Source organism: Chrysemys picta, chromosome 1 (genome assembly GCF_011386835.1).
Source record: "Chrysemys picta bellii isolate R12L10 chromosome 1, ASM1138683v2, whole genome shotgun sequence".
NCBI classification, from domain to species: Eukaryota; Metazoa; Chordata; order Testudines; family Emydidae; genus Chrysemys; species Chrysemys picta.
In genome coordinates this window covers 90,713,536-90,834,267 of record NC_088791.1, presented here as the reverse complement: position 1 = coordinate 90,834,267, position 120,732 = coordinate 90,713,536, and the positions used below count along the sequence as shown (strand labels likewise).

At 47.8% G+C, this 120,732-nt stretch overlaps 4 protein-coding genes and 1 non-coding gene across 13 annotated transcripts; 2 read left to right on the top strand and 3 right to left on the bottom strand.

Annotated features, from left to right (window-relative positions):
* Positions 1-14,733: 14,733 nt before the first annotated feature.
* LOC101939647 (suppressor of cytokine signaling 1-like) lies at positions 14,734-44,365 on the bottom strand. The gene is made up of 3 exons (XM_024109841.3): positions 43,809-44,365; positions 23,921-24,045; positions 14,734-21,219 (listed from the first exon to the last, which is right to left on the bottom strand). Exon 3 carries the CDS (start codon positions 21,151-21,153, stop codon positions 20,641-20,643), a length of 513 nt encoding a protein of 170 aa, XP_023965609.1. The 5' UTR covers positions 21,154-21,219; positions 23,921-24,045; positions 43,809-44,365; the 3' UTR covers positions 14,734-20,640.
* Positions 44,366-61,870: 17,505 nt separating this feature from the next.
* Positions 61,871-80,493, top strand: SERHL2 (serine hydrolase like 2). 8 transcript variants are annotated; one of them, XM_024109842.3, is made up of 15 exons: positions 61,889-62,009; positions 63,806-63,909; positions 64,214-64,275; positions 64,976-65,125; positions 65,219-65,332; positions 66,794-66,835; positions 68,021-68,040; positions 68,274-68,348; positions 69,779-69,862; positions 70,106-70,218; positions 70,583-70,662; positions 71,548-71,582; positions 73,214-73,290; positions 77,361-77,451; positions 79,884-80,146. In XM_024109842.3, the coding sequence occupies exons 2-15, from the start codon at positions 63,878-63,880 to the stop codon at positions 80,001-80,003; spliced, it is 1,095 nt and encodes a 364-aa protein (XP_023965610.2). In that variant the 5' UTR covers positions 61,889-62,009; positions 63,806-63,877; the 3' UTR covers positions 80,004-80,146. The 8 variants fall into 8 exon arrangements, with proteins under 8 accessions (XP_005293104.2, XP_005293109.2, XP_005293108.2 ...); XM_065562728.1 differs by having other exon boundaries at positions 61,921-62,009; positions 63,834-63,909; XM_005293047.5 differs by lacking the exon at positions 63,806-63,909 and having other exon boundaries at positions 61,871-62,009.
* Positions 80,494-81,751: 1,258 nt separating this feature from the next.
* On the bottom strand, positions 81,752-91,687 carry RRP7A (ribosomal RNA processing 7 homolog A). The gene is made up of 7 exons (XM_008173239.4): positions 91,531-91,687; positions 90,119-90,261; positions 87,423-87,548; positions 85,025-85,148; positions 83,885-83,982; positions 83,121-83,319; positions 81,752-82,321 (listed from the first exon to the last, which is right to left on the bottom strand). The coding sequence occupies exons 1-7, from the start codon at positions 91,592-91,594 to the stop codon at positions 82,236-82,238; spliced, it is 840 nt and encodes a 279-aa protein (XP_008171461.1). The 5' UTR covers positions 91,595-91,687; the 3' UTR covers positions 81,752-82,235.
* Positions 91,688-95,047: 3,360 nt separating this feature from the next.
* POLDIP3 (DNA polymerase delta interacting protein 3) lies at positions 95,048-115,159 on the bottom strand. 2 transcript variants are annotated; one of them, XM_005293055.5, is made up of 9 exons: positions 114,966-115,159; positions 111,249-111,642; positions 107,359-107,436; positions 101,952-102,047; positions 100,578-100,760; positions 99,819-99,896; positions 98,649-98,778; positions 97,615-97,681; positions 95,048-97,154 (listed from the first exon to the last, which is right to left on the bottom strand). In XM_005293055.5, exons 1-9 carry the CDS (start codon positions 115,070-115,072, stop codon positions 96,980-96,982), a joined length of 1,308 nt encoding a protein of 435 aa, XP_005293112.2. In that variant the 5' UTR covers positions 115,073-115,159; the 3' UTR covers positions 95,048-96,979. The 2 variants fall into 2 exon arrangements, with proteins under 2 accessions (XP_005293112.2, XP_005293113.2); XM_005293056.5 differs by having other exon boundaries at positions 107,359-107,433.
* A 262-nt stretch (positions 115,160-115,421) lies between these two features.
* On the top strand, positions 115,422-115,571 carry LOC112060285 (U12 minor spliceosomal RNA). The gene has a single exon (XR_002889591.1). It is a non-coding gene; the product is annotated as a U12 minor spliceosomal RNA (small nuclear RNA).
* Positions 115,572-120,732: the final 5,161 nt, after the last annotated feature.

Genomic DNA, 120,732 nt, shown 5'->3' with positions numbered 1-120,732 from the left:
CTTTACATACAACAATAGTTTAGTTATATATTAGAGACTTATAGAAGGGACTTTCGTAAAATGTTAAAATGTATGACTGACACGCAAAACCTTAAATTAGAGTGAATAAATGAAGACTCGGCACACCACTTCTGAAAGGTTGCCGACTCCTGCTCTAATGGATCCAGTATTGTTGGAATGACAGGGGCTTGCTGTCCCCACAGTAAAAAAGCATTAGCAGAAAAGCATATTGTATTGCAGATCAGGGACAACACCTTCTCTGTGCAAGAACTGAGCCCCTTAGAACTGCCTGTTCCTAGCTGAATCTGATGTACATGCACTAGCAAGTACATACACACCTTTCCAGGTGAAGTCTTTTATTCAAGTGATCAGTCAAACACTAGCAAAAGCAGCTCTGCAGAGACCACAACAAAGTCTCTTTATTGCAGTCGCATTTAACACCACAACGAACAGAAGCAACTATTGGTGTAGCGAGGAGAGAGAACAGCTCAACAAGCTTGATTGCAGATTCTGGCTGATAACATTTCAGAGGGCTTTCCAAAACAGCCACAGCCTAGCTTTACTGTAATTTCACAAACCAGCTAGATTCCCCGTCCCTCTAAACCCGGGCCCGAGACCATGCCTGCATCTCAACGCATTCAGATTATTGTAGACCTTTTCTACACTAGACTTTATTGCTTAAAGCTTTCCTATGGTGGCAGCTATGGTGGACGTGCCAGTATAGACATGGTCCAGGCTACTGCTGGCATTTTTACCACCACGTTATCTAGATCGGCTCTGGGCAGGGTGAGATGACACAGTAAAAACACCAGTGTCCTGTCTACACTAGCACTACCACCAGCAACAATGGCTGCCTACGAAAGGGAGGATGCAGTTCTGTAATCTCCTTAGCTAGCAAAATGAGTCTCTCAGAAATTTCCCAGGCTGGTTCCTTCCGTCTTGATCCACTGAAAAGGCTCCTGGTGCGTGAATCATCATCATGTAGCCTCAGGGGTTCCTTTTCACCACCCTTGCTACAATCCCTCACTCTCACATCATTCCCCCGAGCTTCCCCCAGGAATCTTCCTGGTGTAGCCTGTGTGTGCCAAATGGAGAACTGAACGGTATTTCTCTCACTTCACAGGCGGACATCTTCCAGGGATGGTTCTGTCGGCATTAGCCCCAGAATCCACAAGGATAATGGGAAACATAGAAGATTGGTGAGCTTTGTTATACTGATGCAGGAGGAAGGTACCTTGACACTACCTCTGTAGCTGCCCTAGAATGATCTACAGGAGACAATTATACAGAGCATTAATGTGAGGTTGAATATTGTCCATGTGTTTAATGTTTTTGTTCTTGCCCTTCTGTTTGCTTGCCCCAATTAGCTACTCTTCTCTTTAAAAAAAATGAAGTTTGACATCTCATTCCCTGTGATCTGGAACATCACCAGTTGACACAGAATGTGATCAAACCTTATGCTTCAGGGCATTAACTGCTCCGCAGGGAGATCAGGAAGGAAAGGTTTCCCCTCCTGTGTTGGAAAGCATTGCATAAATTAGCCAGCTGTATTATGGATTTTTTCCTCCCCCTTCCTCTGAAGCATTAGGTAGCGCCTTTGCTGGATGCTGGACTAGATGAACAGTGATCAGTTCTAGGAAGACAATTTAGGAATTTCCATGTAAAAATTACATTGTCCACAATGTAGTCAAATGCGGGGCGCTCGATCAGCTTACGGTCAGTTGTGACCATAAGGAAGTGATGGAAACCTAGTGGCATGGGATGTTTAAAACAGAACTGGATAAAACACTGCTCTTATTATCATCATCATTTACCCTAAGGCCCCAAATCAGACAGGGACCCTGTTGTTTAGAGCCCTGTATAAACATACACACACAATCCCTGCCCCAAAGAGGTGACAGTATTATTTGGAACAAGATGCACTGAATAACAAACAGTAAGAGGGAAAGGCGGAAATGAACTAGAGAGAATATTCTTGCATGGCAGAGGCCAGACGAGGCTTTTTGCATCTCTCTGAGTGGTGCACATTGAACCACCAGGTGGTGCCCCATTACAGAACGTGTACTTTTCCCCTTGTGTATCTGTTAGTTTTGGGGGTGGAGGTAGCTGTATAAATCTACTGCCTTCCCCCTTCCTATCTTAGTCACCTCTGCAAAAACATGGTTCATTTAGTCAGTGGTCCCTTTTCTCTAAGCCTCAATATGGTTACATGAACAAAATATGAAATTACACTATGTAGCATTATAGAAAGTGAGGCCTAGCCAGGGCACTGCAGGGTAGGGTGACCAGATGTCCCAATTTTATGGGGACAGTCCCGGTATTTGGGGCTTTTTTTATATGGTCTCCTATTACCCCCCATCCCAATTTTTCACTCTTGCTATCTGGTCACCCTACTGTAGGGGATGACATTACACACACACACTCTATCCTTAGTTTGTTTATCAAACAGCAAAGATTCCTCACCCAACCCACCTTCCGACCTAGGGGAAAAAACTACAGTTGCCCTTCTCTTTCCTCATGTTATAATGAATCTTGGGGGAATTATTCTTTGTGAGGATAATTCTGCCTCTGGTCTTCTTGTTTTGCAAATGTCGGGGCTAAGGGAGGGGTGGATGAGATGAGATCACACACACACACACACATCCCTTTCCAAGGCTATTCAGCCATCTTTCTCTGAAAAGACAAACAGCAGCGTTACAGTCAAACACTTTGTGGTATTGTTCTTACAGCCCAGCCCCTGGCTCCTGAAAACAAGTGATTACATGAGAAGCTCAGTTTTCATTTACAAAAAAAGGATGTTTTTAGCTCTCACGGCTGCAGGAAGAAGATTATAAATGTGATCCAAGCACTTGCACATTAAAAGCTCAGAAACCAGAAGACAAGTAAGAATGCACAGTGCCTTAAAAATCATGAGAGAGTTTTTAGTTTGGTTTGTTTTTTAATTCATGATTTTTTTTTTTTAACATTTTGGGTTGGAAATATTGTAAACAGCAAGAGCAAGACGAAAAGGCTTATGAAGACCGCACTAAAACCAGAGAAACTCCATTGAACCTGCATGCAGCACACGCATTGTAGAGAAAGAGGAGCAGAAATGCCAATTAGTATCTGGTATTTATTGCGCTGAGTGCCTTCTCTGTGTAGGTTCTCTGGTGTTTTATGAGACCTCCCTCTGCAAACGAAATAGCACTTCCTATTGGTTTTTAAATTTTGCCTCTTTGGTTCTTTTAATATTATAAACAATTTATATCCTATGTAGTAAATAGAATAGAATTTTTTTCACCTCAGGACAGATTAACATTAAGCTTTTACTTTCACACACGAAAGCATTTTCTATTAATACAATAAAAAGCTTTGTACCTTGCACAGTATCTGGATTTCATGCAAGGTAAAACGCCAAACTCACACAGGTCAAGTGGGAGAAAAAAGCTTTTATAAAGTATAGGCTATTCTGATTTCTCTCTCCCTTCCCCTCCTCCCCCAGCTCCCATCATCTTGCTTTGGCAGAATTATATAACCCAGGATGTAAGACGTGACATCTGTATTTTGTATTCTGCAGTCAAAGTTCTATTTGAATTGAACAGCTCTTCCACTTACCAGCACCAGAGCTATAACCCCAGAGAAAAAGAGCACAACTAGAATACACTTAAGGCAAAAAATAATGCTAATGAACTGTAATCAACAATTTAAAGAACAAAAATTTGTACTTCTCAAGCTGTAGATGTTACTGCAATGGTTCACACATTAGACAAAACATGGGAAATAGAAGAGGAAAAACACTTTTTTCACTCATTCTAGGTCAGGTCTATGCTAGAATTTTTTGCCAGTATAGCGGTATTGGTTAGGGATATGATTTTTATGACATTTTTATACTGACAAAGCTTTTTAGTGTAGACGAGGCCCTAGTCACAAATTCCCCTGGTTGCTATCAAGACATGGCAGGCAAGGGAAAATAGAAGATCTGCTTTACTGATATGTTTACTTGAAGAAGGAATTGATAGTAAATGCTGATTAAATATTCCTTATTACTCCCAAAGCCCAACCCCATATTTTGGAATTAAGAAAGGATACCAGAGTTACCCAATAGCACTGTGCAAACAACCTATTTCCTTAACTGATAAACTGAGGCCTAGTCTTCACTGGATAGTTACCTGGATTGCATTTAACTCAATTTAGTGATTTAGTATTCTCACATTACTGGCTGAGAGGCCAGTGGGGTGATACTGGGCAGGAAGAGAGGACACACCACAGTGAGCTGGATTTTTAAAGGTAACGGGATGCCTAGATATACAGATAAACGCCTAGTGGGATTTTCAAAAGCAGCTGGACACCAAATTCCCATTGAAGCCCACGGGGCACCTATCTACATCTTTAGGTTACTATTACCTTTGAGAATCTGGCTCTGAGTGAATGGCTGTATGGTCTCCTGGTGGAAGAAGTGTATGTGGCTGAGCAGTGCTGGGTGCGGGGAGGGTGGAGAGGTTGATCCTGCAGAGGGCAGACAGAGTTGTATGTATAAACACAAGTTGTCAAAAGGATGCAAGGGAGACAGAGATCCCAATTCTACATTAATGTCTAGCTCTGTGGACACGCTGTATCTCATCTACACAAGAAAGTTGAACTGATTTAACAAATCACGTTTTCAGCCAATTTAGTTAAACTGCTGCAAAGCCCTATGTAAACACACGTATTTTGGTTTAGCTTAAACAGATTCCTAATTGATTTAAACTAAATGGAACAAAGATTCCACCCCCATCTAGACTTTTGCTTAACTAAATCAATATAAAACAACACCTTAAATTAAAATGGTGCAAATTTCTCATCTAGAAGATCCCTAAATCACTTATCTCTGGGTAATCTCATCCGCAAAACACAAATTCAACTACCTGCTGACAACTCACTGATGTAGCTTTGTACTCTACACCTGTCTCCTTCTGTCCAAACTAAAATCTAAGGGTATGTCTACACTACGAAATTAGGTCGAATTTATAGAAGCCGGTTTTATAGATATCGATTTTATACAGTCGATTGTGTGTGTCCCCACATAAAATGCTCTAAGTGCATTAAGTCGGTGGACCGCGTCCACAGTACCGAGGCTAGCGTCGACTTCCGGAGCGTTGCACTATGGGTAGCTATCCCACAGTTCCCGCAGTCTCCGCCGCCCATTGGAATTCTGGGTTGAGATCCCAATGCCTGATGATGCAAAAACAGTGTCGCGGGGGGTTCTGGGTACATGTCGTCAGGCCCCTCCCCCACTGTCAGAGCAACGGCAGACAATCGAGTCATGCCTTTTTACCTGGGTTACCTGTGCAGACAACATACCGTGGCAAGCATGGAGCCTGCTCAGCTCAGCTCACCGTCACCATATGTCATCTGGGTGCCGGCAGATGTGGTACTGCATTGCTACACAGCAGCAGCTAATTGCCTTTTGGCAATAGACGGTGCAGTATGACTGGTAGCCGTCATCGGCTATCTGGGTGCTGGCAGACATGGGGCTGCATTGCTACACAGCAGCAGCTCCTTGCCTTTTGGCAGTGGATGGTGTATTACGATTGGTATCCGTTGTCGTCATACTCCTCAGTGAGTTCAATCAGAGGCATCCAGGAAAGTTCTTCAGCAGATTCCTCTAAGAAATACTGCACCAAACTTTCCACTCTGGGCATCTGATTCTTGATGATGATGGCGATCAATCGTAGTACATCATTTTCTGCCAAGCACCCAGAAGATGCCGATGGCTATCAGTCATGTTGCACCGTCTGCTGCCAGCTTAAGATGTAAAAAATAGATGGACCAGATTTGTTCTGTATTCATTTGCTTCCCCCTCCCTCCATGAAATCAATGGCCTGCTAAACCCAGGGTTTTGAGTTCAATCTTCGGGGGGGCCATTCTGTGTGACAGTTGTTTGTGTTTCTCCCTGATGCACAGCTACCTTTGTTGATTTTAATTCCCTGTACCTGTACGCCATGTTGTCAGTCGCCCCTCCCTCCGTCAGTTTCGCGCCTTTTTTCAGACCAGACGCCATAGCACTGGGATCATGGAGCCCGCTCAGATCACCGCGGCAATTATGAGCACTATGAACACCACGCGCATTATCCTGGAGTATATGCAGAGCCAGGACATGCCAAAGCAAAATCAGGACCAGCTGAGGAGGCGATTGCAGCGCGGCGACGAGAGTGATGAGGAAATTGACATGGACATAGACCTCTCACAAAGTACAGGCCCCAGCAATGTGCAAATCATGGTGTTACTGGGGCAGGTTCATGGCGTGGAACGCCGATTCTGGGCCTGGGAAACAAGCACAGACTGGTGGGACCGCATCGTGTTGCAGGTGTGGGACGATTCCCAGTGGCTGCGAAACTTTCGCATGCGTAAGGGCAGTTTCATGGAACTTTGTGACTTGCTTTCCCCTGCCCTGAAGCACCAGAATACCAGGATGAGAGCAGCCCTCACAGTTGAGAAGCGAGTGGCGATAGCCCTGTGGAAGCTTGCAATGCTAGACAGCTACCAGTCAGTCGGGAATCAATTTGGAGTGGGCAAATCTACTGTGGGGGCTGCTGTGATCCAAGTTGCCAGGGCAATCAAAAACCTGCTGATATCAAGGGTAGTGACTCTGGGAAACATGCAGGTCATAGTGGATGGCTTTGCTGCAATGGGATTCCCAAACTGTGGTGGGGCGATAGATGGAACCCATATCCCTATCTTGTCACCGGAGCACCAAGCCACCGAGTACATAAACCGCAAGGGGTACTTTTCAATGCTGCTGCAAGCCCACAAGGGACGTTTCACCAACATCAACGTGGGATGGCTGGGAAAGGTACATGATGCTCGCGTCTTCAGGCACTCTGGTCTGTTTCGAAAGCTGGAGGAAGGGACTTTCTTCCCAGACCAGAAAATAACCGTTGGGGATGTTGAAATGCCTATAGTTAGCCTTGGGGACCCAGCCTACCCCTTAATGCCATGGCTCATGAAGTCGTACACAGGCAGCCTGGACAGTAGTCAGAACCTGTTCAACTATAGGCTAAGCAAGTGCCAAATGGTGGTGGAATGTGCATTTGGACATTTAAAAGCGCGCTGGCGCAGCATACTGACTCGGATAGACCTCAGTGAAACCAATATCCCCATTGTTATTGCTGCTTGCTGTGCGCTCCACAATATCTGTGAGAATAAGGGGGAGACATTTATGGCGGGGTGGGAGGTTGAGGCAAATCGCCTGGCTGCTGATTACGCGCAGCCAGACACCAGGGCGGTTAGAAGAGTACAGCAGGGCACGGTGCGCATCAGAGAAGCTTTGAAAGCCAGTTTTGTGACTGGCCAGGCTACGGTGTGAAACTTCTGTTTGTTTCTCCTTGATGAACCCTCCGACCGCCTCCCCGGTTCACTCTACTTCCCTGTAAACCAACCACCCCACCCTCCCCTCCCCCCTTCGAGCACCGCTTGCAGAGGCAATAAAGTCATTGTTACTTCTCATTCATGCATTTTTTATTAATTCCTCACACAACTAGGGGGATAATTGCCAAAGTAGCCCAGGATGGGTGGGGGAGGAGGGAAGGAAAAGGACACACTGCAGTTTAAAACTTTAAAACTTTAACACTTATTGAAGGCCAGCCTTCCGATGCTCGGGCAATCATCTGGGGTGGAGTGACTGGGTGGCCGGAGGCCCCCCGACCATGTTCTTGGGCGTCTGGGTAATGGAACTTGGGGAGGAGGGCTGTTGGTTACACAGGGGCTGTAGCAGCAGTGTCTGCTCCTGCTGCCTTTCCTGCAGCTCAACCATACGCTGGAGCATATCAGTTTGATGCTCCAGCAGCCGGAGCATCGACTCTTGCCTTCTGTCTGCAAGCTGACGCCACCTATCATCTTCAGCCCGCCACTTGCTCTGTTCAGCCCACGATTCATCCCGCCACCTCTCCTCTCGTTCATATTGTGCTTTTTTGCACTCTGACATTGACTGCCTCCACGCATTCTGCTGTGCTCTTTCAGCGTGGGAGGACATCTGGAGCTCCGTGAACATAGAATCATAGAATCATAGAATGTCAGAGTTGGAAGGGACCTCAAGAGGTCATCTAGTCCAACCCCCTGCTCAAAGCAGGACCAATTCCCAGCTAAATCATCCCAGCCAGGGCTTTGTCAAGCCGGGCCTTAAAAACCTCCAAGGAAGGAGACTCCACCACCTCCCTAGGTAACACATTCCAGTGTTTCACCACCCTCCTAGTGAAATAGTTTTTCCTGATATCCAACCTGGACCTCCCCCACTGCAACTTGAGACCATTGCTCCTTGTTCTGTCGTCTGCCACCACTGAGAACAGCCGAGCTCCATCCTCTTTGGAACCCCCCTTCAGGTAGTTGAAGGCTGCTATCAAATCCCCCCTCATTCTTCTCTTCTGGAGACTAAACAATCCCAGTTCCCTCAGCCTCTCCTCATAAGTCATGTGCTCCAGACCCCTAATCATTTTTGTTGCCCTCCGCTGGACTCTTTCCAATTTTTCCACATCCTTCTTGTAGTGTGGGGCCCAAAACTGGACACAGTATTCCAGATGAGGCCTCACCAATGTCGAATAAAGGGGAACGATCACGTCCCTCGATCTGCTGGCAATGCCCCTACTTATACAGCCCAAAATGCCGTTAGCCTTCTTGGCAACAAGAGCACACTGTTGACTCATATCCAGCTTCTCGTCCACTGTGACCCCTAGGTCCTTTTCTGCAGAACTGCTACCTAGCCATTCGGTCCCTAGTCTGTAGCAGTGCATGGGATTCTTCCGTCCTAAGTGCAGGACTCTGCACTTGTCCTTGTTGAACCTCATCAGGTTTTTTTCGGCCCAATCTTCTAATTTGTCTAACATATCATCCCAAGTCTGCCGTTTTCTCCTTCAAATCTTTGCTAGCCTCTGCGAAGGAGAAACATTTGCAGCTGGTGGAGGAGAAGGGAGAGGTGGTTAAAAAAGACAAATTTTAGAGAACAATGGGTACACTCTTTCACGTTAAATTTTGCTGTTCACATTACACAGCACATGTGCTTTTGTTACAAGGTTGCATTTTTCCTCTTATATTGAGGGCCTGCCGGTTTGGTGTGAGAGATCACTCACGCAGTTCCAGGCAACAGAATTCGGCTTGCAGGCAGCCATGGTAAGCCATAGTCTTGGCTTTTTTAACCTTCATAACATGTGGGAATGGTTTCAAACAGCAGCGCCCTCATTTCCCATACCAAGGACCCATTGGGTTGGCCATTTAAAATGGGTTTGCAATGTAAAAGGAGGGGCTGGGGTTTCCGGGTTAACATGCAGCACAAACCCAACTACCCCCCCACACACACACCCAATTCTCTGGGATGATCACTTCACCCTTTCTCCCCACCACGTGGCTAACAGCGGGGAACATTTCTGTTCAGCTGGGCAGGAACGGGCACCTCTGAATGTCCCCTTAATAAAATCACCCCATTTCAACCAGGTGACGGTGAATGATATCACTCTTCTGAGGATAACAAAGAGAGATAAGGAATGGATGTTGTCTGCATGCCACCAAACACTGGGACCATACGCTGCCATGCTTTGTTTGCAATGATTCCAGACTACGTGCTACTGGCCTGGTGTGGTAAAGTGTCCTACCATGGCGGACGGGATAAGGCAGCCCTCCCCAGAAACCTTTTGCAAAGGCTTTGGGAGTACATGAAGGAGAGCTTTCAGGAGATGTCCCTGGAGGATTTCCGCTCCATCCCCATACACATTAACAGACTTTTCCAGTAGCTGTACTGGCCGCGATTGCCAGGGCAAATTAATCATTAATCATTAAACACGCTTGCTTTTAAACCATGTGTAATATTTACAAAGGTACACTCACCAGAGGTCTCTTGTGTGCCCTCAGGGTCTGGGAGCACGCCTTGGGTGAGTTCGGGGGTTACTGGTTCCAGGTCCAGGGTGATAAACATATCCTGGCTGTTGGAGAAACCGGTTTCTCCGCTTCCTTGCTGTGAGCTCTCGTCATTGTCTTCATCATCATCTTCCTCATACCCCAAACCCGCTTCCCTGTTGCGTGTTTCTCCATTGACGGAGTCAAAGCACACGGTTGGGGTAGTGGTGGCTGCACCTCCTAGCATCGCATGCAGCTCTGCGTAGAAGCAGCATGTTTGTGGCTCTGCCCCAGACCTTCCGTTTACCTCTCTGGCTGTGTGGTAGGCTTGCCTTAGCTCCTTAATTTTCAGGCGGCACTGCTGTGCGTCCCTGTTATGGCCTCTGTCCTTCATGTCCTTTGAGACCTTTTCTAATATTTTGCCATTTCGTTTACTGCTACGGAGTTCAGCTAGCACTGATTCGTCTCCCTATATGGCGAGCAAATCCCGTACCTCCCGTTCGGTCCATGCTGGAGCTCTTTTGCGATCCTGGGACTCCATCATGGTTACGTGTGCTGATGAGCTCTGTGTGGTCACCTGTGCTCTCCATGCTGGGCAAACAGGAAATGAAATTCAAAAGTTCGCAGGGCTTTTCCTGTCTACCTGGTCAGTGCATCTGAGTTGAGAGTGCTGTCCAGAGTGGTCACAATGAAGCACTGTGGGATAGCTCCCGGAGGCCAATAACATCAAATTCCATCCACACTACTCCAAATCTGACCCGCAAAGGCTGATTTTAGCGCTAATCCCCTCGTCGGAGGTGGAGTAAAGAAACCAGTTTAAAAGGCCCTTTAAGTCGAAAAAAAGGGCTTCGTCGTGTGGACGTGTCCAGGCTTAATTCGATTTAACACTGCTAAAGTTGACCTAAACTCGTAGTGTAGACCAGGCCTAAGCCTGTCTCTCTGCCGTCTCCTCATGGATATCTAGCCATCAGCTCAACCTCAACATGGCTAAAAAAAAGCCCCATAAGCACCTCCCGCCCCAGCCACTACCTCCTTGCTCAATCACTGTGGACAATACCATCATCCTGCCTGTCAGTAGGGTTGCAACCCTCCAGGATTGTCCAGGAGTCTCCAGGAATTAAAGATTAATCTTTAATTGAAGGTTATGTCACCTGATGAAAGCTCCAGGAATACCTCCAACCAAAATTGGCAACTCTACCTTTCACTCAGGCCCATAACTTGGGCATCATTGACTCAGAGCTCTCTCTGGGCCCTCACAGCTGGGCTGTGTCTAAATCAGTATTTCTCAAATGTGGCCACATGCAGTCACCAGGGGCTTTTCTTGCAGCCATGACAGCCTCCTGGGCTGTGATTAGAAGGGGTGGGGAGGGCAAAGTAGTGCCTCCTCCTCCTCCCTGGTGCTCCTGGATGCACTGCCTTGGTGTTGGTTGCTGGGGCCACCCTCTGGAATCACCTGGGGCACAACACTGTAGGAGCAGGCAGCCGGTGAGTTCCCCATCTTCCCAGGGGTGGTAGGGCTCAGGCTTTGGGCTTCAGCTCAGGGGTGTCAGGGCAGCAGGCTTTGGCTGCAGGGCTTCGGCCTCCAGCCCTGGGCACTGGCTGCCTGGCGGCAGGCCCCAGAATCCAGCCCATTGGCTTCGGGCTTCATCCTCTGGCCCCGTCCTCCAGCTGTGGGACTTTGGGCTCTGAGTGCCCATTTCAGGAAGCAGGAGACAAGGGCTGGGAATGGAAGCCAGGTTTTCCAGAAGGCAGTGCTAAGCACTAACCACTAGGCAAGCAGATCAGGCTAGCAAAGGGGATTTTGGCTTTTAGTATCTTCTGGTGTCTAGAAGTAAAAAAGTATCAGAATACAGTGAACAAATATGTCTGAGCTTATCCAATCAAATGAGGCTCTTGGATTTTAAATGGCTGCTATTGTTAGATATAAATTCCAATAGTCTTTGAAATAGCAAATAAGTGTTGTAGCGAGTGAGACAGAGCGCTTTTTCACACAGAGAAATAGCCTCACCAAGAAATGGGGAATGGAAGGATTGTTGTTCCTTACCAGGATTCAAACCCCTGCCACAATATTTTTATGCATACCAGACTCAATAAAACTTTGGTAAGACTTCACTTTCATTAACCGTTCTCCCGCAGCCTCACAGCCCCCTATTCAGATCCTCCTCCCATCTCATCTCATCCTTCTACAGCCCCACGAGAACCCTCCTGTCAGCTCATAGCTCTCTGGGGACATCCCTCCTCACCTCCGTCAGTACGTCCTTCATTATCTCTGCCCAGCTGTGGTTTAAATTGTTTAAATCTTTTCTAGGTACAGATAACGATCACAATTACCCAGAATACAAAAACACAGTCAGCTCAAAGTGTGGTTAGGCTCTGCCCTACTTTCATTGACTTAAGATGAAAATGCTCTGTTTGAGGGGTGGGGGAGGGGGGAGAGACAGAGAAGAAACCCACTTCGAGAAATACAGCTGCATTTGTTCAAACCACATAGCCCTTTCCTGCTGTCCTGCTTTGGACCTTATGTGAATAGAACAAAATGCTTTTCAGATGTGAAACCTGAGACAGAGGCTCAGATTCAGCATAGCACTTAAGCACATACTTAAGTGCTTTTCTGAACAAGGATAGACTTAAGTACTTTTCTGCATCAGGGTCAGAGAGAGTCCCAGATCCTAGAAGGTATTTAAGCACCTAACTTCCAAGGCCAGAATGATTATAGAACATAGCAGGTGCTGCAGATAAGGACTGAGATGCATTGGCAGAGTACCTCCCACAGTGCTTAATATATTAACCCATGTACCCAGTGATGTCTTTCATCATATTAAGTTAGTCAGTGGTCATGTCCAGAGAAATGGGGTAGGAAAGAGCCCTGGACTTTCCTTGCTGTGACAAAACCTCTCTATGGGAAGCCCGCCTTTAGTTATAGAGGTAGCACGTAGCCATGTTTGTCCTAAAAACATCGAAGTAATTGTACATCTACACTGCAATGGCTGCATCCTTATAACATGACACAGCAACAATTTGCAGTGATCAAAAAATCATTATAGCTGAAATAAATGTGGGAGACCCTTTTACTTCCCTGCATGGAATAGGCTCACACAGATTAGAACGGATCTGCATGTTTCAGCAGCAAGGATGCTACCCAGATATATATGACCCTAGACTTGAATGTGCAGTTGCTAAACTCCTCAATATTATATTTTTTTTTCAGGACTTTCACCTCTGGAAACTGTAAGGGACAGCTGAGATTTCACATCTCTAGGTCTATGACCTTGCCTAAGATAGGAAATATTTGCTGAATTCTCTCACCTTTTCAACCCCACCAGTGGTAGCAATGTGGGGGGAATACTAGCATATACAAGGTAACAGCCAATTGCACTTAAAGCACAGTGTTGTGTGGCTCTCCTGTGAGCAAGGTTAGACAACCCAGTAGTAAAACAGCAGCAGCATTGTATTTACACTAGTGCTCCCACTGGTAGAGTTGAACTAGTGGTAGCAACAATAGTAAATTTCAGGGGAAAAGGTCTATTGTAGTGAAGACCAAGGAGAGACTAAGAGACTAGAGTGTGAAATATGATGCACTCATGGATTATATTTATTAACACCATTGACCTAGCTCATACAGCCTAGGAAGTGTGAATGACAGAATACCCAGAAAACACATTAGAAAATTCTGGTAAGAAGTTTTTCATGCTACTGGGAAAATGTTACAGAGAAAGAGAAGAAACAATAATAATAATGCACTGCAGTTATACTTAGTGCATCTATAGCACCTCGCCTCAGGATTTTAAAGCACATTACTGCTATTATTAGCTTTGGCCCTAATGGATAACATATGAATTATTTGTCTGTGTGGCTTATTTTTAAATAAGGTAACTATATCAACATATAAGTCAGAGACTGCATTAATTTTTGGCATATTCCTGCAAGGTTCAGTGGTGGTGGGAAAACATCTGGGCTTCCTTACTTCCCCATCTCCAGTTCATCCCTTCCTCATGCATGATCCCGAGCCTGCAGAGAGTTCCTCACAAGGTGTGGGGACAAAAGGGATGGTGCCCCCCCACACACCCCCAGCGCACAGATCTATTATTTATTTTTGCTTGGGAGTCCAAGAATCCAGACACTTACAATATGACTGGATTTATGTACAGATCTAAGCAGAGATGGGACATATCCCTAGGACTAAGCTGTAGTATGGTTCACAGTCTGCTGTCAAAACAGCTACCACCTTTCTCAGGTGGATACAGTCTTTGATCTAAATGTAGAAGTAAAAAGTGAACCATCTTGTCCATTTAGAAATAATTTTGTGCATCATCAAATTTGTTGGGAAGCCTTCTGCCTTGAGGATCTGCAGCTGAAGGAACTTTAAAGAGATTGACTTGTACAGACAGGTTCATATGCTGCACTTACTGTAAAGAAGTAACCAGCATAGCTGCATAGAAAGTAAAAGCAGAAAATGAAGTTAATTCAAGAACACCTTAGCCCTATCCCCAACTGGTAGATAAGCTCTAGCAGACGAATTCAGCACTAATCGTTTCAGAGGTATAAAACAGGACTCAAAGAAAGAGATGAGGGATCTGGTGTGGGTGGATTTACACAATATATGATGACAGAGAGAAGGAATGCATAAAGCTCTTTGGGATCCTTCTGGATGAAACAGGAACCATTTTAGATGTATTTCTCATCTGAGAGTGTTAGGTTGGCTTGTTCCTGCTATGGGTCCCAATTTAGCAAAATACTGAAATACATGGGAGTTTTATTAAAGTCAATGGCGTCACTGATTTGAGTGGAACCCCTTGTATGCTTATGTACCTTACTGAATCAGGGCCATAATGAGGTGGATTCAATTCTAACTTATTCTCGTGAATTTTAAGAGACTAATGCAAACACTAAGTGTTTTTTTTATGAAAGAGGATTTTTATTAATTTTAAAAATATACAAAATATAGTTTATACAAACTGAACCATTTTCAGCCCAGAGTTCATAACATCACATTCATTAGCTTACATCATAGGAAAGTGTCCTTTCAGATTTAATCCACACAAGAGATAGAGAGAGTGGTCTTATCTTTTAAGTGAATTGGTGCAGGAGTCTTCTCTATGCCCAACCAGGTATAGCTCAACCAGTAGCTGTTCTAGCCCCTCCCCCATCCCGCACACTGTACCCCCGCACCACCATGCCTCAGCATTGATGTTAAGGGCCACCTCTAGGGAAGCTAAGTTTCAGTGGCTCATTCAATCATTGGCCTTTCTACTGGACTATCAGGAGTGGGGTCGTTAACTGCCATCTGTGATTATGAGTTGCCTGATGTGTACATAGGCTGGGGAAAAAATTCTGTTCACTTGGACACAGGCAGATAAGATTTCAAAAGCTGGTTGCCTGCCTAGAAAATGGGGTTGTCCAGTTTCCAAGTTGTGGACTTGTTCTCTTGAGTAAGTTATGCTGAAGTACTGGTCCTGCTGTGATTGGCTAAAGGCTTTTCTCTGTATTGCACTTGTTCTGTTTTGGAATATTATGCCCAGGTTTCCCACTTCTATTCTCTAGTTTTTAGAGCCTACATTTTCCTTGGGAAAGACACATCCCAATGGACTTTGGAGCCTAAGCCACTTGGGCATTTCTGAAAATGTTACCATGTCCATGTTTTGCTCCTGGTCCTCTCCCACCCTTAAAGCCAGAAGAGAATAGCCTGAGGGGATTGGAAAGCATCTACACCTATTCATGTATAAATCCATCAATTCCACAAGTGCAATTTGTTATTCATAACAGTGCGAGTGTGGTCTTGTTTTGATTAAATGTATGATGGAAAACCCACTTTCTACCACCACTGTCTTATTGTGAAGTGGGCCTGATCCAAAGGTCATTGAAATCAGTGATAGTCCTTCCATTGATTTCAATGAGATCTGGATCAAGCCAAAATCTAAAGTATTGCCACCAAGAACAATATCCTGAAAGGCAGGCGGTTAAAAGCTTTGTTAAAACATGCATGTGCTGTCATTTATTCTGGATCTGATGCATTAGTGCATTTTGAGAGCAAACCACTAACAAGGCATTCTCCTTCTCCTCCACACTTTCGTAAAGCCGTCTAGCTTTACTGTGGCTGACATTAATTAGGCCCATTCTTCTCCCCTCTGACTGGCACAGATCAAAGCTACTGCTCCTGAAGTTACTCAGCCTGCCACCAGCCTCCCTTGTTGTCCTGGTCTAACAGATAGGAAGCTTGATTCTGTCCCAGGCAATATGATTTTTCCCCAGCCTATGTCCATGCTTGTCTACTAGGAACTAGACCGAAACCCCCACATCTCAGTTCAGAAAAGCAGATGTTAACAACTTTTGGTCACTACGGACCTGGAGCTGGAATCAAATCAGTGACAGAGGTAAAGGGCTAGGAGTCACATCTGCAATTCTTTTGTGCCATCCAGTTCCTTCCCGTCTGAACAAATTCAAGGGAAGTCACATTTGGAACTAAACTATTTAGCTTGAATCAAAATTAGATTTTTCTGACAATAGTGCTACTAGGTGTAGTGGCCCAAAAGCTCAGACAACTCTCCAGAAAGGAATCGTGAGTCAGAATGGCTCTCTTATCTCCCTTTTTTGTCTTTCTTTAGGACACGTATTCTCTCCTTTCCACATCCTCCCTAATCTGTCCCCTCTTCCTGTAAGGCAATTACATGATACAACCAGAAGATTCCATCAGTTTACATATACAAATATACAACACTAATGGGGTTATACATCCAAGGAATTGGTATATCTGGTGCAAACTAAACTAAACTGAAGAAGTCAGTACAGTCTAGTACCTGAGTTTATCCTGGTAAATTATCAATTCTAGCAAATTACAAGGCAATACTGATGCAAACATACAGTTTTGGTAACATCATCAGAGGTCAAATCTGAGACATTATTGCATGTATAGGGAAAATTATATTTGGAATTCTGATAAAGTAGGGGGGCCATTCAGGAATCCAAACATTCATCATGCCCTAATGCTATGCAATATATGAGATGTGGGTAGTTTGTGCACACTCCATGTTTCTAGGTGGAGTTTGATCTGGTGAGGCAGGTTCATAATGAACACAGACCCTTTTCTCAGAGGTAGTGATAACATAAAAGCCATTGGCTGGGGGCTCCCTTCTGCACATGTGCACACTGAGAAGCAACTAACAAATTTCAGCCAAGGACTCTGGGAAAAATACAACATGACTGGTTAAGACACAAGAGCATTATGAAGAGAGCTGGTGAGAGAGTCAGGTTACTAATCCCAACTGTTAGGAACTTCCAGTTTCTTATGCTGCACTTGTTGCTTGTTGGGATTAAAACTCGAGCACTTTAAGGCTTGATATACAGAACCTCTTATGAGTCCAATCAACTTTTAACTTTTACCATTAGCAAGAATACATTAAAAATCCATATGTGCGCTTGTATAATTTCCTCAGCAAACCGAGGTGTGCCAGTCAGAGACCCGAACCAACCTCGTTTTCCTATTCCCTGAACAGGGTTTTGAGGGCAGTAGATAATGAGAATACTATAAAGAAATTACAGACCTGCAGACATCCAAAGAGGCACTAGGGTACATGTCAGGAGATGTTTTCTCCTTCTTGAGGTGGGGATGGGCAAATCTACATTCAAGGTGTCTTACAGAAATATCTCCCACTGAGTGTCAGCAGCAAAATCCTTCTTAACAGAACATATTTTACAGAGAGAGAGAGAGAGACACATTTAAACACTCCCACAAGCAAACAATTATGGTTTTACTTACTTAGTCCATATTTTTCCAGAAGTTTTAAAAAGTTTTTCCATAGTCCTGGGCAGGTGGGGGGAGGGAAAGCACCATCTCCAAAACCCTTTACATCCAAATTGCCACAATACTTTTCCACACCATAATTCTCCCAAAATTGGTTTCTTTGTCCCACCCTGTGTTCTGAGAGACCTTTGTCTTTGTATTAATTGGGACAAGCATGCATATCATCCTTGTTTTAGAAATTAATAAAACAATACTTAGCACTTATATATTAGTTGTCAATCATAGAGTTCAAACCAATTTCCTATGGGGTGCGCACTAATTAAGCTATTTATAATACAGGGTGTTAAGCATGTGCTGTGTGGTTTACGTATAAAGCACGAACATTAAAACTAACTAAAAGATCCCCCTATTAGGAGCTAGAGTATTTTATTTATCCTTAATGTAATTTTCAAATAGAGCAATCGTGACCATTAACAATGGAATGATTCAAGAGCTGTTAGCTACACAACCCAAGGTGCTTATTTTTAGGCCAAATAATTAGATAAGAACAGTTCACAGCTGGGTCAAAGCAATGGAATGAGATGACTCTTCCCTCTGTGTTACACAACCATGGTAAAACAGAGCCATTCCCGAGGACAGCTGTGAACTTTGAAGAAATAAGTCAGTTCCTTTTGCTAGTGCATGGAGTAAATAGAGGAAGGTAGCGAGCATACTTCAGGTTTCATTTGCAGGGGCGCAAAGGAGGGGGAGTGAAAGGCCACGTAGGTAGAGAGGACTATGTCCCACCTGTCTTCCAGAGATGGGATGAGTAAGGGAATGCACAGCACAGGGCAGAGCAGGCAGGTGGCATTCATGGTTGAGGAAGGAGCTCAGAGGCAGTGGTTCTGCAGCAATGCACAGAAATAAAGAGTGTCTGAGGCTTCGCCTACAGGCTGGGGACACTGATGAAGTTCAAAATAGCACAAGTATCAGAGGAGTAGCTGTGTTAGTCTGGATCTGTAAAAAGCAGCAGAGAGTCCTGTGGCACCTTGCTGTCACGGACTGCCTCCTGTTGACCCACCTGCCTCTCCATCTACTTTGCCGTCAGTCCCACCTAGGCGGTATGACGGAGAACTTTGGTTGTGCTGTTGAGGAGTTTGTCATGCCAATTTCATTAAATAAGTTTCTTTAAAAAAAATCCTTGTAGGGCCTGAGGCAAGGCCTATTTCTTCTTTTCACTTCGAAGTGGGCAGCAGCCCAGGACTCTCGCCATTTAGAGCTAGTGCCAGAAAAAAAAAAGGCGAGCTATTAATCAGAGGAACAACTTGCCTCTCCGCTGCCTGAGACACTAAAAAGAAAAGAGATGTGCCTCAAAAGGTACCAAGAACATACAGTCTACTTGTCTGCACAGACTTGGTTATTTAACTTTGTATCTGTGCTAATGAGGCAATTTAAGTTGGTTTCTCTTTTAAAAGGAAACTGTTCCGATACAAGTTATGGACCAAATTTTCAAACATTTGCTCTGAAGTTACACACTCACAGTGCCATCTGTGCACAGAAGCATCTGTTTTCATAGGTACATTTTTAGGGACACTGCTTAAATGCTGATGTCACTCAGATGAACCCAATCTTTATAGGACCTTGTTTTCATAATTCTGTCTCATCCCCATGTCCATTCCCACCCTCACCAGCTGTGACATCTATAATGTGTATTCTTTGCATCAGGGCATTGTATAACTAGCTGTTCTTTGAGGCACCTAGCATACTATTCAATGCCATACAAATACAATATTTAAAATCTAGACCTTATATATTGAGACAGTGTCCTCCTTGTGGTACCTATATTTTTAGATTAATACACTAAAAAAAAAAAAAAAAAAAAAAAAATAAAGAAGTGAAATTTACTGTTCCTAACTAATCCTTTTTTCGTTTTTCACTTCACTCAGCATGGCCAGTGAACCTTTGATTTTCATGTACTGGCCCAAAGCTAGTTTGTTTGGTTTTCCAGCACTGCAGGAGAATTATTTTTTTTTGAAAGCTCCTTTCAAAGACATTTTGAAAACATTTTTATTAGTAGTAACTTTTATAATGCACTTCTCCGTCCCTTTTAGACAAAAACCTAACTTTTTAGAGTGTTCCTTTAGTGATGATCTGCAGGGGGCAGCAGCATACTGCCAGATGACCATACATGATGGTGCTTTAGACACATCCGCTGATACAATCAATAGCAGAATGGACTCTCCAAACCAAGACTTGGTTGGCTGAAATATAATATTATCCCACTACAGTAAAGCCCAGCTGCCCATAAAAAATGAAGCTATGCAGTCCAGCTTCCAATACAAGCAATGCAGAAGCTGGTGGAACTGTATTATTACACATGCCTGCAACTGTTTCCTACAGTGCAAATATTAGACAGTCATTTCTTGGATTTCTGAAGTGGCATGTTATGTATTTCCATGGTGCAGGGAAGTGAAGGCTGCTGGTTGTGAAATCTTTCTCTCTCTCAACACACACACACACACACACACACACTGCTTTGGTATCAGAGATCAGTGTACAATTCCTGATAACAGCTTGTCAAACTCTTGGAAATTCAACTGGATCTTTCCACGAGGAGAGATTTTTCAGCAAGAAATAGCTTAGGCACTTTGGAATACAGGGAGAACAGGGGTGTGCTGGCAGGACAGGCAATGCCCATGTTTCTGAAGCTTATGCATCACAACTGGAATAAAAAGTGCTGGATTGGGGCAGTTCTACTCTGCCACAGGGAGAAGCTACACACCTTTACCTCAGGAGGACATGGCTCCCGTAGTCAGCAGGTTTAAGCTATTCCCCGCCCCTACCCCAAGGAAAAGTACAATCCAACGGCAGTGGCACATTCAGTTAGCGTGTCACACTCGCTCAGTTTTGCCTGCCACATGTATGCAGCTGTCTCCCTCTCTGTATAGGCAGTGGATTCCAGGTGATATTATGCCTTGTTCCTTTCCACACTGAAAAGTAACTGCCCCTCCCATGTACCTCTTCCAATCTCTAACCTTCCTCCCTTGTCCCATTGTAAGCTCCCAGGCTTTGATGCAAAGTTCCTACAACTTGGGCACAACCCTGCGGTTCCTGCAGAGGGGTTCAGAGAACACCAGGGGGGTTCCCCCCATTTCATCACAGTGGATGGGGTTGGCCTGGGTTCCTGCTACCACCATCTCCAGCAGCCTAACTACACAGTCCGAGAACCAGTCCTTCAGCCAGAAGTAGCCCTCCCGGAAGGAGATCCGGAGGCTGACTGGGCCCGCTGGCATCCGAACACTCACACTGAAGAGGCAGTTCCCCTGAGAGCTGTCCCGCACCAGATAGGTCCCCACCGGCTCCTGCTGTAGCTTGGCATGTGCTTCACTCACAGATAAGGGACCCCAGTAGAAGCCACTGGCCTGCAGGATATTGAGCGATCGCTCCACTACCTCCCACTCACAGCTGCGGAAGGCCCGGTAATGAGTGGGTAAACTGGATGGAGCAGGAGTGTGGGGAGTTCTCCGATGCTGCCTTTGTGGAGGAGAAAGGTTCTTGTGTGCGTTCAGTAGATCATCCGGCCTCCCTCTGATCATCTCTCAAAGGGCCCATGGATCCCAGAAAGATGTGATCTTTAATACACTTTCTTCTTTGCATCCAGCCTGGGGAAGAGAATGAAAGTGAGGCAGGCAGATAGGAGTTTTAGTGTCTTTCTAATTGGATAAACGAAGTTTCACACAAAGAAAGCTGGGAAGCAAGGACACTACCGGGAGGAAAATGTACACAGAATTTATACAGCTGCACAAATCAGTGATAAAAAAATTGTTTAGTAACTCATATTCTCTCCACCCTGGCTCTCACCTCAGCCAATGCAGGATTATTCCTTATAACAGTCTGCTTACTCTAGTCTTAAATGACTCCAGCAAAGGGGCTTTCACCACATTCTTCGGCAGACTATCTTAATCTAATAAAGCACAGTGCTGGGAATTTCCCAACACATTCCCACAAGTTAGAGAATAATCATAGGCCTGAAGATGGGATCTTTCCTTGCCAGGAAATCATCTTGTTCATTATCATTCAATGGCTGATCAAAGGATTTCTCATATCTGCCTCCACTCTCTTCTTCGAGGACAAATATGGGTATGAAGAAACAGGAGCTGGGAAGGACTGATTCCCACCAATATCCACAAGCCCCTGTAATCAGTGATTCAATTATAGAATTGCTCTCCTCAATGCGACAGAAGAAGGTGAAGCTCTCTGCCCCAGTCCCCAACAATATCTCCCATATCTGATGATCTGTTTAACCCTGAGCATGTGGGTCAGAATCACCGAGTTAGATTTTAATCCTATTTATACAGCTAGGTACTGCTGAAGTCCAAGTAGCGATCCTCTCCCTAACCTCAGCCCCTTACCATGGAGAGTCTCCTGTATCATAGCCTCCTGGATGTTTCTCCCCTGTGCTCCATGAATCCTGTTGAATAATTCCAGACCATATGCTTCTTCCCTAACAAGTTATATCCTGACAATCTATTGCTAATTGTCTGCTTGTTACGCCTTCTGCCTCTGTTCACATGCTGGAATAAGAATACTCCTCTTTCTCACTGTCATGGTCTCTTTCTCTGTTTCTGTGTTCCTACCAGGTTCCCTATATTTAGCAGTGTTGATTCCTGCACCCGGACCCGCTGCTGCAGACATCAATCCAAAGTTATTATAATTATATATTTTTTAATATTATATATACACTGTGTGTGTATATGTGAGTGTGTATATATATACACACACATACACATATATAAACATAAAAACCACAGCCCGAGCCAGAGACTTCTTCTGTATGAGAAGCCTGAGCTGTTACATACCACTTCCCCAGGCGTACGAGTCAGTAACTCACCGCCAAAACCTTGCCCTCAATCCTCTGACGTGCTCCATTAACCCAGTCACTCTCTCTTTTTCTGACAGAAAATGAGGGGGAGAAGGCAAGCATGCGAGCAGACTGAACTGCCCCCAAGCAGGCTATAGACTGGGGAAGAGACATGCTTCAGTTTCCTCTCACTTCACCTACTTATCTCAGGCATACCACAGTACTACAGCAACACAAACCAATGTCCACGTTCCTTCAGTCAAAAGACAGGGATTTTCCATTCCCTCAGACTGGTCAGGCAAGCCAAACCCCAACAGAACCCCCGTGAAGCCTGCTACAGCAGTCACTGTTCTAAAGCTCAGCTAATCACATCACTCAATTTGCTGATTATTTTGAAGCCTCCTTTAATTTATTTAGTTGGGTACTTGTACCAGATTGACTGCTCTGTAGCCTGAAGTCCTCCAGTGGGGGGGGGAAGGTATAACACAGGCAGCGGGAGCCAAGCTTCTTTCACATGGCCCTGCTAACAGGTCTTACCCCTTACCTAAGAGTGGGCTTTGGAGGAGGGTACAGGAGTTCGGTCTCCATCATCTATTGTCCTTCTGCTGAATCTACCAACAAAGGACTAAGGCCAGTTGTCATGGTGGTTTTAGGGATGTGGACACTGGCCCACTAAGGCCCCATCTTTGCTAGCCTTTTCCCCACTAATGTTTCTCACTGTGGTTAACAATGACACAGCAGCACCACCAGTGGCACTACCAAAGGGAACTTTTCTAGACATAGAACTGTGACTATACCATCTGATCTCTCATTGGGAAACTTTTACAGTGGCAGAAAGCTTCACTTTCTAGTCATGAAAGCTTGTGAGATACAGAACCTTTAACCCATCACTGGTATAGGACTGAATATTCTCTATCCTGTACCTCAGCTCTGTCATTTTGGGAAGGAAATTCCACTTTCATTGGTGGGGGAGAGGGAGGATAAGGAGAAGTCAGCCACTGGCAGGTTGATATTTATTTATTTATTTATTAAATAAAGCCAGCTGCTGGAAGCTGCTCCGGAGATTTGGAATGTCAGAGTAAATCCCAGGGGAGATTGATCAGTGGGCAGAAAGCAAATAATACAGTCAAAATTGCATTATAAATGCAATTTATCACAGAACTCACCACCACAGATGAGACAAAGTAAATACACACACACAGTTAAATGGATATACCCAGTCTGTAAAGTGCTTTGAGATCGAAGGTACTATAGAAATGTATTACTACCACAATTTGCTTTGCAGGATGTAGCTACAGCACTGAGTTGAGGAGGCAGGGCCAAAACCTCACTTCTTTCAATTGTGCCCAAATCAAGACCTCCAAATAGCAGTTTAGCCAAGTCAGCTCAGCTATGACATGTGACCTCAAGGGTATAGGTTGTAAAGCAAAGAAAATTGCAGCTTCAGGCATATAGATCTGATTTTTCTGCATTTTTGCATCCAAACTCCCCAAAAGGCTTACCTCTTTTAATTTGCCATCCATCGGGATAAGCTTTTGGACATAAGGCCCAGGAATATCCATTTCCAAGAGTTCCAGCACAGTACTTCCTAACTTTTGCAAAGCCTCAAGCAAGAATAGCTTCTCACCTTGAAAAGTAAGAGAGACGTCAGTCAAACTGGTGAGCAAGTCCATCAGTGAAATACAGTGGGCCCCAAGTTTGCCCACCTTGATCTATATCAGCCCAGACTCATGCTCCGCAGTACATTTCAGATGGTGTGTGACGGAATGTACCCGTGTCCACACCTTACACACGATTGTAATAATCTTTGTACAAAGTATACTTTGTGAGATATCATTTAAAAATTCAATTTTCTGATAAATAACATCATGGCAAAATGCACGTAGCAGTGTTATATGTGAAGTTATAAACATAAGCTGAGATCATTACTTAGGCCTGGTCTACACTGGTCTACGTGAATAACGTCGCTGAAGTCGACGTACTTAGATCGACTTACTGTGGTGTCTTCATCGCGGTGAGTCGACTGCTGCCGCTTCCCCATCGACTCTGCCTGCGCCTCTCGCCAAGCTGGAGTACGGGAGTCGACGGCAGAGCGCTCAGGGGTCGATTTATCCCGTCTAGACTAGACGTGATAAATTGATCACTGCTGGATCAATCACTGCCCGCTGATCCGGCAGGTAGTGTAGACATACCCTAAGACTATGACTACACTAGCACTTTTGTCAGTATAACTTATGTCACTCAGGGGTGTGAAAAAAACAAACACCCCTCTCAGCGACATAAATTACACCTACAGAAGCTCCAGTGCGGCCATCGCTATGCGGCAGGAGACGCTCTCTTGACAACATAGCTACTGCCGCTTGTTGGGGGTGGTTTAATTATGTCAACGGGAGAGCTCTCTCCCACTGGCATAGAGCGGCTAGATAGGAGAGCTTACAGCAGTGCAGCTGCCTCGGTACCGCTGTGCTGCTGTAAGGTCTCTAGTGTAGACATAGCCTAAAAGTATGTTTTCCAGAGAAGACTTGGGAATGGCCAAACCAGTTCCTCAGAGACAAAGGGCAAGCTGATGCCTCAGCCAGGTGTGAACAAGGCTGACAGACCATTACCTGTGAAGGGGCCATTCTTTGGGCTTGGCTACACTTGCGAGTTACAGTGCAATAACGAAGCCCCGGGCGCCCTAGCTTACTACCTGTTCACATTAGCAAGGCACATAGAGCGCTCTGACTCCGCGGCTACAGCGCTGCTGGTACTCTATCTCAGCGAGTGAAATAATGTTTGCTGCACCCCTGCTGGAGCGCTGCGGCGCCAATGTGGACGAGGTGTTGCATTACTGTGCTCTGATCAGCCTCCGGAAACGTCCCATAATTCCCTTAAGTCAAGTGGCCACTCTTGCCATTGTTTTGTAATCACTGCAAGAATGCGGATATGCCCTTTGAAAGCTCCGTTCCGAGACAAAGCAACCATTACTGAGGAATGCTGTGTGAGAGAGAGAGAGAGGCGGAGGGGAGAGGGGGGTCTGTTGCTGTCTGAACTTACAAGACAGCATGCTGACATGCTCTCAGCCCCCCCCAAACCCACTCTCTTTCCCCCCACATACCCACAACACACTCCCTGTCACACTCCACCCCACCCCACATTTGAAAAGCACATTGCAGCCACTTGCATGCTGGGATAGCTACCACAATGCACTGCTCTCTGTGGCTGTTGCAAGAGCTGCTAATGTGGCCACGCCAGTGCGCTAGCAGCTGTCAGTGTGGACAGATTGTAGCGCTTTCCCTACTGCACTCTACGAAGGCTGGTTTAACTCAAAACGCTCTACATCTGCAAGTGTAGCCATGCCCTTTGGCAGGAAAAAAGGGTGCAGGGGCAAAAATATCTACGTCTTGGCAAAGAAACAATATGAAGTTCCCTTCCACACAGACTGCCTGTCACCTTGCTCCCAGCTGGAAATGCTTTGAATTTAACATAATTTGTTAAGTTAGGCACCGGTTGCATTTTATCTTTATTTTTCTTGCAACCATTTCTGACTTTTATGCCCTATTGCTTGTACTCACTTAAAATCTCTTTGTAGCTAATTAACTTGTTTTACTGTTTTATCTAATCCAGTGTGTTTGAATTGAAGTGTCTGGGAAACTCCATTTGGGGTAGCAAGCTATGTGTATATTATTTCTATTAAAGGAATAACTGACTTTATATAATTTGTATTGTCCAGAAGGCTAGACAGTACAGGACATACATTTCCAGGAGGATGTCTAGGACCTGTGGGGGTGGGGTCACCTTGCATAACCAAGGCTGGCAAGAGCCCAGCTGTGGCTTGCTGCCTGCTGCACACACAGACGCAGCTGGGAGTGACTTGTCTGCTTGAGAGTGTTTGTGAGCAGTCCAAACTGGAGGCAACAGCAGCAAAGCACTGTAAAGGGCACCCCAGGTTAGAAGGCAGGGGTGACACAACTACTCATTAGTCTGGATCGTACCCTGGGTATGTCACTTGGCGACAGTCAATGATAGTTTTATTATCACTGCCTTCAATGCTCTGGCCTGACTAGCAACCCCGCGTACATGGTGGATACCTCCAAAATAGCTCTCGGTCGACCCAGGGGCATCAGGAAGAGCTTTGAAATTGTCATTGTCTTTTGGAATTTAAATAGTGAAAACTGAAAGTGTCTTCAAAACTAATTTTAAAAATTGCTCAGGATCTCAAAGATTATGCTTCCCACAACAACAAGCTCAAGGCGGTGGTTGATACAGTGTCTAACATGAGAAGCATCTTGTCTACATTTGTTCTGTATGTCATTTGAACAGCCCATATTCACTATTGAACCATCTGAATGCAGCCCCAATCAATTTTGATTTGAGCTCTTCTGCCTTGATTCCAACAACCTCTAGAGTGGTCTTTTATTCCTTCTGCTGGCCCAGTTACCAAGGCTGCTATGTCAGCAAAGAGAGCACACGTCCCAAAAATACAATGTACAATGACTTGTTCAGCTACAGACCTGTTAGTGGATTCATCAATAGGCAGAAAAATAAACCTAGCTTTCTATACATATTTCGGGGGCACTTCCCTAAGACCTTGTCTACACTACAGAGTTTCATTATTTCTATTTAACTGGACTGCTTTGCAATGTTTATAGTCCACGCCATGAAGTGCACCCATAGACGGAAGGTGTATTTAGCTGATTTGTAGTTCTGCCACATGTCCGCACTAGTGCTACACAATCAGTGTAGCTGCAATGATTTCTGGGTATCTATTCCGGAGTTCCCAGAGCAGCTCCAGACTGAACTCTGGGCAATTCTGAAAGGCCTAAATATATTTGTGGGAGGAGGGGTCACACTCCCACAACCCACTGGGGAAATTCTCTGCTTCCCATGAGGTATCCCATAAGTCCCCTGGAGCACAGCAACCTATTACAAAGTATTTCATGCAATCTGGAGTCCAGTCAGAATGCTGAGCTTGCACTTTTGTATCAGCAGCAAAGGTTATAATTGGATCCCATAAAAGTGTATCATGAGTCATGTAAGATGGTGGCAGTGAGAGGGTGAGGAGTGTTCCAATAGAGAGCCCAAGAGTGAAGCTGTGTATACTTTAATGGTTACCACATACTCCATCCACATTAATGCTAACCTTATTTAAGCTGTTACCACAATACTGTAGTATCTCCTTTGTCCACACCAGCACTAACACACTTGAGACTCAATCAAGGTTGGTTCTAGGGGGGAACAAACAAACCTAGGCTGAATAGCACACAGAGAGGTTTGCATATAAATGAAGGTGTTACTGTTATGCCAGCAATGCCCCTCTGCCATATACATTGGCCAAACCGGACAGTCTCTACGAAAAAGAATAAATGGACACAAATCAGACATCAAGAATTATAACATTCAAAAACCAGTTGGAGAACACTTCAATCTCCCTGGCCACTCGATTACAGACCTAAAAGTTGCAATATTACAACAAAAAAATTTCAGAAACAGACTCCAACTAGAGACCGCTGAATTGGAATTAATTTGAAAATTGGACACCATTAAATTAGGCTTGAACAAAGACTGGGAGTGGATGGGCCATTACACAAAGTAAAACTATTTCCCCATGCTTATTCCCCCCCCCCCCCCCCGTCCCCCTACAGTTCCTCATATCTCCTTGTCAATTGCTGGAAATGGGCCATTTTCATTACCACTACAGTTTTTTTTCTCTCCTGCTGATAAAAGCTCACCTTAACTGATCACTCTCCTTATAGTGTGTATAGTAACACCCATTGTTTCATGTTCTCTGTGTATATATATATCTTCCTACTGTATTTTCCACTACATGCATCCGAAGAAGTGGGCAGTAGCCCACGAAAGCTTATCCTCAAATAAATTTGTTAGTCTCTAAGGTGCCACAAGTACTCCTGTTCTTTTTGTGATACAGACTAACACGGCTGCTACTCTGAAAGGGTTAACTAGAGTGACCAGATGTCCCGATTGCATAGGTACATAGGTACAGTCCCGATTTTTGGGTCTTTTTCTTATATAGGTTCCTATTACCCTCCACCCCCGTCCCAATTTTTCACACTTGCTGTCTGGTCACTCTAGTATTAACTGCCATTCATTTCTTTAAGACAGTTGCAAATTCTTAGGCCTGTCCTTTCTTTATTGTTCACTCTGTGGATATAAAACATAGGTTGATTCAAGAATGAGGCAATTTATTTATTGTTTGTTGATTAAGGCCATTATGATTGGCAAGTTACAGGGTATTTGGAAAAACTCAAAACTGAAATTGCATCTACTGACTGTATAAACCAGTGTTCAGCAAGGAAGCAAATGTATAGCTCTCCTTATATTGCAATCTAGTAACAGAAGCCACATGTAGAGAGAGCGACATTTCCTGCTTCCATGCATTGTATATCAGCAGCAGAACAATCATGTACCGGGAAGGAATCAATTCTACAGGCCTTGCAAAAGGATTGCTCTTATCAGAAAGCTTTTCGTTAAGCTGCTTGGCTCTAGCAGCAACAGCCAGGTTCGTTACAGCCCTGCAACTGCAAAATATCAGAGAGGCCATCGCTCGCCTAAAAGCCAAAACATGTTTTGCAAGAGCTGTAAGTAACCAGTTGCAGTTTAGTACAAGCCTGCTCTGGTTTGGTTGTCTAATTTAATTATCACTTGCCTTTCTGGCAAAAATAATTTCCTTTGGACTACTGAACTCTGGCCTACAGCTTGGAATTATTTTTCTCCCTCTTAAAAAATTAAACAGTTTTGGCTGATGCTAAGTTTAGGAGACTTTAACAGCTGCTATTTAGCCTACTCGAGCCTGACTAAAAAACTGAATTGTTGCTTGCCCTTCTGGCTAACATGCCTGCCTTTGCTGGTCGTTGGCCAGCTGTAGTATTGTCAAAAATCATGATTTTATCTTGTGATGCAAGAAGCTCCAACCTTCACACAAATCTCAGCCCTGCCTGGAGGAAAACCCCTCCGACTGGCTGTCTTTCCCACCTCCGGGGGAAGAGCAGCTGGTAGAGATGCTGCAGGAAGAAAATAGCTCTTCCCCCTCCTCTTGGGAGCACAGGGACGTTTTTGGGTGGGGGGGGGGGGGCGAAGCAGCTGACACCATTCTCACTGGAGAGAAGGGAGGAGAAGGAGGAAGCAGAAACAACCCAGAAGCTCAGGGTGACTTGGCTCCCCCTCTCTCCATTGAAAAATGTGTCAGCTTCTTCCTCTTCCCATCTCCCTCTGCAACATCAGGCCTGGGAAGGTGGAGGGGGGGGGAGGGGAGAATAAGCCCTGGATCTGCCTCTGCCTCCGCCCTTCCCTCCCCCTCCCCCCCGGGATTCCATTGTAGCCTCTCCCGCCCCCCAGGCCTGGTAGAGGGGGTGAAGAGCCACTGGAGATGCAGGAGAAGCAGAGGTGCACTGAGGGGTAAGGGGCAGATGTGGGACGGGGTGGTTTGTCATTAATTGATGAGCTGGAGGATGGATAGATGCAGGGTGGGAGGGCACAGAATTAATTAACATTTTGGGGAGAAGTTGGCTGCCTCCTGATACAGAGTTTACAGTAGACCTCTCATAGCACGGCCCAAAAACACTTTATAAATCTGGAAGAGTTGCCAATTGTGTGTGTCTGTCTGTCATATTTACAGCCACCGCAGACCAGATGAGAACACTAACAGACAACACACTCAGACTGAGTCTGAGACATGTTCAGCAGTGCATTTTTCCTTGGTCTCATCCCATCCCCAGTGCAGTACTTTTATGAATAACATCATTTACGTCCATTCACCTGCCTTCTGACTGCCACACTCTCCTCAGCCCCTTCTCCTTCCCTTTTCCCTGATGCAGCTCAATCCTCTTTGCTCCAACCCCACACAGGCACCGTCCCCATCTCACTGGGGCTCAGTTGCTGCTGTGCCAGGTTGAGACCACAGAAATAACTTCTGGAGAAGTAACAGGCTGTCAGTGGTTTCAGCGTGGTGAGACAACTGGCCCACTGATCAGAAAAAGGATATTGAGGGAATGGTGCTGAAGGTAACCAGTCATAACGGATAGTTTCAACTACCCAGGTACAAAACTGGTCAAGTGTTACAATGGGAAAGGTTTAGAGAAAATTTCTTGACACTGAAATGGTTGCTTCTTGGAACAGTTAGTCCTACAAGCACACAGGAAGAGAGGATATCCTTAACGTACTCCTAAGTAACCCACAGGAGTTGATTGAAGAGGAAACAATAGTTAGGCCCCTTAGTAACAGTGATCACAATATAATTAAGGTCAATATCCTCAAAGGAGGAATCATATAAAAAAATTGCATTGACACACTAAGCATTAGAAAGGGGGATTCCTGCCCACCTGCCCTCTCCATGAAACGGAAGCTAGAAAAAAAGCCCTGAAAGTGAAAGTCACCACTGAGGTTACTTAAGCAACCCTAATACAGTCACAAAAGTATGCAATCCCCTAAACAAACAAGGAAGCAAGAAGGGAACCAAAATGGCTAACAGGCAAGGTTCAAGAGGCCATTCAAGCCAAACAGGTATTATTTGTATTGTGGTAGCACCTAAGAGCCCCAGTCACTGATCAGGACCCCACAATGTTAGGCAATGTACTAAACATGCAACAAAAAGATGGCTCCTACCCGAATGTGCTCACAATGTAAGTAATCTTTAAGAAGATGGCATCTAACCCTAGTGAAGCAAATAAACTACAGAAGCCAATATGTACATTGAGGTTAGGGTGGCTATGATGAGGTTGGGTCAGCAAATAGCAAAGATGTATATAAAAACAAGAGTGTTTTCCATAGATCAGAAGCAGGAAACTTGTGAGAAAATAATCAGGACTAGTAGACTACTAGTAAGTAAAAGGCACAATTAGGAGAATAAGGACATTGCTGAAAAGCTAAATGCATCAGTCTTCACTATCAAGGATGTAAAAGAGATACCTCCCCAGATCTATTATTTTCCAGTTATTAAGGTTAGGCACTATCAGACATTAAGGTATCAAGAGAGGAGATGCTGAGACAAACGAATTAAAAAAAACAAGTCATGAGGACCAGATGGTCTACAGCAGTTAGCCTCATGCCACAAGGTTCCATACTGTTTAATATATTTATTAATTATCTGGAAAAGCAGGTGAACAGTGAGGTGGCAAACAGTGCAGATGACAAAATTACTTAGGTTAGTTAAAACCATAGACAAGAAGAACTTCAGAAGGATCAAGCAAAGCTAGGTAAATTGGCGACACAAGATCAGATTAAATTCAGTGTTGATAAATACAAGGTAATGCATGTTTGTAGGAAAACTTTGAACTACTCATACAACTTATAAGATTCTAAATTAATTGTACTAACTCAGGAAAGATCTGGACAACACTGTAGACATGGGATGGGCAAACTTTTGGGCCTGAGGGCCACATCTGGGTATGGAGATTGTATGGCAGGCCATGAATGCTCACAAAATTGGGGGTTGGGATGCGGGAGGGGATGAAGGCTCCAGCTGGGGGTGTGGGCTCTGGGGCCAGAAATGAGGAGTTCAGGGTGTGGGAGGAGGCTCCGGGCTGGGGTAGGGGGTTGGGATGGAGGGGTGGGAGGGTGAGGGCTCCGGCTGGGGATGTGGGCTCTGGGATGGGACTGGGGATGAGGGGTTGGGGGTGCAGGAAAGTGCTCTTGGCTGGGACCAAGGGGTTTGGAGGGCAGGAGGGGGATTAGGGCTGGGGCAGGGGGTTGGGGCGCTGGAGGGGGTCAGAGGTGCAGGCTCTGACAGGCGGCTCTGTGCACTGCCCTGTCTGCAGGTGCCACCCCTGCAGCTCCCATTGGTTGTGGTTCCCGGCCAATGGGAGCTGCGGGGGTGGCACTTGGGGTGGAGGCAGTGTGCAGAGCCCCCTGGCTACCCCTACGCTTAGGAGCCAGAGGGGGTATATGTCGCTGCTTCCGGGAGCCCCAGCACAGGCGGAGCAGGGCAAGCCCCCGACCCCGCTCCTCAGTGGGAGCCTGAGGGCTGGATTAAAACGTCTGAAGGGCTGGATGGGGCTCCTGGGCCGTAGTTTGCCCACCCCTGCTGTAGACAGCTCAATGAAAAAAGCGTCTGCTTGATGTGCAGAGGCAATCAGAAAAGCAAACAAAAATGCTAGGATGCATAATAAATGGAATGGAAAATAAAAATGAGGACGTAATGACATTAAGAAAGTCAATAATATGCTCTCACCTCTCACCTGGAATACTATGTTCAGTTCTGGTAAAAAATGGATACAGAAGGGTGGAGGGGGTTTCAGAGACCAGGGATGAAGGGGCACAGAAAAACTTCCATACGAAGAGGGACAGAAAAGACTAGCACTGTTTAGAAGAGATAGGTGAGAAGAGGCATGAAGGAAATATCAAGACAATGAAGGTATAAAGTCAATCAGACAGTTCTTTGTATACGCTCTCATAATACAACAAGAAGAGGACAGTCAATGAAGTTGAAAGATAAACTTATAATTGACAGAAGAACTACTCTCCCCATGCATACTTTATTTTTGGTGCAGTCCCCAACATTCTCATTTCGTCATTGCTTGTCCTGCACAAACTCTATTCAATACCCATCAGTCTGTGAAGACTTCATAAAGCACACCTCACTATACCAATCCATAAGGCCAATATGAAGGTAACAAATATTTTATTGGTCAGTTTATGCCCTGGTTTAATAGTATTTAGCTGTATGTAAGTTCAGAAGTTTTAAAATCAAGTGATTTTAAAGTAGAGCGGACTAGAGACTCCACAGTGAGTCATTTTTAAGTGTCACTTTTAAGCAACCATCACGTAAACATTCAACTTCCCATAAGAATTCCAATGTGCTCTGATAATGATCACAAACATACGTTTCCTGTGCAAAGTTAAGAAAGTGAATACAGGACTTATAAAGGATCCGTTATGTCAATCTCAATTACGGAGCTGCTACTGAATAGCTCTATATCAATAACTTAGACTACTTTTCTTCATACTATCGCAAAAGAAAAGTTATGTACCATTCTACAGTGAATCAATTGTTACAAACAAAAAGACAATCATACCTCTCCAACATTTTGAGGGGCAGCACTTACTTTGGTCCTGTTGTACATTACATTCCACACAAATCTTGTGTCTCATCGCTTACTTTCAAAAGTTGCTTACAACAAAAATAATCATGGCGCAGATGTTATTGATGTCATTTACATTAAAAGGATAAATCCCACAGTACTTTCAGTTTCTTGCATTTATATATTTGTGTCCTCCTCACTTTGGTTCTGGGTCACACATTGTCTCCTGTATGTGGGCCTTGGAAGGCTGAGAAATATGCACAAAATTACTAGATAAGTGACTTAGTCCAAAGCTGGAGCTAGAACACTGTTCCTTTAGTGCCAAAAACACAGACTTCTACCATTTAAGAATAAGGGAAAAATCTCTGTTACACTGATGAATAGGAGAAGCATTACTGCTCTCTCCAAAAGTGTAAGAGCACACATACACACTATGGCCCAGTCCTGCAACTGCATCCTCAAGGGCAGATCCATGCACCCGTGTTGAACCCCACTGACTTCAGTGAGACTCCATGCACGTGGAAGCATCCCCCTATGCAGTTCAAACTGCAAGAACAATTACAATTAAATATAATCTGAGTACGTTTGCTTAATTATAATCTATTTTCTTCAACTATAGGTGGGACATAAGTTTTCAATATAATTTAATTATGGGGAAAGTATGACAGAGTAGTAACAAGCTGTTTTTGAGTTAGAGGATCACAAAGTGTTGGACAAGTCAAAATTTGAGATCAGGTTTGCAGAAAAGCCTTCAGAGTAAACCTGGTAATTTTTGATCTAACCCAATTTTGCTAACAAAAATTCTAGGGAGCTAATACAAAGCTAACGGAACCTGGTTGCAACCTTAACCATGGAAAGTTGATCCTCTATATAGTACATTACATATGTTTTTGAGTATGAGAGAGCATAAGAGAACTGTTCGGGGGAGGGCAGGAAGGGGGAACACAGAAAATGAGCGTTACCAAAATACCTTGAGAGTAGTTCTTGGAAATGTGCAGTCTGCAAATTTGTATCAGACTTCATTTCCTGTGAAGTGCACACTGACTTTTTCATCTCTCCACCAAAGGAAAGGAAAATGAACACGCTTTAAAGGGGCTGCTGTGCACTCTCCAAAGACAACACAGCAAATTTTGCCATTAAATAACACACCCAAAAATTGACATCTTTTGCTCATTTAAGCTAGTTTACAAGAACTGAACTATTATGATTCTGATACAGAACAACTGGATATAACCTAAGATTCAAAGTAGTATTGATTATACCTTCTTAAACCTTTCCCTTCTGGAGACTTGGGTTCAAATCCTGAGTTTGGTCATGGATGTCACTTATTTTTGGACACTTATTCACAATACAAAATAAACAGGGACCAGACATCTTTGCTTTAAGAAAGGCCCAAAACTGAATTAATAGATGGGTCTGATCAGAAATAAGGCAGAATCATACAAATGTAGGGCTGGAAGGGAGCTCGAGAGATAATCTAGTCCAGCCCCCACGCCAAGGCTGGGGCAAGTAAACCGTCCTAGACCATCCTTGACAGCTGTTTGTCTAATCTGTGCTTAAATACCTCCAATTACAGGGATTCCACATCCTCCCTTGGTTCCAGTTCTAACAATAAGGATAGTTAAGCAAGTTTTTCCTAACATCTAACCTAAATTTCTTTTGTTGCAAATGAAGCAGATTACTTCTTATCCTACCTTTCATGGACATGAAGAACAATTGACCACCATCCTCGACAACACTCTGCAACCACATTAAGGGCTGTTATCAGGTCCCCCTGGGGTCTTCTTTCTCAAGACCAAACATACTGGCTTTTTTTTAATCTTTGCTCATAGGTCAGATTTTCTAAACCTTTTATCATTTTTGTTGCTCTCCTCTGGACTCTTTCCAGTTTGTCCACATCTTTCTTAAAGGATCATGACCAAAACTGGACACACACTCCACCTGTGACCTCATCGGTGCTGAATAGAGCAGAACAAATGCCACCCGTATCTTACATCTGACACTCCCGTTAATACACCCCAGAATCATATTAGCCATTTTTGCACCTGCATCACATTGTGGATCATGTTCAATTTGTGATCCACTATAACCCCTAGTCCTTTGCAGCAGTACTACCACCTAGCCAGTTATTCCCCATTTTGTAGTTGTGTATTTTATTTTTTCTGTCTAAGTGTGCTACCTTCAACTTTTTCCACTTGTTAATTTCAGACTAATTCTCTAATTCAGCGATTCTCAAACTATGGGTCGGGACCCCACAGTGGGTCAGGTCCCTGTTTTAATGGGGTCACCAAGGCTGGCTTAGACTTGCTGGGGCCTGGGGCTGAAGCCTGAACTCCACCGTGTGGGGCCAAAGCTGAAGCCCAAGGGCTTCAGCCCTGGGCAGCAAGGCTCAGGTTACAGGCCTCCCGCCCGGGGCTGAAGCCCTTGGGATTTGGATTTGGCCCCCACTGCCTGCAGCGGTGGGGCTTGGGTGGGTCAGGCTTCGGTCTTCCTTCCTGGAGTCGTGTAGTAATTTTTGTTGTCAGAAGGGACTTGCGGTGCAATTAAGTTTGATAACTCCTGCTCTAATTTGTCATGGTCATTTTGAATTCTAATCTGTCCTCCAAAGTGCTTGGTGTCATCTGCAAATTTTATAAGCATACTTTCCATTCCATTATCCAAGTCATTAAAGAAAACATTGAAAAGTACCAGACCCAAGACTGACTCCCGTGGGACCACACTAGATATGCCCTCCCAGTTCAACGGTGACCAATGATAACTACTATTTGAGTATGGTCTTTCAACCATTTGTGTACCCACTTTATAGCACTTTCATCTAGACCACATTCTCATAAGCAAACTAGGGCAATATCATGTGGGACTGTGTCAAAAGCCTTACTAAAATCAAGATACATCATGTCTACTGCTTCCTCACTATCCACTAGGCCAGTAATCCCATCAAAGGAGGAAATGAGGTTGGTTTGGCATGATTTGTTCTTGACTATTGGCTATTATTTATCACCCTATTATCTTCTAAGGCTCAGATTTTTTAAGACATTTAGGCATTGCAACACCTATCTGATTTAGGATCCTCAATATCATTTTAAAAGGGACGTAGGCACTTAAATCCCATTGACAGTTGAAATCCTTTTTGAAAATTAGATTTAGGCTCCTAAATCAGTTAGGCGTTGCAATGCTGAATACAACAATGCCTAAATACCTTTAAAAATCTGGGCCTAGGTGCTTACAAGTTGATTGGTTAATAATTTGTTCCATTATATTTCCAGGTATCAAAGTTAGGCTGACTGGTCTATAATTCCTTAGGTCCTCTTAGTTCCCTTTTTTAAAGATCGGTACTATGTTTGCCCTTCTCCCTCCTCTGGGACCTCCCCTGTCCTCCCTGAATTCTCAAAAATAATTGCTAATGGTTCCGAGATTGCTTCAGCGAGGTCCTTAAGTACCCTAGCATGAATTTCATCAGGCCCTGCTGACTTGAATACATCTAACTTATCTAAATATTCTTTAACCTGTTCTTTTCCTATTCTGGCTTGTGTTCCTTCCCCCTTGTTAATATTAATTGTGCTAAGCATCTGGTCACAATTAACCTTTTTAGTGAAAACGGAAGCAAAATAGGAATTAAATACCTCAGACTTCTTGATGTCATGAGTTATTAGCTCTTCTTCCCTGCTAACTAGTGGACTTAGGACAGGTCTACACTACAAACTTGCATCGACGCAGCTGCTGTAGCACTCCTGGTGAAGACACTTTAAGCCGACAGGAGAGAGCTCTCCCATTGGATTAATAAATCCACTTCTGTGAAAGGCGGTAGCTTCTTCCACTGAGACACGCTGTCTACATGGGAGGGTTAAGGTCAGTATACCTATCGCTCGGGGGTGTGGATTTTTCACATCCCTGAGCAACATAGTTATATTGAAGTGTGTAGTGTAGACCTGGCCTTAACCTTTCCTTTGTCTTTCTTTCACTCCTAATGTATTTGTACAACCTCTTCTGAATGTCCTTTATGTCCCTTACGGTTTGTTCCTTAGGTCTGGTCTACACTACGGGGTTAGGTCGACATAAGTTGCCTTGCATCAACCTAGCTGTGGAAATGTCTTCACATAAATTTGGCTCCCACAGACATAATCACCTCTCAGCACTGATTTAGTAACACCATCTTCCCAAGTGGCGTAGAGTCATGGTAGATGTAATTATGTCGATGCTGTGTCAGTGTAGACACTGTGCTGCTTACATCAACTGTTACTGGCTTTCAGGAGCTATCCCACAATGCCCCACACTGACAATACAATCAACACACGCGCTCCTGGTGAGGACACACACCGCTGACAGAAGGAGCCAAGCGTGCACATACACAAGCGATTTAATAACTGTGGTAGGTGTATGCTGATGTAAGTTAAATCGACATAATTTTGTAGTGTAGACATGGCCTTAGTCTTTCCGATTTTGTCTCAACATGCTTGTGCTATTCTTTTGAACTCATCCATAGCAATCTGTCCGTGTTTCTATTTTTTGTAGGATACATTTTTGATTTCCAGGCAATTAAAGAGTTCCTGATGGAGCCATATTGGCTTCTTACTATTCTTCCTGTCTTTCCTTTGCATTGAGATAATTTGCTGTAGTGCCTTTAATATTGCCTCCTTGAGACACTGCCAATTCTCCTTTACTCCTTAGTAGTACAGTAGTAGCAATAGTAGGGATGCTGCATGTCAGCAGAGATGTACATGGGCAGATTGGTAGTAGGAACCAATATTCTAGCTTTAACTTATGCCTTTAGTCACATGCATTCATGTATCAAATGAATATATAATTTCAGCATGGTCTTGTAAGTAAATATTCATTTATAAAAATACTTCTTATATAGCAGAAGTGTCTAACATCTGATATTTATGTGGCCCGCATGACATATTCAGATTCCACACAATCTAAGCTTTCATTTAAAAAAATACATTTCCAGCCCTCATGGTTTACAAACACTAACCAAGTGTAACTGAAGCAAAGCTGTCTGTTAAGTCTGCAGAGCTCCGGAAATAATGGTTGACAAAATGTGACCTCCTTAATTAATCCAACTGAGGTGATGATCTTGGAGTCTAATGGTTACATTTAATATCAGCAATATCTATTTTATTGCTAACCAAGATGAGATGGGAATGGGTGAGAAAAAAGAATGCGTGAGAGAGGGAGTGTGTGGTAGTGGGGGGAACTGGGAGTTACTGGTGGGAAAGAAATGCAGATAGAAGAAAGGTGGAGACACACAGAGAAAGAAAAATGGAAAAGGAGAGAAACATAAGGCAGAAATAGTGGCATAAAGGTGGGAATATTTTCTGTAATATTGCAGCCACATTCAGTATCAATGAGATAACTAACATTTCAGTTACAAGCTATATTCTACCTTAGATCTTTGTGCAAATATCCCATTGACACCTGCAAGAAATTCCCAGTGGATTAAGGATGGTCCATACTCCTACATGTAGGCTCCAATCCATAATTTAGAAATAGAATTTGGCTCTCTCCAAAAATGAGTTTGACAACTGTTACAGAAGCAGAGATATGTACATTTGGAGGTTTGCATGAGATCAACTTTTTTTTTGGTGGGGACAGAGGCGCGGTTGTTCTTTCATGTCTGCTTTTCAAGACACAAAGGTTCAATAGTTGTGACATAGGCTTCTGTGCCTTGGGAGAAGGCTGCAGTTTATGCATTGCTTTTAGTACAGCCTAAAATTACTTCTGAGGGAATTCTGCACCACTGCATGTGTGCAAAATTCATGTCCCTTGCAGATTTCTTTGCTTCCCAGCAGAAAAATGACTTTCTGACAGGGAAGCTGCAAGAGCAGTCACACTCTACTCCCTAGCAGCGCAGGTACATCACTTCAGGCACCTGGAGCAGCCGGTGGAGAGGTAAATCACCACGGGGCTGGGGACAACCCAGCCAATGGCTCCTACCCTAAGCTGGGATCAACTGCTAGTCCCGGCTGGGCTGGAGGCAGGAGAGGATAGGACTTCCTCTTCCTCTTCCCCTTCAAGGAATAGCTGGGGCTGTGTCAGACTCACCCCCAGAAACCTCCCCCAGGAAGTTCAGCACCCTCCCGTGCTTCCTGCCCCCATCCCTCCTCAGCTGTGGGGCAAGGGGTCACTGTATGAGGAGCTGCTCCCCCATTCATCCAACCCCAGTGCATCTGGACCTCCCATACATAGGCTAGGTCTACACTACCCGCATGAATCGGCGGGTAGAAATCAATCTCTCGGGGATCAAATTATCGCGTCTCGTCGGGACGCGACAATCGATCCCCGAATCAACGCTCTTACTCCACCAGCGGAGGTGGGAGTAAGCGCTGTCGACAGGGAGCCGCGGAGGTCGATTTTGCCACCGTCCTCACAGCGGGGTAAATCGGCTCCGATAGGTCGAATTCAGCTATGCTATTCGCGTAGCTGAATTTGCGTATCTTAAATCGACCCCCCCCTGTAGTGAAGACCTGCCCTCAGACACTCCCGCTAAGCCTCACCCCGTACACCCAGAAACCCCCTAACCCTCCATACCCAAATCCCATCCCACTGAACCTCAACTCCTGCATCTGGAGCCCCCCTGCACTCAGCCCCCTGCCTCTGGACCCCCACCCCTGCACCCAGACCACCCCCCACTGAGCTCCCTGCACTCAAACCCCCACCCTGATGCCCCACCCTCTGCACCACCCTGAATCCCCACATCCAGACCCCCACACCACTGACTCCCAACTAGCTGCATCCAGACCCCCACCCCATCAAGCCCCACTCCTCCAGCACCCAGACCCCCCCACTGACTCCCCCATGCCCAGACCCCTCTGCTGAGCCCCAACCACCTTCACCTGGAAGCCTCTGCAGAGTCCCATTGCCCCTGCACCTGGAACCCCCCCCCAATGAGCCTCTGTGCATCCAGATCCCCCCACACCTACACCCCCCACCAAGCTGCCTGCACCCAGATTTTCCCACACAGAATCCTCTCACCCCCACACCGGGATCCCCCCACCCTGAGCTCCTCCACACTTGGATCCTGCCTGGTTGAGCCTGCCTGCCCCACATCTGGTGCACCTGGCGCAGAGGGGCAGGTCCAGGCCTTGTGTCAGGGTCGGGTGCAGCCTCACTCAGATGTCCCAGGGCTGCGGGGGAGGGGGGGAGGGGGGCTCAGAGTGATCTCCCACCTTCGTGCAGACAGTGGCCTATGCTCCCCACTGCCATGCTGGATCCTCTACATTTATTTATTCACATATAAAACTTGCAGAATTTTAAAATATTGTGCGCAGAATTTTTAAGCGCAGACTTTTTAATTTTTTGGTGCAGAATGCCCTCAGGAGTATTACATGAAAGATTGCATATATATTCAAATCAACAATATTTAAGGTCAGTTATGGATGAGCCAGGTTATATAATCATATCGCTAGCACAGTGACGAGCAACATAAAAATGAATCAGTGCCTATTGATCTGGAGAAGGCCAAAACAATACTTAAAAATTATTCCTGAAGCCAAATATCCAATTGATGAAGACAATTAACAAAAACAGAAACACTTATAAATACAGTTTGGCTTAATCCACAATGGCTATCCCAGGGGTTGGCAACATTTGGCACGTGGCTCGCCAGGGTAAGCACCCTGGCGGGCTGGGCCAGTTTATTTACCTGCTGACGCGGCAGGTTCGGCTGATCGCGGCCCCCACTGGCCGCGGTTCGCCGTCTCGGGCCAATGGGGGTGGCGGGAAGCCGCAGCCAGCACATCCCTCATCTGCGCTGCTTCTCGCCGCCCCCATTGGCCCAGGACGGCGAACGGGGGCCGTGATCGGCCGAACCTGCCGCGTCAGCAGGTAAATAAACTGGCCCGGCCCGCCAGGGTACTTACCCTTTCGAGCTGCATGCCAAACGTTGCCGACCCCTGGGCTAGCCAAATCTTATTAGAACTTAGTTCAACCCAGACCAAGTTTATACTTTAATGTTTGCCCCACAAAACATTTAACACACATGCTTAACTTTAAACATACATACAGTCCCTTTGACCTTAAAAAGATTAAACATGCTTAAAGCATGCGTGCTAAGTGTTTGCAGGATCCAGGCTGCAGCCAGAATTGTTTTGGTAATGTAGACAGGACTGTGTCCTCTCTTCTGACAGACTGGCATTAAAGGGGAAGTGTCAGAAAACTGTAGTTATATTTGATCTCATCACATCTCAGGAGCTAAACAGGGTTGGACATGGTCAATATGTGATTAGGTTTTCCTTTAAATTCCCCAGAGTGCTGCAAGGAGTGAAATTGGCAATGCAATAAATTATGCTGTTCCCTTTAAATTAGTAATGAACTAATAATCCCAGAATGGTAGTGGGCTGAATTGGCAACCATAAAAATTCAAAAATCACAAGTCAAACACCCTCCAAAAATCATGAGACTGGCTTTTAAATCATGAGTTTTTATTTATAAAAAATAATAAATGTTGGATTCTTTTCATTTGTTTTCAGGGTGCATCCAGATCCTGTTTTCAAGCTTTTCTTTGAACCAGGGCTTTTTTATTTATGTATTTATTTTTAGATAAAAGCTGAGATTCTCAAGTCTGAGTTCTTGGAAACATTTGATTAAGTAAAAAATAAATATAGTGAAATTCACAATAAAAGTGCAAGGAGGGTGACAATAGAGTAAGGAACCCGGTATTGCTTATAAGTGCCACTTTTCGTATAAACTATAGAAACAAGGTATTGGTTATGACACCTTTTTGCAACATCATCAGCCCTGGTGTTCTAAGCAAATTCCAATTTAAAATTACAATCTGCCTTTATATAGGAAGAATTTCCAGTTGGCAAATTATTCAAGTCCTACAACATTGTGTACCGTTATATTACACTTGCTGTTCCAGAGGTGAATGCATCTCCATGCCAACAAAAATGATCCTGCTATTTAAAATTTGTAAAGTTGGTAAAATATTTTATATTCTTTGGATGAAAGCCAATTCTCAATATTTTATTTCTGAGTCTTCTGATATTTGATATTTTTCTTATAGCCACAGCTCCTGCATTTGAATGATTTTCTCAGTTTTCTTTTTTCTTAATTAAATTTCTAGCCCTTGTGGTTCTGGAGGAAGCTTGAAAATGTGACCTGATTATTAATTATTATTATTATTAAATGTGCCCATTATTGTTTGAAAATCTCATTATTTTTAGAGGTCTGACTCATGATTTCTTGAATGCGTGGTGTTGGCAATGCTGTTATACCAATTATTCTGGTTCTCTACCAACCCACACCAAAAAACACGCATTAATTGAAGCATTTTCTAATTTTCAAATCTAGTTCCAATCAACAAATTCACACCAATTTTAAATATCTTTAGTTTAGAATAAAATCAACTGCTGCTTTACTGAGAAACAAAAAATAAACCAAACGAAAATCAGTAGCCACCTATAGTAGCAGTAACCGTAGCAGCACCTACCACCTGTGTTCTAGCCATGTAGCAACAAACAAGAGGACTCTCCAAGTGAGCTAACAAAACTGACAGCTAGAATTTGGGACAGAGCAAGTGGTGACATAAGATAATAAAACAGCTTTTAAGAGGCTGCCTTTATCTTCCCCTTTCTTTTCTTTTTTTTTAAGAAAATTCAGTGCTGGTTAAAGATGACGGATTGGATTCTTATGTCTCCACCAGCGCTGGTACCTTCAGACCAAAGCTGCAGCATCAGGATGGTTGAGTGGCTGCAGCTGGCATTGCCAGTGCCTGTGCTAACTTGCTCTCCAGGGCTGCCCATCTAACAACTAGCGCTAAATTGTTTCAGCAGAGAAGCTGGGGGGAAGCCCATTGTGTGGCATCCATCTTTTGCCAGGTTGGCGACCTCAGTGACTCAAGCCTGTTTAAATCAAGAAGGGATAACAGCAGAGAGCACATCTTTCCCGGGGAAGAAGGGGGGAACCCTTCCACTTTCCAGGTTGCCGCAGTTCAGATGGACTCAAAGGAGCGAACCTCTGATGACTAGCCCCGATGCTGATCCGGCCGCGGAGGCTAGGACCTGCCAGCGATCTACGCTCTTTGTGATTAGCTACTTCGGACGCCGTCCGCTGCAGCGTGGGTCTCTGCTCCTAGATGGATTTGCAGGCTGGAGAAGGAGTTTTGTTTGCTGGGGGATCAAGGCAGAAGGCGGCTGCTAACTGGCTTTAACTTTAGGACAATCGGTGCAACTTTCCAGGCGGAGAAGCAGCACTGGACCCTGGAGTTCAGTCCAGAGTTTGTCTCTCCACCCCAAGGAGCCGGGTTTCCTCCACAATCTCCCGCTAACTCAATGAAGCGCCCACCTCCCAAAACTCCTCTCTCCTCCCCCTCTCGAAGAGAACCCCCCTTCGAGCCACTTGAAAGTAACAAAGGAGGCTTTGCGTTACTTACTGGAGGCGGGGGCCAGCCCGTGCACTTGGGCCAGGGATGCACGCCAAGTCCTCCTGCTAGCTCGCCCGGGCCGGGAGGAGGGATGGGGGCTAGGGCACTTCGGGTTTGCAAACAAGGGAAGAAGATGCTCTCTCCAGGACAAGAGGCGGAGGGGGTCCGGCCCTCTCTCCCGCCCCCGTTTCCTAAGTAGGTCCCAAATAGTTGCTCAGGTGCAAAAGTGCGGCTGGAAACCCCCCCAAGGAGCACCTCAGAGCCGAGCCCTTCTAGCAAAGTTGCTCTGAGCGCAGAGGGGAGAGAGGCAGGAACGCGGGGCTGAGTCACGGGAAGGCGGCGGCGGCAGCTGCTTGGCGCGTCCCGCCTGCTGGGGGGGGGGGGCGCAGAGCGAGACTCCCAACAGCTGCAGCAGCCTCCCCGGGCTGCCGGCCGGCGCGCGCCAGCCTCCCCCGCACGCGCGCCTGCCTCGGGTGCCCCAGCAGCTGGGTCGCGCGCCTGCAGCGCCTGGCGCGCAGCCCTTCGCTTTCGTTGGTTCCAAGGAGGCCGCGCGCACTAAGGGACCGCCGGCAAGTGCCAGCCCCGCTCACAAACGAAAAAGCCCCCCTGCGCTGGGGAGAGGGGAACCCCTTTCGGCTCTGCTGCCCGCCCGCGCCAAGCAGCACGGCCGCAGCGGGGGAAAGGCAGGAGCGAGGGGGAGGCTGCGGGGTGACTGACCCCTGCCCTTCCTGCTCAGTGGGGTGAGCCGGGGCTCGCTGCAGAGGCCAAGCCCTGGACAGACGCTGGCCCCGCTGCTAGGATCGCAGACAGTTATCCCCCCTCCAGAGACTCCTAGGAGGGGGCCAAAATAGATGCCACCTGCCGTGGCCGGGAGCCCAGCACCCTCCAGCCATCCTCCTTTCACCGAGACCCAGCTATCCTACAGCATTTAACCGCGGGGCAATTAGTGGGTGCCTTGTGGTTGCAGGCAGTGGGGGCTCAGGAGCACACAGAGGGAATGGTGACCCCTGACCACCTCATGCTTGGTAGCCCGGCATCCTGATCCCAGGCCTGCTCTACACCCAAACTTGGGCTGCCCTACGCCATTGCTCAGGGCTGCGGAACATTTCACACCCTCAGCACCGTAGTTCCGGCGACCCAACCCCGGCAGCCAGGTTGATGGAAGAATTATTCCGTATGGCCTGTCGAGGGGGTGGATTTAGTACAGCGATGAAAAAACCGCATCTGTCGCTGTAGTAAGCATTTACACTGCGGCGCTACAGCTGTGCCACTGTATTGCTTTTAGTGTAGACATACCCCAACTCAACAAAGGACACTTTCTGCCCTCTATCTCAACAGTGTCCATGCAAAGGATCCTGTGCTGTGATACAGATGTATGATTTTGAATATAACACTGTGGGGTAGTGCCAATAAACTTTGCCCTCTATTTTGCATAGTTATTTCAGTTAAATATTGGTGGCCCCCTACACACAGAGCTGCTGTGATATCAGCTCTACTTGAGCATTGGTCTGCTAAACCCAGGGTTGTGAGTTCAATCCTTGAGGGGGCCATTTAGGGATCTGGGGCAAAAATCTGTCTGGGGATTGGCCCTGCTTTGAGCAGGGGGTTGGACTAGATGACCTCCTGTGGTCCCTTCTAAACCTGATATTCTATGATACTTGTCGCCTTTCCAGAAAGAAAATGAGGGCAAACTATACCAGGCACAATGGTGGGTTTGGGGAGAGGCTGTCCCTTCATTTCTCTTTCATCACCATCATGGCAAATCCCAGAGGGATGTGGCCTCCTTTTGTGTCCTGTGCCATCCCCCTCCCCCATTGGTCTCTAGCTATGTCCTTAAGGTGGTCTGGATGGCTATTCAGTTTATGTCCATCACTGGCAAACTTATTGCACCCCTGAACATCTGGTCCACATGAGTCAGTCTCCTGCATGTTGGTGGCAAATGTAGGATTGGACCCTGGAACGTTTGAGTGTTGTCTTAAAGAGCTAAAGCTGTTCTCATCAACTGATTGAAAAGCCTGAACATTGAGACCTTTGCTTTATCTGAAGTGCACCAGCCAGGAAGCAGTGAAAAGACAATTGAGGCCTGTACATTCTTGTTCTTGGGCTTCCCTAATGGATTGCTCCAGCAAGGGGTGGCCATTGTACTTTCACCCAGTGCCCCATGGGCATTGTAGGGTTGGTGGGTGATTAATGAGCAACTTATCAGTGCCCAATTCTGTATCGGCCATGGCCATCTTACCATGATCACAGTACATGGTAAGACCAACACCTAGGCCAATGATCAATGATGCAGCTGCAGTTAATTTTTACTAGCAACTGCAGTCAGTCCTTAATGAAACTCTGAGAGGATCATGATCCTGGGCGACTTTAATGCATGGGTAGGAAAGGATAATGACACCTGGGCATGGACACTCAGGAAGTTTGATATCAGGCAGAAGAACAGGAACAGACAGCAATTGCTCGAATTTGCAGCTGCCAGTTTAATGGTGATTGCTGATTTGCTCTTCTGCCATCCAAAGATTCACAAGCAGACCTTGTACAGCTCCTGTGGTTTCACTCTTTCTTCTCTGGGTTTCTCCAAATTCAGCTCTTCCTTTGGCCAGTCACTGTGGTGTCCTATGGTTGCATTTCACTAACAATTTGCTCTTGGTCTGAAGTGAGGCCATTGGCAGAGCTGTGTGGAATCTAGACCATTATAAGAGTGGGTGCTGTAGGTAACAGTTACAGTGCACTGACAGAGCAAGCCCCCCCAAAAAGTTTGTTTTTTCCCCCTGGGAGAGAAACAAACACTAAAAAGAGTGGGGGAAAAAACCCAGAGACAACCCACAAATATTTTATAACATTAAACATAAACAGCATACCATGTGATTCATTTCATAAATGTATATTCCTCAAAAATAAAAAGGCACGTTATTTCTGTCTCAGCAAGGTTGAAATAGTGTGCTGAACACCAGCCATTAGCAGTTTAAGATGATTGCACCTTAAGAAGTTCTCATCTTTTTCATGTGAATTTTATTTGTCTGCGCAAATAGGAGAGACTTGCTTGTCATAGTTTTCTCTGCATTCTTGGGTGGTATCTTCAGAAAGTTGGGCACAGTATTCTGTGCTTTCCAAATGCAAAATTGAAGAGTGGTCAAGAGGAGAGTTTTTCCTCTGTGGATAGTTGTAGCCATTACTTGGTGATTTCTCAGATTATACTAGCCACCCTGCATTAACGTTAATGATGATTCTTCTAATTCTTCCTTTAAGTTTTCCTCTATTTCTTTACTTGCAACATCTAGCAGTGAATCTCACTTTCTTACCACTACTGCAGCTCACTCATTCTAGCGCTGAGCTCACCACCACATAAAAGCTGCAACTGGGACACCCTGCAGCAGCCTACCTCGTAAGCAATAAAAGCCCATCAGACATATCACATCTGTGTTCTGACTCCATTTGCTCCACACATTTCGAAAAACTGGCCATAATCTACAAGGACCATAATGTGTTGGGGTCTGAGTACCTCAGAGATTACCTCGTTATATGCTCTCCAGTGGGATGCTACAGCTGGAGGGACCCAGAATAAGACTCTCAGGTGTAGGGGACAGAGCATTCTTAGCACTGGATCCACTGTTATGGAACCCCTTTCTTGTCATAGGAGAGTTGACTGAGACCAAGCCTGACTGTCCAGACTGAAATGTAAGATTCACTTTTAAAGTATTCCCCAAGTAATAATTTACTTAAAAGAAAAAGAAAAAGAGGGACACTAACCAAACAACACTCCCTGAAACCAGGAGACCATGTTTGAGACGTGTGCTTTTTACAGAACTCTTTTCAGTGCTTAGGTACCAAGGTGAAAGGCACCTTGGAAATAAAATAGATAAGCAGACAGGCCCTTGTCTCCGCCATGTGTGACCCCTTTTAACTCCAGCCCAACACTGCACCTCTGGAGAACGCACATGCATCCTGAGAGTAAGGTATTCTGGGATGTTCAGGGTAGCGATGAAAAGCTGCTAATGCAAAAGAGTTAGTTCAACAAAAACTGGGCCTGCATCATCATTTATTTTCAATAATAAAATAGCTTCTCCAAGACACCAGACCAAGAACATACCATTCCATTGCATGCTGCAGGTTTGGGGAATTAATTCCCCCTATCCCTGAAACATTCTAAAATACAATACAAGAAAAATATATCCTCCCCAGGAGATTCCTTAGGTCTTAGGTCCAAAGGGTTTTATCTGAAATCAGACTGCTGATTGCAATAGCTCTAAATGCACTGTGTTTTTGGCTGAGCAAAGTGAAGTCCTACATTCAAGTTGCATAGAGACCTGGGCATGTGGGGGAAGGGTGGAATGGGGGTCACAGAGCCCCTGACGTGTGGTAAAGGGAGAAATAGGGTGGAAGTGGGGAATAGGGAGGCACACAGAGGTGAATAAAGGGAACCTGGGGGTCATGGGAGAAGAAATGGGGAAGCAATGAGGGAAATGGGAGGCACACAGAGCCCCGGACACGGAAAAGGGAAAATGTGGGACAATGGAATGGGTGCAGGGGGATGTGGGGAATACACAGAGCCTCTGGCATGTGGCAGAAGGGGACATGGAGGAATAGGGAGGCACAGAGAACCGCTGCCATGGGGGAGTGGAATGAGGAGTTGCAGGGAGTCACTGAAATAGACAGGGATGGAAGAGTGGCACAGGCAGCTTGCAGGAGGTGGAATGGAGGGATACAAGGAGCCCCTGGTGAATGCAATGAGCTCGGCCTATCCAAACTAGGAAATGTGTGACTGCCCCCCACAAACCCCAGTGTGAAGAAGACAGCTTAGGTCCTTTTTCCAGTAAGATACCCGCCCCTACAGGGTCCCCTCTCTAATGCTGCCTTGCACAACCTCCTTTGAGGGATGCTCACAGTTCAAAGAATGAAGCATCAGGAAAACAAGAAGACAAATCTTTGTGGCTGCAAGCAAATTGAGGCTGAATTAGTTCTACTCTTGCAGGAAACGCTGGCACATTTCATTGGTCCCTTTCAGTGAAGCTGCAGCCTGGCCCCACCCCTCCCACTCCAGGAGTAGGTCACTTCTCAGTAACAAAAAGAGACATGCTTTCCAGGAAAGTGAACGCTGCTTGCATGCCGCCCACAGTGCAGTGACCCAGGGAGGGACGCAAGAAACATGTGCACTTCCATTCTCACACTGCAAGCATTGGGCAAGAGGCTGAGTCTGTCTATGAATGTAAGACAATGCTGAAAAGCATCATAGGGCATCCAGGATCACTTATAAGGTGGGTTAGGAAGAAGGAGAAACATTAAGGGGCTGTACAACAGGTAATGGGGGAGGCTGCTCTTCTAAAGGCTCCCACATGGCAAGCACTACCAATTCACCTCACTTCTGTCCTGCAATAACCCCTGCTAGTCCACTCTTCCTGCTAGTCCCAGCACACAGCTCTGCCACGGCATCTCAACACTTTCCTAGAGCACCCCCTGCTTTTCCAGTCTGGGCCCCATGCATGGATCTCAGTCCTGATCTGCAGCACCCCCTTCCATATGGAATGGCAGATAGTGAGGACTTGTCTTCACTGAAGGGTGAGCTCGAAGTAGAACTTACGTGTTGCCCCTAACCGGACTCCCATCCACACACACATTGTCTAGCTCGAGTTAAATGCAGTAGCGTAGCTGTGGGGGTGCACATTTTCCAAAAGTGGTGCCTTAGTTAGGGGTTACCATGAGTGAGGGAAAGCGGGCGGGCCCCGGGGAAGAACAGAGGCATGCAGGGATGTCAGCCTAGGGGCAGCCGGCGCTCAGCCTGGAGCGCAGAGACTCCCCCAAACTGCCCTGCTGTCCAAGGGGCTCGGACCCGCTAGGAGCTGCGTTCCTGGCCAGCCGTGAGGGGTCAGAACCCCTGAGCAGAGCTGGGCCCTGTAACCCCGATCCAGGCTGTAACCCCCTCTGTTCCCTGCACACACACGGGGCTGGAACTGGGGGGGGCTGCTGCACCCCAGGCTTGAAGGGGGGCACAGCATGGCCGCAGCGTGGCCGGAGGAGCCATGGGGGGGCAGCACGGCCGGGGGGGCGTGGGGGCGGCACGGCATGGCTAGAGGAGCCATCGGGGGGGGGGGGGCGCGACGTGGCGCGGCCGGAGGAGGAGCCAAGGGGGTGTGGCCAGAGGAGGAGCCAAAGGGGGGGCGCCTTTTTAATGTTTGCTCCCCCTGCTCTTAGAACCTGGCTACGCCACTGGTTAAATGGTGCTTTAAACTCAAACTAGCTGGCTTGCCAGGGGATATATTTTAAAGCTCAAGTGTTCCTGACACCCAAACTAGTGATGCAGTAGTAGGACTCAGCCAATCTGTGCTGCTAATCCAATTGCTCTGTGCTGCCGGGTGTTATTTTGCACCATGGCCATTTTCAAGATAGGGTAACTTGAGTGTGGGTAACTCGAGCTGACTCTGCAGTGAAGACATAGCCTGAGAGAGCTACCAAAGTGGGTACTGACTGGAGCTGTGTACATCTTGTGGACTGCAGTTCACATGAATTTCAATGAATAGATTTTCTCGTGTGAACTGGATTATCTAAGCCTCACACCCCTCATCAGACAGTCACCCAGGAATCAATGCCCCTTTTAGAGATATAGTTTTAAACAAGAGAGGATTAAAATCTGTGGGGAGGTTCTCAGTCCTATGTTATACAGGTCAGATAAATGATATGGTCCCTTCTGGCCTGGGAATCTATGTGGTCTTCCATTTAAGGACTTTTACATGACATACAGACACAGTCACTCAGAGGAGTGCTAAGCAAGTCTAATCAGGGCCTTTTATATAATGTGACATAATTCCTCATTTTTGAAATATAACCACATGATTTTTTTAAAATGAAAGTTTAGATTCTGGAGCACAGTTAAGTCTCTTTCCCTGTTAATTGCAAAAAAATGAAGCTAAGATGATCTAGTGATATATGTCTGAGTTTGCAAACAGCCTGAAACACTAGCTCAGAAATGTTAACTGCTCCAGCTCCATAAACAGGCTGTTAATTCTAAAACCTAGTGATGACTATTTAAATGTCAATATTGTTAACTATTTCACTTCTGATCGTTTTAGCAGAAATGTCAGACTAATATGCTTAGTTGTTGTTACTGGAGGTAGTGACAGATATTTGGGGAGGGCACAGTGTGACACCCTGAGGTTTTTATTATTATTATTTATATTGGGGCCAGGCAGGCTCCCAGACAACCACAAAACAAAGGAGGCACAAAGCTGGCATAAAGACACCTTTGCCTCCACCTTCATTCCTGTGCTGAGTGGAGCTTGGTTAGAATGCAAAATTGGGGCCTTATTTTTTTGGTTTAAGTTCCAGACTGAATTAGACCCAAAGTGCTTTACACAAAGAGAATGATGCAGCCCTAATAATTCTCCCAGAAGAATCACAGAAGAAAACCACCAAAAAATTCACAAGGTGCATTTTATATTTATTAATGTATCTTAACCCAAATTAATTAACAAAATATACTAAAGGAAAATAGTGTCACCAAAATGTTCTTACATGTTAAAGACTATATAAAACCAGGTAATTCCACTCTTCCCTAACTGCTTCTGTTCTACAGCAACATTTCTGAAAACTGTTTCTACATTTTGGTTTATGCTAAAATAACTGGTTGATAGAGGGAAACAAAATATGTGGACAGGCACTCGAGTTTCTTAAGTGGCAGACAAAGGAATTGCATGCAGGCTTCAAAAAATATTCACAAGTTTTAAGTGGAATACAGTACAGATCAGTTTTCCATGCGAGTTGCATAGGCATTGTACACCATAAGTATATAGCAATAAGCCTACCATCACACTCAACCTTCAATATGAAATAAATAGATTGACTTCAGCACAAGCCAAATTTGCTCTTTTTATACTCAAACATACCGGGAATTGGGGGAGAGAGCAGGGAAAATTCTCGCACACAGATTAAAAGTGAGAGGTCAAAGGTTCCGAATAGTATCAATCAAATCAGAACAAAGGCAGGTTATTACTAACCACAAAGAGATCAATGATCAGTTTTTGAAATTGTACCAGGCTCTTTACAATAATGATTTACCACCTGACCCAGAAGAACTGAATAATTTTGTTAAAACTCTTAACCTCCCACAAATCTCAGAAGAACAGCAGGCCAGTCTGGCCTTTCCCTTGCAATCAGAGGGAATAATCAAGGCCATGGAGAAAATGAGTCCAGGCAAGACCCTGCACCCTGATGGCCTATTGATAGACTTCAATCAAAGTCTCAAAGAAATTCTGGTCCCTAAACTGTTCTACATTTACAAAGATGCTTTAAAGAAATGGATGTTACCTCCAATTATGAGGGAAGCCTTAAATTACTGTGCTACTTAAACTGGGTAATAGCTACAGACTGATCTCTTTAGTCAATACTGATATAAAAACATTTTCAAAAATATTGGCTCAGAGGCTTGAAAAGGAAACAAGTTATATGGTTCACCCCAGTCAACAGGGCCGGTGCAAGGAAGTTTCGTGCCCTAGGCGAAACTTCCACCTTGCGCCCCCCCAGCCCTGCGGCAGCTCCTCGCCCCCCCCCCCCGCCCTGAGGCACCCCCTCCGCGGCAGCTCCCCACCCCCAGGCCTGGGGATCTGTGCGGCAGTTCTGACCCAGGGGTTCCCCTGGGCTGCCGGCGGCGCGCTGACCTGGGGAACCCCTGGGCTGCGGGCGGCACGCTGACCCGGGGAACTCCTGGGCTGCCAGCGGCGTGCGGACCCAGGGGTTCCCCTGGGCTGCCGGCGGTGCGCTGACCCGGGAAACCCCTGGGCTGCCGGCGGCAGCTCAGACTCCCTCTCCCTCCCAGCGCAGCGGCTGCTGTTAAAAAAAAAAAAATTGGGGGCGCTGCTTTTTGGCGCCCCCAAATCTTGGCGCCCTAGGCAACCGCCTAGTTGGCCTAAATGGTACCACCAGCCCTGCCAGTCAGGTGTCATTTATTAAAAGAAAGGCATGGTTCAGATATCATGTCAGTTGTTTAATGTTATGGCATTCCACCAACATTCTAGAAATTTCCATGCAATAATTTCACTCAATGCAAAGAAAGCCTTATCTAACAATATCTGTTTCTTACCCTGGATAAATTTGGGTTGAGGAAATCCTTTATTTCATGGACTCAGGTGTTAACATCCAATCCCACCTCCCCTATCCTAACAAATAGTACAATATCTCCCATCTTTGATCTGTTTTGTAGAACTAGATAGGAATGCCCTCTCCCCATTCCTGTTCAATCTAGCAGTAGAACCACTTGCACTACTAATTAGGGAACACAAAGATATTCAAGGGATCAAATCAGGGAGTCAGGAGACAAAAATCCTTCTACATGCAGATGACATCCTCCTATTTAATAAAAATCCAGATCAATCTATTCTGAATATCCTCCCAACAATGGATAACTTTGGTAAATTCTCTGGCTACAAGATAAATTGTGATACGTCAGAAACAATGAAGATCTCATTGGATCTAGTTGGAAATGGCTTTCCTATAGGGATATTTAGATGGTAACAGACAAATCTCAGATATCTTGGCATCTTGTTCCTTAAGGAAATTAAGAACTTAGTCAAGGTTAACTTAGCCCCATTAATCAGAAAATGATTTAAACAGATGGAAGGCACTACCCCTCTCCCTTCGGGGAAAAACAAAATGAATGCCCTTCCCATGATCTTTTGTATTCTAAATTCCCTTCCCATCCATATTCCTCCCTTTTATTTTACTGAAATCGACAACATGTTCAGGTCTTTCTTGTGGGGTGCTGGTAAGAAGCCCAGAACATCCTTACAAAGATTACAGCCCTCTGTCAATACAGGTGGGTTAAAAGTTCCTAACTTCAAACTTTACCACCAGGCTATAATTTTTAACCAAGCGGCACAGTGGCTTGTTCCCTCATGCTGGAGCCATGGATTGAATCCAGCTGGAAGCAGAATTGGTTGCTCCTTTACCCCTCTCCCAAACGCTGCACTCAGATTACTACAGATTCCCTAAAGAACAATTTCCAGTTATTGTGACAGCCAAAAATATTTGTGGTACAATGACTACTAAATTTAAAGACCACCCCCCTTCTACATATCAAAGCCTCTATCTAGGGATAACTTGAAACTCTGTATATCAGGCAACCCCATCATTTGGCCAGATAGGATTAGGAAAGGGATTTTGACCATCAAATTTATGGCTTACATTGTCCAACTCCTGCTGGCACTTCCTGGGCTGGTCAGGGGAAAAAAAAATCACATTCTACCTCTTGGTCCCTCTTTGTCATCCTTACTCAATCTCCCAGCCCCATTACTTCCATTCCTAGTCTGCCCCAGATCCCCTACCCCCTGGTCCTGGGCTGGTGTCCTAGCCCCTCTTGCATGAGGGCTGAGAAACCCACTCAGTCTCCCCAGAACTGTGGGCCAAGGCAGGCCCTTGGCCACCCCAACATGCAGTCGAGCTTTCCAACCCCACACCTCCAGCTCAACTTCTGCAGTGGGATAGATGCGGGTCTCAATATAAATACAGAGATATGTACTGGGAGGTGTCAGTCCAGATTATTCAACCTCCCCTGGTCTTCCTGAACCAGAGTACACCTGCAACCTGAGTCTACGAGTACCTTAACTACCGTTCCTCTCACCCTAACTGCTACTACACAAAGCAGAGCCCTCTGATTCTTGGAGCAGATGCCCACTGCTTGGGCCCACTGTAGTAACAGTTGAGGTAGTAACATTCCATAATCGGGCAATTTTTGATTAATATGCCCAGACTGACCACACCTGGAGCAAACCACAGGGCCCCGTGATCTGCTCCCACTAGTATTTCCAGTAGACCGCAGGGCTCCCCGGGTCCTTTGTAGGTGCTGTGCACCCCCCACCCCCATGTTTAGGACACTCGGGGTCTTTTCCCCTTCAGGACTTCCCTGGGTCACCCCTGGTGAACTCCCCTTGGTTTACCATACTGCCCTGACCGCTCGTCTCCTTCGGCCTCAAAGAAGGCTTCAGCTCGCTCCATGGCTTCCTCCCCAAGGCCAGCTGGAAGTGCCCCACCCAGCTCTGCACCCCCCGGGTAGAATCTTTAGGAACTGTTCCAGGACAATCTGATCCAGAACTTTCTCCATTGAACTGGTCTCTGGGCAGAGCCCCTACGTCGCGAGGTCCTGTGGTTTTTGGGCTACTACCCGCAGTCGTGCCCCTTGCGGGAACGGTTCTATCTGGACCCTGTGGCTATAAGCCCTCGGAGTCGGCCCTAAATGGTCTAAGATGGCTACCTTCACCACTGGGTAGGAGCCTGCCTGCTCGTCGCTCACTGCCTGGTAAGCCACCTGTGCCTAGCCTGTCAGGAGCGGTGCTATGCCGGCCATCCAATCCCAAGTCGAATCCTCTCAGTCTGCTGCCTTTACCACCAGGAAAGCCTCAGGGTCATTCTCTGGTCTGAGCTTTGCCAGGCCCAGAGCCAACTGGCCCCCAGTCCCATCACCAACTGCATTACCAGGAGTGACATGGCACAACCGCTTCTGTATCCACACCTGCTGTTTGGAATGGACTTCTTGCCAGTGGGCCCCCTGCTGTTTCTGTTGATTCTCCTTCAACTGCATCAGCAGGGCCTGGGTCAGCTGCTGCTGCTGCCCTGCCACTAACAGAAAGATCACCTCCTCCATCTTTCCCCTTAGTCTAGGCGTGGGCTGGGATCCCACTTCTAGTACCATGGGTCACAGGCGGCCACCACTGCCCAACTTCAAGCATGCACTGCCAGGCCCAGTCTCACGGGGTTTATTATTCCTTTATAACAAAGGTTAGCAAACAAGCAGAATGCCATCTTAATTCAAAACCAAACACCATAGCCACATCCCTTCCACGAAGACCTGCCCCCCACTCACAACATTCCCCCTCCCTCAGTTGTTTGCTCTCCCACACCCTCACTCACTTTCACTGGGCTGGGGCAGGGGGTTGAGGTGCGGGAGGGGGTGAGGGCTCTGGCTGGGGGTGAGGACTCAGGGTGGGGCCATAAATGAGGGGTTGAGGGTGCGGGAGGGGGCTCTGGGCTGCGGCAAGGGGTTGGAGTGCAGGGGGTGAGGGCTCCATCTGGGGGTGCAGGCTGTGGGGAGGGGCTGGGGATGAGGGGTTTGGGCTGCAGGATGGGGCTCCAGGCTGGAGGGTGGGGCAGAGGGGTTCACGGTGTGAGAGGGGGCTGTGGGCTGGGGCAGGAGGTTGGGGTGCAGCAGGGTGAGGGCTCCATCTGGGGGGGCAGGCTCTGAGGTGGGGCCAGGGATGAGGGGCTTGGGGTGCAGGAGGAGGCTCTGGGTTAGGGGAGGCTCAGGGCTATGGAAGGCTCAGGGCTATGGAAGGGGGTTGGGGCATGGGCTTACCTCAGGGAGCTCCCAGTCAGCGGTGCAGCAGGGCTAAGGCAGGCCCCCTGCATGTCCTGGCTCCGTGCTGCGCCCTGGAAGCGGCCAGCAGGTCTGGCTCCTAGGGGGAGGCGTGGCAGGTGGCTCTGCACACTGCTCTTACCCATGGGCACTGCCCCCGCAGTTCCCATTGGCCGCAGTTCCCAGCCACTGGGAGTGCAGAGCCAGCGGTGGGGGCAGCATGCGGAGCCCCATGCCCCCTCCCCCGCCGCCTAGGAGCCGGACCTGCTGGCCACTTCCGGGGCGCAGTGCGGATCCAGGACAGGTAGGGACTAGCCTGCCTTAGTTCCACAGCACCACCGACCGGACTTTTAAGGGCACAGTTGGCGGTGCTGACCGGAGCTGCCAGGGTCCCTTTTTGACCAGGTGTTCCGGTTGAAAACCGGACACCTGGGGTATGTCTACACTATGAAGTTAGGTCGAATTTATAGAAGTCGATTTTTAGGAAGCGATTTTATACAGTCGACTGTGTGTGTCCCCACTAAGCGCATTAAGTTGGCGGAGTGCGTCCACAGTACCGTGGCTAGCATCGACTTTCGGAGCATTACACTGTGGGTAGTTATCCCACAGTTTCTGCAGTCTCTGCTGCCCATTGGAATTCTGGGTTGAGCTCCCAATGCCTGATGGGGCAAAAACATTGTTACAGGTGGTTTTGGGTACATGTCATCAGTTGCCCCTCCGTCCATGAAAACAACCGCAGACAATCGTTTTGCGCCTTTTTTCCGTGCAGACGCCATACTGCTTTCAGCAGACGGTGCAGTAGGACTGCTAACGGTCATCATCCAACCACCGCTTCCTCTGCAACTCTGCTCTCCTGGTGCCATGAATCCATCTCGCAAGTCCTCTCATTGTTCGGTATAAATATCTATTCTCGTGGCATCTGTCGTCATCCACCGCTTCCGCTGCAACTCCGCTCTCCTGCAGACGCCATGCCACGGCAAACATGGAGCCCACTCAGCTCACTGCTGCTGTTGTGAGCATTGTAAACACCTCACGCATTATCCTACAGTATGTGCAGAACCCGAACCTGCAAAAGCAGATGAGGAGGCGACGCCAGCGCGGTGATGAGAGTGATGAGGACATGGACACAGACTTCTCTCAAAGCATGGGCCCCGGCAATTTGGACATCATGGTGGTAATGGGGCAGGTTCATGCCATGGAACGCCAATTCTGGGCCCAGGAAACAAGCACAGACTGGTGGGACCGCATAGTGTTGCAGGTCTGGGATGATTCCCAGTGGTTGTGAAACTTTCGTATGCGTAAGGGCACTTTCTTGGAACTTTGTGACTTGCTTTCCCCTGCCCTGAAGCGCCAGAATACAAGGATGAGAGCAGCCCTCACAGTTGAGAAGCGAGTGGCGATAGCCCTGTGGAAGCTTGCAACGCCAGACAGCTACCGGTCAGTTGGGAATCAATTTGGAGTGGGCAAATCTACTGTGGGGGCTGCTGTGATCCAAGTAGCCAACGCAATCACTGAGCTGCTGCTATCAAGGGTAGTAGTGACTCTGGGAAATGTGCAGGTCATAGTGGATGGCTTTGCTGCAATGGGATTCCCTAACTGTGGTGGGGCGATAAACGGAACGCATATCTCTATCTTGGCACCGGACCACCTTGGCAGCCAGTACATAAACCGCAAGGGGTACTTTTCAATGGTGCTGCAAGCACTGGTGGATCACACGGGACGTTTCACCGACATCAACGTGGGATGGCCGGGAAAGGTACATGACGCTCACATCTTCAGGAACTTTGGTCTGTTTGAACAGCTGCAGGAAGGGACTTACTTCCCAGACCAGAAAATAACCGTTGGGGATGTTGAAATGCCTATAGTTATCCTTGGGGACCCAGCCTACTCCTTAATGCCATGGCTCATGAAGCCATACACAGGCAGCCTGGACAGTAGTAAGGAGCAACTATAGGCTGAGCAAGTGCGGAATGCTGGTAGAATGAACATTTGGACATTTAAAAGCTGGCACAGTTTACTGACTTGGTTAGACCTCGGTGAAACCAATATTCCAATTGTTATTGCCGCTTGCTGTGCACTCCACAATATCTGTGAGAGTAAGGGGGAGACATTTATGGCGGGGTGGGAGGTCGAGGCAAATCGCCTGGTCGCTGATTACGCGCAGCCAGACACCAGGGTGGTTAGAAGAGAACAGCAGTGCACGCTGCGCATCAGAGAAGCTTTGAAAACCAGTTTCATGACTGGCCAGGCTATGGTGTGAAAGTTCTGTTTGTTTCTCCTTGATGAAAACCGCACCCTTGCTTCACTCTTCTTCCCTGTAAGCCAACTGCCCTCCCCCCTTCGATCACCGCTTGCAGAGGCAATAAAGTCATTATTGTTTCAAAATCATGCATTCTTTATTAATTCATCACACAAATAGGGGGATAACTGCCAAGGTAGCCCGGGAGGGGTGGTGGAGGAGGGAAGCACCAGGTGGGGTGGTGGATGAGGGGAGGAGGGAAGGACAAGGCCACACTGCACTTCAAAATGTATTGAATGCCATCCTTCCATTGCTTGGGCAGTCCTCTGGGGTGGAGTGGTTGGGTGCCTGGAGCGCCCCCGCCCCCCGTTCTTGGGCATCTGGGTGAGGAGGCTATGGAACTTGGGGAGGAGGGCGGGCGGTTACACAGGGGCAGCAGCAACGGTCTGTGCTCCTGCTGCCTTTCCTGCAGCTCCACCAGATGCCGGAGCATATCAGTTTGATCCACCCAGTAGCCTCAGCATTGCATCCTGCCTCCTCTCATCACGCTGCCGCCACCTCTCATCTTGCTCCCTCCACCTCTCATCTTGCTCCCGCCACCTCTTATCTCGCTCGTCCCTCCTGTCCTCACATTCATTTTCTGCTTTCCTGGACTCTGCGTTCTGCTGAGCTCTTTCAGTGTGGGAGACTGCATGAGCTCAGAGAACATTTCATTGCGAGTGTGTTTTTTTTGCCTTCTCATCTGCGCTAACCTCTGGGACGGAGATGATAAGGGGAGCGTTGAAACATTTGCAGCTGTGGGAGGAAAAAAAGGAAGAGTAGTATTTTAAAAGACACATTTTTGAGAACAATGGGTAGACTCTTTCACGGTGAACCAAGCTGTTAACATTACATAGCACATGTGCTTTCGGTACAAGGTCGCATTTTGCCTCTTATATTGAGGGCCTGGCAGTTTGGTGTGGGAAATCATACACGCAGGGCCGGGCAACAGAATTCGGTTTGCAGGCAGCCATGGTAAGCCACAGTCTTTCAGCTTCTTCAGCCTTCATAACATGTGGGAATGGTTTCAAACAGCAGCGCCTCCTTTCCCATACCAAGCACCCATTGGGTTAGCCATTTAAAAGGAGGGGCTGTACTGGCTGCGAATGCATCCCAAGTCTTCAGGGCAAATTAATCATTAAACACTCTTGCTTTTAAACCATGTATTATATTTACAAAGGTACACTCACCAGAGGTACCTTCACTGGCTTCATGGTCCGTGAACCTGCCTTGGGAGGGTTAGGAGGGTATTGGCTCCAGGGTGATAAACAGTTCCTGGCTGTCAGGGAGAATGGTTTCTCCACTTGCGTGCTGTGCACTATCCTCATCCTCCTCCACTTTCTTATCTTCCTCGTCCCCAATATCCTCATCCCTGTTGCATGAGACTCCCCCCTTGCAGGTGTCCATGGACAGGGGTGGGGTAGTGGTAGGGCATGTCTGGGGCTTTGCCTCTTTGTTTTTTTGGTAGGCTTGCCTGAACTCCTTAATTTTCACACGACACTGCTGCGAGTCCCTGTTGTAGCCTCTGTCCATCATGCCCTTGGAGATTTTTTCAAATATTTTGGCATTTTGACTTTTGGAACGGAGTTCGGATAGCAAGGATTCATCTCCCCAGACAGCGATCAGATCCAGTATCTCACGTTCAGTCCATCCTGGAGCTCTTTTGCGATTCTGGGACTGCATGATCACCTGTGCTGATGAACTCGCCATGCTGGCCAAATAGGAAATGAAATTCAAAAGTTCCCAGGGCTTTTGCTGTGTACCTGGCTAGTGCATCTGAGTTGGAAGTGCTGTCTAGAGCGGTCACAGTGGAGCACTCTGGGATAGCTCCCGGAGGCCAATACCATCGAATTGCGTCCACATTACCCCAAATTTGACCCGGCGATGTCGATTTCAGCGCTAATCCCCTTGTCAGGGAAGGATTACAGAAATCGATTTTAAGAGTCCTTTAAGTCGACAAAAATGGCTTTGTCGTGTGGACGGGTGCAGGGTTAAATTGATCTAACGCTGCTAAATTTGACCTAAACTCGTAGTGTAGACCAGGGCCTGGTAGGGTGACTAGATAGCAAATGTGGAAAATCAGGGCGGGGGGGGGGGGAGAATAGGAGCCCATATAAAAAAAAGCCCCAAATATCGGGACTGTCCCTATAAAATCGGGACATCTGGTCGCCCTAGGGCCTGGTCACCCTAAGGAAGCTTATGTCGACCTAACCGTGTAGCGTAGACCATGCCACAGTCTCCTGCTGTCAAAGTGCAGAAATTTCTGAGCGGTGAAGCTGCAGGTCTCATCTGTGTCCAGGAGGGGGTGCTGCAGGCTAGGCAGTCCTTTGGCTGTAATTGTGCTTATAGTCACCAGCGGTCGCTGCTCCTTGGAGATGGGGAGGGGAACTCTCCTGGAAAGAGTTTAAAATCAGAACACACCGATACACATACAGTGGTGCTGCCTTTTGCACAGCACAGGAAGCAGAGATACTAAGCCCTTGTATTCACAAGAGGGATAATTACAGAGAAAAGGTGGGTGAGGTAATATCCTTTACTGGACTAACTTCTGTTGGTGAGAGGGACAAGCTTCCAAGCTTACACAGAGCTCTTATTCATCAACAAAAGTTGGTCTAATAAAAGATATTACCTCACCCCCGTGTCTCTCTAATATCATGGAGCTGACACAGCTGCAACAACACTGAATAAAAGGGATCATATTACTTTTGCAAATGCAAGGGGGTCTTATTACTGGTGCCCGGGGTTAAATTCTTGTTTGGGTGATGATTGTCTCCCCTGAAGCTGACACTGGCTACAGCATTCTTCTTCATGTCCTATTTTACACTGTTGCCTAGTGCAGTGGTTTCCAAACTTGTTCTGACACTTGTGCAGGGAAAGCCCCTTGCGGGCCTGTTTGTTTACCTGCCGCATCTGCAGGTTCGGCCGATCGCGGCTCCCAGTGGCCGTGGTTCGCTGCTCTAGGCTAATGGGAGCTGCTGGAAGCGGCAGCCAGCACATCCCTTGGCCCGCGCTGCTTCCAGCAGCTCCCATTGGCCTGGAGCAGCGAACCGCGGCCAGTGGGAGCCACGATCGGCCGAACCTGCGGACGCGGCAGGTAAACAAACCGGCCCGCAAGGGGCTTTCCCTGCATAAGCGGCAGAACACTTTTGGGAATCACTGGCCTAGTGTTTGCTGTGTGCTGTTAAAGAAAAGCTGAATACACCAAAGCAGCAGTGGCTGCATTTCAGCAGTGGAAGAAACACTCCCTTTCTAGGCAGTGCACAGATAAGCAGGCTCCCTTCAGCACAGACAGTGCTACAGAAGTGTAAGGTACGGTTACCATCACTACTGCTGGATAACAGTTTTAAAAGGGCACCACCCCACCACCATCCTTAAGTTGTGTACAGCAATGAGGCTACAGAGGAGAGCTGGAGAAGGGGCAGTATTAGGTCCCTTTAAGCGTTGCAGCCACAGGGGGAGGACCTTCTCTGTAGTTCCGGCTGTAGCTACTAGGAAGTGGCTGTCTGAGTCCTCCCCTCCTGCTCTCTGCGTTGAGCCGACTCAGGGCTCAGTCTGTGCAGCTGCTTGTGGCTAGACGCAGCCGTGTGGACTCCTGGAGGTATGTGAACAGCCGCTGCACAGGTGCCCTCCTGCCTTCTGATCTCCTTTCCCCTTGGTGTGGTTCCTACCTAGCTTCCTCCTTTTAGAAATCTCCCCTTTGTACTGACTGAGTGAGGCTAGTGCTGGGGAGGGTGTCAGAGCGAAATCCTGGCTTGTAGTTTCTGGGATAAGTACGGGCTGGGTAGGTAGCAATGGTGTTTCCCACTGTGCCTCAGCCCAGGGGGACCACAGCTAAGGGGTCAGTTCATTCTCCTTGGTGCTCTCAGTCCTTGGCCTGTTTGCTGAGGCTGCAAAGGCAGGGCCAGGTGGGCAGGATGCTGAGTTTTGGTATTTAGACTTGTCTTGCTGGGAATCAGACCAGACCTACCAAAGAGCTTTTGTGAAGCAAATTAGGATGACTTTGGCCTAATCTGCATTAGAAAAGGTTTGCCACTACTATAGCTATGCCAGCAAACCCTTCTCCCACAGCCCTAGCTTATATTGATGAGAGAGTTCTTTGGCCAGGAGAGTGTATGGCACTAATGAAATCAGCTCTCCGGTAAAGTCACTTTCTGCCACTATCACTGATTCTGGCTTTTGGTGGAATAGAAATGTTGTGAAAAAAATCCCACCTCTAACTGACATTGCTAGACTGGCAAAAGTTTCTAGTACAGCCTGGTCAAGGACACATCCAACCAGGGGCTGGAATTGGACCAACACCCTAGTGCAGAGAGGCTGTGTGTCCCTTGTCTCAAGCTGCCTGGCTTCTTGAAACTTAAGGGCCATGTCCACAGGGAGGGTAAACTGGCATATTTGCTTTATACCAGCAAAAGTTCCGGCCTTAAGTGTCTTACTCTAGGGGCAGTTCTACACTAGGGACTTCTGTCAGCACAGCTGTTAGTCAGGGGTGTGAAGAGTTGTGATCTGACATAGCTGGGTTGGGCGAAATCTCTAGGGTAGGTGCAGCTATGCCAGCAAAGCTGTGCCTTTCCCAGTATAGCTCGTTTTGCTCATGGGGGTAATTTTATTATACCAGTAATAGCCTTGCCAGTATAGCTACTCCCACACTAGGAGCGCTTTGCTGGTACAGTGTGTCGGTATCCCTATACCAGTAAGCTTTCCTTCTCCTCGCAAGAATATTATAGAACATTTTTTTTTGCTGGTAAGTGGGGCTGAACCACTCTCTGACTTCTCAGACTGAAGATATGTCTACACTATGGAGACTATGCCAATGTAACTACGTTGGCATAGCCTACTAGCGCAGACGCAGCCTACACCGACAGAAAGAGTTTTTCCATCACTGTAGGAACACCACCTCCCTGGATGACATTAGCTCCATTGACAGAGGCCATCCTCTCTCAGCGTAGCTGTGTCTGTCCTGGGGGTGTTGTCGGTATAGCTGTGTTGGTCGGGCTGCGGTTTTTCCATACCCCCTGACCAGTGTAGCTATGCCAATATAACTTTTTTGTGTGGGGCCTGAGCTAAGCCTAAAAGTCCTGGGCTCCTCATGCAAGAGCAACCTCTGCTCTGATATGCTCTTGAATGGGTGGAAAGAGCAGAAAGCCTCTGTCTTCCCAGCCCATGCATAGAGCCAGGATGAGGTGGCAGCAATGGGGGGAGCAACAATGATTGGGGGATCCTGAGAGCAGAGGTAATAGAACCTCTGAAATTAATGGAGATTACCATGCTGAGTCAGGTAATCTGGTCCCATATCCTATCTTTGACTGGCCAATACCAGCCTTGGCTCTGTCAATACCCCTCGATCCTTACAGGCTCTACTCCCTGTTATTCTATTTGTGGGATTTTTTCATGCAGCAGCTCTGACATCTCTCATGATCTGCAGCATCTCCTGCCATTCTGCAGAAGCAGCTGATAGAATTCAATTAGATGAGACTTCATCGGCATGCCAAGCTATACAGGTATTGCCAAGCATCCTACATTGTGCCCAGGGGTGTGATAATTTTGCCATGTGGTGGGAGAGAGGATCTATGGTAGAGGAGCCCCTGGTGGATGATGAATAGGGAGCTGTTTCCTTGGAGATGCTAATAAACACTGTGTGAGAGGAGGAGTGTCTTCTGTGACAAGGTCCATGAGAGAGGTGGACCAGACTCTGGCAATCTGGCATCAGGTTACAGAGTGACTATAGTGCTGAAGGAGAAAGGTCAGGGTCTGCCTCCCCTTGCTTACACTTTCTAGTAGACTGTGTTCCGCTTTTCTTCTAAGGCTCCAGGAGATAGAAAACGAGATGCCCTCGCTGCTGAAATGGTCTTCTCTGCCAGTGGCAGGTAGGTGTCTGTGTTGCTAACCAAGGGGAATCTGCTGCTGAGATCCAGGTTTGAGTCCCACTCTGGATCTTCTGTGCCTGTGGCCAGCTGGGTTAGCAGGTGCTGTGGAGCCAGGAGAGGATTGAGAGAGGGGAATTCCTTCTGTTGCTTTATTGTGAAAGCCCTCCCCTTCCTGGCAGTTAAGGAGCATCACTGGCATGTTGCCCTGGAAGGTGCAGTCAGTCGTGCTGATGGTGCTAGCTACCAGAGAGGGCAGCTGCTAGTGACCTAGGGGTGGGGAAATCCCAAAGGAAAGGTCTCTGGGGGTCAGAACTTATCAGAAAGAAACCCCAAAACATCTCAACAAATAACCTCTGTGATTAAAGGGGGTAAGATCCTGGGTCCAGCTCATGACTCACTAGACAGCTGGTGAAACTGGGGGAGTTGGGATGTGGGAGGAAGAGGAGGGATGTGATTGCAAGGCTGTACATGGGCAAGGACTAGTGAGAGGCCAGGAGGAGGTGGGTCAGGCCCAGGGTTGGGGGTGGCAAACAGTTACTACATAAGCACAGGCTGGAGTTTGCTAGGTGACTCACAGCTGGCACCTGTGTAGCCCTCTACCTGTTCTGAGCACTATGTGATGACTCTCACAGCACCCAAACTGAGCAATGAGGCTGCAGTGTTCGGGTGAGGTAATTTGCTGATGTATGTTGTATTTCAGGCATGGTCTCGGAGTTAAAGTTCCCAGTTCCTTGGGGCCACATTGCAGCCAAGGCCTGGGGATCCCCACAAGGCCGTCCTGTGCTCTGCTTGCATGGCTGGCTGGACAATGCCAACACCTTCAACAGACTCATCCCATTGCTCCCTAAAGGTGGGGCAGATCTGTTATGGTAGAGCCTCTGGTTTGCTGCTGCGGGGAGGGAGGCTGCTCTGTGACTTACTGTCACCCCTGCCTCTCTTTCAGATTACTATTACATGGCAATGGATTTTGGGGGCCACGGCCTGTCATCCCACCGGCCCGCAGGCTTTCCTTACCACTTCCTGGACTACGTGAGCGAGATCCGCAGGGTGACAGCAGGTGAGCAGGCTGGGAGGACTCGCAAGGCAGGGAGCTTTGTGTTCCTGACTCCACAGCCAGACAGGACTCCTCTCACACACCACCCCCCCCATGACCAGTTATCCTCTGCTTCCTCCTGGCCTCACTGTGATCCATCCTCTGGATAGCCCCCGAGGCCAGACTCCTCCTTGACTTTGGCTTTAGACAGACTGAGCCCCTTCAAAGAGCCCTTCATCCAGAAAGTGTGCTAGGTGCAGAGGGGGGATAATGCTGCTTACCTGGGCTCCAGGCACCATGGGACTCCAGTCAGGAGCTGAGCCTTGACCACAGCAGGAGCCAGACCCCTCAGGAACCCAGGTGCAAGCACAAGAGGGTCCCTTCTCCAAAGCTGCAGTTCCACCAGCACCCAGGAACAGCGCTCTGCACCCACAGCCTGGATGAAGAGCCCAGTTTCTGACACTTTCCAGAACGAGAAACATGAAACCATGTGATAGAAATAAAACCCCGTAAGAGCAGCAGTTACTGACCTGCTGATGTGTCCAATGGATCTGTGTGCTGCCAGGCTCGCTCCTTCTTACCAACCAGCCCCCAGACTTCAACGGTCTGCGCTCTGCTCCCCCACTCAGACCAGTGTTAGAAGAGTCTCTAAATTCTTCCTGTCGAACCTTTCTCTGTGACTCGCCAGTGGGTGCATGGAGTTAGTTTTTGTGTTTGACAACAAGGTCAGCCATAAACAAAAGCAGACGTGACCAGGACTCTGCAAATCCTCCACACCACCTGGTCTGATTTCCTGCCTGGTAGTGAAACTGGAAAAGCAGCTGTCCGCTGCTCAGTACCACCATCCATCTCCCCAGAGCCGAAGGAGCACACCCCCCTTTCTTTTGAAGTGCTGCAGTGCAAACCCTGTCTTGAAGATGCCAGGGCACATTTATAGGAGCAGGATGAACGGGGCTGTAACTTCCAGGCTGATTTCCACAAACCTAAAGGGCTGTTATGAAAATCCATCATGTGATTTAGGAGCCTGGCATGCTGCATTATGCCACGCGTTTTCACTAAGAGTAATAACAGTCCTTCCCCAGGACCATGGCCCCGTCTGCCCTATGAATTCCCTATGAATGCCTGTCGTTCCCTATGAATGCTCCACAGCAGAGCATTCAGAGGCTCGTCTTTCCTACAGTGCAGAATGCAGCCAGGCTCCTTTGTCTGACTGATGGGCCCAAGGACTTGCCCTGAATGGGAACAGTTGTGGCAGGTCAGATCTATGAGCCAGAGGGAACTGCCTGGTACCAGCTCACAGGCAGTGAGAAGCTGAGGCAGGAGGAGGTTGGTCCCTGTAAACCTGGCCTACTAATCCATCCTATTTCCTGACTAGGAAGCAAAACATCAGTGAAGGCTCTTTAGGTCCCTGTGTGTAGGGAAGGGGTGAGTGGCAACACATCACTGCTGTGTATTTAATCCAGTGTTTTATCTGTTGCTTTTTAGCCTTGAAGTGGAGTCGATTTACTCTAATGGGCCACAGTTTGGGTAAGTGACACTTGTCCCAATGGCATTTTGACGCCAGCAAACATTGGTGAATGATTAACTTGCATCGTTTTCTTTCGGGAGAGAATAGACTGCAGTATGTTCTCTTAAAGTGCCAAGCACCCCACCCACTTGATGCAATTATGTGGCCCACACCCCATTCGAATTACACACAATCATCTAAGCACTCCTTTAAAAAAAACTAAATGTCTCGGCCTCTTGAGTACAAGAAAAACAGTCCAAATGCAAAGTGGGTTTCAATCAATGCAGTGCTATCTTCCTGAGTTGGCAGAGAGCCTGAAACAATAGCTCTGTAAGATGTAACCTCCCAGAACCCTCTTACTGATCTCATCAGGACATTAACTTTAAATCCTAAGGATGACACTTTACATATCACGAACTCTTTAGATGTTCATTACTTTGTCAGATGGGATGGGAAATGGGGTGGGTATGAAGTCCATGGGGAATTGAGACATGCTGCAGGAAAGGAATGGCTCCCTGTCCTCCCTCCTTCTCGCTTTTGCTCTGGAGAAAGAAGGGGAGATAGGAAGGGAGGGAGAAAGGAGAACAGGAAAGGGAGGGAACACAGAGGAAAGCATGGAGGCCTAAAGGTGACAGTATTCTCCCCCTGAGTGAAACTGAATGTAACTAGCAGGACTTCCTGTTATCCTCACTGTTATTGCATACAGTCCATATTCTATCCTTGATTGCCATTGGTGGGAGAAATGCTGTGAATTGAGGGGATCAAGTACCCCTAAACTTATCCCTTGGGCCATGGACCATAATTAAAAATGTTCCTCTCCCTGGTGGGTTTGATGCCCCAGATCTGATCTATCCCATCTGTGACCACATCTCCCTGTTCCCAAAGCACTGTACCATTTTTGCTGGCAGCTCCCCACTAGCCCGGGCTTCCTGCTGAGGTAGACTGGGTGTGGTGTCTGAAGGGAGCTCCCCCACAGCCAGTATCCCTGCCCTATTTCCTACAGTGCCCCCTGCTGGGAGACGCACTGACCTGTGGCTTGGGATTCAAACCTCAGGTGAGATTGTTGCCTCCTTGTCAAGTGAGCGCTTCTAGGCCACCCCACCAATACTCCCCAGCATCCTCCTGGTAGCTGTCACTCTGGGGAAGGGTGTTGCCCTGTACTGTGTTCACTGTATATAAGCCAAGTGCCCTCCTCTCTCTCACAGGTGGGAGTGTCGCAGGAATGGTGAGTACAGCAGCCTTTATTCATGCGGTTGACTCAGATGGAAGGGGGATGGCCCCCTATAAGTTGGGGGAATTAAGGGGCAGCCTGCATGGGACAGAAACAAATTTGTGTCTAAGATGAGAGGAAGCCCCTCCCGATACAGGACACTTAAGAGAATTGTGTACATTCTGGGCCAGCTAAGAACATGACCCTTCTCTGTTCCTTCCTCTCACAATATTTCTGTCTCTTTCCAGTTCTCCTGCATTTTCCCTGAGATGGTAGATAAGCTGATCCTGGTGGAATCTTATGGCTTCTTCCCAGCTCCTCAGGTTAGATTTTTCCCTTTGGCAGACACAGAAGAGAGAGATGACAGGGTAAAGAAAAACCCCTTGGAAGGCTCATTCCTTGTACTGCCACTAGGGGAGCAGGTTTCTCGGTGGCCTTCCCTTCTGGAGGGCATGGGCTCATTTCCAATTGCAGCAGGTAAAGGAACAAGAGGTTGAGAGACGTAAGATAACTAGAACAGTTCCCGTCTCTTCCCCAGGTACAGTGCTGGTCAGAACAGATCTAAATGAGCAATAAATGTCTGGAGCCGCCTGGGGCTTCAGGAGTTCATAGTGAAGAAACAATGCCCTTGTCTATTATTCGTAATCATGTTCCTTAGGGTAGTACCTAAGGGCCAACCAGAAATGGGGCCCTACTGTGCTAGGCACTGGACAAACACAGTAGCAGACCATCCCAGGGCTGGATGACTGAGGGAACTGATGATGGGGCATGAAGACTTTCATTTCTAGTTCAGTGGTTCCAATCTTATCACAGATAAAGTATTGCCAACCCCAAATGTTCAAAAATCATGAGTCACCAAAAACCATGAGGTTGGCTTTAGAATCATGAGATGATGTAAAATAATAGATTTGGTGTTTTTTATTCGCCTTCTGCTTTCTGAGCTTTTTGGCTGCACTGGGGGTCACATTTTGAAGCTTTCTCCACAACCACAAGGGCTAGAAACTTATTTTTTCTTTAAGAACAAAGACTGAAATCTTCACATAGCCACTTGGCTCCAGGAGCTGGGGCTTTAAGGAAAGCAAGAATTATCACGAGACTCTTGACAAAACTGTGAGAGTTGGCAACACTTTTGAAACATACCCAGAGAGAGGCTATGTCTATAGTACAGAGCCTATGTCAGCACAGCCATAGTGTAGGCGTAACGTACACCAACGGGAGTTTTTCTTTCCAAGTAGGAACACCAGTTCTCTGACAACATTAGCTATGTTGAGAGAAGCCCTCTTCCATCGACATAGTTGCATCCACACTGGGAGGTTTGTTGGCATAGCTATGCTAATCAGGGGTGTGGTCTTTTTCACACCCCGACTGACGTAGCTTTGCCAACATCATTTTTAAGCGAAGACCAAGCCTCTGCACACACAATCACTTGCATGCTCAAATCTCACAGTCACTTGTGCCAGGGCAGAACTTGCTTGTTCCAAACCCATTTGGACACAACAGTGAAGTGCAGGTTAATCACAAATGGGTGATCTGAAGGTGTAAATTCTCCACTTGTCTATACATGCACAAAGTTGTATAGATGAGGACTATTCTGAGGCCCTTTGACAATGTCACCTTAGGGCCCATTCCTTTCAAGTAAGTCACCAAAATAGTCATCAGAAAGGATTTGGTGGATCTCATTCCAGTTCCTAGTGGGACAGGCGTACACCCCACACCAATGACCATCACCACTAATTGGCTGTCTTGTTGGCAGGGTCAGGACAAAGGCCCGGGATTAGGTAGGCAAAGGAAGCTGAACTCCCCTCTTCCCTCTAGAGATGGGCTATCCAAGTCAGAGGTGAGATATTAAAGAACTTGTAGTATTTTGTTTGTAAGAGTAGTGGTGTCCTTGGCAATACTTTGTCCTCCCCTGATTACCACCTCCACTACTGTGTAGTGCTGCCATTCACCCCACCCCAGCATCCATGGTGGTTGTTCAGATGAGCTGTACGTAGTTGGTAAAGTGCTTTGAGATCCTTGAGGGTGAAAGGTGCTATAGAAACATACAATCACTTCTGTTGCCCGCATCTCTGATTTCTAGGAAAGTGACGCATGGCTGAACTCTAAGAGGAAGGTGATTGAACGTCTCCTGAGTCTGGAGGAGAACAAGCACCAGCCCCCTAAAATACGCAGCCCCCAAGAAGCGCTGCAGAGGTGCGTGTACCCCCCATCTTTGGTCTCTGTGGGAGATGGTGCCACCTCTGCCCTCGCAGAGCTCTTGCAGTAGGTGGGTGTTCTCCTGGACAGAATTAGTGGGGGCAAGAACCATGAGGTGCAGCTAACCCCTTCGTCCTTTCCCCTCCCTTCAGAATCAGCAATTCATTTTCTTCCAGAATCTGAGCAGGGGCTTGTTCCCCATTGCCAGCCTCCTGCCTCCTGTGGGGCTGGAATATGTTGGCTAATGTACAAGAACTGAACTAGTTAGGTCTTCTCCCTCCCGCCCCCTCTCTCTATCATCTTCTCTGTTGATGCCTTCCACCCCCCACTTCTCCAAAACCACATGCTGTCTCTTCCCCAGGCTATTACAAGCCAACAGCCACCTGACAGAGGAGAGTGGGAGGATCTTACTACAGCGAGGAGCGACTGAGGTGCCGGGAGGTGAGGTGCCTCAGCTGCTCGGGGAAGTGATGGCCAGCTGGCTACAGAGCCATGCTGACTTTGGGCTTAAAGGCATGGAGAGTGCCACCTGCTCCCTGGCCTAGGCCCAAGGCGTGGGACAGCCTGGGTGTGAAGAGCCCCTGAGATCTGAATGAGTGACTACATTTGGAGGGTGGAGCCAGGGCCGGTGCTACCATTAAGGCGAACTAGGCGGTTGCCTGGGGTGCCAAGATTTGGGGGCGCCAAAAAGCAGTGCTCCCAATTCCCCCCCCCCCCCCCCCCGCGGCAGCTCCCCACCCCCGCTCACCTCTGCTCCACCTCCTCCCCGAGCACGCCGCCCCTGCTCTAATTCTCCTCCCCTCCCAGGCTTGCGGCACCAAACAGCTGATTGGCGCCGCAAGCCTGGGAGGCGGGAGAAGTGGAGCAGCAATAGCGTGCTCGAGGAGGGGGCATAGCAGAGGTGAGCTGGGGTGGGGAGCTGCCACATGGCTCTCCGGGCCGAGGGGGCGGGGGAGCTGCCGCGGGGGGTGGGGGGGTTGCCTCAGGGCAGGGGGGGGGAGCTGCTGCGGGGGCGGGAGGGGAGCTGCTGCAGGGCTGTGGGGGCACGCAAAGTGGAAGTTTCACCTAGGGCGCGAAACTTCCTTGCACCGGCCCTGGGTGGAGCTTCCTGTACCCGACAACTGAGGTCCAAGCCCACCTTTCCCCTCAGGCCAAGGGGCTTAATTCATTTAACACTTGAGTAAAAAGAAGAAATCCCCAATCCATCATTCCTCCCCTTCCCCCAAGATGACCCTGGGGTAGCTAAAAAGCAGGGGGGGGAGCTGGAACCCCAGTGTGAATTCCCACCCTGTGGGGTGTAAATAACTCTTTCTCCTTTCTTCCCAGGCCTGGTGTATAACAGAGACATGAGAGCCCTTACGGTGAGTACTGACGTTCTCCCCTGCCCCTTACTGTGACAGGGCCCTTTGCTGAGAGGGGAAAAAAACCTTCCCATTTTAGGTCACATCACATCTGGGTTCCATTTCCCACCACCCTAAAGCCCAGGCCATAGGTGCTGGAACTAGGGGTGCGGTTTCCATCATATCCAGGGTTTACAGTTTGGTTCAATGGCTCTCAGCTCCCCCACTATACAAATTGCTCCAGCGCCCCTGCCCCAGGCTTGTTCAGTGCTTCTCCCTCCTTCCCCCCCCCCATCTTAAGTTATATAAATGGCAGAGCTTCCTCTGGGAGACTGTTTTACACTCTAATAGGTTGAATGTGCCATACAGCTTTGAAACCCCACTGCAGTTAATGGGATTTCACAAGCAGAGCAAGTTGGACCCTTTCAGATCATCCTGAACAAGTCCTCTCCCTCCCTATCCTAAGTCCTGAGAGAGTGGGAGGATGCTTAGGGGCAGCTTTTCAGCTTGTTTTCCCTTCTGTGGGGTTGCCTTGGAAGAAGAGTGGGGGCATGAGTTGGGGTGATCAGATATCCTACACCTTGTCCGACTGTCCTACCTTTCAACGAGTCAGGTCTGCCCTACACTACAGACCTACATCGGAATTACTACGTCACTCAGGGGTGTGAAAACTCCACATCCCTGAGCAACGCAGTTATACTGAGCTAACCCCCCGCATAGACAGTGCTGCTTCTCCCGCTGACGTAGCTCCTGCCTCTCAGGAGATGGATTAACTAAACCGATGAGAGCTCTCTCCCGTCAGCGGGCCGTAGAGTGTCTTCATCAAAGCGCTGACACAGCAGTTTAAGTGTAGACTTTCCCTCAGTCCTCATTTTGTCTGCCCTAAGGTAGGGACCCAAGCAAGAGATAGCCAGCCTTCTTTTAGGAAAGGCTTTCTAAAAACTTTCTCTACTAACAACTTTGTGTGAATGGGGTAACTTTAGTCACGCGATCTCTCAGAGTCACTCTGGGGCCTAGGTAGCCTTGTGTGTCAGACACCCACTAGAAATGCTCAGAACTGAGACCGTTCTCATTCTTGAACGTATTACAGCACTTGGCTTTGATGTACTGGTGTTATTGCAATTTTGAAACCCTAGTTGGTAGAAAGAGGTGCCTTGTTTCATAGCTCCAGACACCTTGTTGCCCTAACAAGATCACAAGGGTTTTTCACTTATCACGGTGGGCCTGCAACTTGGATAGAGATAGCTGGGCTAGCTTTAATCCAGCTAGCACAGCAAGAAAACAGCAGTGAGAGATGGCAGCATGGACCCCAGCATGGGCTAGGGTGCGAGTACATACCTAGGGTCCAGACAGGCTTGTACAGCCTGTGCCACTGTGTCGCCACATCTTCACTGCATTTTTAGCCATGCTAGCTAGATTAAAGCTAGTGTGCATGTCTGTATGTGCTCTGCAATCACCCCTGTGATTGCAGTGTAGACCTACATTGCAAAACCCTGCTGCACTGATAAGTCCTACCCAGGCCCCAGCATAGCCAATAGGATGTTGTGTCAAATACCAGATTCCAGGCCAAACAGTGAATGCATTGCCCCCCAACCCCTCCCCCCTGGAATTTCTGTGGATGTCTGTATCTCCATTTGTCTTTGCATCTGCAGCACAATCACGACTCCCTGACTCTGGAGCAGTGTGTGAGCTTCTTGAACAAAATCCAGGCCAGTGTCCTAATGATCATGTGAGTGATGCACAAGCATAGCCAATACCTACCGTCCGCCCCTTTCCATGTGCCCATGCCCAGGGTGAGTGGTGCACTGGAGGGCAGGTGTGAATAAAAACCCTTTCCATGTGTGGAAGGTAGAGTTAAGGATTTAATACTGATAGGAATTAAATAAGCTTGGTGTATAACTGCTCCGTGACACACAGCCAAACACAAACAAAGCTAGAGCCCTGCTCAGCTTTTGACAGGGCGGTAGTGCCACTTCCATGAGCAAGTCCCATTCCCCTTCCACAGGTTCCTTCACCTAACCTATGGCAGGTGTGTGTTCACCTACCGAAAAGTGCATGGACACAGGTTCTCTCTTGCTTGCTGCTCCCTCATAACAAAGGCTACGTTTTAGTCACGGGTATTTTTAGTAAAAGTCATGGACAGGTTTCGGGGAGTAAACAAAAATTCACAGCCCGTGATCTGTCCATAACTTTTACTATATACCCCTAACTAAAACTTTGGCCTGGGGGCCTCTGGGAGGAAAGGGGGCCTGGGGGCGCCATGGGTGCTGGGGAAGGTGGCCTAGGACCCCCCGCTGGTGCTGGGGTGGGGGGTGGGTGGGCAGCAGCACACAGCCCGGGTCCCCTGATAGTGATGGGGGGTAGGGTTGGCGGGGCTCACAGGCTCCCTACCCGGCTCCACGTGTCCCTGCATCTCCTAGGCAGCGGAGGGGCCAGGGGGCTCCGTGCGCTGCTCCCACCGCAAGTGCCAGCTGCGCAGCTCCCATTGGTCGGGAACCGCAGCCAATGGGAGCTGTGGGGGCAGGGCCTGCGGGCAGGGGCAGCGCGCAGAGCCCCCTGGTCCCTCTGCTTAGGAGCTGCAGGGCCATGCCAGTGGGAGCCAGGGAGCCTCCGACCCTGAGGTAAGTGCACCCCACACCTCCCAACCCCCTGCCCCAGCCCCCTCCCACACACCCAAACTGCTGCTGCTGGCCCAGGGGCTGTGAGCACCAGCTATTGCAGAAGTCACGAAAAGTTACGGAATCCAGAAGAAGCTGAGTCAAGCCCTTCACAACTGGCTAGCACTGCTGGATGCTCAGGGAGGAAGAGTCTCTAGGCTGGCAGAGAGAACCCCCAGTGCAGTATTCATGCTTCTTCTGATCATCTACCCCATGGGAAGCCTCCACTCCCCAGCCCATGCAAGGGGCTGCCACCATCCCTCCTGTTAAAGGTGGATTTTCTTACCCTTTGTCCCCAGGCTCAGGCTTTCTTCCCTTTCTGCAGGATTCTCCCCCCTTTCTTGGAGACTCCTGCTCACTGGGTCTTTCAAACTTTGTATCTGTGGACTTGTGTGCACAGGCTCTGAAGGGGTCACTAATGTGTGCCCTATGCTGTAACCTTTGTTACCCTGCTCAGAAATGAAAGAGAGGGAGAGAAATACTTGTAGTGGAGCTCTCATGGTGGAAAGACACATTGTATAACATTTCTCAATTCCTGTTGAGTGTGTTTCACTCCCACCTGCTGCTCGCTTGCTCCTCCTCTCAATCCAACCCAGCCCAACTCCCAATTCACCCTGGCACCGCATGAGTGGGCTGGAATAACAGTGGGAGAAGCCTGATTCTAAAAGAGCAGGTGCGTATGTGAAATGACCAAAGATTCTAAAATGGCTGAGTAGGAGAGCTGCTTTCTGGAGTCTGCCTTTAACAAGAAAAATAAGCACACAGCTCTTGTCCAGTCTGGATTGCATGCATCCTAGAGCATTATGGCAATGAACTATCAAATTTACTCTAGGTACTACCGTAATATAAATAATAATATTTTCAGAATAGTAGGGAAAAAGGTTTTTTTCTCTCTTTTCTTATCCTTCTACAGGATCTCTTTCATAGGAGGAGGAGGCACTAAACACGGCAAGGCAGACACAAAGTGGGGGTCGTTTAAGTTAAATAACACTATTGGGCCCTACACTAATAGCAATAAGCCACCCCCAGATGTGTATGAGAGAAGGGTGGCAGTGCATTTCTCAGGTTTAGGTCACACACACAGACACCTAAGGCTAGTGCAATAACCTGCTAGGGTGCCCCCATGATGGCTTATTGCTGTGATCAGTGGTGATATCTCACAAGGGAGGCTTTTGGAGAGAAGCTGGTGTTAAATTAAACTCAGATATAGAACAGGTGGCAAACAGCACATTGAAGACCTAGCACTGCTCCCCAGGAAGTGTATGCAGAGATATTCATGTCACTGGGAGCCCAACTGGGCCCTAAGTGTATAGATCATACTGTACCAACTAATAGGGAGGGAGGATGAGGCAACTCAAGGAGGAGACACTAAGGAGTTAGCTCAGAAGTGGATCTCATTGTAATAATACCTACCTCTTTTGTAAAGCACTCTTCATCAGTAGATCTTAAATGCTTTACAAAGGAACTTAGTATTATAATATCAAGAAACCTGTGAGGGTCTTTAAAACTCTGCCTTTAACTACTTCGCATTGTCTAATTCTCTCTCCACCAGTGATGCTAGCCTGGCTTACCCATTTCTCCACTCCTCCCAGAGTTGGAAAACCCATCCCCAAAACTAATCTAAAACCATTACCACTGCCTCCCCCAAAGCCCTTCTCAACTGCCCACTTTTATCACAGCTCCTCCAAGAAGAGGCAGCGGGGCATAAATTGATGATCATTTAAATAAGGCAAAACAAGTAAATTATAAACATTATATTCCCCTGCTCACTTCTGTATGTTGCTCCTCTTCTTAAAGGACAAGATCTTCAGGGCTGATGTCATGTCCACTTAACCTGTCTCTAATCTTGATTGGGACCTTAGAGCACCTCTATAAAATAAAACCCCACTAGAAGTTGAGGGGAAAATGGAGGAAGAGAAACTAACTACAGAGCTGGCTTAGCCTCCATTTGTAACAGAAATAGAACCCTGGGCACTTTTACTTTAGGAGAACATGTTCTTAAGTGTCTAGCTGTTTCTTCTGGATCCAATCAGGGCCAGCTCCAGCTTTTTTGCCGCCCCAAGCGGCGAAGGAGAGGGAAAAAAAAAAAAAAAAGTAAAACCTGACTGAGCTGCTGCTGAACTGTCTCCGAAGAGGAAGAGTGAAGGACCCGCTGCCCCTTTCTATTGGCTGCCCCAGGCATCTACTTCCTTTGCTGGTGCCTGGAGCCAGCCCTGGAGCCAGTAGAAACAAAGATTTTCTGGAGACATCTTGAAAATGTGGGGAGGGAGAGGACTTGTAATCTCACATTGCACCACCGTGTGGAAGAAATGCAGTGTTACAGCCTCCCATAAAAGTTAAAATTGGGAAACTGCAAAATACACCTATACCCCAATATAACGTGACCCAATATAACACAAATTCGAATATAACGCGGTAAAGTGGTGCTCCGGGGGGATGGGGCTGCGCACTCCGGTGGATCAAAGCAAGTTCGATATAATGCGGTTTCACTTATAACGCGGTAAGATTTTTTGTTATATCGGGGTAGAGGTGTACTTGTTTGTGGGGTTTGTTTTGTTCTCTCTCATTTGTCTGTTTTAGCATTTCCTGAGTGGCTGCTCTTGTAGCCCCTTGTGCCCTACTGTCCAGAGGAGGCTAATGCCAGGGATTGTTTAATGGCTAAAACCAAACATGTACATGCACAAAGGGGGAGGAGAGAAAGCCACCAGGAAGAGATGGAGGGGTTGGTTGGGTGAAAGCACCAATGAAGCTGGTTTTCGGACCCTAGGCAAAGCTGTCTTGGCCTGGGCTCTCCTAAGAACTTGACCTTCACAGAACTGAGCCCTGGGAAGGGTAATTTCCTGAGCTTATGCACCATGATCAATCCACTCTTTCAGCAGGGGCTTTGATAGATAATGGACCCCTGAGTTTGGTCCTTCCTCCTCTCACTCAACTAAGTGAGTCTAACCCTTGGTGTCCACAACACAGTCATATAGTCCTGTCCCAGCCTACACATACGTGACTGTGGAAAGCAAGATGAGCTAGTTCAATTTCTCTATCTGTGTCTGGTCTCACCTCTCAGGGAAGGAGAGCAGCTAAGATCTGTGGAGATGAGGCCCAAGGCGCACTGTGTGTTGCATGGAACTTTGTGATTGTTTTCTAGAGCACAGGATGGAATTTTTAATCCTGAAGCTGAAAACATGAGCCAGAACTTTGTGAAGCCCCTGCGGGAAGCATTCCAGTCCAACCTGAAGGTGAGAGCAAGCACCAGCCAGACATGCCCAGTCGCTGCGGGTTTGTGCACACAGGGAAATAGCATTCTGTGTGGAGTCGGACACTCTTATTCCAAAATAAGCATCCACCTGGGGAGTTCTACTGGACTAGCTTTAGTGCCTTAAGTTCACACCCTTCATCATTCTGGTTGTCTCCTTTATTTGGAGCATTAGACTGCTCCACTTAGCAACTGCTAGGCCAAGTCCTTCTCCACTTCCAGTTATCCCCACCCTCGCCAGCAGCCTGATGCCTCAAATGAAGGAGATCCCCTGCCCCCCTCAGAGGGTGTGTCAGACAATCTGCCACTCTAGGCACTACATCAGTGCTCTGCCTACCCCGCGTTTACAATTCCTTAACATAGGCAGAGCCAGGTTTGAACAATTTTTGACGAGGCCAATGGGGCAAAGCCCCCAGCAGGGTCGTAAGGGGCAGAGCCTCCCCCATGCTGGGGACTTGTGGAAGGGTAGAGGGGGAAGCCCCCATGTAGGCACAAAATTTGAAAATAAGGGTACAAGGAAAAGTCTGGTCCACACGTATTGGATAAAACTGAGGGGCTAAGTCTGGCTACAGCCCTGGCGTGGGTGGGTGGGTAAGTAAGTGACCCCACCCCAGCCCAGGGTCTGATATAAATATGTATAGGACCTAAAGGACTCCTTTAAAACAGCACCCACATTTCAAAGGGGACACCCCATGCACAGACAGGAATGACTCCCCTTTCAGGGCCACAGTGCAGCAAGTAAAGCAGTGTGCTCCTCCATAAATAGGCTGCCCTGGAAGGACCCCACACTGGGATCCCCCATCCTGAGGAACCAGCAGCCCTGCATTAGGGATCTAGCTGAGACTTGTGGCGTACGGGTCCATCCAGCCACCCTCCCCCAAGCAAACCCTTCTGGGTGTCAATCCAAAGGGAACCCTACGATGCAGGGGGAGTTGCACCAGGCCAGTGGGGACTCCTGACATAAAGGTGGGTGGCGGGAGGGGGGCATGCAATACATGGGTGGAACAATGTGGGGGATAATATAGGGAGACTGGATGAGTGGGACTGGGGGTGCCAGGACCTGGGGGGTGTGTGTTAAGACCAGGATACAGAGACAAATGGGGTACAGTGGGAGGTAGGAAAACAGGGCAAGGGAACAGCTCCTGGGGCAGAGGAGGACATGGTGGGGTGGGGCAGACACCAGGGGGTAAGGAGGACTGGGGAAAGGGACAGACCCCAGGGGATCAGGGGCATGGAAATTGGAAGGCCTGCAAAAGTGTGGGGAGGGAAGCCCTGACCATTCTGGACCCCTTGATGGAGCCCCCCTTCACTCCCCAGTCTGAAGCCCCTATCTCACCCCCCAATCTTACCCTCCCAGCTGCCAATCCTGAGGCCCTTGGGTGATGGGTCCATCCTGCTTCCCAGACAAGCCACCGTGCCCTTTCAGTAGCCAGTAGGTGAGGGATCAGCTCAGCTGCTGGTGTGAAGCAGAGTGGGACCCAGAGGCCAGCCAGGCCAGGCTGCGGTGTGCTCCATCCCAGCCAGGTTTTAAAAGTGTGTTGGGGGTGGGGGCAATGGCCCTTTGGCCTCTGTCTCTAATGCCTATGGGGGCAGACGAGGTGGGATAGACAGGGGGCAGGATGCCAGGTGGAAGAAGGGCTAGCTACACAGGAGGGAGATCAGGGGCAAGAAGGCTAGGATGGGGTGGGGCAGGGAAGGTTAGGATATGGAAAATGGGGACAGGATCCCAGGAGGGTGGGGGGCGGCAGGGCTATCTGGGGTTGGACTAGGACACCAGGGATAGAGAGGAACAGGAGACTAGGACAGGAGGGGCAGGCTGGGGGGCCCCTCATTCTCTGGCTCATCCAGGGGGAGACCACCAGGGACTAAGCTGAGCCCTCCAACTACATGGTCCCTGCCTCATGTGCTAATGTGCTCAGGGTGCCACTGACGTGCATTAACAGTTTGTTAATGCGCTTTGATCTAGTCCTCTTTGAAACCAGACTAGATCAAAGCACTTTAAGGAACCATTAATGGATGCAGGATCCACACAGACAGCCCACACGGCAGCAGCTAGTGTGGGGCAGAGTACGCCCCAGGGTGCCATGAATCTGCTGCCCTAGTCAGCTGCCTTGTTTGCCTGTTCCCTACTGCAGCCTCCGCCCCCATTCTCAGTACTGCTCATTTCAGAAGACGTCTGCTTGCCCCTCTCAGTAGATCATTTTACTACCTTGCAGGATGAGATGAGATTATGCTTATTTTAATTTGCATGTCTACAGCATCTGCTAATGAAGCGATCCCTCTCTTCAGGAAAAATATTTAGCCCCAGCATTTAGCTTGATTTCTTCCTGTTGCAGTGAGTTCCACAGGCTAACTACAGACTGCGTGGAGAAGTATTTCCTCCAGTTCACATCTCCCTGTGTTCTCTCCCTCTAGCACTTCCAGTTTGCTGAGGTGACTGGGAATCATTTTGTCCACCTGAATGAGCCTGAAGTAGTGGCTGGGCTCATCAACATCTTCCTGAAAAGGGACCAGAGCTCCAAAGCCAGGCTGTAGCCTGGATTCCTGCATCAGGGCTTGGCTACCAGCTTTCCAGGGCAGACAGCAGCAGAGACAAAAGAGGACAAGGAGCTTAATAGCCTGGCATGTGAGACGAGACAGCACCGTTACCTGGCTGGGCCCTGAAGTTTTGCTCATTACATGATTTTCATCCCTCTCTTGAGCCCAGTGGCTTGGAATGGCAAAAGAACCTGTCTCAGCAAACAGGCACAGAGGACTCTCCGCAAGGAAGAGCTGAGCAAATTGTTTTGTGTGCAAATGAAGACGGGGAGGAGTCCCACCTCATACCTCCACTTCACGTGTTACAACAGCAGCTTCTGGATTTAAGGTCCACTTCCCTGTTAAACCTGGTGCAGTTTCATCAGCAGGAAGCAAACCCCCTTGCTTCGTTTTGGTGATGTGCTGCTTTGGAAAGGACTGGGAGGGGTAAGCCAGGCACTTCCCCACCACTACTGACAGCTTATAATACATATGGTGTTTATATATACATGAGAAGTGAGTTCTTTGATATTGTATGACACTCCACCTGTCTTCACTCTGTACCTGCCTCCTATAACAATTCTGCATCTCTCATTTCCTTGAGCATTTTAGCCAGGAGTGACATGAATTTATTCTGGCACCAGCTGCACTCACAGCCAGTGGGTGCACAGTGCAGGTTCTGCTCCTTAGCAGGTTACAGAAGACTGGGGGGAGTAGGTAGGGAGAGAATACCAAGACTAATTGAGTTCCATGAACCAATGTTCATGCAGATCCAAGACACCAGAGCACTTCTTGTCCTGGGAATGGCTGCAAAGGCAACATCCATTCCAGCCTGATAGGGCAGCTGTGGCAGCTTGCCCTTTCCCAGAAGGCAGGTGTCAGGGGCATCCAAGGAGAGTACAGCATTTGAGCAAAAAGCCACAATCTGGTATTAGTAGGGGAGTAGAAGGTGGTGGCATTGCTTGAGGGAGACAGACAACCCTGTAGGAACACCCAGAGCTTCACAGTTAGACCATGAACAGCAGCCATCGTGACACATTTTCTAGTTTCTACTCAAAGCTGAGTGATCAGTTGGCTTGTAAAGGACACCAGAGGCAATCAAAAGAGGTCACACTCTTCCCATGCGCTAAACCAGCAATAGCCTAGCTGCCATCACTGTAATAAAGGGGGCCACCTACTCCAAAAGAGAGCTGGACTGTTAAAACAGATCCACCCTTATTTGAGAGAAGGGGTATGAGAGGCTTGTGGGGGAGAATCATGGGCCTGTGGGGGCTCCCTCCCCCAGCCAAAGCTCTACAGACAGGCCCCCTTGAGCACCACCCCTGCAGTCAGAAACACAGGACACGGACCCTGCCTTCCTGTGAATTTACTGAAACAGAGGATAAGCCAGAGTAGCTCAGTGCCCTAAAGGCAACAAGCAGGAGGCCCGTGGTGGACTCTAGTGCGCCGCGTCCCTGACAGCAGGGAGGGAAGCATGAACGCCTGCCTTGTGAGCCTGCAAGCACCAGCACAGCGCTCTGAAAAACTGCTGCAGGGCAAGGCCCCAGAGGGACAGGAGCATTCTCCCCTCCTTCCACAGGGCCTCACTTCTTCTCCTGGGAGGAGGGGGGAGGCTCACCGCAGCAGGCACTATACTAGCTTGGCCTGGATTAGGGCAGAAGCTCTGCCCAGCACACACTGCATATAGTATCCCACCCTGTTATCTACTCAAGCAGGCATGTGGAGAGCTGGTAGCTGAGGGCTGACAAGGGCAATAAGGCAGTACATAGGAAACAGGGGCAGTTTATTTACAATTCACGTACAGTGGATTTCTATTGCCTTTGATTCAGCAGCAGCCCTTCTGCGGTTGTCCAGGAATGGGGGTGGGTCTCATCCCTTGCTGGGGGATCTGGTTTAAGACGGGTGTCCAGAGGAGACAGTGCAGTAAGATAAAAGGTGAGGCTGGTTACAGGAGGATCCCATCCCACTCAGCACAGGAGGAGCTGCAGCCTGTGAACAGCACGAGTCATGCTAATGGGAGTCTCTGTGCTGGGCTCGCTGCCACTAGAGACATGTTCAGCACACGAAGAGCTCCATCCAACCCTCCACTTGTAACCACTGGGGATTTCTCATTTAGGGCCCAGGTTACAGCAGAGGGAACAAATCGGTGTCACTATACAGACAGAGCCCGCTGAGGGGCCTCTAGGAAGTGAGCTTCTCAACGCGCCCTCCTGCGGAAACATCCAAGGACGTGGCAGCGCCCAGAGTGGCTCAGTATGGCCGGAACTTGCGCTGGGCCCGCATCAGCACAATTCTCTGCTTGTCCTCCTCAAACTTCTTCCTCAGCTGGGCTATGTCTGAAAAGACGAAGAGGGGGGTTGGGTACGGCCATGTTACCAAGAGCAGCAGATTTACCTTGCTCGAGAGCTTTGTACCCTGGCGGCTCTCAAAAGCTCTTTACTGACTGGGAAGCAAGTTCAATCCCAGCACAAGCAGGCTCAACAGCCACTCAAGTTAAGTGGTGCAATTCCCACTGCATCAGTGCTGAATTTAGTGCTGCATACATAGGGACTCACATGTCTGTCACGCTGCAGTTCCATCTGGGGTGGAACATGACGCTGTTTACTTTTACACAGCTGCCTGTATGCAGCCAGTGAAAATGATATTCACTGGGAATTCAAGAGGAACTGAGAGAACACAGCCACCGAAACAGGAATTTGGAAAGGACACGGGGGCTAACAAAAGACTGATTTGATCCCATGCCAATGAGAACAAGACAGCAAGGATCTCATGATCATGTACCATTCAGATAGCAACCCAAGCTCCCCATAGCACTCTGCTGGGTATTGCTTCTGCACTAACTCAGAAGGGGAAAATGCGACCATCTGAATCAACACCACCTCTCTAGGTTTTCCGCAAAGGTCTCCCATCCAAATACTGACCAGAACCAACCCCGTTTAGCTGCCAAGATCTGACAGGATCGCAGCCTGAAGTGGTGCAGCTGGCTGTCCTGCAGCTGTGCCTGGAATTCACAAGAGCAGTGGTGGCCACTCTCACCTGTCACAGTATTGATGACAAACAACCTGGACTGGTGGGGTGTTCAGACTGTGATACTGGGGAACAAGGAGATAGTCACCCCCTGCCTACACAACTCACTTTCTCTCTTGGTCTCTCGATGCTGCCAGGCGTAGAAGTTGAGCAGCTCCTTGCGTGCTCTTTTTCGCTTCTCCCTCTCCAGCACCCGCAAGCTGGCAGCCTCTGTCCGGGGGAGTCCTGGCCTTCGGCCTTTCCGTGTCACCTTCACCCAACCCTCCTCATCTGGAATACCCTCCTCCTTCTCCGCTTTGGCTTCTTCCTAGGTGAGGAGGATGAGGGAGAAAATGCAGCTTAGTCCAAACCTGTCATGAGCCAACTGGTTCCATTCCACAACAGCTTCCTGAGGCTGTTACCCAGCAAACACCTCCCTCATGCCCCAAGGGCACGGAGAATCCCAGTGCCTGCTGCTCTGCCATGCGAGAAGGCCCAGGGCGGTGTTCTGAGGGAGCTGTAGAATTGTGATACAAAGTCGCTGAGGATGTGGGCATCCAAGAGCTGGTGTGTTTGTGGTAACTATACCACAGCTTGTGGGGAGAGTAATGGAACCTGGTCAGATCTAGTGCCTGTGCACTGCCTGCCAGCAACTGGGAGACGGCAACCCTGGGCCCAAACAGGAGGCCTTGCCCAGCCAGCCACCCTGATAAAGAGCGCGGACAAACTGACAGCATGTGAAATACTGGAAGACTCGGGCATTCCTGCTGCTGCGCAGAGCTGCTCTGTCCAACAGGAACAGGCCAGTCAGCAGACAATCCCCAAGGACTTGCTAGGCGCAGAGAATCCCCTAAGAAAGCACATGCCTGGTTTATCTCATCAGCCCTTCCTACCTCTGCTATTTTCTTATCATAGGTTTGCATGAAGGTGTCCACTTCAGCCTTCAGCTCTGCCGGATCCACCACTGAAGCTGCATAACTGGCGATCCACTCTGAGACAAGGAGGGAAAAGGTCAGTGGCTGCCTCTGCAGTGAGCCTACTCCCAACAAGATACCTCAATGCAGCCCTGGACAGAACAACTCTAGGGACCAGAGAGGTGGTCAGTCTCCATGTCATCACTCCAGGCCCTGCCTGCTAAGATGGCCAGCAAGGGAGCCAGTGAGTTACAAATGTGGCCACAGTGGTTCATGGGACCCAGGCACCTTTCTCACCATGATCTGGGCTGATGCCTGCCAGCTCCTTTCACACAGGCCAATGAACATCTGTGTGATGAGAATAGCAGATAGCCACTCACGTCTAGGGCTGGGGAGAATCCAGTGTCAGAGCAGAGTGGCTCCATGCCCCACCACACAAGCCAGCCAGAGCCCTAAACATTTAGAGTTCAAATTTAACATCCTCTGCTGTGAGGATCTAGCATCTCCTTACAGTGCATCACATCCTTCTAAACCTAAAGCAAGAATGTCAGCATCAGCAGGAGGAGGTGCCAAACCACAGGAAATCCTGGCTCTGCCATGGACTGCGCTCCCAGCTGGATAGTTCACTGATGTCAGTAAAACACACCGTGATCTTTCAATGCATGGTGCCATAGGAATGGGGACTAGTCTCATTCTCAGTTATAAGCAAGTCAAGGCCAACTCCCCCAAACCAGAGAAGATACTGAAAGATTATGGATAAGGGCCGCACAACCATTTGAGTGACCAAGGCACCATACAGTGGTGACAACTGCAACTCCCTTGTGGACCTCCCCACCCCTTCCAGAGCAGCTGGTTATGGAGCCTGTGATCAGGAACTAGGTCCTTCCACTAGTGTGAGAAGCTCCATGTGGGGTGAGCGAGGAATACAGGAAATGCAGAACAAAAGGAGAGGGGACAGGGGAAATGCTGGACTTAACGTGGGGCACATGAGAATCACTGTTGAGGGGTGATTGACACACAACCTGGATGGCACTGTTATGGCGTGGGGGATAGCCAGGATGAGACACCTCTCTGATACACCCTCCCCCCGACAAGTCTGGAGAGCACAAGGTGACTTACTGCGGATACCGGTTTTCACAGGGTGACTCTCCGAAGATATCATCAGGGGGCCCTGCAGCGATAGGGACTTGGCTGCCTGTACCCCAGCCGGATTCTTAAACACCACGTAAGCCACTCGGAATCCCTAGGGAAAAGGCAGCGCATTGGTACAGTCAGTGACCAATCAGCTCCCTCAGAACAAGCAGTACCACAGAACGAGCAGCTTTATTAGAGAAATACGGCTGCAGCCAGCACTGGGGTTGCCAGCAGAGAGTTAAAAAAATTGAAGAATCCCTCAGGAGGCCTCTTTGCCCACCAACACCTCAGGTTTCTTCCCGTCCTAGCTCCTACAGCAGGGGTAGGCAACCTTTCAGAAGTGCTGTGCCGAGTCTTCATTTATTCACTCTAATTTAAGGTTTCGCGTGCCGGTAATACATTTTAACGTTTTTAGAAGGTCTCTTTCTATAATTCTATATTATATAACTAAACTATTGTTGTATGTAAAGTAAACAAGGTTTTCAAAATGTTTAAGAAGCGTCAATTAAATTAAAATGCTGATCTTACGCCACCAGCCTGCTCAGCTCGCTGCCAGCCTGGGGTTCTGTTCACCTAGGCCGGCAGTGGGTTGAGCAGGGCCTATGGCTGGGACCCCAGACCTCGGAGGGGGGGGGGGGGGGGGAAAGAGTTCAGGGGTCAGGGCAGAGGGCTGGGGTTCAGAGCAGAAGGCTGGGGTGGGGTTCAGGGCAGAGGGCTGGGGGTGTGTGGGGGTGCAGGACAGAGGGCTGGGGGAGGTTCAAGGGTCAGGGCAGAGGGCTGGGGGTGTGTGGGGGTGCAGGACAGAGGGCTGGGGGAGGTTCAAGGGTCAGGGCAGAGGGCTGAGTGTGTGGGGGGGTGCAGGGCAGAGGGCTGGGGGAGGTTCAAGGGTCAGGTTCAAGGGTCAGGGCAGAGGGCTGAGTGTGGGGGGGGGTGCAGGGCAGAGGGCTGAGTGTGTGGGGGGTTCAAGGGTCAGGTCAGAGTGCTGGGGGGGTCCAGGGCAGAAGGCTGGGTGCGTGTTGGGGTGTGGGGGGTTCAGGGCAGAGGGGAGTGGGGGGGTTCAAGGGTCAGGGCAGAGGGCTGGGGGGGTGCAAGGCAGAAGGCTGAATGTGTGGGGGGCGTTCAGGGCTGGGGGTAGGGGGGGTGCAGGGCAGAAGGCTGAATGTGTGGGGGGCGTTCAGGGCAGAGGCTGTGGGGGTGCAGGGCAGAAGGCTGGGTGTGTGTTGGGGTGGGTGGGGTTCAGGGCAGAGGGCTGGAAGTATGGGGGGTGCAGGGCAGAAGGCTGAGTGCGTGGGGGGTGCAGGGCAGAAGGCTGGAGGTATGGGGGGTGCAGGGCAGAGGGCTGGGTGCGTGTTGGGGTGTGGGGGGTTCAGGGCAGAGGGGAGTGGGGGGGTTCAAGGGTCAGGGCAGAGGGCTGGGGGTAGGGGGGGTGCCGGGCAGAAGGCTGAGTGTGTGGGGGGGTTCAGGGCAGAAGGCTGGGGCTGTGGGGGTGCAGGGCAGAAGGCTGGGTGTGTGTTGGGGTGGGGGGGTTCAGGGCAGAGGGCTGGGGTGTGTGGGGGTGCAGGGCAGAGGGCTGGGATGCTCGGTGAGCGGCTCATGCCAGGGAGCTGGAAGGGATATGCCCTGTTCCACCCCCTTCCCCCAGGCTCCGTCCCTTCCTCTCTCTGCCTGCTCTACGGAGTTGTGTGCACACTGCCGCTCTTCCCCCTCCCCCTCACTAGGGCCATCAGCTGATTGGCGCAGGGACGGAGAGGAGGAGGGGCAGGAAAGCACCACGCCGGGGGAAGAAGAGGGGGAGGGGGGAAGCTTGGCTGCTGCAGAACCAAGCTTCTGCCTGCTGCCCCCGCAAGGGACAGCGATGGGCCAGGGGGTGGGGGGAGGACTGAGTGGGGCCAGGACCGCGGCAGGGAGCTGCGTGCCACTCAGAATCGGCTCACATGCCGTGTTTGGCACGCATGCCATAGGTTGCCGACCCCTGGTATATACAAAGAGAGAGCGCCCCCAAAACGTTTATATAGATCAGGGGTCGGCAACCTTTCAGAAGTGCTGTGCCAAGTCTTCATTTATTCACTCTAATTTAAGGTTTGGCGTGCCGGTCATACATTTTAACGTTTTTAGAAGGTCTCTTTCTATAAGTCTATAATATATAACTAAACTATTGTTGTATGTAAAGTAAATAAGGTTTTTAAAATGTTTAAGAAGCTTCATTTAAAATTAAATTAAAATGCAGAGCCCCCCGGACTGGTGGCCAGGACCTGGGCAGTGTGAGTGCCACTGAAAATCAGCTCACGTGCCGCCTTCGGCACGTGTGCCATAGGTTGCCTATCTCTGTCCTACAGCATGCCCCCTTTCCCTCTGCTCTTCTCAGAGTCTCCATGAACTTTACCGTAACTGTCTTGAGATTGAAGAATTTGGACTTGGGTGCCTCTGGTTTCTCTCCTGGCCCCGGTTTTTCACACACATTCACAGACTGGACAGACGAGCAGCAGGAAAACAGCCTGGACAGACATGCCTTAATACAAGGGAGAGAGAGAAAAGTGACCAGGGCTCACCTGTGTGCCCTCCCCTTGGGAGACGGGGGCTACAGCCTGCTGTAGATACCCTGTTTCCCCCCTACTTCCAAAGATTCCACACTGCAGCCATCACCATCCTCCCAGCTGAGAATGGTTTATAACCCTCTCCCTGTACTCATCTGCAGCCGTCAATGCTGAATGACAAGGAAGCCCTCTGCCATTCCCCTCACATGCAGAGTTTGATGCCTCACAATGCTTCCTGCAACTGGTGGATCAAGGAGCAAGACATCCTCGCCTGGGTCCCCCATCTGGTAGCACACCTACCACGAGGGAGCCAGATTTAGCCTCTCAGCCCACAGGGGAGTGTCCACACTCAAATTTTGTACCTGTTTTCAAATTGTGGTGCAATTACTCTGGGATAAATTATAGTGAGCAGAGGGCTCATGTGTTTTCATCGCTGTTAGGAGATTTTCAGAACACAGTGCCAAGAACGCCTGAGCTGTGTCTGCATCAGCTTGTACTTCTGTGTAGCTGCATCATGGCCTAAAAACATGCACAAACTTTTGAAGCACAAACACATTTTAGGAGTGAGACTGGAATGAAGATCAAACCCGGCTCCTATGAAGCCCCGCTAATCCTTTGGTCAGTGAGATGGTTTATCAGTTGTACCTTTAAAAGCAATGATATCCTACAACTCTGGGCTAACTGAACAAACTTACACCAGTTTCCTTGTGGAACTGGTGCAACAGAGTCCCTAGACTTCTGCCTTGTAGGACCAATAAGCTTCAGAAGCACTGCAGCTCCCTTCAGGTTAAGGAGGTTGTGTGGGCAAATCTGTGGCAACTCCCCAAGGTTATTGGATATGTCACAAGATGGGAGGAGCACCAGGCAAATTTACCTTTCTTACAGGCAAGAAGGAAGACATGGGCTTCAGTGATCCCCCCTGTAACTTGTAACGAGGACAAAGGGTGATTTTACAAAACTCGTTAGCTAGTCAAGGTGAACTTTTGGCTCCACACTATGGTTGTCTGACTAGCTAACGTGGGTTTAAAGGTATTAAACTGCATCTACACTAGATCCCAAGTGGTATTTCAAGTGGGGTTAGCTAACAAACAAGACACATTTTTCCTTATTCTAGACAAAACCTCACAGGGAAGCACGGCCTTTGCTGAGTCATCGTCACCCTCTTCCTGCACCACTGTTTGGTCCGTGCAGCTCTCCCATACAAGATACAGTAACTCCTCACTTAACGTTGTAGTTATGTTCCTGAAAAATGCTACTTTAAGCGAAACGATGTTAAGCAAATCCAATTTCCCCATAAGAATTAATTTAAGGGGGGGAGGGGTTTAGATTCCAGGGAAATAAATATACACACACTCAGACTTGTGTCTATATATAGACACACACACACACACACACAAAGTATTAAACAAACAATTTAATACTGTACACAGCAATGATGATTGTGAAGCTTGGTTAAGGTGAAGTCAGAGGGTGGGGTATTTCTCAGGGAATGCCCTACTGCTAAATTATGAACTAGCATTCGACTGAGGCCTCAAGGGTTAACACATTGCTGTTAATGTAGCCTCACACTCTACAAGGCAGCACAAACGGAGGGAGGAGACACAGTAAACACATGGCAGTGGCTGCAAACATTCCCTGCGGAAACTGAACCCATGCTATCCCACTGGAGCGCACCACTCTCTCCACTTTCCAAAGTGCTGGCGGGGAGGAAGTGGGGGGGGGGGAAAAGAGTGTGAGTGTGTGTGTGTGTGAGAGAGAGAGAGAGAGGCATGCATTGCCCCTTTAAATACGCTGACCCCACTCTAAGTACACTGCCTTTTTAAGTAAATTAGGAAGTTGAGACAGCAGCTGGTGCCAGCAAGCTCCCTCTGTCTCGAACCCTGTTGTGTGTCCCCCGGCTCTGTGGAGATGGGGTACAGGAACGGGAGTCAGGGGGATACCCTGACATTAACACCTCTCTTCCCCCCGCCCCGCACAGCAAGCAGGAGGTTTTTGGGAGCAGCTCCAAGGCAGAGGGCAGGAGCAACACACAGCAGCGCGGGGGGGGAAGGAAAGCTCAAGTGCTCGGCAATCATTAGCCTGCTGGGCAGCTGCCGCACAGGGAATTTAGGGGAGCTGATAGGGGGCTGCCAGTCCACCCTGGTTCCAAGCCCCTACCAGCTAGTTCCAACGGGCTGCTCTTCCTGCAACCAGTGGACAAAGCAAGTGGCTGCTAAACATTATAAGGGAGCATTGCGCAACTTTAAATGAGCATGTTCCCTAATTGATCAGTGACGTAACAATGAAACAACTATAATCAGCGCGATGTTAAGTGAGGAGTTACTGTACTTGTTACAGCATCACTCTCTGCTCTTCTGGTTATGCTCCAGCCCCCAGTAAAAAGACCACATTCACATATTTCTTTCAATACTTCTTCCAGCCCAACAACTAGGGTTACCAATCCTCCAGGATTGTCCTGGAGTTTCCAGGAATTAAAGATTATGTCATGTGATGACATCTCCAGGAATCTGTCCAACCAAAGTTGGCAACCCTACCAACAACTCACCTTTGTGCAATACGGGGGGATATTAAGGACAAAGAGAGTACGGTTTGGAGGGTGGGTAGTATCGGTGCCTTCTCGGACTTTGTGCTCCTTCACATACAGGTAGTGAGGTGACTGTTGCTTCTCAGAAAGCTTAACTGGAATGGCTAAAAGGGACAATTTTTAAAGAGACGTAGCAATTTAAAGCAACTGACTTCAGCAGAGCATCAAGTTCCAGAAAACATTTTAGGAGGCAACACCATCAGTTGCTGACTTCATTGCCTAATCAGGTTCTACCTGTCTCCCATAAATAAATCTCCGGATCTCCCCCAACACCCACTGGTCCTGACAACTCAGGAAAGTGTGTCAAGGTACAAAGTGCTTTACTCACAACCAGAGAGCCTAGAAATCCATTTGCCGTGGAAAAAGACGGAATTTGCATTTTTACAGAGACTCTTTAAATTTTACATTTTGTGAAAAAATAAAAACATATATTGACTAAATTGTACTGAAAGTACCAGTATCACTTATTCCACAGGTTCTCAAACTGAGGGTGGGTGGGTGGGTGGGTGTGTAAAAGGAATGTATTCTGGAGGGGAGGAGAGCATGAAAAGCTGCTGGCGGCAGCGCTGCCTTCAGAGCTGGGTGCTTGGCCAGCAGCCACCACTCTCTAGCCACCCAGCTCCGTAGGCAGAGTGGAGAGCAGCAGCTGCTGGCCTGGCACCCAGCAAGCCTATTCATTTTATTATAACGACTGATGGTACCGATAGGCTTCAAGCTTGTTTAAAAATTGTAAATATATCAGTAAAACATTGTGTTCAACTGATACCTGTACATAATGTGACTAGGGAAAATTAAGTTCAGCATTTCATTTTAATCATAGGGAAAAAAAAACACAGACTTTTATGTAAAAAGCGACAGGGTCCAGTGGCACCTTATAGACTAACAGAGGTATTGGAGCATAAGCTTGTGTGGCTCCAATACGTCTGTTATTCTATAAGGTGCCACGGGACTCTGTCGCTTTTTACAGATCCAGACTTACACAGCTACTCCTCCGATACTTGATGGAATTTAATGTTTTTTTATGCAACTTTTTTTTTGGGGGGGGGTCATCACAGAAAACGGGGATCCCTGCTCACGGCACTGGAGCTTCTGGACGTGCTGCGGCACAGGCCGGGGAGGCTGCCGCGGGATCGGTGCCCTGCCACACAGGAGATGCAGGCAGGCGCTCGGCTCGGGGCAGGACAGCAGCGTGCGGAGCAACCAGCGCCCGACCCAGACAGCGGCAACGGGAGCGTGTAAGAACCGGGCACGTGGGGGGAGGGCCGGGCTTGATCAGCCCCTGTGGATACACTGGGGGCGGGGGGGACCCCGGGATTTCGGGCTAGAGGTTCCCCCCTTTAAACCCGTGCCCCGTCCCCGCCCCAGCTGGTTACCTGTGTAGCCCGCCGGTGCCCCGGCCTCCGCCGTAGTCACATGCTTCCTCTTGGCGGCCGCCATCTTAATTTCCCGGTCGGTGACGTCAGCTCAGCAGCCGGGACGCCGAGGCGCGCAGGGGACGCCGGGAGCTGTAGTTCCTTCGCGGGCCGCGGTTTGCGGCGTCCCCTTCGCGCTGGGGGAAGCTGGCGTCACGCAGTGATTGGGTAGGGGGCGGGGCTTCAGATGAACGGCGAGGTTCGGGGCGCAGCGGGTTAGTCCGTGCGCTCCCGCCCCCCGCTGGGTGCGCGCGCAGCCAGGGTGCTGCTAACACAGGCGCGGCTAGGGGCCCGGGGGCGTCAGGCGCTGCCCTGTCGCAGGGATGGCTTCTGCCAGCACCGGACTGGGTGGAGTCAGAGCGTGCACAGGGGGGTTCGGGTAAATACAGGGCCCTCACCCCCACCCCCATTACTTCCTAGAGGCCTGGCTACAGCGCTTCTGACTGCGCCCTGGAGGTGGCTGCGCATGGGCTCCTGCCCCACATCGCCTCATCCACCCTGTTCCGATGATTGCATTGGCATGGCCCTTTCCCTAGAGCAATTTCCATTCTGGGGCAATTTCTTCAGGGGATTTTGCTACTTCGGAGAACGCCGCTGAGACCCACAACAATCCTGCCATAGCCAAGTATTATCACTGCTTTACAGACGGGGAAATTAAGGCAGAAGGATAAGCACTGTACCCAAAGTTCTAGGAAAGCTGTGACAGTTTGGAAGACACTAAAGCTCTAGGTGTAGGCAGCGCAGCATGTTCCTTCGCTTCTGTTTCTAAGATGTTAGTTTTATTTAAAAAACAAAATTCTCATTGGTGAAAGGAGGTAAATGTAAAGCCCTGGAGTCTAAAAGCACCTCTCTATCCCCAGAACAGGTGCAGCACAGCCACATGTAACAAATTATTTCCAAATCACTCTTCCTCTGTCTTCCCCACTACTCTCCACATGCCTCAATTCCCACAGTGAAGTGCACTGCAACCCTAGGGGTGAGAGAAATTGTATCTGTTACCTATCATTGCTGACAGTTGTGATATGGGTGGGCCACTGGAAACTGGACTTGAACAACCATCTCATTTCACACAAACCCCTGCTTTTAAGTCTCTGTCATCGGAAGATACAAAATCACTAAGGTGGCAGAATGCTTAAAGACAATAAAAAAGATGGAATCCTATGAAATGAGCAGCTGACTCTAATGCTCTGCCCCATTCCCGCACTCTCTTTAACATGAGCATGCCAGCTCCCGTGGAACAAATTGTTTTCTTTAAGAGACAGATTTTTTCAGCTGACCGAGTTAAAGCTCTTTCAACCATTTTAACTTCTGCTCACTGCAGGTATGAGAACTCTTTGGAGAGGTAGGGATGAGCTGTGATAGGAAGTCTAAAGCAGTTGGGTAGATTCTCTAAGTTAGCAAGATTAACAGAATAGGCTGATGCAGTAAGGATGGCAAGATTTGGTTTATTTAAATTATGAATAAAAATGGATATGGATAAATGATTGAACACTTTGTAGACATCATGGGAAAGGTGACCTTCATTAGCTTTAAAGTCTCAGGAATGACCAAGGTCAAGCTCCCCCACTGCTTCGCCTTTACAGGTAACACATAAATGCACTTTTTTTTTTGGTAACTTACTAATTATATTAGAGTTCTACAAATAAGGTCTGTTAGTAGAACTCACCTTTGACCCAGGCTCTCCATTACAGTATATGTATAATCCGAACATTCTCAATGGTCAGCCTTGAGCTTCTGGGCTGTAGGGGAATAGAAGTGTGCCATGGCCTTCTAAATAAATCTCCATGTCAGTTAAATTATCCCAGGTTTGACCTATGATCACAATGTTAATAATGTGACCATTCTTAATAAACCTCTTCCTTAAACAAATATCATTAATCCATGTGTCTACATTCACATCATCCTAACAGTAAAGGAACTTCCTATGCCAAAAATATGGAGATTAGTGACCCACCTAGTCCTGTATCCTTTCTCCAGCTGTGGCCAAGGCTTAGTGTATAAAACCAGAAAGCTCCTTGTTAACTGCATAATAAACTACTATGGAGAACATTTTTAGACAGAGACACCAGAATGCACCATGCCTTTCTGCCTTCGGAACTAACTGTGGATCAACAGGGAAACAGTCCCCTAAAAGGATTAGTGTTACTGCAGGTTTGTGTCCATGGAGCAGTACTCATAGTAGTGACAAACCCTTTTGGAGCCTTGAGGCTGCATTTTTATCAGGAAGATAAACCTTGAAAGCTTGTCACCATGTAGGTTCTGTTTACATGCTTGCTTAGTGGTCAGTGGCAGTTCTAGGGCTTGTTGCTCCACACAGTCCTGATGGTCTTAGCCAGGCTGAAGACCACCATGTTTCTTGTCAAATGGGAAAAGGAAGGTAAGCATCCACGTAAAGAGGCTTTGCAATGCAGACAACTCAAGTCTCCTGTCCTAAGGAGGCCATGATGGGCTGGGTAAATACACCACCACAGAACATATGGATGTTTAAAAATAAGGATGCAGCACAGGAATTCTTGTGGTTCTCATCAAACACACACACTCCACCACCTGGAAGGTCAGCGGCCTTATAGACATTTCCTCTGTCCTGATAGAAATATTATTACTGGGAGAAAAGGACAGACAAAAGTTTTCCGAGGCAGGCAGGACAGTTGTGCTACTGTGTAAGGTTCCCAAGTTCTTGTTGCCTTATTTATATTGCAGTAGCACTAAAAGACCTTACTCGGGTTCAGGGCCCATTGGGCTCGGTGCTGTCCCTGCTCCAAAAAGATTACTGTGTAAATGAACACTGGAACAGATTTTCCCCTCCATTGTTACAACTGTTGTAGACCTCCATGAAGTGAGAATTGCCAAAAGGGTCAGACAGTGCATAGTTAGGATCTACTCTTTAATTAAATGTTTGTTGTGAGCTTAGTGCTCCTGAAAGATATCTACAAGACCTGTAAACTGAAGGCCTCTCTCAGAACAGGTATGGAGGAGACAGCAGCAATGCAAGTTTCTCCACATCATCTCACCAATATATTTCAACCCTGAGGGTTGTTCAGTCTCAAAGCTCCATTCATTCTTTTGCCTTCAAGCTGCCAATAATGTGGACTGACAGTGTCCATTTTGTTAGTGTGGCTACCTAGCTACTAAAAATTAGACCAAGACAACCAATCTCATTTCACATCATAGGACAGCAGCCAGCTATCACTATCAGCTGGTAATAATTCTGCTGACATAGTGAGCTGGGCTGAACTTCAGCACCAAAGTTGTAAGGCTTTGTCATATTAGTACCAATTGCCTGAGTTGAGCCAGGATTGCACTCTCCTCCCACTGCCCCACCTTGTGCTTAACTATGTATGGCATTCACTGAACCAACATTACTGATTTGAGACTTCCCAACTTCTTTCTACCACTGAAGCAGTAGGCTTGATTCAAAGTTCAACTGACCTGGCCTCTGTCAATTTCCTCAGTGTCTTAAGAAGTTTAGAATCCAATCTCTGTATAACAAACATTTATTCTGAAACAGATAATACATAGTCTTCTCCCACCCCTAACACTCCCTTCTCCCACCCCCTTTTATTAAAACACAGATGTCTGACGGGTGATCTAAAAGAGGAACAATTGGTGTCTTAAACCCTTCCCCCACACACTTGCAGTTCACAAGAAGCATCCCCGATAACTGCAGTTATTTTCCAGATACAATGAGTACTCAGAAAAGCAAGTTCTGTTGAGTTCTCAGTTCTTTCCATGGCTACAAGTGATATGGCATGAGAGAGGAATGGTTTGTAGCCGCCGGACAGAACAAAGAGTTTGCACAAAACAAAAGTGCAAAAGAAACATAGGGTCCACCAAGAAATGGAGTCTGAATCTACAATGGTACTGGACAGAGTTCACTAAAGAATGTCAGCAGTGCTGACTAGAATTGGTTAGTTTCATAGCTGGAAGGATCAAGTTCAAACTTCAGCCAGATTTTGGGGTGGTTTTCACTTCCCTCTTTTCTCATAATACAATTGAAACTAATAGAGTTAGAGCTACCTGGATTTCCCAGTTTTCACTGGGTTAATGCTATGCTAACAGTGGGAGCACGGCAAGTGCCACCTAGTGGCCAATGGCTCATCACAAACAAACAGTCCCTCCTTGGAAGGTACATTCTTGTGGCTCTATCTGGGGCTTGCTTGGTTTCCATGCTCTCCTCTCTGCTGTATCCCTTACACTGGTTTCCCAACAGCTATCCCTCTGAGGTCATGAAGTGCCTCTACCATCCTTCCAGCCCATGTACATGAGCAGCTGTTCTGCATAGCAGCCAAGCATAGCTCACGTGGAGCCCTTTTACAATTGATACTACTTCAGAGCAGGTGGACAAGAGGATTATTTCCTACATATTAGTACATGACTTACTCCCCAACCCACTCCTCTCCATAAAATTGGACTGGAGATGCTAGAAGGACTTCCCAGTCCCCACCCCACCCACTAAAAAAGCTCATGTCCCTACATGGACAGCAGGGATTGGGAGAACATGATATGATTCAACCTAATTGGAAGGGAAACACTTGATTTCTAGTGTTTCTGGTCAAAGTCCCTGCTCTCACATGAAGTTAGTCCAGAAAGAGGAAGGAACGGGCAGATCACCCTGGGGTACCCTAAGGAGCGGATATATTCACGTTACACAGAAGCCTGAGCTATTTTCTCCCCCGCAGTGTGTTACTGAATGTTGAACTTCACCAGGACAATAGCAGAGGCTTAACTGTGACAGCAGATTAGATGCGGTATGTCTGCACTTGTGCATATATCCTCCCCACAGCCCAAACTCTTCCATCAGCTGATAAACAGGGGAGCTGGATTCTTCTCAGTGCCTCCAAGTGTCACAGCTGCTGATCAGCAAAGCATCTAACAGCCAGGCAGAAGTTGTATCCTACCAGGTGCACGTGAGATAAAACTGTCAAAATGCTACTTGCTTCCGAGCATCACACCTGGCTCCACCCCAAATGCAGCAGTTTTAAAAATTAAATCTGGTATCAAGCGATAATAACAGAGGGGCTTCACCTTTCGGTCAGAGGTTGTTAGCCGGAGGACAAGAGGTTCTGTTTATCATTCCTCTTCCCTCAAAGTCTCTAGGTGCACTTTTAATAGCTGGCCACAAGGGGGCGTAGAGCAAAAGAGGGAGTTACATGGGTCTATGCTTGGTAATATATCTCACTGGCAGAAGGGGGAGGTTATTCTCTTGGAAAAATGTGGAAGAAAACTCCAACTATGAAAACAGAAAATACACACATGAGAGGGAACACTACTGTACAGGAAGGTAGCGATCATAGAAAACAAAAAACACAAGGTGGGCAAACACAGTAACACCTGCGCTCCCACGTGATTCTCCCCATTCCATGCCTTCAGCAAGTTTTCCAGTCCACTGCTCGCCTCCACTCTTCTCTTCTCAGAGTTTGATTTTGAATTCTGTGGGCTGCACAGAGACAGAGGCCGCCGAGGATTTGAAGAGCGCCTTCAAAATGGTGTCAGGGTCCACCTCAGCTGGCGGATTTGAGGAGGCAGCTGCACTCGACCGCCGTGGTTCTACTTCCTTCTTCACAGAGGGGGTGTCGCTTAATCGACTGCATGATGAAAAACAGACACAATAGTTAACCTCACATTACAATAAGTCTAGAGCAGCCTCAGAAGCTACTGTTCCCCCTCCAAGACATTGGGCGTGGCTTAAGATATGCTTTCGGCCGTGGAAGGGTTCTGGTCCCAGCCTCTCATTCCTGAGCCAGCAGGGGCTACGGATGCTATGGAAACAGACTGCAGCACACTCAACTCAGGTGCATGCGAAGGGAACGCTGGCACTGATGGGCTGTGGAAGGAGTCCCATCTTGTTTTCCTTGAGTGGAAAGGCAGCGGCTGCAACCCAGCACTAGGTGCAGCTGAAGGGGTGTAGGTGAGAAAGGGCTACCGAGGATTTTCTTGTGAGAAGATTTTACCATGGAAAAATTTTCCTCCTGCACCTCACCTCAAAAAGTCCTCCCCAAAACAGAACCTGCAAATTCTTTTGGCTCTTCCACCCTGAGCACTTACAGCAAGATTGGCTGATCTGATGTGATGACATTCCCATTCATGTGAAGGTTGCACTTCATTGGCTGCCCTAAAAAAAACCCAAAACCAAATTTCATATCCCCAGCAAGGCAAGACCCCAGAAGTATTACACTGACGTGCAGACAGAGGTGAGCGGACGCAGCCCCACACATTGGGGAATTGTGGGGAGCCATTAGAGACAGCAGCTTCACTCTTGAGTCATGGCAAAGTCAGAGCACTTGCAAGCAGCAGCGGAGCTAGCGTAAGAGCTTAATGCAATTACAACACTCTAGCACCGGCATAACAGCTGGCCGAGCAATTACAGAGTAGGCTGCAATGGTTTAGCAAAGATGCAGGAGAATCTCCGGTTCTGAGCTGCTTGCACCGTAAGTGACTTTGCTCGCTAGGATAAAGTTACAAGAGCCATCAATCCTCAAGCTCAAGGGCAAAGAGCAAGTGAATAACCATCTAGAGTCAGCAATGAATTTCCATCTACAATAATACATCAGTAAATTGTATTAGCTGAATCACTGTACTATTCAAAATCCGTACAGAGACTGATATTCATTTTTGCATATTTCAGAATTGCTTTGGATGTGCCTTGAGGCCTTTGCAAAAAACAGGGGTTCCTTATACTACACAAGCAGGGACATTATGCCTTCCTGTGAAGTGTCCACCATTGGCTGGGGTCAGAGACAGGATACTGGATTAGATGCACCAATAGTTTTATCTGGTGGGAAGAATTTTGTGTTTTTAACTTCAGCGGAAGCCAGATGCAACCTTTGAGCTAGACCTCTCCCCTAGGGAAATAGATTTTGAAAACAACGCTGATGGACAGTGGAGATACTCAACTACCTACATAAAACCTGTAGCATTGAACCCCAGCCCCCTTCGTCCAGCTCTCAGTAGCATTTCCTGACACACACTCTCCTTGAGCAGCACCAGAAGACTCTGAATTACAGTCTGAAATCTGCACCGAGCTGGAAAGCCTTTGATTGATTCATGCACCCCACCTTCAACTCCAGCCTCAAACTTACCATCTAAGCATCTGTTGTTGTATTTCTTATATGCTGTGATGGCATCTTCCTTCTTCACAAAAACCACTTCAGCCACTCCAGGGTGCACGAGACGGGCCCGCTTTAGAGCGCCACACACACAGAACAGCTCCTGAGGACAGACAGAAGGTCATGGCTGTGGTTGCTGTCAGTGCCACATTAGAGTTACTGCTTTGATCTGATGGTCTTACCATGGTGGGCCAGGCTCAGAAAGAGGGCCCCCACATCCACAGTTGAGTAGTTCAAGACTCTGGGAGTGAAATAGCTAGCAATCTAGAGATACCTACTATGATATAAGTCAGTGGTGGGCAACCTGCGACCCATCAGGGTAATCTGATTGTGGGCAGCGAGACATTTTGCTGATGTTGACCGTCCACAGGCACGGCCCCCTGAAGCTCCCAGTGGCTGCGGTTTGTCGTTCCTGGCCAATGGGAGCTGCAGGAAGCATTAGACCGCCAGGATGTGCTGGCTGCCGCTTCCCGCAACTCCCATTGGCCGGGGATGGCAAAAGCGACCACTGGGAGCTGCGGGGGGCAGTGTCTGCGGATGGTCGACGTCAGCAAAATGTCTCGGGGCCCGTAATCAGATTACCCTAATGGGGATGAAGCGTTCAAGGTTACTTTAGTCATACCATAGGAAATAACTGAAAGAATTCATAGCATAGGAAATAACTGGAGTTAAATCCAATAACCCCCCTCTGTCTAACTGAAGGAGAAAGGAAGGTTTTTCCAAAGTGGGATTACAAGGATTTCCACGTTTTTCATTTCTGAAAGGAACATGAATTAAAATTCTAATCGGCCGGGGGCCTATGTTTAGTGCTCAGGGGCTGGGAGCACAAGGGAGGCTTACTATGTGGAAGTGCTGTGGAGGTTTTGGGTGTGGAGGGTGGGCAGTAGAAGGGTGAGAACAATGCCATGTATCCCTTGATATCAACTCCTCCAGCCAACTAGAGATGGTCTCAATGCACCCTAAAAGGGATTTTTCTTCAGCATAAAGGTTAAGAAGTGGAAGGTAGGGAACTCTCAGAACTCTTCCAAAAAACAAATGCCAACCCCTGCACCAACACAAAATGTGGCTAGTGCAATCAAATCTATGGAGAGGGACATGGGGGAAATTCTAGCCACAAAGAGCTCAGCAATAAATGGCACTCACAACAATGTCTTCCTCTGTGACTCTGAGGTGCAGATTGTTCACAGTCATCTTTGTACCTTCCAAAGGGCTGAACACCGGCTGCCAACACAAAGAAGAGCATATCATATGCAGAAGGACAGAGTAAAAGATATCAGAGAAGACATCATGGCAGAGAAAGCATGAATAAACTGAAGCAAATAGGGCCCTAGGGAAGGCAAATGGGAGAAGGGAAAGGGGAAAAAACAATGTTGAGAAACTAAGACGGTACTAAGCTCCCTCAAACCCAGCCCAACTGATCTTTGCAGATAAAGCCCATCTTTCCTGCTGATAGGTCTCTGAAGTAGTTTTTCCATCTCAACCCCAAGTGTGACAATTAGTTTAGCCCTGCACATGTAAACAGTCAGTTAAATCCCACTGGTCCCTGAAGTCACCATTGGTGTCGAAGTAACCACCCATTTCTTATCTTTTATCCTAGTAACATGGATTTTGCCAGGACTTCTGGGGGACAGAAAATTCAACAAAAGCATCAAGATGGGAAGCCCACACGTTCCCTCTTCTTACTGTTTAGCAATAAATGAGGATTCATAGACAGATTCAGCTTTAAAATGCCTGGAAGTGGGTTCTAATCACCTAGATTGGCTTGACCCTCTAAGTAACAAATCCCATGTTGAGGGTGTGGGAGGGAGATGTCGAGGCGAGCTCTCCCTCCAGCCCATCTAGACAGATTTTAGAGGTGTGGAGGGTCTCCAATAGAAGGCAGACCCCTTATCCTGTACTCACCTCAACAGGTGCTGGTTCTTTTGGTGGTTCCTCCTTGGTCACCAAGGTCCGGGACATGTTTGTCAGGGCCTTTGTCCGAATGGGAGAAAGAGGTGCTGGGGGGGCTGTATAGGTGTCATTCTGGACCACTTTGGTGAGGGGGACCGTCTTGGAAAGAGAGAACTTATTGCCACTCAGTCCAGCCTAAACAAAGGGTGAATAACAGCATCCTTGAAAGATGTAACCTTCTCAATCAAAAACCCCTTTTCAGGCAGCAATAGCCATGGAGAGTTACCAACACACACTGAGTTGCTGTCACACTCTCCCAGTCCGACGACTTTATGTGCTACTGGAGACTCTCAGCAGCTCCATCCCTGGCTGGGGAAAATAAGCTAAAGCACTTAGGGATGCATTTAGCCTAAAAGACAGTCGTCACCACTCCTTGCAGACAAGCACTGTTAAAAGGTACTTGTTTTCACATTGCAGTAGTAAAGCTCAGTTAAGAAGGATTTTCATTTTACATCATTCATCCTGAAGATCCCAAAGCATTTTTCAAACTGCCTGCAGAGATCACTCATCCATTAAGATTCAACTATCTATGGGCTAGAATGCAGTGGCCATTCTTCTCCAGAAACACTAACCTAGTATCACAGGAAGAGATGTGAAGAATAACATCTCCAGTTGCAAGCTGCTTGGGGAGTTTTAGGTCAGCAGAATATAATGATCATGCTTGGAATGTGGTCAGTGTATTGGAACTAACATCTCTACTCTTGCAAAAAAACATCCAGGAATTTTTAATGACCTCAAGTGGTCAGGAGCTCAGTTTTAAATCTTAGTCAGATGCTGGCAACTCCAGGAGTTAAGTGGCATTGATTCAGCACTGACTTAGATGGACCAAACCAGATTGCGTGCGCCAGGACAGCCACATCTATTTGCCTGCTTTTCCACCCTCCCCCAGATCGTTGGTGCCTGCTGATAGGCAGCCAGCTGCAATTTTGCAATGCAAGAGGATCTCTCTCTCTAGTTGTCCAGGCTGGGATCAGTGGGACCAGAAAGTTTCCACTACTCGCATGCTCAGGCAATGATGAGCCAGGTTCAAGGAACTATTCCCCACAAGGGGAAGACAGCCAAAAGCCAACATGCAGGAATCTCCTACCAGTGACGGTAAGCAGTCATTCTGGCTTGTAACACTGTATGGAGCCCAAAGGGGACTCCTTTGACCTGCAAGGTAAAGCTGGAAGCACAGGCATGAAGGGAAGGGAGGGGCTGAGGGCAAACACATTCCAAGGGGATCTTTTACATACTTTAAAAGAACATAAGCCCTGTAAAGCTGCAGCCTGCGTGTCCACCCAAGGTGAGCATGGTGTGGTGGGGACTGTTGAGACACTCCCTTACCGCGTTGTGCAGGAAGCTGTTTGTGGTGGTGATTTTCATCTGTTTGCTAGGAAGGGGAGATACGCTTTCATCATCATCTTCCATGTCATACAGGCCCTAAAGACAAACAGCAAGCAAACAATAGTCTCACAAGGGCGTGGTTTTACTTTAGATGGCACCTTGCCCATCACCTTCCTCTCCCCATCTCCAGTCTTCTGAGGAACAGACCTGCTCACTGTCAGAGAGATGGTAGCAACAACCCCTCTCTGTGCCTTGCTCCTGCCCTCACAACTCAGTGACAAAGAGCTGAGGTTGGATAAATCTGATTCAAAAAGCAAGTGAACACAAGAATGCCCTCGCATGTGACCTCTTCCTCAGGGATGCCACAGCAAAGAGAGTTCTCCAGAAATACTGCAGCTACACAGAGATTTCTGAATCCCTAGATATTATGTGGACTCATGGACAACATTAATACAGTGAAGAGTTAGTGCCTGCTGTTCCTTAGCATCCTGCCAGCTATCAGCCTAAAGCATATGTACATGACTTTTTGGTAAGCAGATGACTGCCAAATGCATAAGAGTCCAAAATTCCTTTTGAATAAACTGCATTCTTCAACACGCTAGATGCCTGTCCAGTCCCAGAAAACACTGTGCTGAGGAGGTCGACATACTTTGTTGCTGAATGAACAATTCATTTCCAAGCTTCGTTAGATGCTTTGAATCCCTACGCTCAACACTATGGGGAACTCCCAAATACTTTCATTACATTGTAGCCAATATTGTTTTTAAGGGGAAGCATAAATGCATATGGTTGTTTCCAAAACACAAAGCCAAGATACCTGCCCAAAGCGCTTATAATTCAACTCAAACACAAAGATATATGGTATATCTTGACTTTAGTAAAGCTTTTGATACTGTCTCGCATGACCTTCTCATAAACAAACTAGGGAAATGCAACCTAGATAGAGCTACTATAAGGTGGGTGCAAAACCGTTCCCAGAGAGTAGTTATCAGTGGTTCATAGTCATACTGGAAGGGCATAATGAGTGGGGTCCCACAGGGATCAGTTCTGGGTCTGGTTCTGTTCAATATCTTCACCAATGATTTAGATAATGGCATACAGAGTACACTTATAAAGTTTGCAAGCTGGGAGGGGTTGCAAGTGCATTGGAGGATAGGATTAAAATTCAAAATGATATGGACAAACTGGAGAAATGGTCTGAAGTACATAGGATGAAATTCAATAAGGACAAATGCAAAGTACTCCATTTAGGAAGGAACAATCAGTTGCACACATACAAAATGGGAAATGACTGCGTAGGAAGTACTGCGGAAAGGGATCTGGGGGTCACAGTGGATCACAAGCTAATTATGAGTCAACAGTGTAACGCTGTTGCAAAAGAAGTGAACACCATTCTGGGATGTATTAGCAGGAATGTTGTAAGCAAGACACAAGAAATAATTCTTCTGCTCTACTCTGGGCTGATTAGGCCTCAACTGGAGTATTGTGTCCAGTTCTGGGCGCCACATTTTAGGAAGGCTGTGGACAAACTAGAGAGTCCAAAGAGCGACAAAAATGATTAAAGGTCTAGAAAACATGACCTATGAGGGAAGATTGAAAAAACTGGGTTTGTTTAGTCTGGAAAAGAGAAGACAGAGGGGACATGATAACAGTTTTCCAGTACGTAAAAGGTTGTTACAAGGAGGAGGAAGAAAAATTGTTCTTAACCTCTGAGGAAAAGACAAGAAGCAATGGGCTTAAATTGCAGCAAGGGAAGTTTAGGTTGGACATTAGGAAAAACTTCCCATCAGGGTGGTTAAGCACGGGAATAAATTGCCTGGGGAAGTTGTGGAGTCTCCATCATTGGAGATTTTTAAGAGCAGGTTAGACCTGTCAGAAATGGTCTAGATAATACTTAGTCCTGCCATGAGTGCAGGGGACTGGACTAGATAACTTCTCGAGGTCCCTTCCAGTTCTGTGATTCTATACTCAGGGAAACAGTTCACAAAGTGTAGAGATCGGTGAAGAAAGGATCTGCAAAAGAAATGGGTTTAAGGAGGACACAGGTTCTGGTTGGGCACAGGAAATAGGAGTCTGTTCCAAGCATAAGGTGCAGTAATGAAGAAAGCATGAAGGCAAGAGATGCAGCAGGACTCATAGACTCATAGACTTTAAGGTCAGAAGGGACCATTATGATCATCTGGTCTGACCCCCTGCATGCTGCAGGCCATAAAACCGTCCCTACCCCTTCCCTGGACTCTGCTGCTGAAGTCCCCAATCCTGTTATTAGTGACTTCAATCGGCAGAGACCCTCCTGCTAGAGATCCCTGCCCCATGCTGCGGAGGAAGGCGAAAAACCTCCAGAGGCTCAGCCAATCTGCCCTGGAGGAAAATTCCTTCCCGACCCCAAATATGGCGATCAGTAAGACCCCGAGCATATAGGCAAGAGTCTCCATCCTGACCCCTGTTAGCCATTATACTATTTACCTACCATTGCTTGGTTTTCCTTGACTACTATGTTTTACCATTAAACCATTCCCTCCATAAACTTATCTAACTTAATCTTAAAACCAGACAGGTCCCTCGCCCCCACCGTTTCCCTCGGAAGGCCGTTCCAATATTTCACCCCTCTGACGGTCAGAAACCTTCGTCTAATTTCAAGCCTGAACTTCCCCACGGCCAGTTTATATCCATTTGTTCTTGTATCCACGTTAGTACTAAGCTGGAATAATTCTTCTCCCTCCCTTGTATTAATCCCTCGAATATATTTAAAGATAGCAATCATATCCCCTCTCAGCCTTCGCTTTGTCAGACTAAACAACCCAAGCTCCTCTAGTCTCCTTTCATACGACAGGTTTTCCATTCCTCTGATCATCCTAGTGTCCCTTCTCTGCACCCGTTCCAGTTTGAGTTCATCTTTTTTAAACATGGGAGACCAGAACTGCACACAGTACTCCAAATGAGGTCTCACCAGCGCCTTGTACAACGGAAGCAGGACCTCCTTATCCCTACTAGATATACCTCGCCTAATGCATCCCAAGACAGCATTGGCTTTTTTCACCGCCACGTCACATTGTCGACTCAGTCATCCTGCGGTCTACAAGGACCCCTAGGTCCTTCTCCTCTTCCGTTACTTCTAACCAATGCGTCCCCATCTTGTAACTAAAATTGTTATTAGTCATCCCCAAATGCATCACCTTACACTTTTCACTATTAAATTTCATCCTATTTCTGATACTCCAATTCACAAGCTCATTCAAGTCTCCCTGCAGGATATCCCTATCCTCCTCCGAATTTACAACGCCTCCCACCTTTGTATCATCCGCAAACTTTATCAGCCCACTCCTGCAATCGGTTCCGAGGTCAGTTATAAATAGATTAAATAAAATGGGTCCCAAAACCGAACCTTGAGGCACTCCACTAGTAACCTCCCTCCAACCTGACAGTTCACCCTTTAATACGACACGCTGCATTCTCCCCATTAACCAATTCCTTATCCACCTCTGGATTTTCATATCGATCCCCATGTTTTTCAGTTTAACCAATAATTCCTCATGGGGTACAGTATCAAACGCTTTACTGAAATCCAGGTATATTAGGTCCACCGCATTTCCCTTATCTAATAAATCCGTTACTTTCTCAAAGAAGGAGATCAGATTCGTTTGGCACGATCTGCCCTTCGTAAAACCATGTTGTAATTTATCGCAATTGCCACTAATCTCCAGGTCCTCAACTAGTTTCTCTTTCAGAATTTTCTCTAACACCTTGCACACTACAGATGTTAAACTAACCGGCCTGTAGTTACCCGGATCACTTTTTTTCCCTTTCTTGAAAATAGGAACCACATTAGCTATTCTCCAGTCTAACGGGACCACCCCCGAGTTTACAGATTCATTAAATATTATAGCTAACGGGCCTGCTATTTCCCGCGCCAATTCCTTCAATATTCTTGGATGAAGATCGTCCGGTCCTCCCGACTTAGCCCCATTAAGGTGTTCAAGTTTTGTTTCTACCTCGGATACGGTAATCCCCCATCCTGAATGCCCCTCTGTAGTGGTGCTAGTATCCCTAATACCTTCATTGGCCTCATTAAACACCGATGCAAAATATTCATTGAGATATTGCGCCATGCCTAGATTGTCTTTAATCTCCTCTCCGGCAATAGTCTTCAGCGGTCCCACTTCTTCTTTCTTTGCTTTCTTCCTATTTATGTGGCTGTAAAACCTCTTACTATTGCTTTTAATTCCCCTCGCTAGGTCCAACTCTACACGGCCTTTGGCCTTTCTCACTCTATCTCTACATTCTCTGACTTCACTTAGGTACATTTCCTTACTGATCCCTCCCCTCTTCCACTCTTTGTGGACTATAAGAAGAGGGATGGTTGGATGAAATGAGAGCAGAAGTGTTGGTAGGGATGGAGTTGTGAGGAACACTGAGGATGAGGACAAGGGGCTTGTATCTGATGTGGATGGAAAGGGAAAGTTGGTGGAATGCAGCAACATTGCCAGAAGAAAGGAAGAAAGAATTGTTCTAAGCAATGGCATTCTGGGCGTAAATTAAGAGGTAAGACCAAAGAAGGCCAGAGAGAAGGTAATTACACTAATCAAGGCAAGAGATGACCAAGCCGTGAAAAAGGTTTTACCATAGCTATGAAGAGGAAAAAATAGATTTGAGAGATATTGTAGAGGAAAACCCCAAAAGAAACAAGAGCCTGGTTACAGAAGAAGAGAGAGAAAAGCATCCAAGGTGATGAGAATGTTACAAGTCTGGCTGGCGCTAAAGCTTTCAAATGCAAATATGGTAAAGAAAGTGACAGTACAGAGTGCCAGATGTCTCCCTCAGACTTCCAGAGGAGGTGTGCTCAGTTAATGAACACAGGAACTACCAGGCTAAATCACAACGCTGGTCAACCTGATCCAGCATCCTGCCTTATCAGGGACTAGTATTCAGAACTTCTGAGAAAGGTGAACCCCCCACATAACACACCCGGTCATTTATGAACAAATCACAATCCCGATCCAGCCTAGCAGGCTGGATGTTGGACAAGATGGACCAACTGCATGATCTGGTGCAATATTACCAATGATTTTATCACAACAGTCTGGAGGGAAGGGAGACAGGAAAGGATTCTGCAAAGAAATTTTAAAATTCAGAAAGGCAAAAGTTGGAAAAACCACCCTGTGTTCTCAGAACTGTCATGTACAATAGCTACAATATAAAAGGCCCCTTTTATTTGACCTCTCCTCCTCCTGCCTTCTTTACAAGAAGGCACACGAGTCAAGCTGTGAAAGAACTTTCAAATTCCTCCCTTTCCAAGGTACTGGAACCCAGAGGAAAATGAAAGATGCCCCATCACATTTACTAATCCTTGGGGAAAACACATAATAACAAGTGGATAGTACCAATGCTGCCAGTGAATGGAACTCACCTGTCTCTGTGTGTGGTTGTTCACTACATTGATCCTCATTCCTGCAGGATGAGAGTGTCCTGGGGCTGCAGCCTTCTGCTGTGATATCAGAGGAAAGAAACAGCCAAAGTATTAACACCAGAATCTGCCATTGCCAATCTCAAAACAGGGCAGCCATTTGTTCATTCCAAGAATACTTAAACAAGACTCTCACCCCTGCTCTCCTATACACCATGGCACGACATGGTAGGACATCGAGACAAAGCCTCAGTTAGAAGGCACGGAAGAGACAGAATAATGCAGAATCCATTTTTTTTTCTGTAGTAAGTGTTCAGCATGATGCACCAGCCCAAAACAACAAAGGAATTAAGAGCTAAGGCCTAGGTAGAGGATTTATAACTGCCAATTATGTGAGCTTTGGCTCAAGATTAGTGGGAGATGAATTTAAAACCTACAAGGCTAAGATCAGACTTGTGCATATACAAATATTAAATACAGCTAAGTGACAGGATCTGCAGACTGCCCTTCTTTGGTGCTGTGGGGAGCAACCGTGCATATAACCACATTTTATGGTACTGCCCAGAAGCCTACACCCTAAGGATCAAAGTAATTCAAAAGTTCTGTTCTATATCAAGTATGAACTTAGCCCTGTTCTAGTATGAAGTTTTGCTTGAATCTAATGCTGCACAAGATGGTACAGCCGGTCCTTTCAGCAGTCTGACCAGTTACCCTGCGTGACTGGAATAAACCCAGGGGCTACAACTTCACCATTCCATAACTGAAGGCTCCTTTTCTGGAATATTGGGTATCTTAACAGTTTAGCAGCCATCTTTGAGAGCAGTATGTAACTTGCCCGGGACAATGGAGTTAATACTCCCTTTGCAAAAGTAGCATGGGAACTTTTAATAATCACAACCAGTCAGAGCCTGTTTTGCATTTCTAGAAGGCAGCATCTCCCGCAGCACAGCTCCCTCTAGCTCTATACTCTGACACTGATTCAGATTCAGAGAGAATGTCTTCCTTACTAAACCACCAACACCACTTCCTGCAGCACCCTGAGGTTTCCTTAGAGGCCTCTCATTCAGGTAATGATCAAGCTCAATCTTCCATTCATTTCGGATATCTGACAAGCTTGCATCCCAAGGCAACATGGCTGTCTGCCTGATGGGACCAGGACAGTTTAGTTTGTGGGTTGTGAGCAGGGACATTTGCAAACAGCTGGGAATTTTGGCAAAACCTGGGAAGAATCTTAGACCACGTGTAGGATTTCCTCTGTGGTTTTAATTATGTGATTTCATGTTCAGTTTTTAACTCTACTATGCACAATTCCAGCAGTTCTCAAACTGTGGGTCGGGACCCCAAAGTGGGTTGCAATCCCATTTTAATGGGGGTCACCAGGGCCAACATTAGACTTGCTGGGACCCAGGGCTGAAGCTGAAGTCTGAGCTCCCCCCCACAAGGGGCAGCGGGACTCGGGCTCCACCCCTCCCACTCCTGAGGTCATGTAGTAATTTTGTTGTCATAAGCGGGTCGCGATGCAATGAAGTTTGAGAAGCCCTGCACTACTCCTTAGTCAGCTCTGTAGGGCAAGAGGAGTCAGTCATAAATATCAGTAAGGTCATTAAAGTAGACCAAGTTTTCAGAAGGCACTTAAATCTTATAGTGTGCACTGCAAGAGTCTAATGCCTCACAGCTGAGAGCTCTGTACACAACCCTTTACCTTAACTGTCAAGGATTGCTGTAAGTGTCAACTATTTGAATAATCAAAGACTATGGGAAGCTTTACTGTACTATGATTAATGTATCACACTACCATGTGAGAGAGCCAGCCTCTATCCTTTGGTCCAGTCTCTCACTCCCCAGGCTGGCAAGGACTGGGAACTCTACAGAGATAATATGCAATTTCTCTGGTCTTTCTGAGGAAGGAGCATGTTAGGATGCTCTGAAGCAAAACCTGTAGATGAGGAAAGAGCTAGATCAATGGGCTCCAAAGAGAGTCTTATTCAGTCCTCCAAATTCAAGGGGGAAATGGCTTTTCCTAGCAGACATGGGAAGCAGCTGAGAAGTGAGGTTTTTACTCATGAAAGCTTATGCCCAAATAAATCTGTTAGTCTTTAAGGTGCCACCAGACTCCTTGTTGTTTTTTTAGCTGAGAAGAGTGGTCAGGTAAGAGATTCAGCAAAAGGTTTTGGTAGCTTTGGTGCTCGTCCTGAGGAGGAGGACAGTTTAGCAGACAGAAGGGGTCAGGATCAGGTTGTAAGTGCCTGTTATCATGTGCGGTGGTTTGCTGCTCTCTCCCAGCTCCTTTCCTTTTAGCTGTCCAGCATCCTCTCTTCCTTTACAGTGACATCGGGGTCTACTCACTGCACTAAGTGCACGTGTAGTTCATTGCGGAGCCTGGCAGGTGATAAGTGGCACTAGGGTCCAGCAAGGTTAGCTGAGATTCAAGTTACCTGAGGGCAGTGGTGGATTACCACACAGGTCCACAGAGCCTGTGCCCAGGAGCACCGGCCAATGTGAGAGCTCCTGCAGGAGCACTGCAACTCTGGCCCTGCCCCCTGCTTCTCCTCTCCCTCCAGGGTCCTGCCACCCTGCTCCTCCTCTTTCCCGAGGCCCCACCCGCTGGCCAGGCTGGCAGCCAGAGCCCGGTGAGCATATTCCCCCCTGCCTCCCTGTGCGAGGCTGGCCCGGGTCCTGCTGCTCACCCCCAAGCACCACCATTCCCCGCCCCACTCCCTTTTTGGCAAAACTGGCCATTTATCCCGTTTACTCTTGACAACTGATGATCAGTTGGCAAGAAAAAAATGGGACAAATGCCCAGTTTTGCCAAAAAAACTCAGGACATCTGGGGCAGGTCTTAAAGACGGGATTGTCCCAGCCAAATTGGGATGTATGGTCACCCTAGGCTGTACGAAGAGCCACCCAGGGAGCCTGGGCAGCTTTGGGGAGTCCTGGACTCTTCATTTACCTTGGGCAGGGGGATCAGGACTCCCCACAGCTTCCAGCCAGGCCACAGGGCCTTGGAGGGGACAGGGAGGAGCATGAGGCAGGGCCCATTAGCAGGGAGGAGCATGGGGGGCACAAATGTTCTTTGTGCCCAGGGCCCCAATAAATCTTAATCCACTTCTGCCTGAGGGTGGATGGGAAAGGTTGTACCCATGGCAAGGGGGTAAAGTCAGAGTTCAGTGAGCAGAGGAAAGATGGCAGGCCAATCAGTTGGTTATATTGAAACTGGGACAAAATCTGAGTTTTATAATTTGTCAAGTAACTAGGCCACTTCCTGAAAACGAGAACTTTCCTGCTAAAACAGATCATCATCAGCTTGTGCTGGAAAAGGGCTGGAATAGAAGAGTAGATGGGGGAAACGAAGACAAAAAATGTAGATATCTGTTATAAATGCAAATAACTGCATATTCTAACTTGTAATCTTATTCTTGCGGAGAGTCCTAGCCAATTAACAGAATATCCAACCACGCTGTCCAGATGGGTGTTTTGCTATGATGATCAGCAGTGTAGGAGTTAATGACGATACCTATATTTTCCTCAGATTTTTTCTGGGCAAGATGAGGGTGCTTCATACCTCTCAGTGCTACTACTTCAGTCTGTCTGAAGACTCAGAACGCTGCCTTGGTCACATGTAGAAGGTTTTATTGGCAACTAGAAGGACCAGAATAACTTTTGATTACATGAAAGCTCAGATTTTGCAGAAAACACTCTGAATACCAAAAATCCACAGACAGCATAAAACCAGGCATGCCTATTTCAGTGTCTGGGTTAAAATTCATCACTATGGTTCCCACACTCCTCCTCTGTGAGCATTTGGATTCATCTATCCAACCGGTATCATTGTAACTGGCCTGTCATAGCACAGATGGTGGGGATTGAGTGATAGGATAGCAGTGACTACCTACCTGAATTGTTTTGGTGATCTTCATGGCTGGGGTCACTGTACCCACGGCTGGACTTATAATTGCAGCAGTAGGAGCACTCCTTTTCAAGCTGATCTTCTCTCTGGCATCTATCACTTTGGTCACCTTCTCAGCAGGCACACTCTGCTGCTTGCGGGAATTCAGCATTTCCCGGGCATCCTGCACTTTCCCTTTGATTTTGAACCGAGCATCTTTCTGAAGCAGTTTCTCCCGAGCATCTTTAACTCCCAGTTTGTGTCGGGCATCAGTGAGGCCAATCTTTTGCCGGGCATCAAACGTCCGTTGGAAGCTGATGGTTGGCGTCGGTCTACTTAGAAGAGTTTGCTGAATCCCAATTCGAGATCGAATGCCTCCAAATACTGGTCTGCTGTTCAGTCTGGAAAAAGAAATTTCAGGCTGATAAAGTGGGTTGTAACATTAATGGAAGCATTTCTGCTGGTGCAAACAAAACCCTGTATTCCCAAACACAACCCCACGTATGCACGTGCATATTCAGAACAGCAGCAGAGTGATATTCCAATAGTCTATTTAATCTAAGGTCCGAGGTGTTTTATAAGCTGATTTATAAACTCTCTCTCTCGCTATATATATATATAGATATATGATATGCAAAAGGCAAAACAACAAGATTTTTAAAAATGGGTTCCTAAGTCCATACTTAAGCAGCTATAAATGCTGAACATACAGCAGCTCCCATCAAAGCCCTTATGACTTCAACGGTTATTTATTTTGGGGGAACCATGCAAGGATCAAAAGGACAGGAACAGCTTTCCATGCTTTTGGATTCAGCTTGTCCGTCAACATGTTCTTTGAAACACAATATGCCTGGTAGAAAAACAAAATTAACCTGTACTGACATCTTTTCAAGAATTCCTGTCAGACAGACACAAGTTATGTTTTCTTGAACTGCATGACCCTCGGATTTTAGGATGTGTGAGTGGTTTACGCCATTCTCACTTCAATTCACCCAATTCCAGTATTAGCATCTGAGCAGAATTATACAGACTGCTATCTACTTAATGCTGTTGAAATCAGTCAGGATTCTCTGTATTGAGGATTAAGTTAAATCAGTGTTTTCAAGAGAGCAAGGGTTAAAAAAAAAAAAAAAGTAAGTGGTATGATGACTGTCACTTTTCTGTAGAGAATCACTCCTGAAGTAACTGAATGATGCCCTAATACAGGAGAAACCAGTAACCACATCACTCCATATAACTCTGTTCCTGTTATTACAAATTCTACTTAACAGCTTGATTGTGACAAATAACATAAGAGTTATCACCTTCATAATGTTTGAGTGGGCAAGCAGATTTTACGCCTAGACTTTTGAATTTTCATGACAATCTTGCAAGCCTCTATTAAACAGTATTATACAGTAATACAAATGTATTCTGCTTGCCAAATACTAAGTAAGGCATATTAGCCGGATCAGAGAGCTTACAAGCTACGTCAGACACCATGAACAAGAAATAGACAAGGCACAAATGTTCAAGTAAGGGATGCTGTTGACAGATTACTGCTGAGCAAATGAAGGTTGAAAGGATTCCTGTTAAGAAGAGTTTTGAAAGAGAGAGGAAGTGCTTGGTGTAATAAACTGCATAAGACAGTTCCAAGCATGCAGGAAAGCATGAATGAAGGGACAAAGCCAAGGCCTTGGCTAGACTAGGATTTAAAAGTGTGTTAAAATGTACTAGCCAAGTAGTTCCTAATCTTTTGAGGCTCAGGATCCATTTGTAAATGTTTATGACCTGTCGCAACCCAGTAAATAGTCTGGGGGTGGAGGTCCTGGGGTGGTTTTAGTCAGATCCTGCCCGGGGGGGGTTGGGTCCTGCCCAGCACTCACCCCACAGTGGCAGTTCCTGTGCTGTGGGGCTGGCTGGGTTTGGCTCTCCGCTCCAGGCATTGCAACTTCTGGGGTTACAGTGCTGCTCAGGTTTGGTCCTGCCCCCGGGACTGGACCAAATTTGTGAGTGGAGTTCTGACCTGGCTCATAGGGTTACAGCGTGGCTCACTCAAATTTGGACTGTTGAGGCTCCCATCATCATGACAGCGGGGCCCTGGGACCCCAGAGGTTGTAGTGCCTGGTGCAGGGAGGCGAGCCCAGTCAGCCCTGTGGGACAGGAGCTGCCACACGACCCTTTGAAACATTCTCGCAACCCAATTTCTTGCAACCCAACCCATGGGTTGAGAAATGCTGCACTAGTCAATATGCGTAAGCTAACCTGTTTTAGAAGATGATGCTAGACAAAACAGTGTAGACTTCAACTCATCCACCTTAGCACATGTTCAAGTCTAATCTCTCCCCAAACTAAAACCATGGGAGTAGATTGTATTGCCTAGGAAGAGCACAGAGAGAGAAGAGAAGCATGGACAGGGCCTTGAGGGGCATCAAGTGTCTGAGGCAAAAAGGAAGGCCAAAAGCTGCCACAGGAGAAGGTAGCTGGGCAGGAAAATCAAGAAGGCACATAGGCCTTGTCTACACTAGATATATACTTGCTATGCTAAGAATCATTCTCACCTCTTAACTACCTTATAACAGTTCACATCCACAAGTACGCTGAATAGTTTTGCGGGTGTGATATCAACTGTACGAAGGAGACTATGATTTTTCAGATCTAAATTTCTGTTAATCCGAGTATCAGAGGGGTAGCGGTGTTAGTCTGGATCTGTAAAAAGCAACAAAGAGTCCTGTGGCACCTTAAAGACTAACAGATGTATTGGAACATGCGTCTGACAAAGTGGGCATTCGCCCACAAAAGCTCATGCTCCAATACATCTGTTGGTCTTTAAGGTGCCACAGGACTCTTTGTTGCTGTTTAGTCTGAATCATTTCAGCCTGAACTCCTGCCAGTGTGGGTGCGGACTAGCCCAAATGTTTAAACTAGTCCTTCCATGTCCCACTGCTTCTGGGAGCTGTGCCGGGAACTGCAGGCAGGGTACCCAAGAACACAGAAAATGTGAGGTCCTACACATAAAGCAGTGTATGCTAGCGTGGCTGCAGGGCAAACCTGCAACAGTTACTGAATCCTTTCAGCACGGCTAGTGTAGACTTGCTGAACCCTTTATGCTTAGCCTGGTTCAGTTCTCCAGTGTAGACAAAGCCGCAGTAGGGGAGGCCGAGAGAAGAGGAAAACAGCGGATCAGCAGTCTTGGGAGGTAGCAGGGGGATAAAAGCCCCAAGCAAAGCCCTTTGCCCTGGCAGGGAGGGGGCTTGCGCAGGCGGAGGCAGGAAGCTGGAGAGCTTAGGGGAGCACTGGGAAAGGGCAGGGCACCCCAAAGCGCCCCGTGGCAGCGCCGCCGATCGCCCGAGGGCACAGCGGCCCCCGCGCTAGGGGCTCAGTGGCCCCCATGGCACTGCCAGGCTGCCGGCCCCAGACGGGAGAGGCCGGTTCCGCACGCGCGGGGAGGGGGGGACGACTGCACCCCGGGGGGGGGGGGGGCGGGGAAGAAGCTGCCGCTCCCCAGCTGCCCCCCGCCCCGAATCTCCACCCCCCCCTCCGGCTCTGACTGACAACAAGGCCAGCCAATTAGCATCTAGATAGGGGTCCCAGGGGACAGCGACTAAGCCAATGGGAAGTCGGGGGTGTGAAGAGGAGGCGGGCGGTTTTGGAACAGGCCCGGGGCCGGGGCGATAGTGGGGCTCGGGGTCCTGCCGGTGACTCCCCGCCCCGGCGCGCTGCGTCCCGGCTCCCGGCCGCTCACCTCCCCTTCACAGTCACGCCGCGCTTCCGGATGAGCTCGTCCAGGGACAGGTCCGCCATCTTGTCGCGGGGCCCAGAGACAAGACGCAGCGAGCGAGGCCCGGACATGAGACTAAACTGCTTCCGCTTCCCCGCCCAGCTCCGCGCGGCAACGGCGCTGCGTCGCGCGACCCCTGCCGGGCGCGCGCTGCAAAGAGGACGAGAAGGAAAGGCGCGCGGTTCCCACGATCCTGTGCGGCCAAAGACTCTCATTTACATACGCGACGACGGTTACCCTGGTCGATTTCTACCCCGAAAACATCGCTCACGCTGAAAAGAGACACGGGTGGAAGCATCAGGAGGGTCTAGGACTGCGGCCTGGCTTGACCTGGATTCGGGGTGGAACTGCCGACTTGCTCACCCTGACTGCAGTAGCATTCGTCTCGGCTCCCCTCTCCGGCCGCTGCAGCTTTTCGGTATGCCTTAAACTTATGAGTAAGGAAAATAACGATCCGGGGTGACGCCCGGGTCCTCACTGCTAATGTGAGAAGAATTTTTGCGCGGGTACAGGTCGCCCCCAGGGTGACTCGCCTACTTAGTGAGATGCCCGGGTGCCGTGATCTGCCCGATCCCACCCACCTGCTGATGTTGCAAAGACAAAAGAGTTGCGTGTTCTCCGTGCACCGATGCTTTGCTGGGTGACAGAGCTCAGTGCGGGGCACAGGCCTGCAAGAGCTGAAACAGCTTTGCGATCCGGGTGCTTTCCAGCCATTGGGCCAACGAAACGAACTCCTTATCTCAATTCCTTCGTATTCGGACACGGACCCCCGCGGGGGCTACACTGGCAAAATTTTGCAGCGCTAAAAGAAAAACATGAACAGATCCGTCCCGTTTTATACGTGAACGACAGTGTTGTGTGATTCTCATGAAACAGATTAATGAGCAAAGCAGGGGAAGATCTTTGCCTGCCAGTTAAAAGTGTTTCAGATCCATCTGCCTTCTCCCGGGACTGAACTTCAGACCAAGAGGAATTAGTGGGAAACGTATAATATAATGAAATCTATGTCCTAGTCTATCAAAAAGAAGAACAGGAGTACTTGTGGCACAATCCCCAAGTCTTTTTCAGAATCACTGTTTTCCAGAATAGAGTTTCCCATCCTCTCACACTTATTATCAAACTGTCTGTACTGGGCTAGCTTGATTACCACTTCAAAAGTTTTTTTTTCCTCTTAATTAATTGGCCTCTCAGAGTTGGTAAGACAACTCCCACCTGTTTATGCTCTCTGTCTGTGTGTATATATATCTCCTCAATATATGTTCCATTCTATATGCATCCGAAGAAGTGGGCTGTAGTCCACGAAAGCTTATGCTCTAATAAATTTGTTAGTCTCTAAGGTGCCACAAGTACTCCTGTTCTTCTTTTTGCGGATACAGACTAACATGGCTGTTACTCTGAAACTAGTCTATCAAATATCACAAACAATATGCTAACAAAATACTAAACTCAGCCCTAACATTTTCAGTCTATTCATCAATAACCTATAGACCCTATTAGTGCAAATTCAGGGCTCCCACTGAAAAAAAGAAAGAAAGAAGGGTGGGGGGGAATCAGCTCTGTGTGACGGGGTGCTGGAACAATTTGTATGGGGGGGGGGCGGAGGCTGAGAGGAATTGAACCAAATTGTAAACCTGCTATATAATGGAAACCACATCAAGCCAGGGGTTGTGGCAGCACCCTTAGTTCCAGCACCTATGCTGTGTGGATTTTTTGGTCGTACAATGTGTCTAGGCAAGCCAGGCTACAATAAGTTATAGCAGCTAGAAAGCTACTGCAAAACATTAATGGGTGCAATATAAACTTTTAAATATTTTTGAGGAAGTTGTGGGGGAGAGGAACCACTCACAATCAGACAAAAAAGGAGATAACTGTGCTAAGTATAAATGTAAATCCAAAGTCTGCTTAGAGCAGTGGTCACCAACCAGTCGATCGCGTTCAACTGGTCAATCCTGGAGACTCTCCCAGTTAATCGCAATCTCCGGCAGTGCAGTGGGGCTGCCCGCTGCTGCCAAGGCAGGGTCCCTGCCTGCCCTGGCCCCACGGCGCTCCCAGAAGCCACCAGCACACCCCTGCGGGCCCGCAGGAGGGGGAGCAGGGGTCTCTGCATGCTGCTCCTGCCTGCAAGCACTGCCTCTGCAGCTCCCATTGGCCAGGAATGGGGAACTGTGGTGCCTGCAGAGAGGGATAGTGTGCGGCCACGTGCCCCCCCCCCACCTCCCGGGGCCGCAGGGATGCATTGACCCCTTCCTGGAGTGGTGTGGGGCTGGGGCAGGCAGAAAGCCTGCCTTAGCCCCACTGCAGCGCTGCCTGGGAGCCGCCCAAGCTAAGTGTTGCCCAGTGGGAGCCTGCAGCACCCAAACCCCCAGCCCTGAGCTCCCTCCTGGAGCCAGCACCCCATAACCCCTCCTGCACCCCAACACTCTGCTCCAGCCCAGAGCCCCCTCCTTGCACCCAAACTCCCTCCCAGTCCTTGTACCCCTCATCCCCTCCTGAACCCCAAACCCCTGCCCCAGGCTCAGCCCGGAGCCCCCTCTCACACTCTAAACCCCCCAGCCCCAGCCCAGAGCCTGCACCCCCTCCCGAACTCCAACCTCCTGCCCCAACCCCTTGAAAGTGAGTGAGGGTGGGGGAGAGCGAGCAACGGGGGGGGGGGGGATGGAGTGAGCAGGGTGGGGCTTCGGAGAAGGGGCGGGGCCTTGGGGAAGGGGCAGGGTAGATCTGGGTTGCTATTAAATTCAAAAAGTGATCTTGGGCCTAAAAAGGTTGGAGACCACTGGCTTAGAGCGTCTTTACAAGAAGTGCTACAGCAGCACAGCTGCATTGGTGCAGCTGCAGTGATTAAAGTTTCCAGTCTGGACCTGCCCTTAGTAAACTGGGTGCAAGTAAACAATAGGTATTTCAATAAGGCCAAATGTTAAGGCATGCAGCTCGGAACAAAGAACACAGGCCATACTTAAAGGATGGGAAACTCTATTCTGGAAAACAGTGATTCTGAAAAAGACTTGGGGATTGTGGTGGATAATCAGCTGAACATAAACTCCCAGTGCAACACTGTGGCCAAAAAGGCTAAGGCGATCCTTGGACAAATAAACAGGGGAATCTGGAGTAGTGCAGAGGTTATTTTACCTCTGTATTTGACACTGGTGCAATCACTACTGGAATAGTGGGTCCAGTTTAGGTGCCCACAATTCAAGAAGCATGTTGAAAAATTGAAGCAGGTTCAGAGAAGAGCCACAAGAATGATGAGAGGACTGGAAAATATGCGAAAGATTTGAGGAGCTCAATCTATTTATTTATCAAAGAGAAGGTTAAGAGATGATTTGATCACAGACTATAATGAGGAACAGAAATGTGATAATGGGCTCTTCAAGATCCAATGGCTGGAAGTTGAAGCTAGATAAGTTCAGACTAGAAATGAGGTGCGAATATTTAACAGTGAGGATAATTAACCATTGGAACAACTTACCAAGGGTCATGGCGGATTCTTCATCCCTGGCATAACTACTGGAACTTGAGGTGGAGGGGGTGCTGCCACTCCTCCGGCTTGAAGTGATTTTCTTCATATGCAGGGTTTGCAGTTTGGTTCAATGGCTCTATAAATTGTCCCAGCATCCCTGATCACTGGAAATTTTTAAATCAAGATTGGATATGTTCTAAAAGATATGCTCTAGTTCAAACAGCAATTAATTCAGGGAAGTCCTATGCTCTGTGTTATCCAGGTAGTCAAACTAGCTAATCACAATGGTACAAGTGATAGCAAAATAGTCAGCATAGTAGGATAAATATGAAATTAAAGAATTAGTGTTAGCTTAAGTTTGGTTAAGTATATATATGTTTTGTTAAAAAGGGCCCTGACTACCAACTAGAAGGAAAGCCTTGAAAATAGTAAATTATAAGGCCAGAAGGAATGAAGTCGGGCGGCTGTCTGGTTCAAAGAATAACTGATGAGATAAGGGAAGTTTCTAAAAAGAAGGCCTCTGACCAGTAGGCATGAGTGCACATGGTTTTAAATAAAACAAAAATAATCTGTCTTAAAATGAGCCAACACAACCTTTCCTATGTTAAAGCCTCTGTGAGCCAAGGTGCAATGGGAAAACTGTAGGGATGTAAGAAGGAGGGGAGGAAAGGCCTGGGGAAGAAAGCAGGTTGTAGTTTTTAGTTGCATTAAGACTGGAAATAAGGCCTTGGCTACACTTACCCGCTAGTTCGGCGGCTGGAAATCGAACTTCTGGGTTCGACTTATCGCGTCTAGTCTGGACGCGATAAGTCGAACCCGGAAGTGCTCGCCGTCGACTGCGGTACTCCAGCTCGGCGAGAGGAGTACCGCAGAGTCGACGGGGGAGCCTGCCTGCCGAGAGTGGACCAAGGTAAGTTCGAACTAAGGTACTTCGAACTTCAGCTACGTTATTCACGTAGCTGAAGTTCCGTACCTTAGTTCGAATTAGGGGGTTAGTGTAGACCTGGCCTAAGGGTGAACGGTCTCAAATTGGTCTTTAGATGAAGTCGGTAATTGAAAATAACATCACTTGCTTGTTAAAGAGTATAAAAAGTAAAGTCTTAAATGGTTCATTGCAAATCCCTGCCTGACCACATTGGAGCTGACCAATATGGGTCTGAGCACCCCTGGGCTTAGCCTGTTTGTAAGTATCTTGAGCAAATGCTTATAAATGTTTTGTTACTGTTTGGATGTAGTCAATTGCTTATTAGTTAGGCTTTTTAGACATGTCTAGAGCAATTGTATAAGTACCATGTGGCCTTTGGATTTTATAAAGGAATTTATGGTTAAAATAGTCTTTTATTAATACTTTCAAATATTATTAATAATTCCAACATGGGGTTTATAGCCTATCTGCAATTCTAGCTGCAGCCACTAGAGGGGAACATGCTAAGACACTATGGACAAGTCACCACTGTAGTTTAGTGTAACATTTAGCTTTGTTAGGGAAAAGGCTCAAACCCATTTGAGCAGGTCTGGGAGTCTAGCCAGTAGAAGACAGTGCTGCCACGCTGGAGGACAGACACACACATATTAATGAAGCATATTTCGTAAACATATATGAGAGACAAGGTGGGTGAGGGCATAGCTTTTATTGGACCAATGTTTGTTGGTGAAAGAGACAAACTTCTGAGCCACACAGAAACTGCAATAAACATATATGTGTTTTTGTTTCGAAAATTGGTACTGCTGGGATAGGGGAGTTGTAGCTGTATTGTTCCCTGTATATGCAGTTGAACTGTTTCTTCTCTTCTTCTTTTGCACGATTTGTATTTTATATGGATCTTTCCGTGTGGTATTTAAAAAGTCAAGGTATTTTTAAAAAAGTAATAAATAATGAGTATTACCCTGCAGTATCACGACGTGGTGAGAGGAATTCTTTATCCTTCCTGGCGATGACCATTCTACATCCTGAACCATGAATATTGCTCATAGCCCTTCCGTGTATCTATTGAGACGTCTTTTGTCTGCTCCTAGAGAGAGAAAAATGTCAATCAGCTTCAGGGGTTCTCAAACTTCATTGCACCGCGATCCCCTTCTGACAACAAAAATTACTACATGACCTCAGAAGCGGGGACCGAAGCCTGAGTCGCCTGAGCCTCACTGCCCTGGGTGAGAGGGACCAAAGCCCAGGGCCATCCCTAGGGGACTGTGGGGCCTGGGGCAGCAGTGACGAATCCATCACTTCTGGGACTGACCGCGCCGGCCAATCACACAGGCCTGTAGGGCTCCCCA

What these genes read in the sequence shown, in the direction of transcription:
- LOC101939647 (XM_024109841.3), bottom strand. Translation starts at nt 21,153, where the DNA reads ATGATCAGAGGGAGGCCGGATGATCTACTGAACGCACACAAGAACCTT.
- SERHL2 (XM_024109842.3), top strand. Translation starts at nt 63,878, where the DNA reads ATGAGACTTCATCGGCATGCCAAGCTATACAG. An exon ending in CCCCAAGAAGCGCTGCAGAG is followed by an intron (nt 70,219 to 70,582) that starts GTGCGTGTACCC and finishes TCTCTTCCCCAG; the next exon opens with GCTATTACAAGCCAACAGCC. An exon ending in GCCAGTGTCCTAATGATCAT is followed by an intron (nt 73,291 to 77,360) that starts GTGAGTGATGCA and finishes ATTGTTTTCTAG; the next exon opens with AGCACAGGATGGAATTTTTA.
- RRP7A (XM_008173239.4), bottom strand. Translation starts at nt 91,594, where the DNA reads ATGGCGGCCGCCAAGAGGAAGCATGTGACTACGGCGGAGGCCGGGGCA. An exon ending in TCCCCCCGTATTGCACAAAG is followed by an intron (nt 87,549 to 90,118) that starts GTGAGTTGTTGG and finishes CCTTGTATTAAG; the next exon opens with GCATGTCTGTCCAGGCTGTT. An exon ending in TCGAGAGACCAAGAGAGAAA is followed by an intron (nt 82,322 to 83,120) that starts GTGAGTTGTGTA and finishes TCGTCTTTTCAG; the next exon opens with ACATAGCCCAGCTGAGGAAG.
- POLDIP3 (XM_005293055.5), bottom strand. Translation starts at nt 115,072, where the DNA reads ATGTCCGGGCCTCGCTCGCTGCGTCTTGTCTCTGGGCCCCGCGACAAG. An exon ending in ACAACCACACACAGAGACAG is followed by an intron (nt 102,048 to 107,358) that starts GTGAGTTCCATT and finishes GTTTGTCTTTAG; the next exon opens with GGCCTGTATGACATGGAAGA. An exon ending in TCACAGAGGAAGACATTGTT is followed by an intron (nt 98,779 to 99,818) that starts GTGAGTGCCATT and finishes GTCTGTCCTCAG; the next exon opens with GAGCTGTTCTGTGTGTGTGG.